The 127,504-nt window shown below is 52.8% G+C and overlaps 5 protein-coding genes across 9 annotated transcripts; 3 read left to right on the top strand and 2 right to left on the bottom strand.

The window, feature by feature from the left end:
* Positions 1-11,757: 11,757 nt before the first annotated feature.
* TEX11 (testis expressed 11) lies at positions 11,758-70,052 on the bottom strand. Its single transcript, XM_054388581.1, has 28 exons — positions 69,660-70,052; positions 65,511-65,595; positions 64,279-64,358; positions 63,288-63,368; positions 63,085-63,204; positions 61,166-61,246; positions 58,893-58,978; positions 56,618-56,675; positions 55,311-55,406; positions 52,807-52,888; positions 52,051-52,129; positions 50,458-50,609; positions 48,970-49,055; positions 47,616-47,753; positions 39,855-39,957; positions 38,712-38,836; positions 35,875-35,960; positions 34,853-34,906; positions 33,425-33,465; positions 32,281-32,367; positions 30,310-30,380; positions 29,118-29,234; positions 27,992-28,064; positions 25,774-25,923; positions 25,144-25,252; positions 17,144-17,264; positions 13,183-13,347; positions 11,758-11,835 (listed from the first exon to the last, which is right to left on the bottom strand). Exons 1-28 carry the CDS (start codon positions 70,050-70,052, stop codon positions 11,758-11,760), a joined length of 2,997 nt encoding a protein of 998 aa, XP_054244556.1.
* Positions 70,053-70,191: 139 nt separating this feature from the next.
* LOC128972556 (nuclear cap-binding protein subunit 2) lies at positions 70,192-73,291 on the top strand. Of its 2 annotated transcripts, none has more exons than XM_054388599.1 (4): positions 70,192-70,322; positions 70,554-70,576; positions 71,475-71,613; positions 72,551-73,291. In XM_054388599.1, exons 1-4 carry the CDS (start codon positions 70,236-70,238, stop codon positions 72,647-72,649), a joined length of 348 nt encoding a protein of 115 aa, XP_054244574.1. In that variant the 5' UTR covers positions 70,192-70,235; the 3' UTR covers positions 72,650-73,291. The 2 variants fall into 2 exon arrangements, with proteins under 2 accessions (XP_054244574.1, XP_054244573.1); XM_054388598.1 differs by having other exon boundaries at positions 70,554-70,735.
* Positions 73,292-81,684: 8,393 nt separating this feature from the next.
* SLC7A3 (solute carrier family 7 member 3) lies at positions 81,685-86,387 on the top strand. The gene is made up of 11 exons (XM_054388476.1): positions 81,685-82,054; positions 82,259-82,417; positions 82,502-82,682; positions 82,776-82,888; positions 83,785-84,007; positions 84,195-84,334; positions 84,449-84,551; positions 84,913-85,124; positions 85,604-85,770; positions 86,039-86,147; positions 86,254-86,387. Exons 1-11 carry the CDS (start codon positions 81,685-81,687, stop codon positions 86,385-86,387), a joined length of 1,911 nt encoding a protein of 636 aa, XP_054244451.1.
* An 11,977-nt stretch (positions 86,388-98,364) lies between these two features.
* On the bottom strand, positions 98,365-102,842 carry SNX12 (sorting nexin 12). Of its 4 annotated transcripts, XR_008489269.1 has the most exons (5): positions 102,678-102,842; positions 100,794-100,889; positions 100,453-100,577; positions 99,784-100,069; positions 98,365-99,664 (listed from the first exon to the last, which is right to left on the bottom strand). XR_008489269.1 is itself a non-coding variant. In XM_054388414.1 (4 exons), exons 1-4 carry the CDS (start codon positions 102,840-102,842, stop codon positions 99,967-99,969), a joined length of 489 nt encoding a protein of 162 aa, XP_054244389.1. In that variant the 3' UTR covers positions 98,365-99,966. The 4 variants fall into 4 exon arrangements, 3 of the variants coding, with proteins under 3 accessions (XP_054244389.1, XP_054244390.1, XP_054244391.1); XM_054388414.1 differs by having other exon boundaries at positions 98,365-100,069; XM_054388415.1 differs by having other exon boundaries at positions 98,365-100,069; positions 102,726-102,842.
* A 1,006-nt stretch (positions 102,843-103,848) lies between these two features.
* On the top strand, positions 103,849-126,652 carry FOXO4 (forkhead box O4). Its single transcript, XM_054388491.1, has 3 exons — positions 103,849-104,247; positions 116,031-117,275; positions 121,089-126,652. Exons 1-2 carry the CDS (start codon positions 103,849-103,851, stop codon positions 117,255-117,257), a joined length of 1,626 nt encoding a protein of 541 aa, XP_054244466.1. The 3' UTR covers positions 117,258-117,275; positions 121,089-126,652.
* The last annotated feature ends 852 nt before the right edge of the window (positions 126,653-127,504 follow it).

Below are 127,504 nucleotides of genomic sequence, written 5' to 3'. Positions count from 1 at the left end.
CAGAGCTCCAGGGGCATTTCTGCAGGGCTGCCTGGCTGGCAGCTCTGCAGGGCACAGCAGGAAGGCAGCAGAAGGCATTTTATTTATCTGTATATGTAATTTATATATAATATATAGAGAGATATTATATATATATTATATATATATATATATATATGGACGTGGACTAGGCAATCCCAGGCACCTCTCTTACCAGGTACTTCTTACTGCAGTGGCTTGCAGTCTCTCTGCCAGCACTGGGCAGAGGGAGTCCACTTGGGTGGGCAGAGCTCAAGACGGTACCAGGTGCTTTGGCAGCATCTCCAGTTGGGGCCAGCCTCCTGCCAGCCACTCTGGGCTCTTTGAGGCAGGGCAGAGGCTGGTGCCTGCCCAGGCAGAAGGGATCAGAGGTCCACAGTGAGGCAGTGAGGAACAGCAGCTGCTCTACATGAGGCTGGGAGACAGAAGCAGCAGGAGACTGCAGAGCAAGGCAGTGGCTGATGCTATATGTTAAATTGCACATTGTTTTACACACCACCATCTGTGTTTGCATGAGAGGGTTTCTTTTGGTTCTATTTTTTTAAGCTGATTTTAAACCAAATCCATGTTGTGTTGCTGTGTTGGCTTTTTTGGTTTCTTGGCTTTTTTGGTTGGTTGGTGTTGTGTTTGGTATTGTTTTTTTTTTTTCCCCTTATTCCATTTTTCTCTTGTTAATAATGAATTGAATGAGTATAAAATGCCGTTTTTTAACTTATTTTTTAAGCTGGCTCTCTTGTAAATAGAATCGAGCACTGTGGTGTTTAGTTAGGAAATACTCTGCTGCCCACATGGAACAAATGTAGCTGCTGTCCTGTCTTGCTGTGGCAAAGCTGCCTTGCCCTAGAGCTGTGGGTGCAGGCTGGAGTGGCTTGGACCACACGCTGGCATTCCCTTCCTCACCAGCCACAGGCAGGAGCAGCCCCAGCTGTGCCTTGCATGGACCCTCACACTTGTCCAAGCGAACAGCCTTGCTCCATGCCAGATCCCAGCCTTGCCTGCAGTTGGAGGTGGCCTTCCCATCTGCTCTCCTTGCAGCACAGCAGGGACCTCACTGCCTGCTGGGAGAGCTGGGGCCTGGCAGGTAAAGGTGCAGCTGCCTCACCTGGGTCTGTCTCTCACATCTCTGCACAAATCTCCTTCTGAAGCTGGGCTCTGCTCCCTCTCTCAGGGTCACCTTAGTCTGAAGCCAGCAGCCTGTACTCACAGGTCTGTGGGCCAAGGGACTGCAGAGCTGCAGCTGGCTGCTCTGCACTGGGGCTCCAAGCAGGGCAACCATTGGTGCTGAGAAATGTCTTTGGTTTCCACACTTGCATGGAACCAGTGCCTTGTGTGAGCCCAGGGGGGAGCTTGCACAGCTCTGCTGAGAAGGAGCTGTGCTGCTAGGTACTTAGAGCACGGGCAGAAGAGCCCTCCCACCACACACAACTGGTGGATGCTGTTCTCAGGCAGTGCCAAGCATCACAACAAAGGAAGTCACCACAGGAGCATGAGCAGGTAAGTCCTGGCCCATTCTCTCCGCCATGTTTTATAGCGATAAGTGAGCAGGTAGGGTGCTGGTTCCCTGTCCTGAAGGAAACTCTTGGTGCCAGCTGCTGTGTGGTGCACACAGGCTGTGGTTTTCAGTGCCAAGAACTGCTGTAAGACTGTCCATGCACTGCCTGCTGCGAAGCTGTCTGCTCATCACAAGGAGCCCTGCAGGGACAAAGCAGCTTCCTGGGACAGAGCAGTGCTGCAGAAGACCTGCTACCATGGTGGAGGGCAGGAAGGAGTCTGTCAGTGGGACCAACCCTAAAGGAGAGAACTTTTGCCAATGGATTCCTGTTCAGCACCCAGCCCCCTGCCCTGCTAGTCCTGCTCTGACTGCTGCAGACATCAGTCCCTGGAGAAGTGGAGTAAGTGAAGCAAGAGCACTTCAGGTGCTGGTAATTCCATCCCTGTCTTTTTTCTGCTCTTTTTTCCTGATAGCCTTTTTCCCCCTCACCCAGTGCCATGGGGACAGCTGCTGCTGCTCTTGCTGGCACAGCTGGCAGCATCAAAGCAATCATGCCAGCACTGGCTGGGTACCAGGCTTTCTTCCAAGGAGACTTCTATTTTTAATAAACAGAGTTGCAAAGAACTCAGTCTTGGAGACCTTCTTGCAGGTGCCTTTGTGTGCTGGATGTGTTTTGTGGAAGCTCAGCTTAGCAACTCTTGCTGTGGCCTCTCCACAGCAAACTTCTGTGTTGACAGTGGTTAAAAAAAAAAAAAGAACAAAACATCTTTTTGCAGTGTAAGGTCACCTGAGAGCTTACTGCTGAAGGGCTGCAGGCAGGTTACAGTTTGTGAAGCTCACTGGACACACAGCACAGAGTTTAGACACTCCTGGAACTGGGCAGCCGGGGTGGTGCCCATGGAACAGTGGGAGATGAAACCGGTGCTAAGCAGGTCGGGCCCTTGGCGCTGCTGCTCGCTCAGGTGCTTCCCTTCCAGTGCTGGGTCTGTAGTGCTGAAGCTGCTGAGGGAGTGCATCACAGGAACACTGCCTGCTGATGTTTGCCACTGCAGCTGCCAGGCTCCTCTGTGCAGTAACTGTGAGCTGCAGATCCTCTTCCCCAGACAAGCCATGAGGTGTTCCAGGTCAGCTTGGTCTGCTCCAGCAGGAACACATTTAGGTCCCAGTGGGGCGGGGAGTACAGGGTTATGTTCTCAAGGTAAGTGGTCTCCACCTCTCTCCTGTGAGGTGGAGACAGCCATTGGGGAGTAGCCCAAGTGCTAAGAGTGAGGGTGGCATGAGGAAGGAGCTTGCTCTTTTGAAGCTTTTCACCAAGCTGCTTCTCTGGCTAAGGACAGATTGCTTAGCTGCCCAGCACCCTTGTGTGGGCCAGAAGGACTGGGCTGTAGCAGAGCATTGTCCTGCTCCTGTCTCATTCTGGACAGACAAGAGAGGAGGTGCTTGGCTTTGCTGAGGTTGTCCTGCTACAGCTACCTGCAACTCATCTACCCTAAGAGGCTTCTAGCAAAGGACCATGAGCTGCTTGTGCCCCAGAGAAGTGGCTGCAGCTGTGGCACTCGTTAATGAGGAGCACAGGCTCTGTGAGGCTGCAGGGAAAGGGCTCTCAAAGGAATTCAATAATCATTTCCTCAAAAGCTTTCTTCCCATTGGTACCTGAGGTGCAGGCACCTGGATGGCTGTCCTGGACGTGGCTTTTCTTGGTGATGGTGCTTGCAGCACAGCCTGCCAGGGCTGCTTTTCCCTGCTTTCCTGTCTCAGCAGGAGCTGTGGCTCTGAAGCCTCTGCTGTAAAGCAGGTAAGGTCATCATGTTAAAGGTGCCTCTTTCCTAGAAGGATCTTTAAGCAGCCCCTGACTTTCAGTCTTTATTTCTACCTCTTGCCTCCACAATGAGAGTCACATTGGTTGGCTTAGGCTGTCAGTGCAGCAGCTGCTAATGGTGCAACCACACAGGAGCACTGGGAGGCTGCAGCACCTTCTTGAGGTCACACTTGACTCAGCACAGGGGTGATGGCATTTCCTCCCTCCCTTCCACTGCACTACTTGACAGAAGCTTCTACCCAGTCCTCTAATGAGCTTCAGCCCTCTTGCAATTACCTTGATTTCAGATCACTGTGGTCGCTTCTAAATGATGCTTCTAAAGGCTTCTTTCTGCCTCTCCAGAATGCTCAGTGCACCTTTTCCCAAACTGTATGCTGGGAGGCAATCCCAGGTGCACACCAAGTGGAGAGCTGCTGGAGAGCCACTGCTGCTGCAGGCACTTCTGGGAGGAGAGGTGGCAGGAGAGGCTCCAGGGCTCCACAGCTCTGGCACTACCTTCAATGCCATTCCCCACTCCCAGACTCTTTAGCAAGGACTTCTTTTGCTAGGCAGCTTCCCTACAGCCACATTCCTGGTGGATTGGCAGTAAAATGACCCTCTCCCTGGAGCCATTCTCCAGGTGACACCATGCCTGCAGTTTGCAGGACTCCCCAGACAGGTAGGAAATTACCAGATTGAGAAAAAAAGACAACAGGGCATGAAATAGAGGCTGGGCAAAGTGAGGGAAATGTGTAAGCTACTGCCTCAGAGGATGCATTTTCTGTTCTCAGGAGCAAGGAGAGAACAACTGGACTGTATAGAATCTTAGAAGGGTTTCAGTTGGAAGGGACCTTAGAGACCACCCAGTTCCATTCTCCTCCCCCCACCCCACCATCTATACTCTGTTCTGTCACAAAAACCAGACATTCTTCATGCTGTTTGAGTATGGTTTGGGTTCTACACCAGCACCTCAATTCTAATCCCCTCATGGTCTGCATTTCAAAACACTTCTGCCATGTCTGTTGTGAGGAACTGGTTCTGTAGAGCAGGGAGAGGATGCAAAGGTAGGAATTGGGAGCTGCTTGCTACACAAGGTTAGTAAAGCAATGTAAAAAAGTGCATGAGCAAGCTGAAAGGACCAGCACTCCTCCCCTGGCACCTTAGTGGGGGTGGAAGCAGGTCTCTACAAGCCAAGGGACAAAAGCCCTCCACAAATGCTGGGACAGGAAAGCTTCCCATGGTCCAGGGCAGAAGTGCCAGTGAAGATGAAAGAAGGGCCAGAGCTGTGCTCTGACAACCAGCACTGCACTCTGCAGGGACACACAGCATGTCCAGCATACCTTGTGCCTTACAAATTGATGCAGCAGAAACTGCTCTTGCAATGCCACCCTCTGGAGCAATCTTGGGATGAGCACCCAGCCTCTCACCCTGAAACAATCACAGAGTACACTGGGCTGGAAGGGACCCTCAAAGGTCATCTTGTCCAACCCCCTGCAGGCAGCAGGGACACCTCCAGATAGAGCAGGCTGCACAGGGACACAGCCAGACTGACCTTGAATGTCTCCAGGGATGGAGCCTCAACCACCTCCCTGGGCAGCCTGTGCCAGTGTCTCACCACCCTCATGATGCAGAACTTCCTCGTGATGTCCAACCTAAACCTGCCCTGCTCCACTTTCAAAGCATTGCCTCTTGTCCTATCCCCACAGTCCCTCCCCAGTCTGTCTGGAGATCCCCTGCAGATATTGAAATGCAGCTCTAAGGTCTGCCTGGAGCCTTCTCTCCCCAGCTCTCAGCCTGTCCCCATAGCAGAGGTTCTCCAGCCCCTCTGATCATCGTTGTGGCCTCCTATGAGCCTTCTTCATCAGCTCCTTGTCTCTGTTTTATTGAGGGTCCCATACCTGCACACAGCACTGCAGGTGAGATCTGAGCAGAGCAGAGGGGCAGAATCCCCTCTGCTGGGGTTCTGTATGGTACACAATTTGTATGATACAAAACTGGAGAAGCAGGAGCTGGAAGCACTCAAAGAACATTGCAAGAACCCTGGGCTCAATAAAAAGGGGAGATGGGAGGAAGGAGCAGCACTGAGGATTCCTTTTTCCAGGTTAGCTGTCACAGGCTTAAAAATATGTCTGTCCTCCAGTCCTCCTGATGGCCTGGTGACCTGCACACAGCATTGCCCAGTGCACAGAACACCGAGCTGCTGCAGCTACACTTGGCAAGCTCAGTGCACAAACAGCAGCAAGGCAGTGTCAGAGAATCATAGAATGCACTGAGTTGGAAGGGACCTTTAACAATCATCCAGGCCAACCCCAGCAGCCAGCAGGGACATCCCCAACTAGATCAGGTTGCTCAGAGCCTGACGAATATTTCCAGGGATGGGGCCTTCACCACCTCCCTGGGCAACCTGTTGCAGTGTTCCACCACCCTCACACTCTAGTTTAAAAACAGTGCTGGACGCAGTAATTGTGAGTCATTGTGAGCAAGCTGGAAATCCAGGGAGGATTTCTTGCCCTGCTTAAAACCTGTCCTAAATACTGAGCCTGGAGGAAAAAATGGACAATGCAAGAATGTGCAGAGAAGAGGTGAGTTCTGGCAACAGTCTGGAGCTGAGCTGGACTCCTTAGTGAGGGCTGCAGTAAAACCAAATCCACCTGAGCATCTCCAAGGAAAAAAAAAAACAAACCATTGTGGCTCTAGCAAAGCCACAATTAAAGCTTGCTGCCTTGCAGGGCTGTCTGTAATTATCTACTGCACTGTCTGGGCAAGTGTGACCTTCTTCCCTCCTGCAGTGTGACACCAGCACGTCTTTGTGCAGTGATTAAAGCTGCCTCGGCAGGCAGCAAGGAGATGGTCCAGGCAGCAATGGACACCTTTGGCTCTGTGGCATGGTTCAAAGGCCCTGCACTGCTGTAATGCAGCAAACACCTCCAAAGCTGCCACTCCTAAAGGACTTTCTGGAGCCCTTGAGGCTGGGGGTTTCTTCCGGATTCAGAGGTGTGTCTTAGAGAGCCACTGAGCTTGCAAGAGCTGAAGAGAGAGGAGCTGCATCCTCTGAGCCATTGCATCAGGCAGCCTGGGTCGTTTCTCTGGGTAAAGGGAACACCACCAAACTTGAGCCTGAACAGCAATAGCCCTGTGGTAGCCCCTCCAGTGCATCCAGCTCCATCCCTCTACTGCAGCTAACTCCCTCCCTCCACTGCAGCCAGCTCCATCCCTCCACTGCACCCATCTCCATCCCTCCAATGCAGCTAACTCCCTCCCTCCACTACAGCCAGCTCCATCCCTCCACTGCAGCCAGTTCCATTTCGCCACTGCAGCCAGCTCCGTCCCTCCACTGCAGCCACCTCCCTCCCTCCACTGCAGCCAGCTCCATCTCTCCACCTCAGCCAGCTCCATTTCTCCACTGCAGCCAGCTCCATCCCTCCACTGCAGCCAGCTCCATCCCTCAACTGCAGCCAGCTCCATCCTGCCAGTGCAGCCAGCTCCATCCCTCCACTGCAGCCAGCTCCCTCCCTCCACTGCAGCCAGCTCCATCCCTCCAATGCATCCAGCTCCATCCCTCTACTGCAGCCAGCTCCATCCCTCCACTGTAGCTAACTCCATCCCTCCACTGCAGTCAGCTCCTCCCCCTCCACTGCAGCCAGCTCCCTCCCTCCACTGCAGCCAGCTCCATCCCTCCATGTAATGAAGGCATCATATGCCCAGAATTATGCCCCCAGATACCAGCTAACTTGTCCCAACATGTTTTGGTAAGTCCCCCTTCCACCCTCCTTTCAGGAGAGGAGGACAAAGGCTCAGGCACCAACCTGCCTGCTAAGGAGTAAACAATTGCATGCACCCATCTCATGGCATGCTCATGCTCTGTCCATCTAAGGGCATAATTCTAGCTTCACCTTTCAACAGATGGAAGCAGGTTGTTGATAAGCGTGCCCATTGGCCAGATCCAGCCTCGAGAAATCTGTAAGTACTACTCCATTTGTTTACTACCTTGCTCTCTCCTTTTGCTTTCCCTCGCTTTGGCTGAGCCACAGAAGCTCACAACCCCTAAGTCTTCTCACTCCCACATGCATGCGCACTAGAGGCCTCTGCATATGGACAGAAGCCAGCCCCGAGCTGCTCGAGGAACCAGCAAAGGATGATCCCTTCGCCGAACCGGCATCATCATCCCAGTCGGAAGGACTGAGGAAGCCCCAAGAGAGGGTAAGCTCTAGCCCAGAAGGGGAAGGCCTAAGCCCAAGCCTGGCAGTCCAGATCTGCTGCAGCAATAAGCAGCCATAAGCAGAAACGCATCTTGCATGACCCCCACCGTCTGCGAGAGAGAAAAGGAGCCGTAGCGCTCCACGGCCCTAAGTTGTCAGAGCAAAGCACCTGGGATTTCCCGAGAGAAAGAGGGAGAGAAAACATCCCCTCCTTTGAAGCCAAAACCCCAGTCTGCGTTGTAACCTAAATGAAAGCAGCCGCTGATATTCAGCAGAATCAGCTCACTTTGAGCAGAGCCGAGGGGGAAGCATCGCTTCACTGCAACCCCCACTGAAACCCGCCTGCCTGGAACCGGCACCTGACCCAGCCCCGCCGTGCGGAGAACCACCCCTCCAGACCGGCCCTGCCGGGCTGACCATCCGTTCAGGGAGCCACTCCAACCTTGCTAAGGAGAAAGCAAGCCATCCCTTCCCGCGACCGCGGTGGGGGGGGGGGGGGGGGGAGGGAGAAAGCAAGCCTGCTTACTTTTGCTTTCATCTTTGCTCCCTACTCAACTTCCCCACAGAGCTACCTTCCTGTTGCTGCCAGTGCACAGCTTGCTCCAGGTGAGCCTGTAGGGCAGCCTGGCACTTCCTGACCAGCTTCCTCCAGGGACACAGCTCAGGAAGCACCATCTTGGCTGTAGCACCAGGATCTTGCCACTGGAGGCACCAGATCCCATAAGCACTCCCTCATTGCTCTGGTGGCCACCTTTCAGTGCCAGTCACTCCTTCAGAGGGCCTCACTCTTATGCTGCTCTGCAGCAGCTGGCACCGCCCCCTGCAGCAGCTGGCATCACCCTGTGCAGCTGGCACCACCCAAAGAAGCAGCTGGCACCACCCCCTGCAGCAGCTGACACCACTCCGTGCAGCTGGCACCACCCCCTGCAACAGCTGCACCACCCCTGCAGCAGCTGGCACCACCCCCTGCAGCAGCTGGCACCACCCCTGCAGCAGCTGGCACCACACCAGGCAGCAGCTGGCACCACCCCCTTCAGCAGCTGGCACCACGCCGGGCAGCAGTGCAAAGCAGCCAGGGCAGTATGGTGGTGCTGCAGGAGCTCGTTGGTTGATGTCTGCACATCCCTGCCTCCAGGACAGGGAAGTGTCCCCAGCAGTGCAGGAGAGGTGAGGATGTGGCAGCTCAGCCCAGGGCTGGGTTCTAGCTTCAGCCATAGGGTGCCAGGCGGTGCCTGCACGCGGACAGCAGCAATCACTGCTTGTGGTTTCCTCAGGCTGTGGGAGGGCAGTAGCCAGGGAGCACTGATGGAAACTCAGCGCAGCTCCTGGTCCTGAGCACTGCACGGAGCAGGCTGCTGAGCTGCTGTCCCAGGCTGGCAGAACAGACCACAACTGATGCCATTTGCCCTCCTCCATAGCCACCATCCTGCTGGCAGTGGCCCTGGCCTCAGAACAGGCTCTGATCATCTGCTTACAAGGGAAAGCTGTTTACCAGCTAAACCCAAAATTAAGTAAGTCTTAAACCAGAGGATGTTCTAGCTGGAGGATCCGGCCTTCTGTGTCATGTTGGTGAGGAACAAGCAGCAAAGTACGCTTAGCTCTACTAAGCAAAGCAGAGGAGCTGAGATGATTGTTCCCTGGGTGCCTCAGTGTCCTCTTCAAGAAGCAGCAGAAGCACAGCCAGTGACACAGTGCAGCTGTGCAGGAGGCTGTCACACTGAGGGCTCCAAGCCTGCTCACTGTGCTGAAAACTGCACTGGGTTAGAATTCAACTGGAGCAGGCTGCACAGGGACACAGCCAGGCTCAGCTTGAATGTCTCCAGGGATGGAGCCTTAACCACCTCCCTGGGCAGCCTGTGCCAGTGTCTCACCAGCCTCACTGTGCACAACTCCCTCCTGATGTCCAACCTACCTCTGCCCTGCTCCACTTTCAAACCATTGCCTCTCATCCTATCCCCACAGCCCCTTCTGAACAGTCCCTCCCCAGCCTGCCTGGACGTCCCCTCCAGATATTGAAATGCAGCTCTGAGGTCTCCCTGGAGCCTTCTCCAGGCTCCAACTCTCTCAGCCTGTCCCCATAGCAGAGGTTCTCCAGCCTTTGGTGGCCTCTCTCCTTCCTGTGTTGGGGTCCCAGAGCTGGGCACAGCCCTGCAGGTGAGGTCTCCCCAGAGCAGAGCAGAGCAGAGGGGCAGGATCCTCTCTCTCCAGCTCTGCCCACACTGAAGGCTGCCATTAGCCTTCTGTGCTGCCAGTGCCCATTGCTGGCTCCTGTCCAGCTTTTCCTCCAACAGCACCCCCAAGGTCTTCTCTGCAGGGCTCCTCTCAAGCTCATCACCCCCAGCCTGGATTGATATTGAGGGTTGCCCTGACCCAGGTGCAGGACCTTGCACTTTGCCTTATTGAACCTCCTGAGGTTCTCCTCAGCCACCTCTGCAGCCTGCCCAGGTCCCTCTGGATGGTTCCCATCCCATCCTTCAGTCCTACCAACCACACCCTCATCTTGGTGCTGAACAGCACTCATGATCCTCTCTGTGCTCTCGGTGATAGCCCTCAAGTAGCCTTTTCTTAGGAAAAAAATAAAGTAAACTACACACACGCTCCCACTGAGCACTGCCTGGCTCTCTGGGATGTACCACAGTGCTGGTCCCCAGGCCCTCAGAGGGCTCAGATGGGGTACACTGTTGCTCCCTCCCACTGCAGGCACCTTTCCTTCCTCCCAGAGAAGGACTGGGCACACTGGAGGCTGCAGGGCCTGGTGCTCAAATGCAGGCAGGGTGACACCATGACTTGTCCCCAGAGCTGGCATAGAGCACAGCTGTGCTGCAGTGCAGAAGACACCACTCAGGCCAGGTTAATGCTGAACCTGGCAGTGAAACACAAACACAAAGATGATCCAAGCGCTGGAGCAACTCTGCCATGAGGCCAGGCTGAGGGGTTGTTCAGTCCAGAGAAAAGAAGACTCCAGGGGGACCTTAGAGCTGCCTTCCAGTGCCTGACAGGATCCTGCAGGAAGGCTGCAGAGAGACTTTTGCTGAGGGTGTCTAGAGACAGGCCAAGGGGGAATGGTTTGAAGCTGAGGCAGAGCAGGGTTAGACTGGAGCTTAGACTAAGGGTGGGGAGACTCTGGAACAGGTTGCCCAGGGAGGCTGTGGATGCCTCCTGCTTGGAGATGTTCAAGGCCAGGTTGGACGAGGCCTTGAGCAGCCTGGGCTGGTGGGAAGTGTCTCTGGTTGGAACTGGATGATGTCTGAGGTCCCCTCCCAGCCTAACCCTCATTATGTTTCTTAACCCCACTCCACCTCTCCACTCAGAATTTCAGGTGGGAGAGATCTCTCCAATCCAGCTCCAGTCCAGACTCAGCCATGTAACAGTCTTCTGCATTCATGTGGACTTGAGGGCAGTGTCAGGCTGACCCGAATGGTGTGTTAGAGCCAGCAGCTGCTGTACCACAGGAGTCACAGAGCTGGGGTCTAGTCAGCCCCTTTGGGAATATCAAAGAGCAGGAGCAGATGGGCTGCTGGGCACTGCTCTGCTCCAAAGAGCTCGTATGAGACACAGACTGTCACTTAAGCATGCAAGTGATGTCACCAAGCCATCAGCCTGGTATCAGGTAAGGGATCTCTGAGCCTCCGGGGCTCATCTGGGGAGGTGTCCTCACTCAAGGGGAGATCAGCACCAGGCACCCAGCTGCTCTGGAGGGAGGGCTCAACAGCCCTGATGGCTGCAGCTGTTTGACCAGGCCTGCTTGCTGAGAACCTGCCTGGCCCAAAGCTCAGGCCCTGAGTGCAGCCCTCACAGCAGCACCAGGCAAAGCTTTAGCTTCCGCTGTGACTTTCTGTTCATTCTACCTGACCTGTGAAAGTGTTGAGCAGCTCTGAAGCCCTGTCCCTGCTGAAATGGACTGAAAGCCAAACAAGCTGCTCAGTATCTATGCAGCAATGCAGCTGTGACATCTAGAGGAGATGTCTGGGCTTTTACCTGCTCCTAAAATGAGGTGTTCAAAACAAGCTGTCACACAGCACAGGCACATCTCAGGATAAAGTATTTATTTGCAACTGTTACATAGCTCCAGAGAATGCAAACCAACCCCCAGAAGGAATCAATTGTGTTTACTCAAGAACACTTCCTACAGAGAACACGACTGAACTGCCAACAAGATGAGCCTGGGCTCTGCTGCTGCTCCCCAGCCTCTGCACAGCTGATGGCCTCTCTCACCCAGCAGGGAGGCTGCTGTCCTCTTCTTGCAGCTGTCACTGTTCTTCTTCATTTGACAGAAACCCTTTTGCTCTGTCCAGTTTGTCCAGAACCTCACTATAAAGACCAATCATCTGGAGAACACAAGCACCACAGATGAACAAAGTGGTACCATGCAGCTGGATCATCAAGTGACAGAGAACAGAAGCCAGGGGACACGTGGGAGACTGCCACTAGCTCCTGAACCTAAAATGTTGGCTTGATAGGAAAGTTGGGCACAGATTCAGATACAGTGAGTTAAGAGAAGCACCCAAACCAGTTCCAGCAGAGCAGCTGTAGCTGGGACAGCAGTGCAGCCCCAGAAAGGTCACTGCCACTGCCAGCAGAGGTGGTACCCACCCTGCCATAAAGTACACAGACTTCCATTGGTGAGCAAACCTAACTACAGCATGGCTGAGGCTGGGAGGGCTGATCTTAGTTCTTGATCTCTTAACTGACCTAAAGCTGCAGCCTCCTCCTGATAATCCAGCTCACACAGCATGACTGACTGCATGCACCAGCCAGGCTGCTCCCTCTTGCAATCAAGGTAGCAGAGCACCAGGCAAAAGCTGTAGAGAGCTTATCTGTGACAGAGTAAGACAAAGCCTGGTGGCTCTCTACAGAGGTATTGCCCTGGAACCCCTGCCTCACAGGAGGTGGCTAAGCTACACCTGAACAGATGACCTTTAATGATCTTCACCTGAGCTTAATCCCTGTTCATTAGGCATGAGATGACACCGGAAACCAAGCCCTGAAGAGCTCCTGCAGCAGCCATGTTGGGTAAAATGGCACAGGAGCATGGCTTTGGTGAAGGCAGGCACACCACAAGGGCACTGCCATGGCCACAAGCAGAAGGTTATTTGTAGTCAATCCCTGAAGCATCAGGACACCACCTTCCTCCTCCTATTGTCTGGCAAAGCTTAGAATCATAGAATCACAGAATTGTCAGGGCTGGCAGAGACCTCAAGGCTCATACAGTTCCAGCACCTCACACTGGAGCAGGTTGCTCATAGCCACATCCAGCCTGGCTGCAAAAACCTCCAGGGATGAGGCTTCCACCACCTCCCTGGTCTCTCACCACCATCATGGGGAAGAACTTCTTCCTAACATCCAATCTGAAACTACGCATTTCTAGTTTTGCTCCATCCCCCCCAGTCCTATCACTCCCTGACACCCTCAGACGTCCCTCCCCAGTTTTCTTGTAGCTCCCTTCAGATACTGGAAGGCCACAATAAGGTCTCCTTGGAGCCTTCTCCTCTCCAGACTGAACAGCCCCAACTCTCTCAGCCTGTCCTCCCTTGGAAAAGTCTTGTAGCATGGAGCTGGCCCTCAGTTCTGAGGTGCCATGCTGCTGCAGGAGCTTTGGACAGCTCAGCTATGGAGCCTTCTGTCCCTGGACACAGCCAGCCAGGATCCCCTCACATCCCCCTGCTCACACTCACATGGCCTTCATAGCTCTTCTTCAGGGATCCCAGGTGGTGGAGGAAGCGCATCCCCAGGCCACACCACTGTTCAGCCTCCTTGTACTTGCCAACAGTGTACTGGAATATTCCGGTGTTCCAGGCTCGTGTCATCAGCCAGAGGGTCTCCATCTCTGGGTAAGCATCCTGGAGAGCAAACAAAGAGTATCAGGAAACAGACTCTTCACTTTGAACCTCAAAAGTCAAGAGTGCCTTGGGGGTTAGCTTGAGAGGGAGAAAACGTTTGTGGTTTGTCTGGGGTTTTTTTTCCTTTCAACAAAAAGTGCAATTTGTGGCATTGAGTGGCTGGAGAGCAGCCTTGAGGAGAGGGACTTGGGGGTGCTAGTGGATGAGAAGCTCAACATGAGCCAGCAGTGAGCACTTGCAGCCCAGAGAGCCAAGCAGAGCCTGGGCTGCATCAGGAGAAGTGTGGCTGAGGGAGTTGGGGATGTTCAGTCTGAAGAAGAGAAGGCTCCAAGGTGACCTTATTGTGGCCTTCCAGTATCTGAAGGGGCCCTACAAGAAAGGTGGGGAGGGACATTATAGGATATCAGGGAGTGACAGGACAGAGGGGAATGCAACAAAGCTGGAAGTGGGGAGATTCAGACTGGATGTGAGGAAGAAGTTCTTCCCCATGACAGTGGTGAGAGCCTGGAATGGGTTGTCCAGGGAGGTGGTTGGGGTCCCATCCCTGGAGGTGTTTGCAGCCAGGCTGGATGAGGCTCTGGCCAGCCTGATCTAGTGTGAGGTGTCCCTGCCCATGGCAGGGAGGTTGGAACTGGATGAGCCTTGTGGTCCCTTCCAACCCTGACTGATTCTATGATTCTAATTTCTTCAGAGCCTTCCTGTGCTTCACAGCTCATCTTGCACTGCTCACAAACAGCTGCAGACAGGGGCAGCTCATCTTGCAGTTACCTATTGGCCAGCCAGCAAATATACTTCTGTGGGAGTGGTGCTAGAGTGGCAGCATTCTTCCCACCACCATGCTTCCCAGAACCACAGAATCCTAGAACAGACCTGGTTAGAAGAGACCTCCAAGCTCAACACTAAACCACTGGAACAGGTTGCCCAAGGAGGTTGTGGATGCCTCCTCCCTGGAGGTGTTCAGGCTGGATAAGGCCTTGAGCAACCTGGGCTGGTGAGAGGGGTCCCTGCCCATGGATGATCTCCGAGGTCCCTTCCAACCCTGACAGGGCTGGGGGGGATGGAACCAAGCTGGAAGTGGGGAGATTCAGACTGGACGTGAGGAAGAAGTTCTTCCCCAGGATGATCTCTGAGGTCCCCTCCAACCTCATGATTCTCAGACTATTGAGAGGATTCCAGGCACAAAGAGCCTCTTGCAGGAGTAGCATCAGGCTGGCAAGGCCTTCACTGTAAGCAGTGCTATAAACAAAGCCCTAAAAGGCCTCCTGAAGCACAGAATCCCAGAACAGATCTGGTTGGAAGAGACCTCCAGGCTCACCCAGTTCAGCCCTCAGCCCAGCACTGCAGGGCCAGCACCAAACCATGTCCCTAAGCACCAGCTCCATGCTGCTGGAACACTCCCAGGGATGGTGACTGCAGCACTGCCCTGGGCAGCCTGTTCCAATGTCTGAGATCCCTTCCAGAGCAGAAATAGTTCCTGAGTCCAGCCTGAGCCTGCCCTGCTGCAGCTTGCAACCATTCCCTCTGCTCCTGTCCCTTGCCACCAAGGAGCAGAGGCTGCTCCCTGCCTGCTCCAACCTCCCTTCAGGGAGCTGTAGAGAGCAATGAGGTCTCCCTCAGCCTCCTCTTCTCCAGCCTGAACACCCCCAGCTCCCTCAGCCTGTCTGCAGGCAGGCTGAATGTGCTCAGCTGGGCTCTCAAGCTTATCCAAGCAGCACCAGAGACCAGGCCACAGCTGCTAGCTGTAGATTAGAAGCAGTTCTGATGTCTTCAGAATTGTTCTGTACACCGTGGCTTGCCAGAGTAAAAACTGCCCTGAGAACTGCAGCACAGAAGCCAGAGGTCCCAAGAGCACTTTGAACCTGATGGGGAGCTGATTCAGTTGGGGAGAGGAAGGACAAGCAATTACTTATTTATTTCCCATGCAAAACATGAAGTGAGGCTGGAAAGACTTTTCCCTCTTCCACAGACACTTCTCATCCTAAGCAAAAGGGCCCAGAGGGAACTTCTGGACTGCAGCATCCACTTCTGAACAGGAGGTGTAAATCAGGAGTGCTGCAGCAGCTTTCTGACTGCTAACGGACTGCTGCTCCGATGTTCTTCTGGCATGGTGCCAGTCAGCACCTGCTGCCATGAGTAATTCCACCAAGGAGCACTTGTGAAGCTTGGCTGTACCAGCCCACAGGAACACTTCATCTCTATCCCTGCATCAAAGCTACAGATGAGCCCTGCAGTGAAGGCAGCCATGACTGTGGACAGCTTCTGTGGGGAGGCCAGGCCCAGCTCTCTTAAGTCCCTTTTGTAAAAAGGAGACATTCAAAGCTGACTCAAGCAGCAGCCACGCAGTGGAATGCAGCTAGGAAACACCACTGGGTTCATTAATCCTGACCAGCAGTGTTCCCTAGGGTTTTTTTTTTTCCCTGTGGAATTCTAACCAGCACCTTCCTCAGCACAGCTGCCCTCACTCCCAGCATGATGCTTCAAGCCTGGAAGGAGCAGCAGAAACCCCTCCTCCTCAGACACCTGTCCTCACAGGAGCAAGGCAGAGGCTGCTACCAGTACTGATAGCACAGGAGTCTGGTTCTAGGCCTTCTGCAGCATAGAATGGTCTGGGTTGGGAAGGGACCTCCAAAGGGCATCCAGTCCAAAACCCCTGCACTCAGCAGGGACATCCTCCACTAGATCAGGTTGCCCAGAGCCCTGTCCAGCCTCACCTTGAACAGCTCCAGGGATGGAGCCTCAACCACCTCCCTGGGCAACCTGTGGCAGTGTTCCAGCAGCCTCCTGGTGCAGAACTTGTTCCTCACATCCAATCTCAATCTGCTCTGCTCCCATTTCAAAGCTTTGCCCTGGTCACTACAGTCCCTTTGCAGCCTTCTTGTAGCCCCTTTCAGGTACTGGAAGGCTGCTCTAAGGTCTCCCTGGAGTTAAAAAAAAGCAACATAGGATGTTCCCAAATACATTTAATAAAGCAGAGCTGAGATAAAAAGCAAGACTGGCATCCAAATTTTAGCCAGCTGTAGACTGAGCTGCACAGGAGTCTGCCTCACACCGACACATTCAGGGATCTCTAACTGAAGACCTTTCAGTCACTCCAGCATGTTTGGCCTGCTGATTCTTCTCAGCCTGATCAGAAATGGTTTAAAATGTGCTCAGGATCATCTCTCACCCTCTTGTTTTCTATTCTGCTCAGGACCATCTCCAGTCTTTTACTCTCCTGTTCAACTCAGGACCACCTCCCACCCTCTTGCTCTCCTGTTCAACTCAGGATCATCTCCAATCTCTTGTTCTATTCAGCTCAGGATTCAAGAAAGATGTTGAGTTGCTCGAATGTGTCCAGAGAAGGGCAACAAGGCTGGAGCACAGCCCTGTGAGGAGAGGCTGAGGGACCTGGGGGTGTTTAGCCTGGAGAAGAGGAGGCTCAGGGGAGACCTTACTGCTGTCTACAGCCACCTGAAGGGAGGTTGTAGCCACATGGGGGTTGGTTTCTTCTCCCAGGCAACAGAACAAGAGGACACAGTCTCAAGCTGTGCAGGGGGAAGGTTAGGCTTAGTCTTAGAATGAAGTTCCTCCCAGAAAGAGAGATTGGCCATTGGGATGGGCTGCCCGGGGAGGGGATGGAGTCAATGTCCCTGAAGGTGTTTAAGAAGAGCGTGGATGAGGCACTCAGTGCCATGGTCTGGTTGATTAATAAGGGTTGGGTGATTGGTTGGACTTGAAGATCTTGGAGGTCTCTTCCAACCTGGCTGATTCTGTGATTCTGTGATCTCCCACTCTCTTGTTCTCCTGTTTAACTTACTGTGCTGCTGACAATGCTCAGAGCATCTTGGAAGTAGTCCCACACCTCCTGCAGCACAGAGGCATCCAGACTGGTTAGCCCTGTGGGCAGGGAGAGGCTGATCAAGCTGTGCAGGCATTGGCTGAGAAAGGGAACAGAACAGAGGAGATATCAAACACACTTCACCAACAGCTGCTTTGTGGTATCAGAGAACAGAGCCTGCACTGGGTTGGAAGGGGCCTTGAAAGGTCATCCTGTCCAATCCCTCTGCAGTCCCCAACCAACTCAGATTGCTCAGAGCCTCATCAAGCCTGACCCTGAATGTCCCCAGGGATGGGTTCTCCACCACCTCCCTGCCAGCAGCATCCTAACTTATGTCTGTGTGTCAGACAGGGCCAGCTGGGTGCTCACCACACTCACAGCACAAACACTTCTGCCGTCGGATCTCCTTCACACGAAGGATGCAAAGAGAGAGCCCAGAGCACCAAGTACTTCAGTGCTGCCATCACTGGGCTCTGAAGTCACACACGAGGAAAGATGACAGTGAGGAAAAAAGGTTCTCTGCCAACTTCAGCAGCAAGAGCCAAGCAGTCAGCAGCCTCAGAAAATGAATAACAAACTCATGGCTTCTGAAAGCATCTGAAATGAGACAGGCAGCAGGAAGCTGCCCCTGCCAGGGGCTACTGCAAGGAACTCCACAGGAAGAAAGAAGCCTTTAGGGGATAGCAGTGAGCAACAAGGACACAGCCCAGCAGATTACCTAAGGCACAATGGTTAGCCAGGGACAGCAAAACAAAGCACTGGAGTCAGAGATTCACAGAATGATTTGGGTTGGAAGGGACCTTAAAGCTCATCCAGTCCCAACCCCCTGCCATGGGCAGGGACACCTACCCCCAGCCCAGCTTGCTCAAGGCCTCATCCAGCCTGGCCTTGAATATCTCCAGGGAGAAGGCAGCCACAGCCTCCCTGAGCAACCTGTGCCAGTCTCTCCCCACCCTCACTGGAAAGAATTTCAAACAAAAAAATGCCTGCAGTCTGTGCTAAACAGAAGGCATTTGAGTTTGGCATCATGGCTGATGTTTTAAACACACTGAGAGGCTGAGGACAGAAATAGCCTAGGCAGGCAGCCTCCTTACACTGTGAAAAATCAGAGAGTCACAGATTTGGTTGGAAGGACTCAGGTTGGAAGGGATCTCAGAGGTCATCTATTCCAACCCCCCCTGCCACAGGGAGGGACACCTCCCAACTTTGGTTGCCCAGGTCCTCATCCAACCTGGCCTTGGACACAGTACCTCAGGATCACAGGATCAGAGGATGTTAGGGGTTGGAATCTCTGGAGGATCTCTGGAGATCTTCCAGTCAAGCCCCCCTGCCAGAGCAGGACCATAGAATCCAGCACAGGTCACACAGGAACACATCCAGACAAGACTGGAAAGGCTACAGAGAAGGAGACTCCACAACCTCTCTAGGCAGCCTGCTCCAGGGCTCTGGGACCTTTACAGTGAAGAAGTTCTTCCTCATGTTGAGCTGGAACCTCCTGTGCTGTAGTTTATACCCATCCATCACAGGGCACAAGTGAGCAGAGGTTGTCCCTGTCCCTTCCTTCCTGACCCTCAACCCTCAGATATTTATGAACATTAAATCCCCTCTCAAGCCTTCTCTCTAAACAGCCCCAGGGCTCTCATTCTCCTCCCCAGGCAGTGCTCCAGTCCCTTCAGCATCCTTGGAGCCCTCTCTTGGACTCTCTCCAGCAGATCCCTGTCCCTCCTGAACTGAGGAGTCTAGAATTGTATGAGGTCTCAGCAGGGCAGAGCAGAGGGGGAGGAGAACCTCTCAGGCTCTGCTGGATACACTCCTCCTAATGCCCCCCAGGACCCCATTGGCCTTCTTGGCCCCCAGGGCACATTGCTGTGCCATGCAGAACTTGCTGCCCACCAGCACTCCCAGCTCCTTCTCCTTGGGGCTGCTCTGCAGCAGATCCCCTCCCAACCTGTCCTGCTGCAGTTTATTCTTCCTGCCCAGGTGCAGGACTCTGCTCTTATCCTTGTTGAACCTCATCAGGTTCCTCTCTGCCCAGCTCTCAGCCTGTCCAAGTCTCACACAGCCTTCAGCTGTCTCAGCCAAGCCTCCCAGTTCGGTATCCTCAGCAAACTTGCTGAGCAGACTCTGTCTGTCTGTCTGTCCCCTCATCAGCGTCATTGGTGAAGATGTTGAACAGGACCAGAACCAGCACTGATCCCTGGGGGACTCCACTGGCTACAGCTCTCCAGCTGGACTGGGCACCACTGACCACCACTCTTTGGACTCTATTTTGTAACCAGTTCTTAATGCATCTCACTGTCTGCTCTTCTGTCCCACACCTCCTGAGCTTACTCACAAGGATGTCATGGCAGACAGTGTCAAAAGCCTTACTAAGGTCAAGGTAGACTACACCTCCTGATCTGCTTGCATCTATCCATTCAGTTACATCACAGAAGGAAATCAGATTAGCCAAGCATGATCTCCCTCAGTGAATCCATGCTGACTACTACTGATCATCTTCTTCTCTTCCAAGTGCCTAGAGATGACCTCCAGAATGAGCTGCTCCATCATTTTTCCAGGGATGGAGGTGAGGCTCACTGGTCTGTAGTTTCCTGGAAACACAACCTCCCTGGGCAGCCTGTTCCAGATTCTCACCACCCTCACACTGAAGAACTTCTTCCTTAGCTCCAGTCTAACCCTGCTCTGCCTCAGCTTCAAACCATTCCCCCTTGGCCTGTCTCTAGACACCCTCAGGATCCCTTCAGGAAGGCAGCTCTAAGGTCCCCCCAAAGTCTTCTCTTCTCCAGGCTGAACACCCCCAGCTCCCTCAGCCTGGCCTCACAGCAGAGCTGCTCCAGCCCTTGGATCATCTTTGTGGCCTCCTCTGGACTAACCCCAGCAGCTCTGTGTCCTTCTTCTGCTGGGGACACCAGAACTGGAAGCAGGATTGGAGGTGGGGTCTGGGCAGAGCAGAATCAAGGGGCAGAATCCTCTCTCCTTCCTGCTGCCCACACTCCTCTGGCTGCAGCCCAGCACACAGCTACCTGCTGGGCTGCAGGAGGGCACTGCTGGCTCCTGGGGAGCTGCTCACTGCAGGGTAATATCTGAAATTGACACCTTCAGGAGAAACAGCCAGAGACCTCTTCTGCATGCAGTTCTTATCTTCCCTCCTCAATAGATTATTTATTGGAATGGAGCTGTTTCAGAGGACAGCTGTTTCAGCACCCAGCTGAAGTGCCTCTATGCAAATGCACACAGCTTGGGCAACAAACAGGATGAATTAAGGCCACTGTGCTGCTGGGATGCCATGACATAGTGGCTATTACTGAAACTTGGTGGGATGATACCCATGACTGGAATGTAGGGATAGATGGGTACAAGCTCTTTGGGAAGGACAGTCAGGGGAGGAGGGGAGGAGGTGTTGCCCTCCATGTCAGTGACCAGCTGGAATCAGTGGAGCTCCACCTGGGGAAGGATGACGAGCTGGTTGAGAGTGTATGGGTTAAAATTAAAGGCAAGACAGGGGAAGGAGATGTTACTGTAGGAGTCTGCTACAGGCCACCTGACCAGCAGAACCAAGCAGATGAGGCCCTCCTGTAGTGAAGGCATCATATGCCCAGAATTATGCCCCCAGATACCAGCTAACTTGTCCCAACATGTTTTGGTAAGTCCCCCTTCCACCCTCCTTTCAGGAGAGGAGGACAAAGGCTCAGGCACCAACCTGCCTGCTAAGGGGTAAACAACTGCATGTACCCATCACATGGCATGCTCATGCTCTGTCCATCTAAGGGCATAATTCTAGCTTCACCTTTTCCATAGGTGGAAGCAGGTTGTTGACGAGTGTGCCCATTGGCCAGATCCAGCCTCAAGAATCTATAAGTATTACTCCATTTGTTTACTACCTTGCTCTCTCCTTTTGCCTTCACTCGCTATGTAAGCTCGCGCTGCATACACTGTAAGCCTTCTCACATGCAAGCATACTGGAAGCCTCTGCGAATACAGAAGCCAGCCCACTGAGACACTCAAGGAACCCTCAAAGGATGATCCCTTCGCCGAGAGGCGTCGTAGACCCAGTCGAAGGACTGAGGGAAGCCCTGAGAGAAGGTAAGCATAAACCTAGAAGGGGAAGGACCAAGCCCGAGCCAGACGGTCCAGATCTGCTGCAGCAATAAGCAGCCAAATAAGCAGAAATGCATCTTGCATAGCCCCTGCCACTTGCGGGAGAGAAGAGAAGCCGCAGCTGCTCCAGGCCCTAAGTTGTCAGGGCAAAGCACCCTGGATTTCCCCAAGGAAAAGAGAGAGCAAAAGATAGCCTCTCCGTTGAAGTCAAAGGGAAAGACTGCAGCATTGTAATTTAAATGGAAAGCAGTAGCCGAGATTCGGCAGAATCAGCTCACCTCGAGCCAAGCGGGGAAGCATCGCTTCACTGCACCCCCCACTGAAACCCACCTACCGGGAACCGTCACTCGACCCAGCCCCGTCGCACGGAGAACCGATCTTCCGTTCAGAGCACCACTCCAACCCCGCAGACCGCAGGAGGAGAAGGAAAGCCAGCCACTCCAACCCCGCAGACCGCAGGAGGAGAAGGAAAGCCAGCCACTCCAACCCCGCAGACCGCAGGAGGAGAAGGAAAGCCAGCCACTCCAACCCCGCAGACCGCAGGAGGAGAAGGAAAGCCAGCCGCTCCAACCCCGCAGACCGCAGGAGGAGAAGGAAAGCCAGCCACTCCAACCCCGCAGACCGCAGGAGGAGGAGGAGAAAGCAAGCCTTGCCCCCATCCGCAGAGCTGGGGGGAGAAAGAAAGTCGCCGCCCGAATGGGACCAGCCCCGGGCAGAAAGCAGATAAGCAGCAAGCCAGGGTAATCCAGCAACTTGTCTCACTACACAGAAAGACAGAATGTATCTTTCCATGTGTACAACATTCTGTAACATTCTATTCAAAGCGCCCGCGTGTAGCCGCGTGGTATTTCCAGCTTAACTTGCCTCGTGATAACATTATAAATATCTCTGTACATAGCTGCAAGCCGCAAGCGTCTTGTCAAGTCTCCATCTAGTGGACAAGCGGCAGAACTGCACCTCTTTCTTTCCCTTAATTAGAAATTGATTCTGTAAATATTCTAATTGGGTATAACTGTAAATACTGAACCAGTTATGGACTATATTGTTACAACCGTGCATCCAAATCAATATATATAAAGTGATTAATAGTTATTCATAATTCTAATAATAATAAATAATAATTTTCATAATTCATATTTCATGATTTATAATTAATAATCACCATCCTCCACCCCTAATCACCCTCACCACGACACCTCCACAGGCAAATAGAAGTGGCTTCCAGGTCACAAGCCCTGGTCCTCATGGGTGATTTCAACCACCCTGACATCTGCTGGAGGCACAACACAGCAAGGCACCAGCAATCCAGGATGTTCCTGGATTGCATAGATGACAACTTCCTCCTCCAAATGGTAGAGGAGCCAACAAGAAAAGGTGCTGTGCTGGACCTTGTTCTCACCAACAGGGAAGGGCTGGTGACCAATGTGAGGCTCAGAGACAGCCTTGGCTGCAGTGACCATGAAGCAGTTGAATTTAAGATCCTCAGGGCAACCAGAAGGATGTATTCTAAGCTTACAACCCTGGACTTTACGCATGCAGACTTTGATGGTTTCAGGGATCTGCTGGCCAAAGTGTCATGGGACAAAGCCCTAGAGGGAAGAGGGGCCCAGGACAGCTGGTCAGTATTCAAGGACCACCTCCTCTGTATCCAGGAGCAATGTATACCAACAAAGAGAAAAGCAGGGAAGAATGCTAGGAGGCCTGCCTGGATGAGCAAGGAGCTGCTGGACACACTATCACTTAAAAGGAAACTCTACAAGGAGTGGAGGAAAGGACAGCTGGAATGGGGGCAGGTAAGGAAGCTGCCTGAGCAGCAAGAGACCTGCTTAGGAAAGCCAAAGCACAGTTTGAATTGAATCTAGCCAGGGAGGTTAAAGGGAACACTAAGAATTTCTACAGGTGTATGAATGGTAAAAAGAAGCCTAGGGAAGGTGTGGGCCCCTCAGAAAGGAATCAGTGAAATGGTCACAAGTGACCTGGAGAAGGCTGAGGTTCTCAATGATTTCTTTACCTCAGTCTTCACTGCAAGGGCCTCCAGCCACACTCCTAGAATAGTCATGGAAGCTAATGGCAAGAACCAGAAGGAAGAACTGCCCATCATAAGTGAAGATCAGGTTGGTGATCACCTGAAGACCTGAAAGTGTTCAAGTCCATGGGACCCGAGGGGATACACCCAGGGGTACTGAGAGAACTGGCAGAGGAGGTTGCTAAACCCCTCTCTATTATATTCCAAAAGTCCTGGCAGTCTGGGGAAGTCCCCACTGACTGGAAAAGGGAAAACATTACTCCCCTTTTCAAAAAGGGTAAGAAGGAAGAACCAGGGAACTACAGGCCAGTCAGTCTCACCTCTGTGCCTGGTAAGATCATGGAGCAGATTCTCCTGGAGGCACTACTGAGACAGAAGAATAGTGAAGAGGTGACTGGGTACAGTCAGCATGGGTTTACCAAGGGAAAATCCTGCCTGACAAACCTGGTGGCCTTCTATGACACAGGTGACAACATTAATAGATGAGGGGAGAGCAACTGATGGCATTGACCTGGACCTGAGCAAAGCCTTCCACACTGTCCCACACCACACTCCTGGTCTCCAAACTGGTGACACATGGGTTTGATGGGTGGACCACCAGATGGATAAAGAACTGGCTTGATGGTGCACCCAAAGAGTGGCTGTCAATGGCTCCATGTCCAGGGGAGGCCAGGGACAAGCAGAGTCCCTCAGGGCTCAGTCCTGGGACCAGGCTTGTTCAACATCTTTGTTGGTGCCATGGACAGAGGCATTGAGTGCACCCTCAGCGAGTTTGCTGATGACACCAAGCTGTGTGGTGCAGCAGACAGCTGGAGGGAAAGGATCCATCCAGAGGGACCTGGACAGGCTGCAGAGCTGGGCACAAGCCAACCTCCTGAGGTTCAACAAGACCAAGTGCAAGGTCCTGCATCTGGGTCGGGGCAATCCTAAGCACAAATCCAGGCTGGGCAGGGACTGGCTGGAGAGCAGCCCTGAGGAGAGGGACTTGGGGGTGCTGGTGGATGAGAAGCTCAACAGGAGCTGTCAATGTGCACTTGCAGCCCAGAAAGCCAACCAGAGCCTGGGCTGCATCAAGAGAAGTGTGGCCAGCAGGTCAAGGGAGGTGATTCTCCCCCTCTGCTCAGCTCTGCTGAGACCCCACCTGGAGTACTGCATCCAGTTCTGGAGCCCCTATTACAAGAGGGACATGGATATGCTGGAAGGTGTCCAGAGAAGGGCCATCAGGATGAGCAGAGGGCTGGAGCACCTCTCCTATGAGGACAGACTGAGAGAGTTGGGGCTGTTCAGTCTGGAGAGGAGAAGGCTCCGAGGTGACCTTCTTGTGGCTTTCCAGTATCTGAAGGGGCCCTACAAGAAAGCTGGGGAGGGACTTTTTAGGATATCAGGGAGTGACAGGACTGGGGGGAATGGAATAAAGCTGGAAGTGGGGAGATTCAGGCTGGAAGTGAGGAAGAAGTTCTTCCCCATGAGAGTGGTGAGAGCCTGGAATGGGTTGTCCAGGGAGGTGGTTGGGGCCCCATCCCTGGAGGTGTTTGCAGCCAGGCTGGATGAGGCTCTGGCCAGCCTGCTGTAGTGTGAGGTGTCCCTGCCCATGGCAGGGGGGTTGGAACTAGATGATCCTTGTGGTCCCTTCCAACCCTGATTCTAGGATTCTATGACATGCCAACATACCAGGGGCAGCTCACTCACCCACTAGCTAGGCATGCCTGAGGGGCACATTGGTGGCCAGCAGGAGTCAAAACCTTTTACAGAAGCTAAAATCCACTTTTTTTTCCTTTTTCCCAAACTGCAGGCTTATTCCCTGCCAGCACTCCCAGGCAGGGGGCATGACAAAGCTGTGTGTGACAGCACTAACCTTAGCTTCACAGCATCAACCACACTCTGCTTCCTGTGAAGGTTCAGTGCAGCCTTGAGAGCTTTCTTACACAGCACAGGGTACCGAGCTGGAGGTTCCATTGCCAGTGCTGAAAAGTAAAGAGAAAGAGAGGAAAAAAAGAAATTACTGGAGCCAGCCTTTGGTCTCCCTAAGCTCTAAAACAAGCTGCAGCATGTTGTCATATGCCTTGTGACAAACACCTGAAAAGAGATGTGCTGGCTTGTGAGCTTGTGATGCAAGCAGTGCTCTTTACACGTGAACCACACTACACTGAACCTGCCTAGCTAACAGAGTTCACAGCCTAAGACCTCTGTACTGGGGCATGGGACAGCCAGCTTGGATCATTCTCCGGCCTTTGCCATTCTGGAAGCTGTAGAAGTTTCTCTGAATAACCTTTTCCAGGCTCACAACCTATACAAGTATCTCAGGGTCTAGCAAGGGAAGGGTGTTGCAGTGTCTGACTCCTCATCCATGTAATGCAGCATTTCAGATCTCCTAATGGTGCTGAGATCCTAAGCATTTCAGGACATGCTGTACAACACCTGGCAGTCCTGGTCACCACAAACAAAAGAGCTTGGAGAGCTATGAAGGTAGAAATGCAGTCCTTACATGCAATGATTTCCAGCGTCTTGGCCTCCGTTTGTGGCTGGTCCCACACTGACTCCATCAGGTTGTGGAGTGTTGGATCATTCAGTTTGGCTCTTGCTTCAAACTCATAAAGCAGTAGCAATGTGTCTGTTGGGTCTCTGGCAAAGTCTCCTGCAGAAGAGACAGAAGTGCTGTGTGCAGTCATTTCTGCTCTCAAACCACCTGAGGTACCAGAAGGGACATGGGTTTGCTTCCAACAGGCAGAGAAACCATTAAGATCCTCAGGCTCAACAGCAGAGCAAGTGCAGCTCTGAAGCAGTCTTGGACAGAAGCTTTAAGTACAACTTCACCAACCCTTCCCCCACACCCCACAAAAATCTGGGCTGTCTGTAACTGGCTACATTCATGCAGCTCTCCTAGGCAAGATAACAGCTGCTGGAGAAGGCATTCTGGTGGCTAAAGGAGGTAACAGAGGCCACCAGTTCAGGAGGTCAGCTTCTGAAAGTTCTCATCAGCTTCAAATCCTTCTCTGGAAAAGCCCTCAGGAAATCCTTCAACACAGAAGGGTGGGAAAAGAGCAGAACTGTTGTGAAGGTGCAAACCCAGCAAAAATACCAAACAGTCCTTCACTGAACTCCCACAGAGACCTTCAGGCTTACATCTTGAAAGACATCTTCAGCTTCCTCCAGGGCAGCAGACTTGTCCACACCTTGGCTAAGGTCTGCTGAAGAAGGGAGCACCAGGCTACCATTCCATAAACCTCTGCAGGAGCAATTCCAGTATGTCCCTGTGCTGAGGTACTCAGCTGGCTGGGCGTGGATGGAAACCAAAAGGGAAGAAGTCTTCCTGAGTCACCTTGCCCAGAGGGCAAAAGGGCCAGGAGAACCCAAAGCCCAGGCCATGCCATGAACCTTTCAGTTGGAAAGGTTAAGGGGGGAAAAGCCCAGCAAAGAGATTTCTTGCCAAAAGGTAAAATACAAATACTCCTCCCAGTGGCAACCCCAGAGTGTCCCAAAGCTGGGCATGAGGAGGAGAAACGAGGAGATGCCACCTGAGAGAGGGAACACCAGGCACTGTATGCCAGAGAACACAAAGCATCCTCCATATCAATCCAGGCTGGAGGTGATGAGATTTGAGAGCAGCCCTGCAGAGAAGGACCTCGGGGTGCTGGGGGGGACAAGCTGGACAGGAGCCAGCAATGGGCACTGGCAGCAGAAGGCCAAGGGCAGCCTGGGCTGCATCCAAAGCAGTGTGGGCAGAGCTGGAGAGAGAGGATCCTGCACCTCTGCTCTGCTCTGGGGAGACCTCACCTGCAGGGCTGGGGCCAGATATGGAGCCCTCAGCACAAGAGGGACATGGGGAGCTGATGGAGAGGGTCCTGAGGAGGCTATAAAGATGATGAGAGGGCTGGAGAACCTCTGCTGTGGGGACAGGATGGGAGAGTTGGGGCTGTTCAGCCTGGAGAAGAGAAGGCTCCAGGCAGACCTCAGAGCTGCATTTCAAGATCTGCAGGGGACCCCCAGGCAGGCTGGGGAGGGACTGTTCAGAAGGGGCTGTGGGGATAGGATGAGAGGCAATGGTTTGAAAGTGGAGCAGGGCAGAGTTAGGTTGGACATCAGGAGGGAGTTGTGCACAGTGAGGCTGGTGAGACACTGGCACAGGCTGCCCAGGGAGGTGGTTGAGACTCCATCCCTGGAGACATTCAAGCTGAGCCTGGCTGTGTCCCTGTGCAGCCTGCTCTAGCTGGAGGTGTCCCTGCTGCCTGCAGGGGGTTGGACAAGATGCCCTTGGAATTTCCCTTCCAACCCAAAGCAGTCTGTGAAAGTATGCAAGGTCTTATCTAAACAGACATGGAGCAGTCAGGAAAGAGAGGATGAGGTTTGGCACTTGAAGGTATGGTACCAGTACTTTCTGTGCTCTGAAATGTTCTCTGTGGCAAAAGGATGGCAAAAGGATTAAAGCATTGCAAGAGTGAGTCCAGTGCAGAGCAAAAACCTTAACGTTTGAGAAACCCCCTTCAGGCAGAAGGACCTTCCCCACTTCCCAGCACCCAGACAGTGGAAAGCCTGCAGTGACACACAGAACCCAGCTGGGCTTGACAGCTCCTCCAGAACACTGCATGGACCTGCTGCAGTGCTCCCCAGCTGAGGCAGCCAGCCCTCATGCCCTGTATGTTTCATGCACTCAGAGACTCATTCTAGGAGCTGCAGGTGCTGAGCAGACCTGTCTGAGGGCTTACCTGTATGTTTCAGAACTTTCCATATCTCCTTGCATGCCTGGAGATGCTCAAGTGCCTGAGTGAAAAGCTGCATCTGTGCAACAGGAGGTAAATAAAAGAGAAAGGAATGTGCATGTCCCAGCTACCAGGAGCCTTAGACATAGCTATACAATAAATCAAGGAGCTGCCTTATTGTCACAGCATCTACAACAGCTGCTGGGTTGGGGCTTTTCCCTCTCTCTCTTTCAGAGATCTCCACAGCTGCAGTGAGCTCCCTAGTCTCAGGTGACAGAAGGAGAGGCAATGGCCTGAAATTGTGCAGGGGAGGCTTAGACTGGAGATGAGGAAGAGTGGTCAGGGATTGGAACAGGCTGCCCAGGGAGGTAGTGCAGTCCCCATCCCTGGAGGTGTTCAAGAAACCTGTGGCCATGGCAACTGGGGCCGTGGTTTAGCAGCCATGGTGGGGTTGGGTTGATGGTTGGACTTGATGGTCTTAGAGGACTTTTCCATCCCAAGCAATTCTCTGATTGATAGAATCACAGAATCACAGAATGTCAGGGGTTGGAAGGGACCTGAAAAGATCAATTTCAACCCCCTGCCAGAGCAGGGTCACCCAGGGCAGGTCACACAAGAACACATCCAGGTAGGGCTTGAAGATCTTCAGAGAAAGAGACTCCACAACCTCTCTGGGCAGCCTGCTCCAGGCCTCCAGCACCCTCACACCAAAGAAGTTTCTCCTCATTTTGAAGTGGAACCTCCTGGGTTCTAGTTTGTACCTGTTGTTCCTTGTCCTACAACTGGACACCAGTGAAAAGAGCCTGGCCCCTTCATCCTGACCCCCACCCCTCAGGCATTTATAGACATTGATCAGATCCCCTCTCAGCCTTCTCCTCTCCACACTAAACAGTCCCAGGGCTCTCAGTCTTTCTTCACTGCTGAGACATTCCAGACCCTTCATCATCCTCACAGCCTCTATTGGACTCTCTCCAGCAGGTCTCCGTCTCTCTTGAACTGAGGAGCCCAGAACTGTGGCCTCAGCAGGGCAGGGTAGAGGGGGAGGAGAACCTCCTTAGACCTCCTGGTCACACCCTTCTTGCTGCTCCCCAGGACTCCACAGCCAGGACCAGCTAAGAGAGCAGTGCCCTACCTGTTCAGAAGGTGTGGCTTGCTGCCTCCCCGTGTCCAGCTCAATGGCAGCTGCCATCACAAGGCAAGTCTTCTGAGCTATGAGGACAGCTTTGTCAGAAGGACAAAACTGGGACAGCTGACACAAGAGAAGGAAAAGGCAATGAAAATTGTGCCCCTAGGAAGCAATCTGCCTATGAACAATGATTGCTCCATGGCACTGAGCCATGGTCAGTACCAGTGCTTGCAGTGCTTGGTGACACTGCAGTTTCCTTGGACAATTACAGATGATTAATTAACTATAAACTGTAAAGCAATAGTGGTGCCCACACACATCTGCAATAATGCTACAGCTTCATAGAGGCACAGAATAGGTTGGGTTGGAAGGGACCTTAAAGCTCATCCAGTTCCAACCCCCTGCCATGGGCAGGGACACCTCCCACTGGGTTGCTCAAGGCCTTGTCCAGCCTGGCCTGGAACAAATCCAGGGTGGAGACATCCACAGCCTCCCCAGGGAAACATTTACAAATATTGGAAAGTTCTCACTGAAGTCTCAGTTTGTAAGACATCAGGAAGGACATGGGCCTGGTGGAGCAGGTTCAGAGGGGGCTGGAGAACCTCTGCTATAGGGACAGCCTGAGGGAGCTGGGGGTGTTCAGCCTGGAGAAGGCTCCAGGGAAATCTTACAGCAGCCTTCTAGTACCTGAAAGGGGCTACAAGAAGGCTGCAGAGGGACTCTCCCAAAGGCCTTCAGGGACAGGACCAAGGGCAATGGTTTGAAATGAGAGCAGAGCAGATTGAGATTGGATGTGAGGAACAAGTTCTGCACCAGGAGGCTGCTGGAACACTGCAACAGGTTGCCCAGGGAGGTGGTTGGGGCCTCATCTCTGCAGATCTTCAAGGTGATGCTGGACAGGGTTCTGATCAACCTGATCTAGTGGAGGATGTCCCTGATGAACGCGGGGGGGGTTGGACTGGATGAGCTTTGGATGAGCTGTATGAGCTTCCAACCCAGACCATTCTGTAATTCTGTGATCTTAAAAGCCACAGACTGCTACGTCTGACACTAATGCTTACAGTTGGTGTTACAACTCAGTCCCCTGCTAACAGTGCTCCCTCTCCAGAGCTCACAAGCCTGTCTCCAAGAAGCTACCTGGAATCATGGCTGTAGCTTCTTAAAGAACTAAAGTGATGACAAGGTTCAGAGTACATACCTTGAAGGACAGCAGAAAAAAATCCCTCATGTGTTCAGGGCATCCCTTGGACTGCACAGCCAAGTTCCAAGCTAAGAGAGGCAAAAAAATGAGACTAGAATAAAACCCTTCTGCGTTCTGAGTGTGTCCATCAAAGCTCTGGGAAGGGGCACTTCACACTGACACTTCAATTCCTTATTCAAACATCATCAACAGCTCAGTGAACAAGAGCCAGGAATCCTGCTAGCAGGGATTTGTTAAATAGCTGATCCACACCTGAAAATTTGGTCTGAATTCCCTCATAACCAAGCTTCCACCCAGACACACCTCCTCACCCACAAGAGCATGAACTGGAAGAAATATTTTCTTCTGTCAGTAAACCCTAAAACCAAGACCAATTAAATAGGATCAGACTCGATCTGGCCCTGTGCAGCCTGCTCTAGTTGGAGGTGTCCCAGCTGCCTGCAGGGGGCTTGGACAAGATGTCCTCTGAGGGTCCCTTCCAACCCAATGCAATCTGCGAGTCTGTGAAAAATCCCACAGCCCCAGTGGGCTCAAGTGCTTGGCAAATAAAAAAACAGCTCTGCTAACAGATCAGAGGTGATGCAATGGGTTGGGTTGGAAGAGACCTTAAAGATCATGGAGTTCCAACCACCCTCAGCACTCGTGGGTGCATCCTATTGGGGCTAATAGATTTGTCCAGCTTGTCCAAATGATCTCTCACCCAGTTCTCCTCAACTAAGGGAGATTTTTCCTTCTGCAGACTTCCTCTCTCCCCTCCAGGGACTGAGGGACAGCCTTAGAGGCAAAGACTGAAGCAAAGAAAGCACTGAGAAGCTCCCCCTCTCTGCCTGCTCTGTCACCAGAGCATATAGCCACCTCCTTCAGCAGCAGGCCCATGCTTGCCCTGGGCTTCCTTTTCCTGCTGATGGACTTAAGAAGCCTCTCTTGTTGTCTTTTGCATCCCTTGGCAGAGCTCATTCCAAGAGGGCCTTACCCTTCCTCATTGCATCACCACATACTCTGGCAAGGTTCTCACACTCCTCCCAAGTGCCCAGGCCCTTCTCCCACACAGTGTGGATTTACTTCTTCCATTGGAGTTTATCCAAAGCTCCTTGCTCATCCATGCAGGTCTCTTGCCTCCCCTACTTAATTTCTTACTCATGGGGAGGCACTGATGCTCAGCTTAGAGAAGGCAGGGCTTGAATATTAACTAGCTCATTAAAATAATTATTCTATTCGCCTGATCTTGAATTTGACTCTAATAACATAGTCCTGGTGGGAAAGGGGTAACTAAGAAAATGGTCAGCTCTCAAGGGTTGTGTCAAGGACACATCCAACAGTTCTGTACTGAAGGGAATAACGGATTATTGAAAGGATGATTGGGGAATGGAAGCAAGGCTGAGAGCCCTGGGGCTGCTTAGTCTGAGATGGATCTGATCAATGTCTACAAATATCTGAGGGGTGGGGGTCAAGAAGAAGGGGCCAGGCACTTTTCAGCAGTGCCCAGTGATAGCACAAGGGACAACATGTACAAACTGGAACCCAAGACGTTCCACTTCAAAATGAGGAGAAATCTTTTTGTTGTGAGGGTGCTGGAGGCCTGGAGCAGGCTGGAGATCTTCAAACCCCATCTGGATGTGTTCCTGTGTGACCTGCCCTGGGTGACCCTGCTCTGGCAGGGGCGTTGGACTCAGCGATCTCTGGAGGTCTCTTCCAACCCCTAACATTCTGTGATTCTGTATCAGCTGTCCCATCAAACAGACTGTGTGTGAATATTTGTCTTGAGAACTGACTCAAAACCTGAGCCACATCAGATCATTGCAAAGGACAGAAAACACAGCAGGAGAACTTCAAAACCAGTTGCAGCAGCAACTGCTGAGGTTCCAAGTTTTATAAATCTACCTCAACTTTAAGCACTGCTTTCTTCCTGACACTCTGGCTAAGTGGAGCTGGAGGGGTGTTACTTTAGATTTTGAGAGTGCAACCTACCAACTTTCCTAAACCAGTGAGCTTCCAGGATCCTCATGTCCCCTGTAAATTTCTCTTCTGTGAAAGACGCAGCAAGTCTCTTGTGAGCTGCAAAAAAGTGGAGTTCAAAACATGAACAACAGCTCCTGAGCAGAACAAAACCAATTCCCAGTCTGATAACTACAACACAAAACAGAGATTTCCACAACTGCTGTGTAATTCCAGCTGAGGAGTGACACTCACAACTGGCGTTTAATGTGCTTATAAAGGCTGGTAAAAAACAACAGAAGGTGCTTCAGACAGCACTTAAGATACAATAAATAAGGCTGCCAACAAGCCCTCTTCAGGGCTTCCTGACACCAAAGCCTAAGGCAGGAATTTTACAGAGTTTCACCAAAGGTGAGAGGGTTTGGATTTAATGACAGGCTGGAGACCTTTCTTCAAGGACACTTCCATGAACCAAATTCCAGCCTTCACTCTTTCCCCCTAGCTGCAGTAGGAGTGCCTACCACTACAAAAGCTCCTCAATCTCATTAACCTTGTTGTGCAAGACAGGAGGAGAGGGTTTAAAAAACTTTAGTGAGAAGAAGTCTTTCATCTGCTGGGGAAAGTGCCCTGCACAGCTCCTGTACCTCCTGCAATGCAAACAGCTCAAATATTCTTCAAAGGGCAGCACAATTCAGAAGTGGGGACCAGTTTGGCCAAGCCTCTCCTGGCTCTCAGCAATTTGCTGTCATTCCTTTTCTAGGCCTTCCATGACAATAAATCAATCAATCAATCAATCCAGCATTCACTTCTGTTTTAAAATGCCCCTTTTTAAATAGGTAGGATGGCAACAACCACCACTGGCATTTCAGTAATGCCAACAGGCAGATCTGCTGCTAATTCAGTTTAAAAACTCAACCTTCTTCCTTTTAGAGCAGCCATGAAACTTTGATCTTTCACTACAAGGGTGCCAAGACTCTGGAATGGACTGACCAGAGAGGCTGTGGATGCTGCCCCCTCCCTGGAGGTTGGGTGGAGCCTTGAGCAACCTGGGCTGGTGGGAGAGTGGTTGGAACTGAATAATCATTACGGTCCCTACCAAGCCCAGGCATTGTGTGATTTGCCATACTATACAATATACACAGACGATGGACTACAGATATGTAAAACAGAAACATACCCAGGGTCAAGTAAGCCAGCATGGAGTTCATTTCTTCCTTTCTACAGGGGAGGACAAAGGGAATTTTAGAAGACATTTGATTTCCTTTCTTACAACGGAACACTTCACTGATGCTGGAATACAAAACTCCGGTAATCCTGGCTGCAATCATTCTCCCCCTGACAAACATCCCAGGCATGAGAAACTTCCAGCATTTAAAGAAGCAGAAGGAATACTCATAGATTCAGAGAATGGATTGGGATGGAAGGGATCTTAAAGGTGATCCAGTTCCAACCCCCTGCCATGGGCAGGGACACCTCCCACCAGCCCAGCTTGCTCAAGGCCTCATCCAGCCTGGCCTGGAACACCTCCAGGGAGGGGACATCCACAGCCCCCCTGGGCAACCTGTTCCAGTGTCTCCCCAGCCTTACTCTAAAGAATTTCTTCCTCATCTCCTAGTCTTATCCTGTCACTCCCAGCCCTTGGCAAAAGTCCCTCCCCAGCTCTCCTGGAGCCCCTTCAGGTATTGGAAGGCTGCTCTAAAGCTTCCCTGGAGCCTTCTCTTCACCATATTGAGAGCCTGCAAAATTTGTATTGATTTGCAGCAATGCAGTGCAACAGGAGATCTTCCCAGCTGCTGGGCTGCAGGTTAATCTTCAAACCCCACTCACACTGTGCTGCTTTCTTGCCAGTCAAAATCCAGACATGCAGTTCTATGTCTAAGCCAACACACCATGTGCCAAGTGGCCACTCTGCAGCAAGGAAGGTGCCACTCTGAGGTTCTCTCTCAGAACTTATGGAAGATACCACATCCTAGTGGCAAATCAGAGGCTGCTTAGCTCAAGCCCCTCATTAAAAATGACTAAGTCTTCCACCCTAATAAAAGAGGAAGGCAAAGAGCAAATAATTGAAAGGAAAGGCTACACAAGTATGAAATGTGTTCTTATGTGATGTTGCTAGATTATTCCTATCTGATCCAGTACCTGAAAGGGGCCTACAAGAAGGCCAGGAAGGGAATCTTTAAAGGGGCTCACAGTGATAGGATGAGAGGGAATGGATTGAAGTTTGAGGAGGGTAGATTGAGACTGGACATTAGGGAAAAATTCTTTAGAGTTAGGGTGGGGAGACACTGGAACAGGGAGGCTGTGGATGCCTCCTCCCTGAAGGTGTTCCAGGCCAGGCTGGATGAGGCCTTGAGCAACCTGGGCTGGTGGAAGGTGACCCTGCCCATGGCAGGGGGTTGGAACTGGATGAGCTTTGAGGTCCCTTCCAACCCAACCCATTCTGTGAATCTGTGCCATGAGGTCAAGCTGGAAAGTCATCAGGATGGAATTTCTACTAGCGCAAAAACTAATCTCTTGATTACTTTGCAAGAAAGTAGAGCCCAGCAAGAAAATGTCAGCCTCTGGGCACAACACATCCCCCAGAAGATTTTGCAAATGGGTTTACCTTTTCTCTTCATCTTCTGCTGTGAGCTGTGACAACACAAGCCGAACCAAACACCTACACGTGAGGAAATCAAGCAGTGAAAAAACAAGAATTGTCTTATTCCAACAGTGTCCTTTGACCTAATGTTCCAGAAAGGAGCCCACTTTTCTGCTCTGTGCTGTCAGATTATTGAACTGAGAATAAGATGCTGTGGCTGCTGCTACGTCCCATTCTATTGCCTTATTTTGGCTATCACTTTGTCAACTCCTAGCACAGCGAGTAAATAAATGCACTTTGACGAAGGCTTGAAGCCCATTTTGGAATCAACACATCTGTCCCCCAATATTTTTTATGAACATGATAGAATATCTCATTATGAAGACACCACTTCATCAGAGGACCCAAAGCAGCTGGATTTTCACCAGCAGATGCTTGCAGTCTCATTGGGGTTGCTGCTGATCATCTGTTCAGGTCCAATTCAGAGCAACTGGTACTGTGCGCATGGCAGAGACCTGCAACATCTGGAGGTGTTAGGAGCTCAGGCTTGAGGTACAGCTGCAGCACCAAGAACTGCCAACTAATCTTTCCTCTACTGTCTTCATGGAATCATGGAACTGGTTTGGTTGGAAGAGACCTTTAAGATCACCCAGTCCAACCCTTACCCCAGCACCACCAGGTCACCACTAACCCATGGCCCTCAGCACCACATTTCCACAGCTCTGAAAGCCCTCCAGGGATGGGGACTTCACCACTGCCCTGGGCTATGCCTGGACAACCCTTTTGGGAAAGAAATCGCTTTTCACTCCCAGGCTGTCCCATGGTGTGTGTGAGAGATGCTCAGGACTTTGCTCTGGTTTCCACCAGGACTGGTGCTGTTGTAGCTGTTCACAATGCTCCTCTGTACTGGGGGGACACAGCTCTCCTGGGCAGGATGCTGCATGCTCCCTACACCCCAGCACTGGCACCTCCCTCAACAGAAGAAGTCATTTTGGACAAAGAAACCAGAAACACTTCTTTTTCCTTCTAATACACTGAATTCTTACTTTAAAGCTGCAAATAATTGCTGGCAGTCTTGTAGGTGTTCAGCCAAATGCTCCAGAGCTTTGATAGCCACAACTTGCTGTTGGTTCTGAAAAAGAATTAAATATGTTCCGTATGAATTGCACTACCACCACAAACCAAACCCAGAAGCCCAAAGCAACAGCACATTCCTAAAGTCTGAGCAGTCTAAAAGCAGTACCAAGGACAAAGGACCCTGCACAGAACCACCCTAGTCAAGAGAAAACCATCAGGAGAGATGCCAATGGCACTGGCTGATGATTAGACTGAGGATCAGGAAGAAGCTCTTCAGTACAAAGGTGGGGAGAGACTGGCACAGGTTGCCCAGGGAGGCTGTGGCTGTTCCCTCCCTGCAGGCGTTCAAGGTCAGGCTGGATGAGGCCTTGAGCAAGCTGGGCTGGTGAGAGGGGTCCCTGCCCATGGCAGGGGGTTGGAATAGATAATCTCTGAGGTCCCCTCCAACCTGAGCCATTCTGTGACTCCCAGACTATGAGAGGATTCCAGGCACAAAAAGCCTCTGGCAGGGTAGCATCAGTACAGGCTGGCAAGGCCTTCACTGTAAGCAGTGCTATAAACAAAGCCCTAAAAGGCCTCCTGAAGCACAGAATCCCAGAACAGATCTGGTTGGAAGAGACCTCCAGGCTCACCCAGTCCAGCCCTCAGCCCAGCACTGCAGGGCCAGCACCAAACCATGTCCCTAAGCACCAGCTCCATGCTGCTGGAACACTCCCAGGGATGGTGACTGCAGCACTGCCCTGGGCAGCCTGTTCCAATGTCTGAGATCCCTTCCAGAGCAGAAATAGTTCCTGAGTCCAGCCTGAGCCTGCCCTGCTGCAGCTTGCAACCATTTCCTCTGCTCCTGTCCCTTGCCACCAAGGAGCAGAGGCTGCTCCCTGCCTGCTCCAACCTCCCTTCAGGGAGCTGTAGAGAGCAATGAGGTCTCCCTCAGCCTCCTCTTCTCCAGCCTGAACACCCCCAGCTCCCTCAGCCCCTCCTCTAGCCCAGGGGCTCCAGGCCCTTCTCCAGCCTTCCTGCCCTGCTCTGGACAGGCTCCAGCCCCTCAATGTCCTTCCTGCAGTGAGGGCCCAGAGCTGAGCACAGCACTCCAGGTGTGGCCTCCCCAGAGCTGAGCACAGGGGATGGTCACCTCCTGGCCCTGCTGCCCACCCTGCTTCTGACCCAAGCCAGGATGCCTTTGGCTTTCTTGGCCACCTGGGCACTGCTGGCTCATGGGCAGTGAGTGCCAACCAACCCCCCCAGCTCCCTCTCCAAGCTGCAGCTTTCCAACCACACATCCACAGGTCTGTAGCTCCCCATGGGGTTGTTGTGACCCAGGGGCAGGCCCTGGCCCTTGGCCTTATTGAACTTCACACAATGAGCCTTGTCCCATGAGGCTCACCTGCCCAGATCCCCTTTGTAAATTCTCCCTATCCTCTAGCAGATGGACACAGCCACCCTTCTTGGTGCCATCTGCAGACTTACTGAGGGAACCTCAATCCCTTCATCCAGGTCATTGATAGAGACTTTAAAGAGGACAGGCAGCCTCTTCTCATCAGCTACTTCAGACATCACTCAAGCCACCAGCCAAGATGCTCACAGGAGGCACAAGCGATATTTCAGTCTTTCTTCACTGGCTTAGAATCATAGAATCATGGGATGGGTTGGGTTGGAGGCCTTTCTGATGGGAAACATCACCTGACTTCAGTCTTACCTGCATCAGTCTCCTTTGTCAGGGTAAAGATTAAACAAACCCAGGTAGTACCAGTGATTTGATAGCTCCTGGGAGCTTTCAGAGGCTTGAAAATTGTTTCCAGCTGTATGTAAAGTGCAGAATCTAACCCAGGTTTCACTTAGCTCTCAAGGCATTTGCAGCTCTCCTTTCCTATTCTCTAGGAAGCACATGTCCAACGAGGCTGAGCACCCTGCCCTCATGGGAGGTGACCCAGCCCATGGCAGGGGCTTGGAACTGGATGCTCCTGTGCAACTTCAGTTACACAGGTTCCCCTTATCATATCAAAGATCAAATCCCAGAGGCAGAAAAAGACATCATGTTTTGCTGAGAACTCCACCATCTCATTTCCTGATATCAACTTTTATAGCTCAGAATCCTTTTTTCCTGAAGAAATATGTAAAAATCCAATTTCTTTTTATGTGAAATCTATCTCTGCCAATCTGAGACCTCACCTGCAGTGCTGTGTCCAGCTATGGAACCCCCAGCACAAGAGATACATGGACCTCCTGAACCAGGTCTTGAGGAGGGGCACAAATATGAACAGAGGGCTGGAAAACCTCTGCTATATACACAGGCGGAGAGAGTTGGGGCTGCTCAGCTGGAGAAGAGAAGGTTCCAGAGAGACCTCAGAGCTGCATTTCATTATCTGCAGGGGACCTGCAGGCAGGCTGGGGAGGGACTGTTCAGAAGGGGCTGGTGGGGATAGGTTTGAAAGTGGAGCAGGGCAGATTTAGGTTGGACACGAGGAGAAAGTTGTGCACAGTGAGGGTGGTGAGACACTGGAACAGGCTGCCAAGAGAGGTGGTTGAGGCTCCATCCCTGGAGACATTCAAGCTGAGCCTGGCTGTATCCCTGTGCAGCCAGCTCTACCTGGAGGTGGCCCTGCTGCCTGCAGGGGGGTTGGACAATATAACCTTTGAGGGTCCCTTCAAACCCAATGCAATCTGTGAATTCCACAGCACACTTGCATGAGACCTGAGTCCCAGGGCATGAAATAGCAACAGATGAAGTAGATACAGATATGAAAAGCAGACCAGGTGACAGAGGTTACATCAATAAAGCAAATTAGTACAAGGTTATCTGAGCTACCTCTAAAGCAATCTGAGCAGCTAAACTCAGGAGGTTAGTGCCTGTATTTTCATCCACTCTCAGCTTGTCCTCATGTTGGGATGGCTTCTCCACCAGCTTCCCCATTTCAACCACTGCTTCCACAGCTGAAACACACACAAAGCAAAGTGACATTCTTAATAGCTGCAGTTGGAAAGTTGTACTGTTTGAATGAGGCTTTGGAAATTATTTCTGAAAGGCTCTGAGTTTTTAGTATGAAAAAGGAAGCCAGGAACACCTGACCATCCCAGGACCACAGTTATCCATTTCTTCCCAGAGAGGTGCCCAAGGCCTTTCGAGCTACTAATGTAAGGACACAAGGATGCCATGCAAATGTCACCACATCTGTCATCCCTCATTCCGTTGTTTGTCACCAAAGACAGAAGCCTACTTCTAACACAGCATCTGGATGCGATTCCAAGCTCCCACATCTTGGGTGCTGCTGCTTTTATGCACTTCCCACTCTGTCCACGGGAATAACTGATGCTGCCATTCAAAAGATGCACAGAGAACAAATGATTGGAACAAACCCCACTGGCAAACGAGCTGCTTTGTATTCTCAGTAAGTATAGAGTGGATTCTCACTTGAGCTAAGATTTTCATGAAGATTTGACATGGCAGAGCTCATTAGAAAGAAGGCTCTCCAGTAATGTGTCATCTGTAAGCCACCTGAGGAACTCAGGTCTTCTCTGGTCACCTCCAGCTCTACATGTCCAGAGCAATTCCAAACGGTTCTGTTAAGGTTTCTTCAGCTCAGGATCCATTGTTTGTATTGTAAATGCATCCCAAAGGATATTAGAAACAGTAAATACACAATCACCCGCACCTTGGGCTGCCACTGCAGCTGCTGCTCCTCCCAAGATTCAAGACTTGCTAGCCAGAGGTGCATTCAGACAGTATCAGATGTGGCAATGGGCTCCACATCCTATGTAGGGTATAGAAAATACAGCACTGACAGTTCCAGTCTGCAGCCTGACAGCTTCATTGCTTTCCCAGATCCCAGCTACCCTCTGCTGGGTCCTTCTCCAGATGTGTAGTCCAGCTCTGCTTGGCATCTTCTAATAGAATTGGCACTCCTGGGTGGGTTCTTTCTTCTCAGTGGACCCTTTATCCTTAAACTCCTACCTTTATCAGTGTCTTTCTCCATCACTGCAATCTTGTAGACACTGAATTTAGTGAAGATGCTGTCTGGATCACACCTCTCCGCTTCTTTAACTGCCTCTTTAGCCTGCTCAGGGAAGAGATTAAAGGAAATTGGTACAATGACATCTGGAAATCAACAACACAATTCACAGCAGGGGAGAGCTACAAAGAGACATAAAAGGCTGCATTAATTTATACAATTGCTCAACAAGTTTGGTCTGGTAACATCATCCCTAGAAAGAAAAGTCAAGTGACAAGAGTAGAAGATGGCACCAAAGGCTGACAATGACCAGCCTGAAGAAAAAGCCAAACCCTCATAATTTGAGCCACAAAACCAGAAAGCAGGAGAATGTCTGAGATTGCTGGAAAATTAAACTCCCTTTGGGTACTCTGGACTGTGAAGTCTAATACCCCCAAAGCAGGGCTAGAGAGGTCAAGAAGTGAGGGCTAACAGACTGCTGGGGGAAGTTCTAATGACACACATCAAGGGTTTTCTTCTGTCAGGGCTCATCTCACCACTGGAGAGAGGAGGACCTGTAGTCTGAGAAGAAACCTGATCTGCTGAGGCATGGTCACACAGCATGGGGGCTGATCCCCCAATAGAATGACAGCTGACAGAGAGGCCTCCACAGCCGCTAAGAGCACACAGTCACAGAAGGGTAGGGGTTGGAAGGGACCTCCAGAGATCATAGTCATAGAATCATTAGGGTTGGAAGGGACCTCAAGGATCATCCAGTTCCAAACCACCCGCCATGGGCAGGGACACCTCACACTAGATCAGCTTGCTCAGAGCCACATCCAGCCTGGCCTTAAAAACCTCCAGGGATGAGGCTTCCACCACCTCCCTGGGCAACCTGTTCCAGATCACCCACTCCAACCTCCTGTCAGAGCAGGGTCACCCAGGGCAGGTCACACAGGAACACATCCAGGTGGGGCTTGAAGATCTTCAGAGGAGACTCCGCAACCTCTCTTGGCAGCCTGCTCCAGGCCTCCAGCACCCTCACACCAAAGAAGTTTCTCCTCATGTTCAGGTGGAACTTCTTGGGTTCCAGCTTTTACCCTTTGTTCCTTGTCCTGTCACTGGGCACCACAGAAGAGAGCCTAGCCCCTTCTTGCCCCCCACCCCTCAATGTCTGCAGACATTGATCAGATCCCTCTCAGTCTTCTCCTCTCCAGACTAACCAGCCCCAGGGCTCTCAGCCTTTCTGCACAGCAGAAATGTTCCAGTCCCTTCATCATCCTCACAGCCTCCATTAGACTCTCTCCAGAAGTTCCCTGTCCCTCTTGAACCAGGGAGCCCAGAACTGCACACAGGATTGCAGCTGTGCTCTCAGCAGGGCAGAACAGAGGGACAGAACAACTTCCCCAGACCTACTGGGCACATTTTTCTTACTGCCCCCCAGGATGCCATTGGCTCTCTTGGCCACAAGGGCACATTGTTGTCCTATGCAGAACTTGCTGCCCATCAGCACTCCAAGGTCTCTCTCCAGAGAGAGAGGTGCTTCCAAGAAGAACAACCCCCAGTCTCTACTGGTGCCTGAGGCTATTCCTCCCCAGGTGCAGGACTCTGCACTTCTCCTGACAAAACTTCTCTCCCTGCCAGAAGACGCAAAGCAGAGCCCTGCCTGTATGCAAAAGAGAGACAGAAAAACAGATGGAAAGAAAGTGCAAAGGGAACAGCTACAGAAATAAAGCCAAAGCAAACAACAGCAAACACTGACAGAGATCACAGATCACACACCAGACATCACACATACATGTCACTGAGCACACATCACAGACACATCACACAACACACACATCACACGTACCCACCACGCACACACCACACCAACACCACGCATGCACCCCATGCACACACCCCGCACACGCCCCCGCACACGCATCACACACACACCCCACACACACCCACACCCCACACGCATCACACCCCACGCACACACCCCACACACCACACACACACCCCCCATGCACACCCCCCATGCAGCAAACACCACACACACACCCCACACACACACACCCCACACACACACACTCCACACACACCCCCCACACGCTCGCACCACACATGCACGCACCACACATGCACGTACCACACATGCACGCACCACACATGTTGTTGGATTCTGTTGTGGTCTTACTGGCCTAAGAAGATATGGTAACTCAACTATGAATCTGCTAGCAGACACATTTGAATTTGTTACTCCTCTTACAACTACAGAGGGTCTTTGGAACCAGTGGTACTCTAGATATCTTGTGCTAGCAGAGAGAAATGGCTGCACAGACAGACATAGTTACACAGAGAGAAATGGTTGTGCAGACAGACAGTTACACAGAGAGAAATGGTTGTGCAGACAGACATAGCTGTGCAGGCAGACGCCATTAACGAGGCACAGTCTCCTTCTCCTCCCTCTGCTGCCCAGAGGGACGCAGCAGTGGCTGCAGGATCTCAAAGCACACCTCCTGCCAATCCTGCACAGACTCCCTCTGCTCCTGCTAACCCTGCACAAAATTACCCTACTCCTTCCAACTCTGCTGTGAATGTGAAAGCTCAACCAGTGATTTTGGTTGCCACTATCACCAGAAAGCGCAAAGGAGCTGCAGGAGGAGATGCAGATACTGCAGGAGATGGTGCAGATGGAGATGAGGGTCCTTCTACTCAGGGTCCCTCTGTTAAGAAAGATCCTTCTGGTGAGGAAGAGAAGGTTAGCCTTAAAACTCTGGCAGACCTCTTGAGACCCCACATGGATGATGGAGATGTAGACCCTGCTAAATTAGCAACTGCTGGCAATGCCTCTGAACTCAAGGAAATTCAACGGAGCATTACAATAGGAATATGGGGACAGCGACCTCAGGATGATGATGAGGAGGAGGAGGAGGATGACATACAGTCAGCTAATGCACCCAGACAGGAAATTAGACATGTGAGGAAGGATTACATCAGAGGAGATAATGAGCCAGTCCTGTCTTGGCTAGCCAGGTGTTTTGATATGGGAGCCCCAGCATTGGTGGTAGGTGACAAGTCAGCCTCTCAGTTGGGGATGCTCTCAAAGGATACAGGCATAGACAGGCACCTAGGCAAGTGCATTGGTAAAGTTTCTCTGTGGGCACGCCTCCTACTGGCAGTCTCGCTGAGGTACCCCAGCAGAGATGATTTACCATGGAACCCTAAGCCTTGGACCACAATAGATGAGGGAATCGAGCGTCTGAGAGAATTTGCTGTTGTGGCAGTTTAGGCTGGGTGCCCCCTGCCACTGCTGCATGAGATACACCTCTGCTGTCCTGGGTGCCCACCCAATAGGGGTGGACACAGGAAACGGCGTATTTCTACCCATAAATCCTGCGCCCTATAAAGCCATCTGCAGAGTCATTCTCTTCCTCTTTCTTCCCTCTCTGCCCCCGTGGGAGATGCTCTCTCTTATTGGGTAACAGTGGGGGAGTATCTCAGGCCCCTTAGGCCTGACTAGGCCTAATGCCAGGAGGAGAATGGAGGGGGGGCAGTCTCAGACCTGGCCAGCCTGAGACTTGCCTAGCAGTGGGAGGGGGGAAGAAAGAGCCCTGGGGGTTTGGGTAGACCCTCAGGTGGGAGACGGGAAGGATTGGAAGCCTCTGGGAATTGTGTAAGGGACTCTGTATGCTTTAGGATGTTCTTTGCCACTATGCTTTGTAGTTTTTCTGTAGTTTCACCAATTGCTTTTCCATTTAAACTTTCCATCACACTCCAATTCGTTTGTGTGAGTGTCATTCTTTTGTCCCTTTCAGGACAAGAGATGTTCTGGCTGGCCTCAAACCAGCACAGCTGTGAGAGAAATAATGTCTGGAGATCATAAGACTCTGAATCCTGATGAAATTCCTGTTGGAACAGGCCTTGCCAAAAAGCTCATTAAGCTTGCTCCTCCTAATTATGCTACTATTCTGGCAAGCAGGATTGTGGCAAGAAATTATGGTGGAGTGCCTCCCACTGTTGGCCATTTCACTGACCAAATGAGGCAGTTGGAGGATAGTCTTGCACGTACTTCTTTGGTTTCAGCCATTGAAACTTTGTCTGGAAAGATTGATAATTGCATGAAAGAGCTGAAGGAGGAATTTAAAACCTCCATATCCAACTTGATGAAGGGGGATGATTCTGATTCCTCTTCCTCCAGATGGATACAAGTCTCAGCTGTCAAAAAAAGATGTGCTCCAAGAAGGCCATTCCAGAATAGGTCAAACCAAAACAGACAGCAGAGGCAATCACGTGGCAGTATCTGGATAACTCTGCGTGATCAGTTTGGTGAGAACATGAACAGATGGGATGGTCAACCAACTTCTGATCTTTTCAAGAGGTTACGGGAGCTGCAGAGGGGCAGATCCCGAGGTAGCAATACCAGAAGGGTAGCTGTCGCTTCCTCAGTTTCCCAGAAACAACTCTGATAGCTCCAACAGTGATCCTAATTCTGGTGCTGGACGTTGTGCCAGCTGTACATGTGGAGGTAATGCCCCACCATTAGGGGTGCCCTGCCTTCCGCCAGGGGGAGGTAAGGGATAATGGAGATAACAGAATCTATTGGGATGTGTACATCCAGTGGCCTGGCACTTCAAAATTTCAGAAGTACAGGGCCTTGGTTGACACAGGAGCTCAGTGCACCATAATACCATCAAATTATCAAGGGGGAGAATCTGTAACTATTCAGGGAGTCACTGGTGGATCTCAAGAGTTGTTTAAGATAGAGGTTGATATAAGTTTAACTGGGAAGCAGTGGAAGAAACATACTATTGTAACAGGTCCTAATGCACCTTGTATTTTGGGAATTGACTTTCTGAGAGAAGGGCGTTTTAAAGACCCTAAGGGTTACAAATGGGCTTTTGGAATAGCAACTGTAGAAACTGATGGAGGAAAATTGAAGTTGTCTATTAGACCTGAGCTTTCAGATGAATCTGCAGTTGTGGGACAACATGAGATAGAGGATGTAAAGCTGCCGGTTGCTTCTCAAACTGTGCATCACAGACAATACAGAACCAACCGTGACTCTTTGGTGCCCATTCAAAACTTGATTTGTCAGCTGGAGAGTCAGAAGGTCATCAGCAAAACTCATTCACCTTTCAACAGTCCAATCTGGCCTGTAAGAAAGCAGAATGGAGAGTGGCGTCTGACAGTTGATTTCCGTGCCTTGAATGAAGTAACTCCATACATGAGTGCAGCTGTGCCAGACATGGAACTCCAGAGAGAATTGAGTCAGACAACGGAACTCATTTCAAGAACAATCTTGTAAAAAACTGGGCCAAAGAGCACGGCATCGAGTGGATATTCCACATTCCCTACTATGCACCAGCTGCAAGGAAGATCGAACGCTACAACGGTTTGCTGAAAACCACTCTCAAAGCCATGGGGGGTGGATCCTTGAAAAACTGGGAGAAACATTTAGCACAAGCAACCTGGTTGGTGAATAGTAGAGGTTCAGTGAATCGAGCTGGACCTGCCCAATCAGATTTGTTGCAAAAGAAGGAAGGTGATAGAGTTCCTGTTATCAGAGAAAAGAATCTGTTAGGCAAAACTGTTTGGGTATTTTCTCCTTCAGGAGAGGCCAAACCTGTCCGAGGGGTGGTTTCTGCTGAAGGTCCTGGTCACACCTATTGGGTGATGCAAGAAAATGGTGAAATTCAGTGTATTCCACAAAGAAATCTAACTTTGGCTGAGAGAGGTTAAATTCAGAGTGTTGCGCAGATACAGCATCGCGCCCAAGAGGAGAGTCCATGAGATCTACGCTGCACGAACCCTGAGAGCCCTGAGTCACCTGAGAGTCCCTGTTCCTTTCTTCGCTCCATCTGCGAGGAAACAAGCTGTTTGCTGTTTTTCCTGTGATTTGACTCTTTTGAGTCATCTACATCTGAGATAGCCAGAATGGACTATGGTCTTTATTCACCTATTGTTGTAGATGTTATTTTAGATTAGATAAATGGTAGTAGCAGCCAATGGAATTGTTTAGAAGGGGTGGACTGTGATGGTTTGAAACTGTCTTTTTAATTTTTTACCTTGCAAAGTTCAAAACAGAGAAAGTGAAAGACTGTAAATAAGTCACTATTGGGTGTAAGAAAGCAAAATAACGATTGTTCTAAACACTTCCATTGGATAGATAGAAATGTTTAAGAACTATTACCCAAAACAAAGTGGGCACTCTGCACATTCTGCGTTCTGCAGTGGGGGCAGTTGCTGGGCTGTCTGGCTGCTGTTTCTTCTTCTCTTCTGGCTGAAGATAACACACTGACCTTGGCAGCTAAGTTAACAACTTTCTGCTCTAACTAACTCTGCTCTCTGTCCACAGGGGGTCTGGGGGGGAAGCTCCTGGGAGAGGGAGGCCCCTTTGGGAAGGGTCCCCTTTGGGGGGAAGCAAAGGGAGATTGGTTGTGTTTTTCTGTTGATTGCATATATTTGTAAATGTTGTGAATTTTGTATATTTGTTCATATTCATTGCATTTCATCATAGATTGTAGATCTGCTTGTAAATACAGCTTGCATTTGCTTCCAGACTGGGCTAGCCTGGTTATTGTAGGTGGGGGTGGAATTTCAGCTCACACTGACACAGCACCACACACACGCACCATGCACACGCACCGCACTCACACGCACCGCACACGCGCACCACACGCACCACACGTGCGCTCCACACACGCGCACCACACGCGCATCCCACGTGCAACCCTCACATGCACCACACACACACCACGCACACACACGCCCCACTCACATGCGCCGCACACACGCACCACACGCCCACCCCACACACACGCACCTCACACGCACGCACCATACACACGCGCACCCCACACACGCGCACCCCATGCGTGCAACCCACACGCGCGCACTGCACCACACGCACCACACGCACACGTACCACACACACCCACCACACACGCACCACACACGCGCGCACCGTACACACACACCACGCACACGCACCACGCACACACGCACCCCACTCACACGCGCCAGACACGCACGCACCACAGACGCGCACCCCACACACGTGCACCCCACGCACACGCACGCGCTCCCCCCATGCGCGCAATCCACACGCGCACCATGCAAACGCACCATGCACACGCACCATGCAGACACGCGCCCTACTCACACACGTCCCACTCACACGCACCACACAGGCGCACCGCACACGCACCCCACGCGTGCGCAACCCCCGCGCGCACACCCCACGCACGCGCACCACGAACCACACACACACTCAGCACGCACGCACCACTCACGCACGCACCACTCACGCACCCCACTCCACACGCACCCCCCTCCACACGCACCCCCACGCACACCCCCTCCACACCCCCCCCCCACAACACACACCCCCCCCCACAACACACACACCCCCCCCACAACACACACACCCCCCCCCACACACACACACCCCCCCCCACACACACACACACCCCACACACACACACCCCCCCCCACACACACACACACCCCACACACACACACCCCCCACACACACACACCCCCCACACACACACACCCCACACACACACCCCCCCCCCACACACACACACCCACACACCCCCCACACACACACCCACCCCCACCCCCACACACACACACCCACCCCCACACACACACCCCCACGCACACACCCCCCCACACACACACCCCACACACACACACACCCCCCCCACACACACACACCCCCCACACACACCCCCCTCCCCCACACATCACTCACATGTCACACTCCTCTCCCACTCCTCTCTGCCCTGTACCTTGTCGAGCTGCTGCAGGTGCAAGTGGCAGGTGGCTATGTTCCTCTGCAGCCTGCCCAGGTTGTGGTCGATCTGGCCAGGTGTGTAGAAGCTGGCAGAGTAGCTGTACCACTGCAGGGCTGCTGAGTAGCTTTTGGCCTAGGAAATGCAAGTAATTTGTTAAGTAAAGAGAGCAAGGCCCCAGACCTTGGCTGGGGGATTAACCTGTCTGTGTTTTCCCAAGAGTTTTTAGAAGGTGCCAGGACAGGAGAGATCTAGACAGGAATATGTTGTGGTGGCACCTTTCCTCCAGAAGAGTGATCAGTGGCTCCACAACACAGCTAATACTCACCAGACCTGATGCTTTGCCTAGCCATAGAACCACTCAATGGCTCAGGTTGATAGGGACCTCAGAGATCATCTACTCCAACCTCCATGCCATGGCATGAATGCCTCTCAACTAGACTTGGTTGTCCAAAGCCTCATCCAACCTGGCCTTGAACACCCCCAGGCAGGAGACAGCCACAGCCTCCCTGGGCAGCCTGTGCCAGAGTCTCACCGTCCTCACACTGAAGAACTTCCTCAGCTCCACTCTAACCCTGCTCTGCCTCAGCTTCAAACCATTCCCCCTTGGCCTGTCTCCAGACATCATCAAGAAAAGTCTGCAGCCTTCCTGCAGGATCCCTTCAGGTACTGGCAGGCAGCTCTAAGGTCCCCCTGGAGCCTTCTCTTCTCCAGGCTCCTTCAGCCTGGCCTCATAGCAGAGGTGCTGCAGCTGAGAGACTTGGGGCTGTTTAGTTTGGAGAGGAGAAGGCTGAGAAGGGACTTGATAAATGCCTACAAATATCTGAAGGGTGGCTGTCAGGAGGATGCAGCCAGGCTCTGCTCAGTGACACCCAGTGACAGGATGAGGGGCAATGGATGGAAACTCAATCACAGGAAATTCAGCTCAACATCAGGAGAAACTTCTTAGGTGTGAGGGTGGCAGAGCCCTGGAGCAGGCTTCCCAGAGAGGTTGTGGAGTCTCCTTCTCTGGAGGTCTTCAAAACCCACCTGGATGTGTTCCTGTGTGACCTGCCCTGGGTGACCCTGCTCTGGCAGGGGGTTCGACTCAATGATCTCTGGAGGCCCCTTCCAATTTTTAGCATTCTGTGATTCTATGCAACCGTTGCTATGTACAAACCTTGAGATGAGGCTGCCTGAAACTTCATGCTGTAAAGGATGACAGCACCCAGCTGGACAAAAGTGCCCACTGGAACATGGATCTTAGAAACAGCTTGGATGCTAACCAAGAACAGCCACACCAAAGAAGTCAGGAGAAGCAGATCTTCATTTTCCCTGCTACGAGCACCAGCACTCAAGTTTAGTATCAAACCTCATAATGTTTGGCAGCTCTGTCCCACAGGATGATGTGCAGCTGGTTCAAGGCTTCAGGCAGCAGCTGTTTCCCACTGTAATGACCTGAAAAGACATTGCAGGTCAGCACTTGGCAAGGGCCTCCAGAGACACACAGAGAAGCACCTCAGAACTATTTGAGAGATACTGTCCCCATAAGCCACAACCAAAACCACTGACTGCAATGGTTCCAGAGAGGACTTAGTGCATATCCTGCCTCTGACATAAGCCAACAGATAACCCCTCCCAAAGCAGTAAAGGAATAAATATTTCCATGTTTGAACAATGTAAGTGTGGCTCCTGTACCTAGATGAGCGCTATGTGAAGTAGGGTCCCATCTCCAGCAGAGCTGGCAGTCACAAAGTGCTGCTGTGCTACAGACCTGAGAGACAAGCTGGCTCAGCTGCTCAAACAAAGCCAGAGACCCTGCTTTCATATTGACAAACCCACACAAGACTGGATGGACAAAGGATTAACAGGACACAGAACCTCTGATGCTCCTCATCCCACATGGATCAATCACACAGAGTCCACACTGAGAAGGAGGAAATGTTCTAGCAAGAGAGTTTATACAGAATCATAGAATGGCAGGGGGTGGAATCTGAAGATTGAGTACAACCCTCTGCCAGAGTAGGGTCACCCAGGGCAGGTCACACAGGAACACATCCAGGTGGGGTTGGAGAGTCTCCAGAGCAGGAGACTCCACAACCTCTCTGGGCAGCCTGCTCCAGGGCTCTGCCACCCTCACAGCCAAGAAGTTCCTCCTCATGTTCAGAGCTTCCTCTGTTCAGGTTTGTGCCCATTGCCTCCTGTCCTGTCCCAGGGCACCACTGAGCAGAGCCTGGCCCCATCTCCCTGACCCCCAGCCCTCAGATCTCTGTAAGCATTGATCAGATCCCCCTCAGCCTCCTCTTCTCCAGGCTAACCAGCCCCAGCTCTCTCAGCCTCTCCTCAGCTGAGAGCTGTTCCAGTGCCCTCAGCAGCTCAGGGGCCCTGTGCTGGACTCTCTCCAGGAGTTCTTTGTCCTTCTTCAGCTGGGGAGCCCAGGACTGGACACAGCACTGCAGGGGAGGCCTCCCCAGGGCAGAGCAGAGGGGCAGGAGAACCTCCCTTGACCTGCTGGCCACACTTCTCTCCATGCCCCCCAGGATGCCCTTGGCCTTCTAGGCCAGCAGGGCACTTTGCTGGCCCATGGGCATCCTGCTGTCTGCCAGGGCCCCCCAGGGCCTTTTCCCCAGAGCTGCTCTCTAGCAGCTCAGCCCCCAGCCTGCACTGATGCACTGATCTTGGTACATTTAACCTTGAGCTTCATCATGGCTGTGATTTGTCCTGGAAATTGAGAGCTGCCTTGCAAAAAAACATAAGGGAGAGCAGACACAGCTAGAGAGGAAGATGAAATTAAGCAGAATTGAATTTCAGCCACCCAACCCCAGCTCTCAGTAAAGAACAGCAAAGAATGGGTACAGACCAATGATGATTTCTTCCACCTTTTGCTTAGCCAGCAGCTCCCTGCTGTTCTGCAGCAGGAACTCCACATGCAGCAGGGTGATTTTGCCCACATCGGGTGAAGATGCAAATCGTTCAGGAACAGATTTCAGGAACTCAAGCCCAACTGATTCCCTATTCACACAGATGCATTTTTCAGAGGCTGAAGAAGAAAGGCTGTTAATTTTCCATTCTGTGAGATCTCATATTCCCTCCAGACAACATGTTTGTCATCAAGAGCACTGGCACACGGTCACAGACAGAGGCAAGGTATGAATTGACTGCATTTCATCTATTCAGCAGTCACTTCCTAGCAGCACGTGCTGCCTATAGGCACAGGATCCTCAAGAGAGTTTGCTCCTCACAATGAAACATTAAGCATTCACTGCAAGAGAAAAGCATTTCCATAGGTAATCATGAGGCAGCACTCACAAGGATGGAATTTCCTGCCTGCCTTTGTCAGTAACTTGGTCATCTTTACACTGTTTTTCACAAGAATGATTCTAGGGCTCAAACTTTGGTGCTGAGGGTTGGTTATTTAAGATGGAAGAAAGGTTTCAGTCAGGTAATTACAGACTCACAGATTCATAGATTCACCAAATGGTTTGGGTTGGAAGGGACCTCAAAGATCATCCAGTTCAATCATGAGACACACCATCCAGCCTGGCCTTGAATACCTCCAGGGAGGGGACATCCACAGCCTCCCTGGGCAACTTCTTCCAGTGTCTCCTCACACTAAAGAATTTCTTCCTTATCTGAAGTCTCAGTCTCCTCTCCTCAAGCTTCAATATATTTCTATATAATATTCCAGATATATTACTCCATATATATGTTAAAACTATAGGAAGAATCTTAACCATTCCAGATCTGGAAGCCTCAATACAGGAAGGACATGGACCTGATGGAGAGGGTCCAGAGGAGGCCATGAAGATGATCAGGGGGTTAGAGCACCTCTGCTATGAGGACAGGCTCAGGGAGCTGCGGGTGTTCAGCCGGGAGAAGGCTCCAGGGACACCTTAGAGCAGCCTTCCAGTACCTGAAAGGGGCTACAAGAAGGCTGCAGAGGGACTCTCCCAAAGGCCTGCAGGGACAGGACCAGGGGCAATGGTTTGAAATGAGAGCAGAGCAGATTGAGATTGGATGTGAGGAACAAGTTCTGCACCAGGAGGCTGCTGGAACACTGCCACAGGTTGCCCAGGGAGGTGGTTGAGGCTCCATCCCTGGAGCTATTCAAGGTGAGGCTGGACAGGACTCTGGGCAACCTGATCTAGTGGAGGATGTCCCTGCTGAGTGCAGGGGGATTGGAATGGATGAGTTTTGGAGGTCCCTTCCAACCCAAACCATTCTGTGAGTCTATGACAGTGAGGCTGCAGCATTGCTGATTGCCAATCACCATTTTACATCCTATTCTGCTGCTGCCATCATCCCTGGCACCTTGCTCTCTCAAACCTGATTTTCCTTGCTCTGTGAGTTTTGATTTAAAATAAACCATCATTGTATAACAGATGTCCCTTGCTTATAAAAGAAACCAAACCAAGTCCAAATATCGTGTGCACCACAGCTAATGTTTTCATACCTTCCATACTCCAGCAGGAGCTTGGCAGTATTCAAACAAAAGTCTAAAGACATCTCATGGTGCAGGAATTCTGCAACAGCTACAACATAAAGCAGTGGAGATTTAAGCAACTTAGGTACTTGATTGCTCAATTTGTCCTCACCTCTTACAGCTTCTCTGAACAAAAACACCTCTGCTCTGCTCTCCTGAGACCTCACCTGCAGGGCTGTGCCCACCTAAGGTACACCCAACACAAGAGGGACATGAAGCTGATGGAGAGGGTCTAAAGAAGGCCACCAAGATGATCAGAGGGCTGGAGCACCTCTGCTGTGGGGACAGGCTGAGAGAATTGGGGCTGTTCAGCCTGGAGAAGAGAAGGCTCCAGGCAGACCTCAGAGCTGCATTTCAAGATCTGCAGGGGACCCCCAGGCAGGCTGGGGAGGGACTGTTCAGAAGGGGCTGTGGGGATAGGATGAGAGGCAATGGTTTGAAAGTGGAGCAGGGCAGAGTTAGGTTGGACATCAGGAGGGAGTTGTGCACAGTGAGGGTGGTGAGACAGTGGAACAGGCTGTCCAGGGAGGTGGTTGAGGCTCCATCCCTGGAGACATTCAAGCTGAGCCTGGCTGTGTCCCTGTGCAGCCTGCTCTAGCTGGAGGTGGCCCTGCTGCCTGAAGGGGTTGGACAAGATGAGCTTTGAGGGTCTCTTCCAACCCATTGCAATCTGGGAATACTGAAGTGGAGAGACCTTCCTATGAACCCCACACAGAGCTGTGGTACCTGAGCTGATGTCTTCATCTGATGCTCCACCTTTAAGGAGAATTTTTACTTTCAGAAAAAACCCTGCTGGGTGCAAGTCCTCCTGCACAATGGAAAACAAGACATTACTTGGACAGGTGTTTGGAGAATAGAGATCCCACGAGGCTCAAGCACACTGAGAACACACCTCAGAATCACACACTGCACTGTACTCACAGAATCACAGACTGCTTTGGGCTGGAAGGGACCTTTAAAGCTCATCTAGTCCAATCTCCCTGCAGTCAGCAGGACATCTTCAACTAGGGCAGGTTGCTCAGAGTCCCAAACAACTTGACCTGCAATGGTTCCAGGGATGGGACATCTCCCACCTTTCCAGGCAACCTGACTCAAGGTCTTACCACCCTCAGTGTAAAAAATTTCTTTTTATCTAGGCTGAATCTCCTCTTGTAGTTCAAACCATCAATCCTTGTCCTGTCACAACAAGCCCTGCTAAAAAGTCTGTCCCTGGCTTTCTGAGTAGCCCCTTTAAACACTGGAAGGCCACCAGAAGGTCTCCCTGGAGCTTTCTCTTCTCTAGACTATTAAGGAGCACTACAGGAACATTCAATGCCACCTTAATGGCTGAAGCAACAGGCAGGCAACTGGCAATGTTTTCTCCTAAGCTGCAATGGGCACCTCTGTTATTTAATTTTACACTATCAAAGGACAAGTTCTGGGCCCCAGTGGGAAGTGGGAAGGACATTGAGGGGCTGGAGCCTGTCCAGAGCAGGACAGCAAGGCTGGAGAAGGGCCTGGAGCCCCTGGGCTAGAGGAGGGGCTGAGGGAGCTGGGGGTGTTCAGGCTGGAGAAGAGGAGGCTGAGGGAGACCTCATTGCTCTCTACAGCTCCCTGAAGGGAGGTTGGAGCAGGCAGGGAGCAGCCTCTGCTCCTTGGTGGCAAGGGACAGGAGCAGAGGAAATGGTTGCAAGCTGCAGCAGGGCAGGCTCAGGCTGGACTCAGGAACTATTTCTGCTCTGGAAGGGATCTCAGACATTGGAACAGGCTGCCCAGGGCAGTGCTGCAGTCACCATCCCTGGGGGTGTTCCAGCAGCATGGAGCTGGTGCTTAGGGACATGGTTTGGTGCTGGCCCTGCAGTGCTGGGCTGAGGGCTGGACTGGGTGAGCCTGGAGGTCTCTTCCAACTGGATGAATTCCATGTGTGTGTGACCAGGAGGACAACCACAGCAGGAGACAGATGATTCTCATTTTGCTGTGGCCCATTTCTGACACTTTTAAATGGCAGCTGAACTCTGCTGACTGACAGAAACCTTTCCTGCTTTTGTGTGTGTGAACTGCCTGGATCCCTCTGGAATGAAGAGGAGCAGCATTTAGAACAGTTTCTAGTGATAGGAAACACAGGGGAGAAGAGCAGTGGGAGCAAATGCAAACAATGCTGATGCATACTGCAGCTCTCACCCAAACACTGCACTTGTCAGGCTCTTTAGTTACCCAGATCCTCACACAAGATCAAAAGACATGTTATCCAAATTGCAATAAAACCACTTTCCACCTCAAAGCTTTGCAAAAGTAAATACACGGAGCCCTTGTGCCAAGGAGGCCAAAGGTGTCCCGGGGTGCATTATGAACTGTGTGGCTAGCAGGTCTAGAGAGGTTCCCCTCCCCCTCTACTCTGCCCTGGTGAGATCACACCTGGAGTACTGTGTCCAGTTTTGGAGTCCACAGTTCAAGAGGGACAGAGATCTGCTGGAGAGAGCCCAACAGAAGCTATGAGGATGATGAGGGGACTGGAACATCTCTGCTATGAAGAAAGACTTGGGATTGTTTAGTCTAGAGAGGAGAAGGCTGAGGGGGATCTGATCAATGCTTACAGAGATCTGAGAGGTGGGGGTCAGGGAGATGGGGCCAGGCTCTGCTCAGTGGTGCCCCAGGACAGGACAGGAGGCAATGGGCACAAACCTGAACAGAGGAAGCTCTGAACATGAGGAGGAACTTATTGGCTTTGAGGGTGGCAGAGCCCTGGAGCAGGCTGCCCAGGGAGGTTGTGGAGTCTCCTTCTCTGGAGATCTTCAAAACCTACCTGGATGTGTTCCTGTGTGACCTGTCTTAATTGGTCCTGCTCTGGCAGGGGGCTTGGACTGAATGATCTCTGGAGGTCCCTTCCAAGCCCTAGCACTCTGTGATTGTGTGAGAAGGTTTGAAGCCAGCTGCAGTAGATCTCAGGTGCACCACACTGTGGTTTATTCTTGTCATGAATACATGCCATTTTTACTCCTATCATTAACAAAGGACCTCACTGCTCACAGATGTGAGGCAGCAGGACAGCTCTGCATCTGTGTGCAAGGAAATCTTTCCCTCTACAAAAGCTGGGAGCACCAAGTCATGGTTAGCACAGTGAAAACCAGAGCAAACACCTCCAGCTGGTGTCAAGGATAACACAGCAGTGATCAGTGTGGCCTACAGTACGATGTTAAGCAATGCTTGAGTTTCAGCTATCACACACCACAAACACAGCAACACTTCACTACCTGATTTGCCAAGCTTATAGCTCTCAATGCCTTGTCAAGGTGGAGGCTGCAATCCCACTCAAAATAGGCTGTAGCCAGCAGCCGCAGCACTTTAGCCTGGAGAGATAAACAAATTAGAAGTTTCAGAGGCATCTCTGGAAAGCAGAAGGGCAAAGAGCCACAGATGGACATGGTTTTGAGTGCAAAAGACTTGAAATTTAAGGTCATGAGAAATCAAAGCTCTCTGAGTCAAAAGAATGCCTGCCTGATGTCAGGCATACAAAATCATTGCTCAGTTCTGAAGCGTATTCAGCCCTTCAACTGGAGCTCAGAGAACAAAAGGGTGAAAGGGGAAAAAAAGGACAATCACAGGCCTGGAAAAATCAGAACCAACAAAGAAAGTTAAGGAAGTTTCTCTCTTTCTGGAGGAGGTTTCTCTCTTTCACTGACAGAAAACAACACAAGACATACATGGCAGTGGTGTGCAAATTATTTCTGTGAGGAGAAAGAGATCAAAATCTTCTCCATGTGCCCTGTGGGTGCCCATATGTCTACAGGAGTGAGACATGAAGATCTATCAGAAAGCACAGCAATGGCATTGTGCTTCCTCTGCCTGCCCTGCTCTCAGGCCTGCCTGCAGCCCACCCCCACCCAGCCACTCACACAACTGCCTCCCCCTCCTCTGCCCCCCAATAGTGTGGGAAGAGAAACTGGGAGGCAAAAAGCAAAGCCCTGTGGGTGGAGATAAGGAGAAATCAGCAGGACAACATAAAGAACAAATGAACAGCTGGAACAACATCAGCAAAACCCAGCACAGACAGGACAACCAGTCCGGGGAAGGGGAAGTGGCCACCATGGCCACCAAACCATGACCCCAGGTGCCATGGCCACTCATTTCTTGAACACTTCTACCACCTCCATGGACAGTCTGTTCCAGTGCCTGAACACTCCACCAGGAAAGAAATTTTTCCTAAACTCCAACTCAAACCTCCCCTGGCACAATTTCAGGCCATTTCCTCTCATCCTGTCACCTGATACTAGGGAGAAGAGCCCAACCCCCACCTCACTGCAGCCTCCTTTCAGGGAGCTGCAGAGAGCAATGAGGTCTCCCTCAGTCTCTTCTCCACACTGAACACCCCCAGCTCCCTCAGCTGCTCCTCACCAGCCCTCTTCTCCAGACCCTTCCCCACCTTTGTTCCCTGGACCTGCTCTAGCTCTCTAAGTCCTTCTTGGAATGAAGGGCCCAAAACTGAACCCAGGACTCAAGCTGTGACCTCAGCAGCACCCAGGACAGGAGTTCTGTTCTTACCTCTTGCTCTATTTCTTACCTGCATTTCCTTGCCAACAGAATACTTCATATCCATCTTCCCAATGTCATAGCTCTGGCTATCAATAGGTGAATAAGGCAGAATTAAATGGGATGACAAAGTCTACTGATATGTACAATCCTGCCCTTTCCTACTGCTTCACCAGTAGGAAACCACACAAGCACACAAGCTCATCTCAGTATTCACTCTGAGTAGAGAACAGGGAGTGTTGTCTTTCTAAACCCTCCTGTTAAACACCTGCCCTCAGTCACTTGCTTCAACCTACTGCACCACCTTCTCTAGCCTCTTCTCCTCAAACAGTGGAGTTGGCTTTACCAGCTTGCTCCACAGAGCTTGGGAAGAAGCAGGCTTTCTCATTCTCACCTGACATAATACAGTCCTGGGCAGCAGTTACACATGGCCTGGGCATCAGGCTGGAAGGCACCCTCAAGGTCATCTTGTCCAACTCTGTGCAGTCAGCAGGGACACCTCCAACTAAAGCAGGCTGCACAGGGACCCATTCAGGCTGTTCTTGAATGTCTCCAAGGACAGGGCCTCAACCACCTCCCTGGGAAGCCTGTTCCAGTGTCTCACCAGCCTCACTGTGCACAACTTCCTCCTGAGGTCCAACCTAACTCTGCCCTGCTCCACTTTCAAACCGTTGTCCCTTGTCCTATCCCCACAGCCCTTTCTGGACAGTCCCTCCCCAGCCTTCATGCAGGTTAAAGAGCAGCACAAAGGATTCTCCGGGACAAAATGTTGTGGCAGTTCCACAAAAGCAGGTTTGGTTGCAAATGTGAAAGGAGAAGTGTTAGAAAGAGAGGAACTGTGCCTTGCTTTGCTTGTGGAATGTGTGCTCGGAACGGGGCAGTCGCAGCCCAGCAGATGGAGCTACACGTCTGGCTCCACATTAGCATCTCCACTTTACAAAGACACTTTTCCACCTCAAATGTTGCTTTCAGGACTTGGTGCTGAATTTTACAGACGATTAAAATATCAAATAATCTCCAAAGCACTATCTGCAGCTCATTCAAAGGATTTCCAGAATGAAATCCTCTTGGACAACATTTGTGACCAGAACTGGAGTTTGCTATGTTGCCATTCCCTTGCTTCTATTAAAAGACTATTTAAAACAAAATGGAAAAGAGGAAATTAAATAAATACATTTTTGAGCTGAGGCTGCGACTGGCATGAGAAGACTCATTTTGCAGATGGAGAGAAGGGATTCTGCCCCTCTGCTCTGGTGCAACCTCACCTGCAGTGCTGTGTCCAGCTCTGGAGCCCTCAGCACAGGAAGGACTTGGACCTGATGGAGAGGGTCCAGAAGGGGCCATGATCAGTGGTTGGAGCACCTCTGCTATGAGGATAGGCTCAGGGAGCTGCAGGTGTTCAGCCTGGAGAAGAGAAGGCTCTGGGGAGACCTTAGAGCAGGCTTCCAGCACCTGAAGGGGCTACAAGAAGGCTGCAGAGGGACTCTCCCAAAGGCCTGCAGGGACAGGACCAGGGGCAATGGTTTGAAATGAGAGCAGAGCAGATTGAGATTGGATGTGAGGAACAAGTTCTGCACCAGGAGGCTGCTGGAACACTGCCACAGGTTGCCCAGGAAGGTGGTTGAGGCTCCATCCCTGGAGCTATTCAAGGTGAGGCTGGCCAGGGCTCTGGGCAACCTGATCTAGCGGAGGATGTCCCTGCTGAGTGCAGGGGGTTGGACTGGGTGAGCTTTGGAGGTCCCTTCCAACCCAAACCATTCTACGATTCCATGATTTTTTTCTTCCTTAGTAGTGCCACATTCCTTTTCTGGATCCTGTCCAAGCCACCTCTCTCTATTCCCTTTTCACCTTGAAGTTTGTGTCTTCCATCAAGGACCTGCTCTCAATATAGTATCTCCTCTATTAGAAATTCAAACTCATAGATGAGTTAAATTCATTTAAAAACAGTCAGAAGAATTCATCTATTCTTCCAAACTGTTCAAATTCCTTCAATATCCTTCATGAATGGCACAAGAACTGGGAACAGCCTCTTCATGAAAATAATCTCCTGGGATTGGTATTAGGAAGAGAACTGCTGAGAACAATGGAAAGAGGACTCTGATTCTAATGACATGAAAATAGATGTGGAGAGCAGACATGTTAGGCAATAGAGTCAGGCAGCTACTGGGTATCTGCTCAGCTCATTAAAATCTTGCATTCTCACATTTTTAATTAAACATCTGTTTTCCCTTGCTCCTCTCTCTCCTTCACACATATTTTTTTCATCTCAGAAGCAGGATTTGATTTTGTTTGCCTTTGCACATTACCTGAGCCAGAAGGAGCTCTGCTCATACCTCTTCCGTTCATAGTTCTCCACTCCAAAATTGTAGCAGAGGATTGCCAGGTAACAGGTCTGCAACAAAAGACTCCTGCTTCTGCAGTGCTCCTGTGGAAATCCCATTCCAGCCAGCCTCAGGGCCTTTCAAATGCTTTTGGCTTTACAGATATATCCACTGTTACCATTTCTGACCTTACAGGAAGGATAGTGGCTCAAAGGGAATCATAACTGTGAATCATTCTGTGATTCTGTAATTCTGGAAAGCGAAGTATCACAAACCAGTCTGGGACAAAAAGCAGTGGGACTCTTGACATAGCAGGTAGAAATCATGCTGAATGGACTAGAACCATGCAATTATACAATACAATTAAACCTTCAGGGGGAAGCTGCAACATTGCAGCTTCAGGCTTGAAAATGACAACAGTTGTACCTAGTTAAGTGTCCTGGTTTGAGCCTGCAGCTCAGTTAACCCTTAACCTACAACACTAAGTGAAGAGGACTCCACCACTTCCATGGAAAGCCTCTTCCCAGCTTGTTTCTTGGGGGTTAAAGAGGCTCATGCAGATTCAAAGTTTCAGGAAAAGCCTGGGTTTGAATGCTTGGTTATTGAGAGCACTGCTGCTGGCTGCTTTCTGAGCCAGCCCTGACAGCCTCTGTGGCTAACAACTTGCCTTGCATTTGAAATGATTAGCAGCTGTCCCATGCTGTTCAGAGCAGATCCAGAGAAGTCCTTTCACATCCTAATAGGCTGCCAAAGTTTACTCCCATTCTGTGTCTGCAGCTGCCTCCTTTTGCAAGCATAAAAAAATGCTTTCAAGTGACTGAAACTCACTCCTCAGGCAAGAATGAGAAGCAGCACAACATCCTGCCTCCAATTTCTTCTCTCCTTGCAATGCAGAGACAGAAGCAGAGGTTCAGTGTGAACCCTCACCAAGCCCAGTCACTCTCTGATGTGAAACCCTCATTTCTGCTCAGGTCACGTGTGAAGGTTTTCTTGCCAGAACAGGAAGTTTCCTGTATTGAGAGGATTTCATGCAGAGTGTTTAGCATAAGGCTGTAGGCATCCTGTGCCATACCCCAGTAACTGGCCTGCATGCTTGCAAGAGAGGCATTTCAGAGTAGAATTAAAAACCTATTTCAGTGAATGCCTGAGTGCCACGCATCAAGCACAACACTAAACATACCCATAAGCCTCGTACCTCCCTGAACAGAATCACTAACTGTGTTGGAAGGGACCTCAAAGATCATCCTGTTCCAACCCCCTGCCATGGGCAGGGACACCTCCCACCAGCCCAGGTTACTCAAGGCCTCATCCAGCCTGGCCTTCAACACCTCCAGGGAGGGGGCAGCCACAGCCTCCCTGGGCAACCTGTGCCAGTCTCTCCCCACCCTCACTCTCAAGAATTAAGAATTTCTTCCTCATCTCCAGTCTCAATCTCCCCTCTTCCAGCTCAAAGCCATTGTCCCTCGTCCTGTCACTGCCAGCCCTTGTTCAAAAGTCCCTCCCCAGCTCTCCTGGAGCCCCTTCAGGTACAAAAAGGCTGCTCTAAGGTCTCTCTGGAGCCTCCTTGCAGTGCTAGGACAAAGGACAATGGTTTCAAATTGGAGCAGGGCAGGTTTAGGTTGGACTTCAGAAGGAAGTTCTGCACAGTGACAGTGGGGAGACACTGGAACAGGCTGCCCAGGGAGGTGGGTGAGGCCCTGTCCCTCGAGAGATCCAAAATCAGCCTGGCTGTGTCCCTGTGCAGCCTGCTCCAGCTGGAGGTGTCCCTGCTGCCTGCAGGGGGCTGGACAAGGTGATCTTGGTGGATCCCTTCAAACCCAATGCAATCTGTGAGTCTGTGAAAACCTTAACTCAGCTCTTCCCTTCTCCCACCTGTCTCCAGACAATAGTTCACTTGGGTACCAGGTCAGAAGCAATACACAAGATCAAGATGCAAAATGCATCTACAAGAGCAGATGGCACATTCAATTTAGAAATCTTTTTGCCTTACTTTCTGATTTGTCTTCTCTCATTCTCCATAAACAGTTTCATTCTATTTTAAATTACAAACTATGAAGGAAGGAAAAAAAATAACTTTGAAGAAAAAATCTGCAGATTTATTATGCAGATTTAGTATGAAGATCTCAAGCAACCAATCACAGAAGTTGTACAGAGGTCAGAGTAATTCTCAGTCTTTAACACACAGAGGGGAAAATAAACTTGCAGCGTTTGGAATGATAAAGAAGGGATCATTTCTATGGCTCTGTGACTTCACTTACCTCTTTTGGCAGTTTGATCAACATCTCTTTGCAGCGCTGCAAGCACATCACTGCCTTCTGGAAATGCCCCTGAGCCACTGCCTAGGACAGCAGCAGAGAAGGACAACCACCAGTGAGCAGACAGCCCTCACAGCTCCAGCAAAGACTGATTCTCTTCACCAGGGTTTGGGCTGTCCCACCAGGTGAGTTAGGTTTGGGATCAGACACCTGTCCTTATATTGCTACAACCACTTTGGCCACTGCTTTGGAAAGCTGCTGAGAATTTTGGAGGCAGTACTCCCCTTCTAGATGCTGAGCTCAGTATGTTACCAGCAAGTGAAAGCAACTCCATTCCCTCATACTCACACCCAGATGTCTGTGCTGCTCTGTAGCATTGGTAAAGCACCCAGAAACTCCAGTGGGGCACACCAATGCCTCACAGAAGTTAGAATTTCTAAATGAAGTAGTTTAAATGACTGTAATTTGTGATGCTGATTCCCTTTAACACTTTTTCAGCCTCCTCTCTCACTGCACTGGGCTCTGAGGTGTTTTTAGTTTGACAATTATCACCATTATCTTACCTCACTCTATGATGAAATAGGAAAAAAAACTACCAGGTGTCATGCAACTCAATGTTTCCAAGTTTTGTGATTTTAAAATAATTATTCCACTGTTTAAAGCCTCAGGCAAAGTTCATGCTGCAAACCCAAGTCACCTTCTCCTTGGGTGGGGGCTGATCCCAAAATTAGATGACACTGCTGCTGGTTCAAAACCATCCCTGCCCAGTGAGGACAACAGCATGGAGCCTACCAAAGCAGGATGAAATAAGAGTTGGGGCTGTTCAGCCTGGAGGAGAGAAGGCTCCAGGGAGAACTTACAGCAGCCTCCCAGTACCTGAAGGGGCTACAGGAGAGCTGGGGAGGGACTTTTGACAAGGCAGGGGAGTGTCAGGACGAGGGACAATGGCTTTGAGCTGGGAGAGGGGAGACTGAGACTGGAGGTGAGGAAGAAATTCTTGAGAGTGAGGGTGGGGAGAGACTGGCACAGGTTGCCCAGGGAGGTTGTGGATGCCCTCTGCCTGGAGGTGTTCGAGGCCAGGTTGGATGAGGCCTTGAGCAACCTGGGCTCATGGGAGGTGTCCCTGCCTATGGCAGGGAGGTGAAATGAGATGAGCTTTAGGGTCCCTTCCAACCCAAACCATCCCATGAACCTATGAAAGCAGCATACATGAAGAGAAGGTATTCACATAGAGAAAGCTCTCTGATGGCATAGAACATTAATAGCTTTGGTGGTGTTCATGACGTTGCAGTCATGACAGTTGTAGGTTATAGGAGACTGCACATGTGGCTCAGAAATTCTTCTGGTAGATAGAAGCCTTGGCTGGCTGCAGCCATGGAGAATGCTACCTTTGTACCTTTTCAGTCAGCCTAGCTGTGAATACGAGTGCAGCATGGTGAGCATTTCAAGAGACTGGGCTGCCACGGCTGCACGAGGGCAGTTCAGAGGCCCCAGGCTCTACACCATGGTTGGCATTCCAAGAGACTGGGCTGCCATGGCTACATGAAGGCAGTTCAGAGGCCCCAGGCTCTCCCACAGTCCCATCTCCCTTCTGTAGCCAGGCACAGGACACCTTTGTACTAGATAGGTTTCTGCTCCAGTTTGTTTTAGGAACAGCCATGCCAGCCAGATCACAGAGCAACAAATCTGAACAAGAAGATACAAACAGCACAGCAGAAATTACTGCAATAAGAGGCAAATTAAAAACCATTAAGTGATTGCAACACTGAATGCAGCACAAGATCTGCTATCTCACATATCAGGGAAGGAAACACATCTCTCAGCAAGTTTCCAAGGCCAAGAATTCACACATCTTATAACTGGGCCAGAGTCTGCCTCTGCAGTCCCAGTGAGTTGCAATGGAAAGCAGGAAGAACACATACTGATTCGGCCTGATAAGAGAGTACTTTGAAGAGGTTCTTCTCCACATCAGTTCTGTGCACTGAAGTATCTGCTTCACCATCTCTCCCCTGCAGGAACTTAGCATACAGTTTTTCTATGCTCTGGAAAACAAAGAACAGGCCATCACCCTTGGGGATTACAAACAGCTGTGTCCGTGAGAAACCAAACCTGGAGCAGAACTTACACCCACAGCCATCTCCAGAAACTCATCAGCAAGATCAGCTTTTCCAAGGTCTATCCAGCCCTTCCCAGTTTTCATAGACATCTGAAGGAGAAAAATGGGAAGTGCGAGGTTAGATCTCATGGCAGAAGGGTATTCCAGCTCTTCAAATCCTGCCTCACATCTGAAGGAACTCCTCAACGCTTAGATGCTGCAGAAGACTTCTGGTGCACTCCCAGGCAGTATTATATATATGCTGCTCATGTAACATTCTACCTATGATGAGCGTGGCCAGCAGGTCGAGAGAGGGTTCTCCTGCCCCTCTACTCTGCCCTAGTTAGATCATATCTGGAATACTGTGCCCAGTTCTGAGCTCCACAGTTCAAGAGGGACAGGGAACTACTGGAAAGAATCCAACAGAGAACTCAAAGATGGTTAAGGGACTGGTTAAGGGACTCTTAGGAGGAAAGGCTGAGAGACCTGGGGCTGTTTAGTCTGGAGAAGGCTGAGAGGGAACCTTATCAATGTCTACAAATATCTGAAGGTGTCAGGAGGATGCAGCCAGGCTCTGCTCAGTGACACCCAGTGACAGGATGAGGGGCAATGGATGGAAACTCAATCACAGGAAATCCCACCTCAATATGAGGAAAAACTTCTTTGGTGTGAGGGTGCTGGAACCCTGGAGCAGGCTGCCCAGAGAGGTTGTGGAGTCTCCTTCTCTGGAGATCTTCAAAACCCACCTGGATGTGTTCCTGTGTGACCTGCCCTGGGCGACTCTGCTCTGGCAGGGGTTGGACTGGGTGATACCTGGAGGTCCCTTCCAACCCCTACCATTCTGTGGTTCTGTGATGCCAATTACACTGTCCACAAATTGCTAAGTGCAATGCTTCAGCAAGATGTCCCTGTGAGAATGCAGCAGATATATTCCCTACAACTGCAGGTAGATTACCCTCCCCTTCCAAAGCAACCACAGCAGGTTTGGAAGGTTTCCCTTGGTGATCCCTTGACTGCTTACCAAAATCAGTCTCTGAATAGTTTCCTCTGGAGGCTGGCTGCCCTCACAGAGGCACAGCAGTCTGCAAGCAACCACTCGCACTGCAAGAGAACAGGACAGACACTCAGCAGTGTCCATTGTGCTCCTTTTTGGGCTGGGGCTAAGAAAGTCAGGCCCTGCTGCATCTGAAAGACTGCCTGACATTTCAAATTGCAAGAGGGAAAAGTCTGAAAGCTTCAGGAGGCAAAGCAATCTGCATTTTATCTAAGCTGCTTAAAACTTTTTAGGCAGTCAGAGGGGGGGAAAAATCATATTCTCATCTCTCATCAAAATACCTATTAGAGAGTTTAAGTGAAATAGAAGACTTAATTACATTGCAGGTGCTCACAGTAACATGTCTTGAGAGCCTCAAAATAGCCTTCAGCAAAACAGGGAAGTGATGTTTAACAATCTTCACATTTTCAAAGACAAAAAAAAAACCCCAAAAAACCACAAATCCAGGCTGTTCTTATACATTAGGTATGGAAAACACACCACTTACTATATTTAAAATAGCCTCTTCCTGGCCCTTCATCTGTGATACCAGATCTGAGAACATTATGTTCCACAGTTCCTACCCGTGTGTAAACTTGTCCTTTTCCCTTGATCTGACACATTTGGGTGATGTGTATTACACACAATTTGGATCGCAATCCCTCAAGACAAAAACGTAGGCCAGACCCTGCAGTCCTGCAGAGCCGCAAAAAGAACAGGTTGAGGGAAAAGCCCAAAAGCTGCCTTCTCACCCCCAGCCCTGCTTCTGGCTTCACACAAAGCCATCAGTGTGTCCCTGGCTACAGCAAAGATGGAAAAGGAGGACTTCAAGTTCTCCAGTGTGTAACCGACGTGGAAACGTCTCTTTGATCTCACCTGACAGAAAGTCAACAATGGTTTAAAATTTACATCTAGGTTATTTCCACACAATTTTTATATTAAACCCATAGCACTAGATGGCAAATTCCAGCTTCCTTTGGACACCTCTTTACTGATGCTCTGGCATGGAGGGGAGTGATCAGAATGCCTGCACTGACCGTGTGTCACAAGGACAGCTCCACCACTTCAAGATGCCGCTTCCTAAGCTGTACAATTTCCTCTGCTGACAGCCCCCCTAGAAAGACCCCAAAAAGCTGCAGCCCCAGCAGAGGCCAGCCAGTGGAGCCTCTCCTGTTGTGCTGCAGCAAAGCAGAGGGGGAGGGTGCAGCAGAGGTACGTACATTTGGCTCGCTGCTCGTCGCTGACCACAGAACCTGTGTGCTTGGTCACAGCCCAGTTCCACAGCCTTATGGCAGCCTCTTCAACCTGGGCAGGAGAGCAGCGTTAGATCATTTTGTCCTGGACTACTGACATATCAAAATTCTGGAAAAGAAACCATCTTCCAAATGGGTGATAGCAATGACCTGTCTGAAGCTGTGCAACTGCCTTTGAGGCTGAGCCAAAGGTGGGAGCTCTCCATGAAACTGTTACATGATCTCACAGGGAGCTCTGGGAGAGTTACCTGGAGACAGGAAAGCTGGATGGGCCACACAGCACTTCATAGTTTCACAGGCTGCACTGGGTTGGAAGGGAGCCTCAAAGGTCATCTTGTCCAACCCCCCTGCAGGCAGCAGGGACACCTCCAGCTAGAGCAGGCTGCAAGGGGACACATCCAAGCTCAGCTTGAATGTCTCCAGGGATGGAGCCTCAACCACATCCCTGAGAAGCCTGTTCCAGTGTCTCACCAGCCTCACTGTGCACAACTCCCTCCTGATGTCCAACCTAACTCTGCCCTGCTCCACTTTCAAACCATTGCCTCTCATCCTATCCCCACAGCCCCTTCTGAACAGTCCCTCCCCAGCCTGCATGGAGGTCCCCTGCACACACTGAAATGCAGCTCTAAGGTCTGCCTGGAGCCTCTCTTCTCCAGGATGAACAGCCCCAACTCTCTCAGCTTGTGCACATAGCAGAGGCTCTCCAGCCCCCTGATCATCTTTGTGTCCTCCTCTAGACCCTCTCCATCAGCTCCAGGTCCTTCCTGTGTTGGGGTCCCATATCTGGACACAGCCCTGCAGGTGAGGTCTCCCCAGAGCAGAGGGACAGGATCCTCCGCCCTTGGCCTTCTGTGCTGCCAGTGCCCATTGCTGGCTCCTGTTCATCTTCTCCCCTACCAGCACCCCCAAGGCCTTCTCTGCAGGGCTGCTCTCAATCTCCTCACCGCCAGCCTAGACTGATATCCAGGACTGCCCTGACCCAGGTGCAGGACCTTGCACTTTGCCTTATTGAGCCTCACTTCTTCAGCCAAAAGTATGGATCACTGTTTCATACAGACCCACCACTTCAGAATAATTATAAGCCAGTGGCGGGAAGCACTTTTCATAAGATATATTAACTCTTACAAAACATTTTTTCAGATCTTCTAAAAATATGAGAGCACTTCTAAGATGAAACAAGCTAAGACCATGACTCTGTAGATCCAAGGCTGACAAGGCCTGAAACTAAAAAGAACTAATTAAGTGTGTGACCAACAGAACCCAGATGTCACATCATGCCTGGGGCAGTAACTTCAACTCCAGTTTGAAATTATGTACACTAGTCAATTGTGTAGGTGAAGGGGTGGACTGCAGAGACATTCAGGTGTGTCCCTCAACAAACCCCATTCACCTGGCATCTTACTGAGCAATGTCCTGACCTATGCTTCTACCAACTCCTTTTCCAGACTTAGCAAAGGTGGAGCAGGGCAGAGTTAGGTTGGACATCAGGAGGGAGTTGTGCACAGTGAGGCTGGTGAGACACTGGCACAGGCTGCCCAAGGAGGTGGCTGAGGCTCCATCCCTGGAGACATTCAAGCTGAGCCTGGCTGTGTCCCTGCGCAGCCTGCTCTAGCTGGAGGTGGCCCTGCTGCCTGCAGGGGGTTGGACCAGATGACCTTTGAGGCTCCCTTCCAACCTGATCCAGTCTATGAACGTTTTTAAAACATGACCTCACTTACCCTATCCATTAGGATGAAGCTTTCTCCCAAGTACACAGAGACACAAACTTTGTGCACATCACCATGTCCAAAGCAGAGCTGAGTCACAGGCAGCTCTCAGAACCCATTCTGTACATTCTAAGCAGATGTTGAAAAATGTGAAAGGACTGGAAAAAAGCAGCAAGGATTGCATCAGGTTTGAAAACACATCAGTGATAAAGCTTCATCTCTTTTGACTATCAAAAAGAAAACTGAGTATTCATTTGAAATACCTCCATCAGGACGTTTCTGCTATTAGCAAGCCAAGAACACAGAGTAATGACTCCGTGAGCTCCTTAAAAGATGATGCAATCCTACATAACGGTAATAAGCTTCCATCACTTCAAATCCTCCTTTCCACAGCAGACCTTGCCTACAAATACTCTTGCCTAACTCAGAGACATTTTAGCAAGCCTTTTATGGAAGGGATCAGATTAAAAATCCATGATTTCTCATCTCTTTAAAAATAAATTATGTCAAGGGCCTCAGGAGTAACTGAAGGACACCAGTTATGCTGCTGTATGTCTCTACAGACTGCATTAATCATACTTCATGTTGTGACATCTGCTGACCTATCTTGCTCCTTGTCACAAAGTCAGGACTTTCAAAATTATTGTAATAGATTATTCACAGCTTCACAGATTGCACTGGGTTGGAAGGGACCCTCAAAGGGCATCTTGTCCAACCCCCCCCTGCAGGCACCAGGGCCACCTCCAGGCACCAGGGCCACCTCCAGCTAGAGCAAGCTGCACAGGGACACAGCCAGGCTCAGCTTGAATGCCTCCAGGGATGGAGCCTCAACCACCTCCCTGGGCAGCCTGTTCCAGTGTCTCACCAGCCTCACTGTGCACAACCTTCTCCTGATGTCCAACCTAAATCTTGTATACATATTTCTTATCCATTATTGTCTAATCATTATTTATCTAATTATTATTAGAAGGCTCCAGAGAGACATTAGAGCAGCCTTCCAGTACCTGTAGGTGCTCCAGGAGAACTGGGGAAGGACTTTTGACAAGGGCTGGCAGTGACAGGACAAGGGACAATGGCTTTGAGCTGGGAGTGGGGGAGACTGAGACTGGAGAGGAGTGTGGGGAGACATTGGAACAGGTTGCCCAGGGAGGTGCTTGAGGCTCCATCACTCCCTGGAGGTGTTTGAGGCCAGGCTAGATGAGGCTTTGAGCAAGCTGGGCTGGTGGGAGGTGTGCCTGCTATAAATGCTATGGGCTAAATCTCTCTTCAAAATGTAATTTTAGCAGAAAATGTTGGACAGGATCTCAGCTGGTCTTGTTTTTATCACAGATTCATGTATTACCCATCAAACTTCTTTTTGAAAAGGGTCTTTTAAAGTAAATATTGAGGGGGCTGTAGCATGTCCGGAGAGCAAGCAAGCTGGTGAAGGGCCTTGAACACAAGTCTGGTGAGAAGCAGCTGAGGGAGCCGGGGTTGTTTAGTTTGAAGAGATGGAGGGGAGACCTCATTGCTCTCTACAGTTCCCTGAAAGGAAGCTGGAGACAGGTGGGGGTTTGGCTCTTCTCACAACAAGTGACAAGACAAAAGGAAACAGCCTCAAGTTGTGCCAGGGAAGGTTCAGGTTGGATATTAGGAACAATTTCTTCCCAGCAAGGGTTCTCAGGCACTGGCACAGGCTGCCCAGGGAGGTGGTGGAGTCCCCATCGCCAGAGGGATTTAAAAGTTGTGTGGCCATAGTTTAATGGCAGTAGCTTAGCAGCAGGGGTGGGACTGTGAGCTCTGGGTGAGCGGTCAGACTTGATGATCTCAAAGGTCTCTTCCAACCTCAAGAGCTCTATGGTTCTACTCTGTAAGAACTCCTGTAGAAGAAATACACAGAAATGAAAATAAAATTTAAAAAATACAAGCAACTTAATTCACTTTTATACATATGGAAATTAGTACTCCTCCCCACTCTAATGTTCTAGGTTTGCCAGGCAATTCAAACGAGCTGACTTCTTGATTTCTTCTTCCACAAGCATCTGCTATCATCATTATGGGAGCCCACACACAGGATGAGAAGGTCCTCTCCTCACCCAGTACCAAACTCAGCAAGCATTCTGTACTTGCCTTTTCATTTGAAATTAGTTAAGTGCTACTAGAAATCTGAAATAATAAAAACCTCAGCATCACTGAGTTCCCTGTGACTTTTCCCATTATGATTCACTTTTACACTTACACAGACCCACAGAACAGCTCAGGTTGGAAGGGACCTCAGAGATCATCGATTCCAATTCAGGATTTTCCACTCCGTTTAGGACTTTCAGGCTATCGAGTTAAGAGCTGAAGAAGTTAACTTGTTTACGTTGCAATAGCGCTAAAGGTTCAGGTTCACCGGGAAGTAATAGCTGCAGGCACCGCAGCCACCGACCTGGGCGAGCGCTGCGTGCTGTGAGGCATACGAAACTCCCGCGTCCTCAGCCAGGCTGGAGAGCGGCACCGGGTCGGCGGGCCGCGGCTCCACCTCAGCCCTGCTCCCACTTTCCACAGAGATGCTCTCCGCTGCCTGGAAGAGCTCCTCAGTGAGAGGGGCGATCCGCGACGGAGCCTCCTCATTCAGCAGCTCCCGCACCAGCCCTAAAAGACAGGACGAGAAACAGAGGTGAGATAGAGCCCAGCAACAGGCGCCGGCTCCCGAGCGCCTCCCGTACCGTCCAGCACCGCCAGCCGCGCTCCCGCCATGGCGCCGCCGCCCACAGGCTGACAGGACCCGCGGGACGGCAGCGCACCACCCCCGCGCGCCGCCGCAGAGCATGCCGGGCATAGCGCTGCCTATCTGCGCGCTCCCATTGGCTATCCGTGTTACTGCCCCGCCTTCCGTCCCAGAGCGACAGGTGCCGGGCCAATCGGACGGCACGGAGAGTCCGTTTCTGTGTTCGCCGTCCGGTGAGCTCCGCGGCGGTTCTGGAAGGATCCCGGGAGCGGGGCCCGACTGGGCGCAGGCGAGATGTCGGGACTGCTTCACACCACGCTGAGCGGTCTCAACAGCGACTCCTACTGCGAGATCAGCCAGTACCGCGACCAGCACTTCCGGGTGCGCCGGGCGGCCGGTCCTGAGGCGCGGGTCTGGGGGCGATGGGACCTGCCTGAAGCGGGAGGGCTGTTGCCGGGGCGGGGAGCAGCGCCGGAGCGGGAGGGCTGTTGCCGGGGCGAGGCCGTGCGGGGAGCCGGTGGGCGGGAGGACGGTGAATCTCTGGAGCGGTGGGAAGGCCTGCCGGGGCCTGGCGGCAGGTGTAGTCACCCCACTGTGTTCTGCCCTTATCAGGGTAGTAGGCAGCTCCAGGAGAAGTCCCTGAAAGTTTCTTCTACGCTTTACGTTGGCAACCTGTCCTTTTACACCACCGAGGAGCAGATCCAGGAGCTCTTCTCCAAATGTGGAGACGTCAAGAGGATTGTCATGGGGCTGGACAAGATCAAGAAAACCCCCTGTGGCTTTTGCTTTGTCGAGTATCCTTTCTAGTTCCCGGTTACTGTCAGCCTGTGTGTGTTCGCCACCTTTAGTTCCTCTCTGCATAGTCAGGTGCTTTGTAGCAGATGCTTCCCTTCCAACCTTCCCACCACTACCTTAGGTGAGAGACAGACTGTACAGCTGTGCCCTTGGTGAAAAGTGCTACCACTGCTGTGCTTTCTGGAGGGGCAGAGAGCCTCTTTAATTTAATAATTTCTTTAATGGTTTTAGGGTCACAGTGAGAACTGTTCCCATTGTCAGTCTGAGCTCTTGCTTGGCCAGAGCCCACATTCAGTTTCTTCCCTGAAATGTACACAGGAATGAAGGAGCAGAAGCAGACATGGCTGTATTCCCAAGCACATGGCACACACCTGTCCAAGCTGTACCGTGAGCTGTCTTTGCACAGCTCTGCTCTGACGCCTGTCCCTCTCGTTCCAATCCAGTCAAGTTTCACATAGCGTAAAAGGGCAAGTTAGCAAGGCTTTAACATGCTTGTTTCATTTACTTATGAAGTAAGTGCTGCAAAGCTCCTCATCCGGGCAGGCTCTAACATTGAAGTTCAGAACCTTTCCTGAGCAGCAGCTATTTTTAGCTTGGATTTATGGGAGCACAGCTCTTGATCGCATAGAGGAGAGCAGGAAGGGTAGGAAAGGCTGTCTTGGCAGGGTGTTTGGTTTCTCCAATGTCCCCTGCCCCCACTGCCAGAGCAGAGTTGGCTCTCCTTAGGGCACACCACAGGTACTACACACGGGCGGACGCTGAGCACGCAATGCGCTTCATCAACGGCACGCGCCTGGATGACCGCATCATCCGCACCGACTGGGACGCAGGCTTCAAGGAGGGCAGACAGTATGGCAGAGGCAAGACTGGAGGACAGGTAAAGGCAGCACCAGGCCACACCTTGAAGCCCCTAAGACTCTGCACTGCTTTCACAGTATCACAGAGGCTGGAAGGGACCTCGAGATCATCAGGTCCAACCCCCCCCTGCCAGAGCAGGATCACTCAGGGTAGTCCACACAGGAATGCATCCAGGTGGGTTTGGAAAGTCTCCAGAGAAGGAGACTCCACAACCTCCCTGGACAGCCTGTTCCAGTGCCCTGTCACCCTCACTATGAAGAAGTTTCTGCTCATGTTGGGTGAAATCTTCTATGTTCAAGTTCGAACCTCTTGTTCCTTGTCTTATTATTGTGCACCACTAAAAAGAGCTTGGCCCCCTCCACTTGACACCCATGCCTTTTGCCTCATGCCGAGCAGTGTTGTAGACTATAAAGACCTGACAATGAACTTCAGCCACTCCCAGGCTGCTTTGGTAACTGATGCCTGGTGTTAAAAGCTTAGAGATATTGCTTGAGGCTGTTTCTATCTAGGACTCCAAAATTCCTGCAGTGCAAGCAGAATGTTGCCTAATCCAAGCTACCTCTCTTAAAATGAATAGTAGCTGCTAGGCCCATCTCATAACCCCGCAATATGCTCCAGTGGGAAGATGAGGTTCCTTTCAAGATTTCCAGGCTGGAGGGGAGAAAATGTTCTGGAGGCCAAGCCTGGCAGTTCAGACTGCAAGGCTGAAGAAAAATATTTTGGAGTCTTCTTTACTTCTTGTCTGAAAAGACCCCCTGAAAAGCTGTCAGATTTATCATTATTTGTCATTTCCACCACCACTGCCACTTTTTTGGTGGATTATTTAAAGAGATTTCAGACAATTCAAAATGCTTCAGTTCCCCACCAGCTGAGCGAAGGAGGGGATGATGATTCTGAAGCGTATCAGGAGACAGGGAGTACAGGGTACTAATGTCTGTGTTACTGCTGTGCCCCAGGTGCGAGATGAGTACCGGACAGACTACGATGTGGGCAGAGGAGGCTTTGGCAAGATCATTCAGATGCAGAAGGCAAATCATCAACCTGCCATCTATTAATTGCCTCATAGGTCCTAGCTCATAGAGGGCTCTGTCCTTCCAGAGCTAACCCTTCTCTACCATTTTGGAGTGGAGTAGGGAGTGAGAGCTATGTTCCAGCAGAAGGTGACCCTCCTCAGACTATGGATATATACAGTGTGTGTTCATCCCTGCTTCCTTCTGGGCTACAGAGGGTGCTCTGTGCTGATAGAGGGCAACAAGGGAAAACATGGGACGGCTCTGCAGGATTCTGTGCAAGGAGAAATGCAGCATGTCACACACACCTTGTGCTAGGACATACTTTTCACGCTGCATCCAAAGCAGGTGGCTTCCTCCATGTTGCAGCCATGGTTGCTCTCAAATGGAACTTCTTGAAAGCTCACCACCATCAGAGCCCTCCAGAGCCTGGGTACCTTGGGGGATACACAAGAGATTCTCCATCCTCTTCTGCTTCCAAAGCAGTATCGCTGGTTGGATGAGAGAAGTGAAACAAGGTCTTAGCATCCACGTGGAGGTGCCCATGTCTAGCCCTTGGTGGTTGGGGCCTGCATTTCTCTTTATGATGCCCCAAATGCTGCCTGGCTTTTCAGATCCTCGCTGTTTGGCATGACTTTGTTAAAAGGTTCTTTCAGGTTTTTTTAATAAACAATTCTATTGGCTCTGGCTGAGGTGGAGTTAATGGTCCACCTAGCAGCCCTCATATTAATCTACTGTGCTGTGTTGGTAGATGGAAAGGTGTTGGGAACACAGTGCTCTAGCACAGCTGAGCAGTGCTCCCAAAGCATCAAGGATCCCTCTCCAAAGATTCCATTCCTGATTCAATGAGCTGGGGCAGGGGAACAGAATCCTGGGAAGGGACACACAACCCAACCTCACCTAAGGGAGGTTTCATACCTATGATACCTCCTCAGCAATAAAAGCCAAGAGAAGGGAGTGGGGGGTTTGTTACTATAACAGCAGCAACCACTGTACTTACTGAAGTCTTACTGCCCAGGAAGGGGCTGGACATCACCTGCTTCCCCTGCTCATGCTCCTGCCCACACTTGTGCCCCATCTGCCTAGAACCCACACAGTGGCAGAGGCTCAGGCAGGGGAGCAGCTCCGGGCTTGTTTGGCTCCCTCAAGGGCTCCGCCAGGCCCCAGGGCTGGGCAGCAGCAGGAGCAGAGCCTGGGCCGCAGAGCTGGGTGGCACCTGCCCAGCTGATGGGTAAACCACAGGCAGCTGTGCACAGAGCTGGGCACTGGGCCTCTGAGGAGCAAAGCCAGGCTCTGCTTTTTGCTGTCTTTCCCCAAACCAGAAAATGCCCTTCCAGACTGGCATGGGAGGGTAAAGCCCAGGCTGCAGCCCCCAGCACCTGGCAGCCTCCCCCCAGGAGCATGCTCTGCTCACCTGCATGTGGCAGAAGGAGCTGGTGGGCAGAGAGGCAGAGGGCTCCTGCCAGCAGCTGTGCCCATGACAGGATGGCACTGACCCACTGCACTGCACCAGCAGGGTCCGACGGCACAGACTGACGGCTGCCAGCCAGAGCCTGCCTTGCTGAGCTGCTGAGGTGGGAGCTCTCTGGGGCTCCCAGCACCCAGCTCCAGGACTGGAGTTCTGCCATTCCCAGTGGGCACCCAGGATGGGCCAGTGGTGCTCAGAGGGATGGCCTGGAGCCAGGCACAGGCATCAGCATGGGCACAAATGGACACACACAAGGCCAGGGCATGGATGTGCACACATGCATGGGGGATGTGGGCATCAGGGCACAGGGGGCTGCAGCAGTGCCAAGCCAGGAGCTGAGGGCTGCAGTGGCATCACCTGCCCATTGCCCGCTAGGCTTGGCCAACTCCACCCAGACCCAGGGTGCTGGAGGGGCTGCATGCTCAGGGCTCAGCAGGACCCCAAGTGCTGCCCCCAGCCAGGAGATGCCCACCAGGGGCAGTGATGGGACCCAGCACAGCACAGGGAGGCACAGGCATGGGCAGAGCTGGGAGCACCTGCAAGGAGCTAGTGCCAGGCGTCAGCTGTGCCTGAGTGTTGGAGCCCAGGGGGCTGGCAGGGCAGCCTGGCCCGGGGCAGCAGGGCAGGCAGTGCCTGGCACAAGGCCAGGGCAGGTGCTGCAGCCTCTCTCACTGCAGGCATGGCCTCGGGGCAGGGCTCACTGCTGCAGCACTGGGGCCAAGCAGAGCTGCGGGTGTGGGGCCCTGCTGCTGGCCAGGCGCTGCCCCTGCTCCACTGGCAGCAAACAGGGAGAGATGCTGAAGCCATGCCAGATCCTTCTGCCCTAAATCAGTTTAGTTTGCAGAATCATCTGTCAAAGCTGATCCAAAGCAGACCAGGATCTGGGAAATCATCATCTCTTCACATGGATGCCAGAAGAAGCTGCCTCAAGCCTTGTCCCATGGCTCCAGCCATGGCTGCCCCCAGCGCTTGGGAAGCTCACAGGGGAAGTGGTGACCACATCCACAAGGACAGACAGGGTGGGCACAGCTGCACCCCCACATGGGGCCTCCCCTGCACAGGGAAAGCAGCATCTATGACAGCAGCTGGCATGGTGGCAGGGCTGTGCAGGTGCCACTGCTCCTCGGCAGGGCTGGGGAGTGGCAGAGACCAAGTCTCCCACCTGGCCCAGGGACTCATCTCTGCCACCTCTGCTCTGCCAGGGGCAGGGGCAGCACACAGCCCAGCGCCGCAGCCCTGACCCTGGCACTCTCCCTGTGCCAGAGGGGACTGAGGGACTGTGCAGGTCATGGCCTGGTACCCGGGGAGGATACTGGTAAAGGTCCACATAGTGCCACTGCCAGGTGCCTCAGACTGCAGCAGCCCCAGGGCTAAGGTCCAGTCCAGGGTGGTGTGGAGGCTTTTCTGCTGGGCCACAGAGCTCCTCTGCGGTTCTCCCTTCCACAGATCCCACACCACAGTAAATCCTGGCACTTATGACCTGTACTGGCAGGATATGTTTTGGCTTTGGGATGTTCATATGTGTTATGGAAATACCACCCTACTGCAATCCAAGAGAGCTTCGGAGTCAAAGCAGAACTGCATCTGTCGAAGCCACAAGTGGCTTAGACAATAGCTAAGTCTTAAACTTGACAGAGGGATTTGCAGCTGCCCTAGGTGAATCCCTTCTCACTGCTTGCTTGCCTCTGTCTTCATCTGCAGAAGATTCCTTTCCTGTGATGTTCTTCCCACAGACACAGCAGGGAGCTTGCTGATATTACGGATACAAGTGACAGCCTTCACACAGTAAATCCTCATCCTTCTAACACAAAGCAAGGTGCTGTGCCCTTTGGCCACCCCTTCCATTTCCACCCCATCAGTAAAATACAGCACGCACCTTCTGAAGGCACAGCTGCAACCCTTCCCTGCAACTGCATCTTGTGGGTACAACAGATTGACAGCCGTGGGGGTGAGCCCTCAATGTCCTGCCATGTCATCAGCCCTTGAATAGATCCTGGTGCAGAGAGGAGAGCAGAGGCCTGGTTTGGGACTGACCATGGCCTTCAGACTTGCCCAGAGAGACAAGGGATTCCCTTTTGCCCTGGCATTAAAGGATTCCACATTGTGGTCTTGCCAAAATCTCATCACTTGTTCCAGCTGGAAATACTACTGTCCAGTTTATATGCCACTAAAACCAGGCCAGCTGTGCTGGGATCAGCACAAAACACGAGGCAGTGAGTGCAAGGCATGTGACACTGTCCCACATGACATCCTTGTCTCTGAGATGGAGAGACATGGACTTGATGGATGGACTCTTGGTAGATAAGGCACTGGCTACAGGGTCACACTCAAAGGGTTGTCATCAACAGCTCTGTGTCCACTGGAGACTTGTGACAAGTGGAGCTCCCCAGGGGTCTGTCCTAGGTCCACTGCTCTTTAACCTTCGTCAGCCACATGGCAGTGGCATTGAGGCAGCCTCAGCAAGTTTGCTGCTGACACCAAGCTGTGTGCTGAGCTGGACTCACTGGAGGGCAGGGATGGCATCCAGAAGGATTTTGACAGGCTTGAGAAGAGGCCAGGGCCAGCTGCAGGAGGTTCAACAAGTCACAGGGCAAGGTCCAGCAGCTGGGCCAACCCCAGGCACAAGTCCAGGCTGGGTGCTGAGTGGGTTGAGAGCAGCCATTCAGAAAAAGCCTTGGGGGTGTTGGGGGCTGAGCAGCTCCCCAGGAGCCAGCAGTGCCCTCCTGCAGCCCAGCAGGCAGCTGTGTGCTGGCTGCAGCCAGAGGAGTGTGGGCAGGAGAGGGGATTCTGCCCCTGGGCTCTGCTCTGCTCAGACCTCACCTCCAATCCTGCCTCCAGTCCTGGTGTCCCCAGCACCAGAAGGACACAGAGCTGCTGGAGTGAGGCCAGAGGAGGCCACAAAGATGATCCAAGGGCTGGAGCAGCTCTGCTGTGAGGCCAGGCTGAGGGAGCTGGGGGTGTTCAGCCTGGAGAGGAGAAGACTCCAGGGGGACCTCAGCGCTGCCTTCCAGTATGTGAAGTGCTCCTGCAGGAAGGCTGCAGGACTTTTGCTCAGGGTGTCTAGAGGCAGGCCAAGGGGGAATGGTTTCAAGATGAGGCAGAGCAGGGTTAGACTGGAGCTGAGGAAGAAGTTCTTGAGTGTGAGGGTGGTGAGACTCTGGCACAGGCTGCCCAGGGAGGCTGTGGCTGCCTCCTGTCTGGGGGTGTTTAAGGCCAGGCTGGATGAGGCCTTGAGCAGCTGAATCTAGTTGAGAGGTGTCCCTGCCTGTGGCAGGGGGGTTGCAGTAGATAATTTCTGAAGTCCCTTCCATCCTGAGCCATTCTATCCTTCTATGACTGATTGATGATGTTCTCTCTTGTGGCCTGCAATAGGACACAAAGCAATGGAATGACTGTGTTGGAGGAATTTCAGGCTGGACATTAGGTAAAGGCTCTTCACTGAGGGAATAGCCAGTCCCTGGAACAGCTCCCCAGGAAAGTGGTCATGGCACCAAGCATATTAGCGGTAAGGGAGTGCCTGGGCAGCGCTCTTAGTTACATGGTTGAGTTTGAGATAGTCCTGCAAAGAGCAGGGCATTTGACTTGATGGTCCTGATGGCTCCCTTCCAATTTGAGACGTAATTTTGTGCTCCTGCTGTGCAAGGTGATGGGCATCCGAGGGCTAATTCACATCTGTTTCTGCACGGCTTCAGCCACCTCCCATGCTCCTTGGTGCTGACTGTGTGTGACTTGACACCCTCGTCTTCCTGCTGCTCCTGTCAGGACATGTGCTTGGCCTGCTCAGTGCCTGTGCTTGCTCCTGGCCCTTGGCCTGTGCTGCTGGATCAGGGCCCTGAACAGGGTGGGGAGAGCAGTAGACTGCAAGGCGAGGATGAAGCACTGGGAAGATGGATGTGGAGCTGTGTGTGAGGTCAGTGCCCTGAAGCTGCTCCCTCTGCCTGAAACAGCCTGCTGTTGGGCTGCTGTTGGAAGAAGGTTTCTGGGAATAGGATGAGGGAATGGGAACCTTGTAAGGAAAGGCTGAGAGAGTTGGGTCTGTTTAGCTTAAAGAAGAGGAGGTTGAGGGGGGTCTCATTAAAACTGATCAATACCCAAAGGGTGGGTGTCAGGAGAATGGAGCCAGACTCTTCTCAGTGGTGTCCAGTGAGGACAAGGGGCAATGGACACAAACTGGACACAGGAGGTTCCGCATGAACGTAAGGAAAAAAATCTTCACTTTGTAGGTAGCCCTGGAGCAGGCTGCCCAGAGTGGTTGTGGAGTCTCCTTCTCTGGAGTCATTCCAAACCCACCTGGATGTGTTCCTATGTGATTTACTCTGGGTGATCCTGCTTTGGCAGGAGGTGGGACTAGATGACCTTCAGAGGCCACAGAATCACAGAATGGTTTGGGTTGGAAGGGACCTTAAAGGTCATCCACTTCCAATGCCCTGCCATGGGCAGGAACACCTCCCACCAGCCCAGCTTGCTCAAGGCTTCATCCAGCCTGGCCTTGAACACTTCCAGGGAGGGGGCAGCCACAGCCTCCCTGGGCAACCTGTGCCAGTCTCTCACCACCCTCACTCTTAAGAATTTCTTCCTCATCTCCAGTCTCAGACTACCCTCTCCCAGCTCAAAGCCATCGTCCCTCATCCTGCCAGCCCTTGTCAAAAGTCCTTCCCCAGCTCTCCTGAAGCCCCTTCAGGTACTGGAAAGCTGCTCTAAAGTCTCCCTGAAGTTCTGCAGCCCTCTGATCATCTTGGTGGTCCCCTCTGAAGCCTCTCCAGCAGCTCCAGATCCTTCTTATGCTGGGGGCCCCAGATCTGGAGGCAGTACTGCAGGTGGGGTGTGAGCAGAGCAGAGCAGAGGGGCAGAATCCCCTCCCTGTGCTGCTGCTCTCCCTGCTCTGGATGCAGCTCAGCTCACAGCTGTCTGCTGGGCTGCCAGGGACCATTGCTGGCTCCTGGGGAGTTTGTCACCAACTGACCCCCCCCAATGCCTTCTCCTCCAGGCTGCTCTGGAGCCACTCCTCACCCAGCCTGGATCTGTGCTTGGAACTGGCTTGACCCAGATGCAGGACCTTGCACTTGGCCTTGTTGAACTTCATGAGGTCAGCCCAGGCCCAGCTCTGTAGCCTGTCCAGGTCCCTCTGGATGGATCCCTTCCCTCCAGTGTGTCACCCACACCACCCTGCTTGGTGTCACCACAAACTTGCTGAGGTCCCTTCCAAGCCCCACCATGCAGGGGAACTGTGCACAGGTGAGTCTTGGTGTCACCCCCATCACTGCTTTGCTGGGCTGTGCCCGGACACACACCTCTGGAGCCCAGCTGTGCCCGGGCGCTGCCTGCGGGCACCGCCAACCGTGGTGCTGCGCACACACCGCGGGCAGAGGAGCATCGCCCTGCCTGGGTGCCTGCTTGCTGCCGGCAGCCCAGGGAGGAACAACAAGGCGCCCGGGCCCCAGCAGCGAGGCAGCCGGGACCCCTGCCTGCTGACGGCGGCTTGGCCCTGCCTGCGGGGAGCCTGCGGCCGGGCGGGACAGGGCTTGCCGGGCCCCGCAGGGCAGAGCGCGGGCTCGGGGCGGTGCGCGTCAGTAGCCAGCAGGCGGGGCTCAGCCCCTCAGCCTCTCGGCGGCGGCGGGCCCGGAGTGAGCGGATCCGAGCCAAGCCGTGCCGAACGGGACCTCGCTGGAGCAAGCGGACTCCTGCCGAGCTGTACGAGCTGTGCCGCAGGTGAGTGGCGGCCGGCGGGCCGGGCCCGGGACAGCCGGTGCGGCTCTTGCATCAGCCGCCGCGCACGTGGGGCCGGTGTGAGCGGCGCCCGGGACCTGCCCCGGCGCGCGGCCGCGTCCCGCCGTCCTCGCGGCAGCAACGGGCTCCGCCGCACGACCGAGCGTTGCTGGCAGCGCTTCGGGGTCGGAGGGTCTCCCGGGAGGGCTAGGGTGAGGGTCTTGGGTGGGGACTGGAAGCGCCTGCCACCTGTTCGCAGCCGCAGCGGGATGCGATGGGAACCGGGATGTGGTGGGAACGAGGATGCGGTGGGTAACAGGATGCGATGAGAACCGGGATACAGCGGGCAACAGGATGCGTTCGGTACCGGGATGCAGCGGCAGCGCGAGGCTCCTTCCAGCGGTAGCAGCTGCCCAGCACGCTGCCGCTTCTCTCCTCTGCCCGCCTGTAGCTTCTGCGTGCTTTCCATCTTGCGCGCCAGCGTGGCAGCCTGGCCGCCAGCGAGAGGCACCTCGCTCTGGGCTGAGCCCCCCCGCAGCCACTCGACCTGCCTGAGCGGATTCCCGAGGCTGGCTCTGACAGGTGCTGCTGAGGGTCTGGGTACTTAACATGCTCCTGTCCCTGGGCATGGCGAATGCCTGCGCAGCAAGGCCTGCCCCGCTCTGGGAACGAGGGAGAGAACAGTGCTGCTGCCAGCCCCCTGATTGCCACTTGCAGAGTCAGAAACCCTTGAAGCAATGGAGCGGCCCTGAGGAGGGCAGCCTCAGCTGTCTGGGCAGAGGCTGGGGAGGGTGCCGGTGCTGGGGCACTTGTTTTTGCCTTGAAAGCTGCCCCAGAGGCTGGGACAGCTCCTTGGGCCAAGGCCGAATACGGCATGTGCCAGCTCAGGAGGTTTCTCCAGAAGAGGTTATGAGGAAGCAGCTGGGCTGGTGGCTGCCACAGTAAGTGTAGTAATGCTTCTCAGTGTGAGAGGGCACTGAGTTATCCTTGTCTGCTTATGCTGGTCCATGCAGAGCAGTGTCGGTGCCACTTCGGGCACCCGGCTGGAGCGTGACTCATTTACTAATAACAGGAGCAGGCAGTGGGGAGAAGGTGCTGGGAATTGGGTGGTCCAGTGCTGGGCATGGTAGCTACTTTCCTTGTGACTCCTCTTGTGCTGTTCCAGGTGCCTGCTCAGCAGGCAGGGTGCTCATCATCCAGAGTGTTTTTTGGAATGGATGGCTGCTGTGAGCAAATGGAGTGGGGCTGCTGCATGTTTAGGGTGATTGCAGTCGGTGGAGCATGTATGCTGCTTAGCAAGTGCCATCAGCACATGAGGAGTATACACCAGGGGCTCATGCTGTGTGTCTGGCCACAAATCCCCACTGAGCACGTAGTGCAGATGCTGGGAGCAAAGGAGAAATGGCCATGTCCCAGTGAGTCTGGCCAGCTTGCTTAATCCTCCCCTGGAGGAATGCTTTTTCTCTTGCCGTCGCCACTGCTCACACCCATGTGCCAGGCTGGAGGGATGCGCCAACAGTCAAGTCAGGGCCGAGGGATCTCCAGGCTGCCAAATCAGTAGGGAGCTGCTGGGAGATGGTGGGCAAGCTCTGGCATGTGCCCAGGGAACCTGGTGGATCACACAGAGCTGGTGCAATGAGCCTATTTCTCACCATGGCCTCACTGTGTTCATCCTTGGCTTGCTCTTCTGTGTGTGCACAGCCCCGTGGTGCGTTGGAGGGAGCCACCACAGTCTCTGCCCCAGCAGTGTCAGGGGAATGATGCTGGATGGTTGTCTGGGAGCAAGCACAGTTCCTGTGGGCATTGCTACCTGCCTGAGCCCAGCAGGACGCTGAGCTTCATGCTCCTACAGTCCCTTCTCTTGCAGGAGTGTTGAGCAGCTGAGCACCAGCCAGGAGAGGACAAGATGCTGGGGGGTAAAATGACCAGTGTTGGGAAGAAGCTGCTCCGGCGGCGCGTGGTGGACCTGAGCTCTGAGGACACGCGCTTTGCTCGCTGCCTTTCCACGCTGGACCTCATCGCCCTGGGGGTGGGCAGCACTCTGGGGGCCGGTGTGTATGTGCTGGCTGGGGAGGTGGCCAAGGAGATGGCTGGTCCCTCCATTGTCCTCTGCTTCCTGATAGCTGCTCTCTCATCTGTACTGGCTGGGCTCTGCTACGCAGAGTTTGGGGCCCGCGTGCCCAAGACTGGCTCTGCCTACCTCTACAGCTATGTCACTGTGGGTGAGATCTGGGCTTTCACAACCGGCTGGAACCTCATCCTCTCCTATGTGATAGGTATGGGGCTGGGTAGGGGGCTGGCATGTGTGCCCAGGCTCCTTTCAGCACTGCACTGGCAGTGCTGGGGGCTAGTGGGGACAGAGTGTGGTGCTCTGGGAGCAGGGTGTGGGGTGGGGTGAGCAGGGGTGGATACTGGGCCAGGGACAGCTGGCACTGCTCTGCCCTGGGCTCAGACTGATGCGCATATTTACCATCAACCAGGCACAGCCAGCGTGGCTCGAGCCTGGAGTGCGGCATTTGACAATATCATTGGCAACCACATCTCTACCTTCTTCATGAACAAGACCACCCTGCACGTGCCGGGGGTGCTGGCTGAGCGCCCAGACTTCTTTGCCATCATCCTGATTGCACTGCTAACCGGTGAGCGTGGGTACAGCTCCCTGGCACTGCGGATGGGGTCACGGGAGCCCAGCAGGTCCCCACTCACTCCTCCTGTCCCCGCAGCACTGCTGGCCTTTGGTGTCAGCGAATCTGCCCTTGTCAATAAGATCTTCACGGCAGTTAACTTGCTGGTGCTGGGCTTTGTCATCATCGCTGGCTTCATGAAGGGAGATGTCAAGAACTGGCAGCTCTCAGAGGAAGACTACATCAACCACTCACACCTTCACCTGCTGGATGACGTGAGGTGAGGGAAGCAACCCTTTCAGGCCAGGGGCTGTCATCACCAGCCTGGCTCTCCATGCACTGTGTGGCAGCTGCTCTACTCTCTCCTTTCCAGGAAGAAAGCCTTTGGCTCTGGCGGATTTGTCCCCTTTGGACTGGAAGGGATCCTGACCGGTGCAGCCACCTGTTTCTATGCCTTTGTAGGCTTTGACTGCATTGCCACCACAGGTGCCACCTTGAGCAAGGGCAGCATGGGCATTTCTGCAGAGCAGCCAGCAGTGCAGCCGGCAGTCCCACTGGGGAGGATGCTCTGTGGCGTGGGAAACAGCTCATCCCAGCACTCCTAAGAGACTTCCTCACAGCAGCTCTGTCCCCAGCTGGGATAGCACAAAAGGGCTCACAGCTTGTGAAGTGGCTTCCTGCACTGCACAGCGGGAGCAAGGCTGCACCCTGCCAGCTCAGGCAGCTCCGGAGGCAACGGGGAGCCTTTCTGCTGCTGAGAATCGCTGGTGCCTGCTGGTTATTTCCCAGCCTCAGGCAACGCTTTTCTAAAGGACCGAGTCGGTGCACAGCCGCCACGACGGGAGCACAGTCAGCCAGCTTGATTTCCTCTCATTCCCCCAGGAATCTACTTAGTGGGTGGCTGGTACAGGCTGTTCTGCCTGACCTCCGTGCCTGTGCCTCCCCACCCCCAGGGGCTACTCAGCAGCTGCCTCCTTCCCTCCCCCAGCCAAGCCCCTTGCAGGGGAGTGTGGTGCAGCAGAACATGCCACAGAGGCTGAGGGGCAGAGGGCAGGGTGGCTGTGCTGCACACACTGCATTCAGTAGGCTGTGCAGGGAGCAGGACCTGCTGCTGGAGGCAGAGGACCATCATGGCTGGGGGCATGGCAAGCCCAGCTGCTGGGCAGCTGCATGCCTAGAAGCCAGAGCTGCAGAGATGTGCCTCTGCTCTTGGCAGTGATGAAGCCTTTGCCAGCACAGCAGTGTGGCTGGTGACCCCTCTGCAATAGCTCCTTACTGCTGCTGCCCAGCCCCACAGTCTTAAAAGTCCCCGCTGTGGCTTGTCCTGTTGGGCCAGCTGTGCCATGGGGTGGGGACAGACACTGCTTCTTGTCTCTGCACAGGGGAGGAAGCCAGGAACCCACAGCGCTCAATCCCTGTTGGCATCATCGTGTCCCTCCTCATCTGCTTTGTGGCTTATTTTGGGGTCTCTGCAGCCCTGACCCTCATGGTGCCCTACTTCCTCCTGAACAAGGAGAGCCCCCTGCCTGAGGCTTTCAAGGCAGTGGGCTGGGAGCCTGCTCGCTACGCCGTTGCCGTCGGCTCTCTCTGTGCCCTCTCCACCAGGTAGGATTGGCTCCATCCTTGGCACCGCCTGGCATGGCTCAGGAACCATCAGCACATATCATGGCTTGACTGGGAGTTTACCCCATCTGGCTGATGTCCCGCTCCCAGCAACTGGTCCTGTCCCCACCTGGATGGTGGTTGTGGGCAGCTTGCCTGGCAGACCCTGAGCCATCTCTCCTCACGGCAGCTTGCTGGGCTCCATGTTCCCCATGCCCCGTGTGATCTATGCCATGGCAGAGGATGGGCTGCTCTTCAAGTTCCTCTCCAGCATCAACAGCCGCACAAAGACCCCTCTGTCAGCCACCATCACCTCGGGGCTCCTGGCGGGTAAGGCTGCTGGCTGCCTCCCCACAGCGTCGCCAGCAGTGCAGGGCTGCACTCACGCTGAAGAGCTGCACTCATGCTGCAGGGCTGCACTCATGCTGTGTGTCCCCCTTGCAGCGGTGATGGCCTTCCTGTTTGACCTGAAGGACCTGGTGGACCTCATGTCGATTGGCACACTGCTGGCCTACTCACTGGTGGCAGTGTGTGTGCTCATTCTCAGGTGGGTGCCTCCTCTCACATGGGGTTGCCAGGGGTGGAGGTGTCTTGTGTCAAGCCCGGAGCTTGTGGCCACAGCCTTTTTCCTGAGAGGGTTTGGCCTGGAGGATGCACGGAGCCCCTAAGAGGGAGGCTGCTCACAGCAGCCTGTGTGATATCTCTCATCACAGCCATGGGTGGCTGTCACAAGGCTGCCGCCAGAGCAGCACATGGGGCTGGAGGAGTGGGAGGGGTGTGAAGGGGCTGGAGAAGTGGGAGTTGTGTGAAGGGGCTGGAGGAGTGGGAAGGGTCTGAAGGTGCTGTCCACCCTCCCCCTGGGCTGGGAAGTTCCTCGGGTTGCACTGCAGCTTGTCCCATTTGCTCAGGTACCAGTCTGGGCAGCTGAACTCCCCGAAGGCCATGGAGATGCTGGAGATGAACGGGAATGAGGAGGAGAGGGTGGTCATGAACCCGTCTGCCAGCACTGCCAGCAGCCAGCAGCAGCAGATGCTGTCCCTAGTGACACTCTTCAGCCCACCCATGGACACCCCCTCTGCCCTCTCTGGGAGTGTTGTCTACGCCTGTGTCTCAGCCATCGGTGAGCAGCTGGCAGCTGATGGCCTCCTGTGGGGATGGGGAGGTTTGGTGTGGCTGGCAGAGATGGGAGGGGAGGCGGCAGAGCAGCACACACTTGCTCACAGGCTGGGACAGCTGTGCCCACAGCAGGGTGCCAAGCGCAGGATGTGGCTGGGGTTTGGGGTGCATGGGGGCTAATGAAGGATGAGGGCACTAAGCCAGGCACGTGTGGGTGATCACAGGAGCTCCCCATGCCAAGCCTGGCCTAGGCTGGCTGACCACCCAGCGAGCCCAGCTGAAGGCAGGCTGCACTTGCCTTGCCAGGCTGGTGAGCTCCCCCAGCATGGTGCTTTCCTGAGCCTTTGGCATGGGTGTTGGGGACAGCACGTGCTGGACCTAGACCTGGAAGGGAGCAGTGGGCCTGCCTCAGCTACTGATGAGGCTCAAGGTCCCAGCCAGGCCTCATGCCATCCGCCTCCCCAACTGCCTTCTCTCTTGCAGCCACGCTGATCGTGGTCATCTGTGTGGTCCTCACCCTTAAGGTGAGCGCACTGAAGGATGCCAACGTGGGCTGGATTGTGGCCCTGGTACTGCTCCTCATGGCTCTGCTCATTCCCATCATCATCATTTGGAGGCAGCCACAGAGCAACGCACGGCTGAACTTCAAAGTGAGTGCAGCCCCCAGCAGCTCGGTGTCTGCACCCCCATGGAGCCCTGGCAGGTTCAGTGCCACTGCAGGGTCTGCCAGGGTTCGCTGCTGGGCAGTCAGTGGCCAGTGCCAGCAAAGCCCAGGGACCCAAGACATGGCTCTCCAAGTTGCAGTGTCAAGCATAGCAGTGCCTAGATGATCTCTGGGCTGTGTCAAAAATGGGATCCCTCTGTGGCCAGGAGGGCCCCTCAGGGTACAGCTGGCACAGCCCCTCTTGTCCCTCACAGGTACCTTTCCTCCCACTCCTGCCAGTCCTCAGCATTTTCGTTAATGTCCTGCTGATGGTGCAGCTGAGTGCTGGCACCTGGGTACGGTTTGCCGTCTGGATGGCTGTGGGTAAGTGTCCTGTGTGGGGAGTGCAGCGTCCACAGCATCTGCCCAGATGGGCTGTTAAGCCTGGCAGCCTGGCACTGCATTTTTCATTGTGGAAACTGTCCTGCAGGTTTTATAATTTACTTTGCTTATGGGATCCGGAACAGCGTGGAAGGGAGAACCGCAGAGGAGCTCTGTGGCCCAGCAGAAAAGCCTCCACACCACCCTGGACTGGACCTTAGCCCTAGGGCTGCTGCAGTCTGAGGCACCTGGCAGTGGCACTATGTGGACCTTTGCCAATATTCCCCCTGGGTACCAGGCTATGACCTGCATAGTCCTTCAGTCCCCTCTGGCACAGGGAAAGTGCCAGGGTCAGGGCTGCGGCGCTGGGCTGTGTGCTGCCCCTGCCCCTGGCAGAGCAGAGGTGGCAGAGATGAGTCTCTGGGCCGGGTGGGAGACTTGGTCTCTGCCACCCCCCAGCCCTGCCGAGGAGCAGTGGCACCTGCACAGCCCTGCCACCATGCCAGCTGCTGTCAGAGATGCTGCTTTCCCTGTGCAGGGAAGGCCCCATGTGGGGGTGCAGCTGTGCCCACCCTGTCTGTCCTTGTGGATGTGGTCACCACTTCCCCTGTGAGCTTCCCAAGCGCTGGGGGCAGCCATGGCTGGAGCCATGGGACAAGGCTTGAGGCAGCTTCTTCTGGTACCACCAGTGGCCCAGTACTGCCTGGCAGGAGGGGGTTCAAGCAGCCAACATCCCCCTCCGTGCCGAGGGTTTGCCTCTGGCTGAGCCCCATGCTGCCTCAGCCATGCTGCATGGTGTGAGCATTGAGCTGGGGTGCCTGTGACGGTGCCCACAGTGCAGCTGTGCCCGTGTCCAGCCTGTGCATGATTGGTGTTTTCCTGCCTTTGTAGAATTTCTGGTGTCTTCGTGGTGCTGACTTTCATACCTATGAACTAAATGGGGTTCAAGTGCTTGGCTATATTGTCCTGCCATGTCTTGTGTTCATGCCCTGTGATCACAGAACCCCAGGCACAACTCCATGTGCTACCAGGCCGGGTGCCAGGCTGGTGCCAGCTCAGAGCAGGGCTTAGCTCCAGCCGGCTGTGCTGCGTGAGCTCCCTGCCTGAAACCTGCTGGCTGGAGCCACCAGAGCTCACCAAGTCACCTGGCACAGCAAGTCAGGACCTGTGGAGCAGTGCTTTGGGCCAGCACTGCTGGCACCTCTGGGCAGGACACCACGGCCCCATCCTGCAGTCCCTGAACTGCATGGGAGTGTCACCAGGTGCCAGGGTGAGGGGCTGCAGTAATAACTTGGCATCTCTGGAGGCTCCAGCACTGGCCTGCAGAGGAAGTGTGGCCAGGAGATGGGCTGCATCCATGTGAGGAGATGATGATTCCCAGATCCTGGTCTGCTCTGGATCAGCTTTGACAGATGATTCTGCAAACTAAACTGATTTAGGGCAGAAGGATCTGGCATGGCTTCAGCATCTCTCCCTGTTTGCTGCCAGTGGAGCAGGGGCAGCGCCTGGCCAGCAGCAGGGCCCCACACCCGCAGCTCTGCTTGGCCCCAGTGCTGCAGCAGTGAGCCCTGCCCCGAGGCCATGCCTGCAGTGAGAGAGGCTGCAGCACCTGCCCTGGCCTTGTGCCAGGCACTGCCTGCCCTGCTGCCCCGGGCCAGGCTGCCCTGCCAGCCCCCTGGGCTCCAACACTCAGGCACAGCTGACGCCTGGCACTAGCTCCTTGCAGGTGCTCCCAGCTCTGCCCATGCCTGTGCCTCCCTGTGCTGTTCTGGGTCCCATCACTGCCCCTGGTGGGCATCTCCTGGCTGGGGGCAGCACTTGGGGTCCTGCTGAGCCCTGAGCATGCAGCCCCTCCAGCACCCTGGGTCTGGGTGGAGTTGGCCAAGCCTAGCGGGCAATGGGCAGGTGATGCCACTGCAGCCCTCAGCTCCTGGCTTGGCACTGCTGCAGCCCCCTGTGCCCTGATGCCCACATCCCCCATGCATGTGTGCACATCCATGCCCTGGCCTTGTGTGTGTCCATTTGTGCCCATGCTGATGCCTGTGCCTGGCTCCAGGCCATCCCTCTGAGCACCACTGGCCCATCCTGGGTGCCCACTGGGAATGGCAGAACTCCAGTCCTGGAGCTGGGTGCTGGGAGCCCCAGAGAGCTCCCACCTCAGCAGCTCAGCAAGGCAGGCTCTGGCTGGCAGCCGTCAGTCTGTGCCGTCGGACCCTGCTGGTGCAGTGCAGTGGGTCAGTGCCATCCTGTCATGGGCACAGCTGCTGGCAGGAGCCCTCTGCCTCTCTGCCCACCAGCTCCTTCTGCCACATGCAGGTGAGCAGAGCATGCTCCTGGGGGGAGGCTGCCAGGTGCTGGGGGCTGCAGCCTGGGCTTTCCCCTCCCATGCCAGTCTGGAAGGGCATTTTCTGGTTTGGGGAAAGACAGCAAAAAGCAGAGCCTGGCTTTGCTCCTCAGAGGCCCAGTGCCCAGCTCTGTGCACAGCTGCCTGTGGTTTACCCATCAGCTGGGCAGGTGCCACCCAGCTCTGCGGCCCAGGCTCTGCTCCTGCTGCTGCCCAGCCCTGGGGCCTGGCGGAGCCCTTGAGGGAGCCAAACAAGCCCGGAGCTGCTCCCCTGCCTGAGCCTCTGCCACTGTGTGGGTTCTAGGCAGATGGGGCACAAGTGTGGGCAGGAGCATGAGCAGGGGAGGCATGGAGGCAGGGCTGGCTCCTGTCACAGTGCCATCTTGCTAGTTCCAGTGCCAGAAGCATCATTGGGGCAGCCCCTGTGGGAGCTACAGCCAGGTCTTGGCTTGTGATCTCCCTGCCTCAAGGGAGAGTTGCCACTGCAGAGCCTGCCCCTGCAGTGCTGCCCTGCCAGAACAGGGCTGGCCCTGGCATGTGGAGATGGGTTAGCAGATTACATGTTGCACTGTGATCTCTTTGGCAGCCAAAGCAGGCTGGGCCCTGCTGCTCTGGGGCACCAAACGGGCCTGGGGAGTTAGTGAGCTGCCTTCTGCCCTCTGGGACCATGGAACAGGTCAAGATCTTCCCCACTGGCTCATGGGGCAGAGCTGAGCCAGGCAGCTGCTGGGCAAGACACATCCCCTGGAACAGGCTAATCCCCTGGAACCTACTAGTCTTACTCAGCTGCTCCAGGCAGGTCCCTGCTCTTCTGTTTTGTGTGGTAACAGCTTAAGTGGTGCCCCGCCCTGTGCTGGCACTGGGCTGTGCCATCCCATGATGCTGCTGCCTGAGCCACAGCGGGGGCCAACCCTGATGGTGCAGGCTTAAGCTTCTCCTGGCCCTGCCTCTGCACCTCTGCCACAGGAGCTTGCTGCAGGTGGTGGCTTTGCTCTGCACGCTGCAGCTGGTGAGCTGGGTCCCGCTCCTGCTCCATGCTCTGTGCTCCAACCAGCCACAGAGTGGTTCCTGTTACAGCCTGCCCCATGCTGCCCCATGCAGGCTGAAGCTGTGGCATGCCTGGCAGGAGACTGCTCTGCTTCCTCAGGGATTCCAGGAGCATCTCCTTTGGAAGACAACTGTCCCAACACACCCACACCCTCACCAGGCTGGGAGGGAACCCCATGCAAGGGCTGCAGAGAGAAGCAGAAGCAGCCTGGGTGACACCATTGGCAGATTGATGGCACAGATGTCACCTTAAAAAACAGGCCTTAAGCCTGGCTTATTACCTTAAGCTAGCATTTCAAAGGCCAGGCCTTTGGCCTGTCTGCATTTCCAAGAGCAATAGTGAGCAAGACGTGGAGATTTTTTTTTTCTTTCCTCTGTTTCTTGGAGAACGTTGAGTTTTTCATTACCTCAGCTAGTCAGGAGACATTTTGCTCCCATTTCACCACCTGTTCTGGAACATACTGTTTTTGTCACAAGTTGTTTTCAAACCTTTTCCTTTGCTTCCTGATCAATAGAGGTCAAGTATGTAAACTAAGCAGAGATAAGAAAGGAAGTTTATGGTAGGAGTTGTTTATCAGGAACTAAGGGCAGGTAAGAGTACAAGTCCTGATTGCCCAGGAAGCCTGAAGGATGGTTTAAGCTCCTTTGCTTGGTGCTGACAAGGAGTTGGCATCAGGGTTCTTTAGAGAAAGAGCTTGATGTCAGCCAAGGAAAGTGACCTCTGCTTCCAGCACATTCCCTGCTCACAACCTGGAGAGGCAGCTGCATGGTTGCTGCTCTGGAGGTTTCTCTTGGGCCTCCCCAGGTCTCTCAGTCTGTTGGCTGCACTGCCCAACTTAGCACTGCTCCAGCAGTGTGAGCATAAAGGATGTTCTCTTCTCATAGGACCTTTGTGCACCAGTGAAAAGTGTCTGAAGGCAGCCTGGGGGCCTGAGCCTTCTGGGCACAAAGTGTGCCCCATCCAGGAGCCTGCCCAAGGCAGGAGGTGCTGCTCCAGAACCCTGTCAGCCTCTGTGTTTGGCAGTGCTCTTTGGCAAGGATGCTTCTTCTGGCTGATGCAGCATGGTGCCACATGGGTACCTACACGTGGAAGCATGAGCCAAGAGCTGAGAGCATCTACTGACTTGTAAATGTTCTCTTCTGCTTGTGGGTCTGTCTGGGACTGCTGAAGAAGGAAGGGATCCTGATGTTTACTGTAGCTGCAGTAGCTGAGGTGGGTTCTCCTCAGCAAATCCATGCAGCCTTTGCAGAGGATGTGCTGAAGAGGAAGGGTGCATAGAGTGCTAGGCCTGGTTTGGGACTTGCTGAATGAGACACTTCCTCAAGGTGGAGGTGAGTGGGAGACTGAGATCTGCATAGAGCTGGAATCAGCATCTTGCACAAACAGGGACTGATGCCTTCCACCGTCATCAAACAGCTCAGGCACCTGGCTAAACAGATTTCTGTGTCTTCTGTCACACACATGGGAGTGATGTGTTCACACCAGGCTCTTCTAGGAGCACCCTGCTCATCTGAGAGTTCCATGCTGGTACCTCTCTTCATCTTCTTCACGTTTTCCTAGCTCCTTGCCATGTTTGCCCAGGCAATTATTCCCTCTGTAATTGGTATTCTCCACCAGGAACTCCCCATGGCTGCTGCTTAGCCAGGCTGACAGGTGGCTACTTGTCTTTGTCACTTTGGAGTCAGTGCTCTGCTCAGGGGCAGCCTGCATCACAGTCTTCTAAGTGCTGTCATTGTTTCAACCTGCTGAAGACCAGACCTGCAGTTCCTTCAGGCCTCCTGACAGCTCTGCAGGCACAGCAACCTGTCTGGCAAAACAAACAGGCAGGAGACACTAGCCTAAGCTGAGCAGAACCCCACCCCAGCTGAAGTGGCTACAGGGGGGTCATGGCACAGGTAAGATCCCAACATCTGCCTCTCCCAGTCTCCTGCTGGAATTCTTTAGCAAAATGAAAGTTCTGCTGACAGGTTTTCTATATCAACAACAACTTGAAAGTCCCTCCCCAGCTCTCCTGAAACCCCTTCAGCTGCTCTGGAGCCTTCTCTTCTCCATCCTGACAGCCCCAACTCTCCCAGCCTGTCCCCACAGGGGAGCTTCTCCAGCCCTCTGATCATCTTGGTGGCCCCCTCTGAAGCCTCTCCAGCAGCTCCAGGTCCTTCTTGTGCTGGGGGCCCCAGAGCTGGAGGCAGTGCTGCAGGTGGGGTGTGAGCAGAGCAGAGCAGAGGGGCAGAATCCCCTCCCTGTGCTGCTGCTCTCCCTGCTCTGGATGCAGCTCAGCACACAGCTGCCTGCTGGGCTGCCAGGGACCAGTGCTGGCTCCTGGGCAGTTTGTCACCACCTGACACCCCCAAGGCCTTCTCCTCCAGGCTGCTTTGGAGCCACTTCTCACCCAGCCTGGATCTGTGCTTGGAACTGGCCTGACCCAGGTGCAGGACCTTGCACTTGGCCTTGTTGAACTTCATGAGGTTGGCTCAGGCCCAGCTCTGCAGCCTGTCCAGGTCCCTCTGGATGGATCCCTCCACTGTGACACCACACAGCTTGGTGTCACCCCCTCTGGAGTAGGTTGAGAGAAGGCCACCAGTATGATCAGAGGTCTGGAGCACCTCTGCTGTGGGGACAGGCTGGGAGACTTGGGGCTGTTCAACCTGGAAAAGAGAAGGCTCCAGGGAGACCTCCGAGCTGCATTTCAAGATCTGCAGGGGAGCTGCAGGCAGGCTGGGGAGGGACTGTTCAGAAGGGGCTGTGGGGATAGGATGAGAGGCAATGGTTTGAAAGTGGAGCAGGGCAGAGGTAGGTTGGACATCAGGAAGGAGTTGTGCACAGTGAGGCTGGTGAGACACTGGCACAGGCTGCCCAGGGAGGTGGTTGAGGCTCCATCCCTGGAGACATTCAAGGGTCACTTCCAGCCCATTGCAATCTATGTTTTTATTTTAACAGACACACAGATTACGATAATTTTGGTCTTAAATAATATTACAGTTTTGTTACAAATGCCCAACAAATTAAACCAGCTTGTCCTTGTGGACACTCTGGATTGGCACAGGGGAGTCTGTGATCCCAGGTGCAGTTTTCTGGCATTCAGAGCCCCTGGGAACAAAAAGAAGAAGTCCTAGATTGCAGTACAGCATGCAGATGTTGGCTTACAAGGTGGCTGCTGTGTTAGCACCATAACCCTTGTCCCATCCTGAGGCATTTTAGCCAACACCAACTGGCTCCATACTATAGGTTTCTGAGCAATGCCTGCAGCTGACCCCTGGGAGACAAAAAGGTCTTTCTGCCATCACATGAGATATGGACAAGCTGAGAGTTGGGCAAAGGAGAACCTCGTGAAGTTCAGTAAGTATAAGTGCAGGGTCCTGCATGTGGGGAGGAACAGGTCCAGGCACCAGGACAGACTGGTGGGCAAAAGACCTTGGAGTGCTGGTGGGCAGCAAGTTCTGCGTGGTACAGCAATGTGCCCTTGTGGCCAAGAGGGTCAATGGCATCCTGGGGTGCATCAAAAGTGTGGCAGGCAGATCTGGGGAAGTTCTCCTGCCCCTCTGCTCTGCCCTGCTGAGACCACACCTGGAATACTGTGTCCAGGTTTGGGTTTTCCAGTTCAAGAGGGATAGGGAACTGATGGAGAGAGTCCAATGAGGACAATAGGGAGACTGGAACTTCTGTGATGTGAAGAAAGGCTGAGAGCCCTGGGGCTGTTTAGTCTGGAGAGGAGAAGGCTGAGAGGGGATAAGGGGTCAGGTTCTGTTCAGTATTGCCCAGTGACAGGACAAGGAACAAGAGGTACAAACTAGAACTCAGGAGGTTCCACCTCAGCATGCGGAGAAACTTCTGTGGTGTGAAGGTGCTGGAGCCCTGGAGCAGGCTGCCCAGAGAGGTTGTGGATTCTCCTTCTCTGGAGATCTTCAAACCCCACCTGGATGTGTTCCTGTGTGACCTGCCCTGGGTGACCCTGCTCTGGCAGGGGGGTTGGACTGGGTGATCTCTAGACATCCTTCCCACCCCCTGGCATTCTGTAATTCAGTGGGTCAGTGAATGCTCACACTGTCCTTTCTTTTCTTTTCCACAATGTTTGGCATGATGCCAGGTAAAGGTGTGGTGTTCAATCACCTAAAATCAGCTGCAGGACCCAAGAACTGCAGTGGGAAGCACACCAGTGAGAATATCTTCTTCCCAGTCTGTTACCACCCCATCACTGCCAGTGTGTGTGCCAGCAGGCAGAGGGTACTGTCTGTGCTGGGGCAGGGGTGTAGACAGCTGTAATAGCTTGAGGCTTGTCTGGGAGGCCACAGATAAGGGGAGTTCACCAGACCGGGTCAATAGGAGATGACTTGGAGACCTCTTTAATGCATCCCTCTCACACATCATGTGTGTGCAGGCTGCACTTCACAGAATCCCAGATCTGGTTGGAAGAGGCCTCCAGGCTCACCCAGTCCAGCCTTCCACCCAGCACTGCAGGGCCAACACCAAACCATGGCCCTAAGCACCAGGCCCACAGCTGCTGGAACATTCCTGGGGATGGTGACTCCAGCACTGCCCTGGGCAGCCTGTTCCAATATCTGAGATCCCTTCCAGGGCAGAAATATTTCCTGAATCCAGCCTGAGCCTGCCCTGCTGCAGCTTGCAACCATTTCCTCTGCTCCTGTCCCTTGCCACCAAGGAGCAGAGGCTGCTCCCTGCATGCTCCAGCCTCCCTTCAGGGAGCTGTAGAGAGCAATGAGGTCTCCCTCAGCCTCCTCTTCTCCAGCCTGAACACTCCCAGCTCCCTGAGCCCCATCCTCTAGCCCAGGAGCTCCAGGATGAGAGGCAATGGTTTGAAAGTGGAGCAGGGCAGAGTTAGGTTGGACACCAGGAGGGAGTTGTGCACAGTGAGGGTGGGGACACACTGGAACAGGCTGCCCAGGGAGGTGGCTGAGGCTCCATCCCTGGAGACATTCAAGCTGAGCCTGGCTGTGTCCCTGTGCAGCCTGCTCTAGCTGGAGGTGTCCCTACTGCCTGCAGGAGGTTAGACAAGATGACCTTGGAGGCTCCCTTCCAACCCAATACATTCTATGACTCTCCAGGGCCTCACCCAGACATCAGGCAGTGTGTCAAGCTGCCTGCATCAACCTCCTGCACAGAGAAGGCAGCAGGGCAGGGCTTCCAGCACTGGCAGGCAGGAACAGTGAGGGACTGAGTCCCAATTGCTACTTCCCCACCAGCTGCCCCCATCCACTGACTCAAGCCCCCTGGTAATAAAACAGCAGCAAGTGGCTGCGGAAGCCCATGGGGTTTCCTCCCACATCCACTGTGGAGGGGGTTCAAGGCAGAAGCCTGCCTGCATGGCTGCCTACCATCATCTGGATCCACGTATCCTACCTGGAAGCACAACGTTTGTCCAGAAAGGCTTCCTTGGAGCCACGCTCTCTCTTCGCCCACCAGAGGCCACCTCCTCCACACAACAGCCCTCAAGTCTCTGGCTGAGCAGAAGACCCAGAGCTGGACTCAGCCCTGCCCTTTCTGCTCAGCCCTTTGAACAGCAGGCAGCAGCAGGCACTGGCCCTAACCCAGCAGACAGCAAACATCATTGCAAAAACATAGCTTTATTTGAGGTAGAAAACGTGTTCTTTCAAGGGCTCCCCAAACATCACTGGCCCAGTGGCTCAGGTAGGTGGACTACTGGCTGTTGTGAGTCTCCCAGGGTGCTGGCTGTCAGTCTCTCCCCAAGTCACTGCTCACCTCCACTGCTGCATCTCCAGAACAGATCCTTGGGGAGCAACAGCAGCATCACAGCACTGCTGCTCCTGGTAGTCAGCCTCTGCCCCATGGGGAAGGCCATGGGCTGCATCCTGTCCCCCTGGCAGCCCTGTTACAGTGGCTGGATCACCAGAGCACCCCTGCAGGCTGCCCAGGGCCAGGGCTCACCCTACATGAGGGAACATACCCTACTGCTTCTGGCTAAGCCTGCAGGGAGGAGATGACCCAGCAACAAGCTTCACGGCTGGGCAGTATTCTCAGCTGCAGGCAGGAGTCAAGTACATGAGTGCCCAGCCCAGCTGAACACCTCACCCCCAGACCCTCTGAGGTGGCAGCTTGGGTCCTGCTCTATGCCGAGACAAGAAGCCAGCCCTGTCCCGCAGAGCTGCAGGCCTGGGCTACAAGCAGCAATGCAAGTGTCATCTGGATTGCAGGTGTCCTGCAGTCTCCAAAACAGCCAGCCCCACGTACCAAGTTTACCCTTCACTTGCTCTGTCTCAGACTTCACACATACCACCTCAGTCTTCAGATGTTCCAGCTCCTGCAGACTGGCAAGAGGAGGGGGTGTGGGTGGTGGTCAAGCCCTAGAGTGACCTGCAGTCCTGCCCCAGCACAGCCCTTCCTCTGGAGAAGCATCTCTGCAGGCAAGGCATACACACAGCTGTTCTTGGGGAGCCCTGATCACTCCTCTCCATATGTCACAGCAGGGCCCCATTTTGCCATCCAGCCCTGTGTGATGGTTTGAAACTGTCTTTTTAATTTTATTTTGCAAAGTTCAAGCAGAGAAAGCAAAAGAGTGTAAATAAGTCACTATTGGGTGTAAGAAAGCAAAATAATGGTTATTCTAAACACTTCCATTGGATAGATAGAAATGTTTAAGAACTACTACTCAAAACAAAGTAGGCACAGTCGGGGCAACTTGCTGGGCTGTCTGGCTGCTGTTTCTTCTCTTCTGGCTGAAGATAACACACTAACCTTGACGAGGTAAGTTAACAGCCTTTCTGCTTTTAGCTAACTCTGCTTTCTTCCAGGGAGGCCTAGGGGGGAGGCCCCTTGGGAAAGGTCCCCTTTGGGGGGAAGCAAAGGGAGCTTGGTTGTGCTTTTCTGTTGATTGTATATATTTGTAAATGTTGTGAATTTTGTATATTTGTACATATTCATTGCATTTCATCATAGATTGTAGATCTGCTTGTAAATACAGCTTTCATTTGCTTCCAGACTGAGCTAGCCTGGTTATTGTTGGTGTGGGGGGAATTTCAGCTCACAGTGACACACCCTGCCTCAAGAGCCTGGGGCTGCTGCAGTGCAGCCCAGCTGAACCCCAAGCCCAGCACCCACAGGATCACTGCTAGGCTGTGCTCATGGCAGCAGCAGTGCCTGGCAAAGGAGCCTCTGCCTGCTTGTCAGTCAGCAATGGCCAGTGCCTGTGGGTCACAAGGATCCCTTTGCCAGGCTACAACCACACAGCTTCAAGCCCTAAAACTGCAGGCAAAGGAACAAACACCTTTTGTAGGGAGGAGACCTGGCACCTTGGAGCCTGCTACCAGCTCTGTTCACCCATTCTGATAAGTTCAGTGTGTCAGGAGGTACAAAAGTGACTCCACAAGCCACAGCAGCTGTGCATCTTTTCAAAGTCACCTAAAAAACACATGTAGAGAAGCCAGCAGTCCCCTGAGTACTGGAGAGGTGGAAAATCCATGCAGCAAATACCAGGTCTTGTGGAAACCCCAGGGAAAGGCTAAAACCACACAAGTGCCAGCCAAGAAATTGACAGCCATAGGTCCCACCACCTTGCACCTGTGGCACAGCTGGCCCAAGTCACTGCCTGAAAGGTGTTCTGTGGTGCCAGGACACAGCTGGCTCCTACCTGCACAGCAGGGACTGCAGCCTTATGGAGTTGGGAAACAGGGTGAGGGGCTGGAAACAGAGCGTTTGCTGTTTGGCTGTACCTGTGAGAAGCAGCATCACCACCACAATACCACTGCCATCCTCTACCCCACTGCACGCAGGCCACAGCTGCTCCCAGATCGTGTCGGAGACAGAAGTCTTCCACCCAATAGGCACTGCCAGGACATGACCCGACACCTCCGAGCTTCCATCAGCCCGGGCCTCCTGCTTGGCGTTTGCTCAGTTAGAACAGACAGCTTCACCCAGCACGGTGGGGACGGCCTCCATGCTTTCTCTTTCTCCGCAGGTTCCAGGACTGCAGGCTGCCCAGCTGCAGTTCTGGGGAAGGCAGCACACCCTTCGCGCAGAGCAGGCACCACCAGGCACGCCTGTTCAGGCAGGACCCCGTGCGGAGGAGCACTGCCCGCTCTTCCCCATGCTCAGCCTGACACAAGGCAAGAGCCCAGCGCACACTCTCCTCACCGTGGTGGACTTAACTCTCTCCACCCATCCCGGCTCACCTCGGGCGTGCGGCAGCGGGCTCCTGGCCAGCCTTGGGCAGCTGCACACTGCCGGCCTGCCACACGGGGCCTATCCGGCATCGGTCTGCAGGCGGCGGGGGACGGAGCCGCACGCGTCCGGGGCCTCGCAGCCGCCCGTGCTGGGACCGTTGGTAGGCGCGGCGCCGTCGAGGGGTGACGAGGAGCACGGCGGCACAGACATTAAACCATCAGGACACACGGGGCTGCTCGTGTCCGTGCACTCTGCCGGAGCGGCGGCGAAGAAGCGCAACCGTGACGCGAGGGCGCAGCAGTCGTGCTCCAGAGAGCTGCGGTGCAAGTGGACACATGCGGACGGCTGGCCGGCGTGGCGGTCGCGGCTTCCCGTGGGGCAGAGGGAGCCGCAGCCCCCCACAGCCCCTTCCTGCCACCGTCTCTCCCACACCCCTGCGCCCGCTCCCTGCCGCCTCGGGAGTCTACGCGCACCGTCCCGCCCGGTCCTGTCCCGCCTCGCTTCGGAGGCTCCGGCCGCGCCCCGCCCCCGCCCCCTACCTCCCTCCCCCGGCAGATGCGCGCTGGCGGCGCTGCTCCCGCGCACCACAGGACCAGGCAGAGATTTGGCTTCACAGTGGTTTAATGCGAACGGACGCGGACGTTACACTGACGAGGTGCAGACAGCTGGGTGGGTGGCAGCCCTGCGGCAGGACAGGCAGGAGAAAAGGGCCACCCCAAGCGTGGGCCGGCATCGACACGACGGGAACGAGGGCAGCCTCAGAGGCAAGCACGGCCGCCTTCACCGGCATCTGCTTCCGCACTGCCTCACAGCCCTTCCTGGGCCGAGCCAGCCCCCAGAGCAGTTCCCTCCCGGTCTCAGCGACTTGTCCCCCTCCCTGCGAGCTGCCTCTCACACGAGTTCCTCACCAGCAAACTCGGGAGACCTTAGGGGTTGCATTTGGCAGGGACAGGAAGGCAGTCACTGCAGATCTATCTCAAAAAAAAAGGTTCAGCTGTGCCACTGTAAAGTGATCAAGTGCTTTATAAACCAGCCAGCCTTGACCTGAGAAGCTCCTGAGCGGAGGCCCAACTTCACTCATTGCAGCCGTGGCAGCTGAAGGAGCCTCCAAAGGATAGTTCTGCTGCAGCAAGTCACAGCCTCGTGGTCCTCCTCAAGGTCTGAGCACCTCCCTGACCAGCCTTGGGTACTCACTTCCACACAAGTAACTGCCTGGCTCACTGCAGAACAGGGGAGAGTACACAAAGAGCTGCTGCTACTTCTGCTTCATAAAACAAACGCCTAAGGCAGGACTGACTCACCATTTTCTGCTGTCCCTTTTCTGGAGAGGTGGCCTCATCCCAGGCCCCACTGCTGGGCTCCTCTGGTAACAGCCATCACAGCCACACACTGCAACAGCCCTCACCAGTCCTCTCCTGCTCCTCCTCAGCCAGACCTGTTTCCTCCCCTCTGCAGCTGGGATGCAGGAGTAGATCACCACAGCTCAGCTAAGCCGGCAGCTGCTGGAGACACCACCACACTACTCCAGAGCGAAGCAGGCTGTGCTAGGATTCAAATCTTGGGCAGAGGCGTCGCAGCACACACTGCTGCAGCCCAGCCTGGCCAAGACCCCACTTGCCAAACTGCCCTTTCAGAGCATCATGAGCGCATACATCGGGGGAACCCCTTGAGCTGCCAGCAGCACATCAGAACGGAGGGGGATTAACACAAATACACCAAATGGGTCTGTAATGCAGGAGGCTGAGAGCAAGGTTAGAGTAGGTCTTAGGTTTCAGCACTTCCAGACAATGAAGAATGAGAGTTTCATGCAGGGTGAATGGGGTGGATGAGAGACCAACACACCCAGGCACCTACTCACTGTTTTGGATAAGCCTTACTAAAACTCTAATACCTGATGCGATCACTGACCAACATGACAACTGCTATTCTTCCAAGTCTCCTGCAGAGATGCTTGGGGCTGCACAGACAGGGGAGTGAAGGTCATCTCATACCTTCCTGTACAGGGAGAGAGGCAGCTCCTACACCATAATGCCGTAAGCAAGTTCCTGCTCCACACCTACTCACATCTTCCTCCAGGTGTGGGACAACATGCTCACTCGCCTACATTTTCATACCTTTAGGCCAAGACCACAGCCCAGTAGAACAAGCTGCTGCCAGGTATAGAAGAGGAAAATGCTCAACAAACTGGGAGGTTCAAGAGAGGAAAAGCTGGTTCAGAGAAGACAGATTTAGTGTAAAAATAAATGTCATTTTTGCAGGAGGGAGGGTGGAATGGAGGAAGACAGTGCCAGGTGCTCCTACTGGCGCACTTTCCCGGGGACGTAGTTCCTATCAATAGTTTCCTCCTGCAGGAACATGTGTAAGCAGCGCTCGTTCTGTGCCAGGGGGTGTCCAGCAATCCTGGAAGAAAATCAGGTGTGGAAGTTAGCACAGGTGCCCCCAAGGTGCTCACCCATACTGGGCTCAGCTGTGCAACCGCTGCTTGAGCATACCCTGCAGGAGGGCATCAGAATCCTGAACCAGTGCTACCCTGCTGGTGGGTCTGTAACACAGCTGTGCTGCTGCTGTTTGCTTCACTCTCAGAAACGAGCACTAAACACAGCCCACACTCCAGGCAGCACTTGCTTCAGGACCATGGTTTAATCACCCAGCCACAGGGACCATCCCTGAGCGTGGCACCTGCATGCAGCACATCAAGACTCCTTCCCACTCAGCCCACAGCCCTCTTCCAGTGGCAGCAAACAGAAAGGCAGCACATAGTAAACCCTGGACATGAAGCTTACTTGTTAATAAACTGTTCTAGTCCCTGTCTCCGCTCCTCAATGAAGGACTCCTCAAAGATGCCTTCATCTCCTCGGAAGGGCAGCTGTCGTTTCAAAGCTTTTCCAGGCAGTGGTGGCACTACAATCTGAAAGCACAGAATGCCCCTCTCAGCACAATGGCCACCTGCAAGAGCATATCCTTTGCCATTTGGCACTTCCTTCCAACTCCATTATGTGCAGAGAGATCAAGCCCAGCTGATGCCCACCATCACAGTGTCTCTTCTGGTCAGTTCACAGTTATCGCTACAACTGCTCCCACACATCCTGGTTGCAGGAATAGGCAGGTCTGAGCCAGGCCTCACCTTACTGTCTCGTTCCAGCTCATTCTTCAGCCACTCAAAGTCACTGTATCGCCTCCTCACACACGACTCCTTCAGTTTGAAGATCGGAAGGTTTGTCTGTAACAAAAAGAAGTACTTAACCTGCAGGATACTTCTGAAGCCAGATAGTATTCCAACATGTAGCTGAAACCTGAAGCTGCGTTTAGAAAACCAAGCTCTCTGAGAAGGAGGTATCATGACAACACCCAGCTTCTTTATCCAGGACAGAACTCTGAAGCCCTTCAGAATCAAGCAAGCACTTGCAGGCCACTCAGAGCCAACCATTCCCTCCTCTTCAAGTGACTATTTCAGGAACACAGCCCTTCCCCAGAGACACATGCTGGAACCAAGGCTCTAATACAGAGAAGGCTGAGTTTACTATTTTCTTTTTTAACCCTGAGCTCACTCCATTTTGAAGTGATCTACAAGAGAGCTTCACAGCAGCCTGCAGGGGAAAAGAACTTCCAATCCAGCACTGGCATTTCCACGGAAGAACTAAGGAAGGAAATCTGTTTCCAGCAACTGTTCAAAGCTAGATCTTGTGCTTCAGTCTTCTCTCTGAATGGATCACCCACCCTAAGACAGGAGCAGCTTTTTCACAACTGGCTTGTGTCACTGGAGGGACAACTGTGCAGCATTCACCAGCCTTCTCCCTCCTGCTGCTAGAGTCTAAATGGCTACAGTAACTTCACCTCTACCCTATCAGCACAGCCTGAAACATTCAAGAAACTGAGGTAACAAAACTTTCTAGCAAGCAGCACTCAGATGAACACAGGTATTGCGACAAGGTGTTTACCTGTATTCTGAAGTCTATGAAACAAAACCATCTGCTTTCAAAGCATCTCCATAAAAGCTAGTTTTGGTGGGCCTAAGAGGTTCTCACTGCCACCTGTCAGGCACCCTTTGGCAGGCTGATGTAAATCAAGCATTAGAACAGAAGAAACACAAACACCCAATTCTGCTGTAAGTTGGTGGAGACTTAGCAGTTAAATCACACTGCAAACTGAAAGCAACATCAGCATCATAACACTTGTTAAAGGTAGCTTGTTTGATGTGATGTGAAATTTTACTCCCTTCTGCTATAAGCTGCAGAGCTGTGAAGAGGTCCTCAGCTCAGCTTAAGGTGCAGTGAATAGAATCCTGAAAGAATTGCTCAGTCTGGATCATGAGCTTTGTAAAATGACCAAACAGTCACAGAAAGGGCAACTAGACTGCACTGTGATCAGGTCCAAAGATACTGCTACCTAGCTTTCCTCCTCTGCTTGACATAACTAGCTGAACGCAGTCATGCCTTGCTCAACAATGACCCAGTGGTGCCGAAGGGGCTCCAGAGAGAAGAGAGATACAGAAGCCTGCTGAGGCAGCACCCTCCTAGTCCTTGCTCATACCAGCCCTCGCTGGATGCCGAAGGGCTCGGGCAAACCCACCAGCTGCGAGTGCTCCGACCTTGAGCCCCGGCCCACCGGAGAGCCGCAGGCAAGCTGCCAGCCTCATCCCGGCACTGCCCGGCTTGCAGGGCCGGGGCTCACCCCCTCAGCCCGCCACCGCTACGAAAAAGCACTACGCCTACCTGGCTACCCCGAGTCACAAGAGATACGCCCAAGCCTCCTTGCTCGTGCTCCCCACGCACGCGTTGCCCGCACAGGCCGCGCTGGCCAGCGGGCTGAGCCCACTCCGGTCTTCCCCCGCCCCGCCCACCCTCCTCTGGCCACCTCTGCGTCGCGCACCAAGCACTGCCGTCTCTCCCCATGTCGTACACCCGACCACCTCCGCCCTACCAGGGCCCACACGGAGCTCCACGGCGGGCTCCAAGGCCTGCCCGCCCGCCTGCCCGCCCCGGGCCCGCAGGCCCCACGGGGGCCGCACCCGCATCCGGAGCTCGTAGCTGGTGTATCTAGCACGACCCATGCCCACAGTCTGTGGGTTGAAGATGTCGATCTCGAGGAAGTTGCTGGGTGGCCCATACGCGTCCGTCAGGTCCTGCGGCTTGGCGTTCAAGCGCCGGGTATCCGCCACCGCCGCCTCCGACATCGTGGTACCGCCACAGCCCCGCTCGGCCTGGCCCGCCCACTGCCGCAGCGCGCTCCGCCTGTGCACCCGTGACGTCCGCCCGCTCACCGCCTGCATAACGCTGACGGGATCCAGGGTTTGGGGCCTCTCAGCCACCGCCCCTCTCGCGCACGCCACTGCAGCCGCCCGGAGGCCGCCTGAATAATTTGAGCCTATATTCAGGGCGCAGGGCCGGCAAGGTGCGGCCCAGGAACCTGCCAGCTGGGTCCTCTCACAATGCTGCCCCCCACCTCCTGGACCGCCCCAGCCACTCCCTCGCGGGACGGTGCAGGACCCGGGGCCGAGTCAATTGCGCCAGGAGCCCGGGGCTAGGAACTGTGTGCGGGCCAAGAAAAACGTACATAACGACTGCGCCATACAGCATCCTGAACGAGGCCGGCCCCGGGCGCTGTATGGCGCAGGGCGTGCCAGGGCCCCGGAACCTGGTTGCTGTAGTACTGATCGGGGCTGGGTCCCGTCACGCCTTGTGCTGTCCGTGACGGGACGGCGCGGGGGAAAAACACTGCTCTGCCTGCACACCCCTGAGTAACGCAGCGTGCTCTTCTGCCGGTGGAAACTAAGTTTCCTCTGTAGGGCTCCCGACGAGGCCCTGCCCGCGCGGAGTCACCAGGGCTAGAGACCAGGGAGCGAGTTATGTAAGTGAGGCCGCCGCGGTGCCCGCTGGGAGCTGTAGTCATGCCAGTGCACTGCCTGCCACGCTCACCCTTGGGGGGCTCGCCCCGCTTACTATCGCTCTGCCGCGACGCACGCTGGGTACTGTAGTCCATGGGCCGGGTGGGACCGCCTGCCGCTGTCCTGCCGGGACTACCGCTCCCGGTGTGCTCTGCGCGCGCAGGCGCAGGGCGCGGCATTGGTCCCTGGTAAACAGAGCGGCGCGGCGGTGGTGGCGGGGCTTGGGTTTCACAAAGGGGTCGATGCGCGGCGACAGAGCGGGTTAGACCTAGCGGTGGCTCTAGGGCGGGTGCCTATGGCGGAGGCGGGAGGTTCTGCCGCCGCCCCGGCGACGCCAGACATCGACCCCGACTTTGAGCCGCAGAGCCGGCCGCGCTCCTGTACCTGGCCACTGCCGCGGCCTGAGCTGCCGACGGAGCCTGGCGGCGCGGCTGGCGCGGCGGAGGAGGGTGCAGGCGGCGCGCCGGTGGGGCCCGGGCGGGCCGAGGGGGCGCGGGCGAGCGGCGCGGCGGCGCGAAAGGGAGGATCCCGGCGCAACGCCTGGGGCAACCAGTCCTACGCCGAGCTGATCAGCCAGGCCATCGAGAGCGCCCCCGAGAAGCGGCTCACTCTGGCGCAGATCTACGAGTGGATGGTCCGTTCCGTCCCCTACTTCAAGGACAAAGGCGACAGCAACAGCTCCGCTGGCTGGAAGGTGCGCGGCGGGTCGGGTGTGGGCCTGGGGAGGGACGGGCTTGGCCTTCGGCGGGGCGCCCGCAGCGTGCCGGGGCGGGTGGTGCGGCTGGGGAGAAGCGGCTGCCTGAGGCGCCGTAGCGCTCCCTGCTGCCGAGCCGATGGTGTCGCTTGCCCCGGGCAGCCGCCCGTCCTGGCGCGCAGCTCCGTGCTCACCTGTAGCAACTCGTCTCTAGCCAAGCTCAGCGCACTCGGCGTTGATGCCAGCGCTTAATCTCCAAGCAAGCAGCGTAGCAGCCGCGGGTTCGGCTCTGCCGGGAGCTGCTTGGGTGGCACGAATCTGCTCGCTCATGAATGTGAAATGGGGTCTGGTCAGAGCCAGCCCAAGCTCCATCTCTGTGCAGGTGGAGCAGAGAGAAGTGGGCTTTTCTCGGTGGGTGGTTATGGTATTATTGCCCTTCGTGGCTGCTGCTGGCACCCCCTTTGTGCTTGGAAGGTTTTTCAGGAAAGGAATAAGGGTCAGTTAAAAGACTGTAACTGAGCAGCTGTGCCAGACGAAGCATGAGTTGAAGGGGTTTTAAATATGGTACTGTGGATGTCACTTGACTGTGCTAAAGCTCGGTGTAAATAACTGTTACATAGCAGACATTCTTGGCTTTCAAGAGGCTTTCTTTAAACTGAGTGCTCTGTCCCGGAGCAGTGCCAGTGCTGCGGCTGTGCAGGGACTGGGGACATCTTCTGGAGTTCAGAAAAGGGAAAGTGAAGTCTCAAGGCTGTGTCCTCTCATCTTGGAAATAAGCATGTGTGAAGCTTTTAAAAAGAAGAGCTGAACTCTGTTTCCATTCTCAGCAGATGGCAGCTTGGTGCTCCTTTCTTTTTAGTTAAACGGAGACCAACAATGAGAAAGGGAGATGTGGCTTGCAAAACAGACTCTCAGGCTGTCCTAATAGATTGCAGTGAATGCCATGGTGACTGGAGCCTGAAGGATGTGATCTCTCGCTCTGGCTGTAGCCTGGAGTTGTGCTGAACACCCTTCTGCTTGCAGCCTGCCTCTCCTTTTGTGGCGCTGGTGAGCGGTTCAGCTATGCTGCAGCTCTGCAGGAGCTTGAGCCAGTGAGGCTTAGGGCTTGTGTCGCTCCAGCTGTGTGTTCCCCTGCCTGCCTGCCTACCTGAGCAGTAAATCAGCACAGGAAATTAATCTGGAAAGAACAAAACGTGAAATCCCCAACTGGCGTTTTCTGGTAGGTTAGTTTGCAGCTGGGACAGGTCTCTGAAGCGCACACCATGTGGTGCCATGAGTGCAAGTGTTTGCTTGAGAGAGGGGAGGAAGGTGGTGAGAGGGATGCAGCTGGCACAGGTCGTGACAAAACTTCTCACCTTTCCTGTTTGTTTGGCTCCCTGGCAGTTCCTGGAGAGTGCACAAGGTTTGACTAAAACTGACTTGACTTTTTCACCCACCCACAGTCCCCTGTTCATGCAGGTTGAATCCTCCTTACAAAGATCTGATTTGGGACATGCTTGGGTGCATTTCCTTTCTTTTCAGAAGATTTGGTGGTCACACTGGAGGACAATTCTTGCTTCCACAGGCTGGGCATGCTGTGCAGGTCCTGCTGCTGCTGTGTGCAACCACATTCGTTTGTGAGGCAGCACCTGGGACTGGTGCATTTTCTCTTCAGGGAGGTGTCTGTATCTGGCAGCAGTGCCCCAGACTTTAATACAGAGTTCGGTGTGGTTTCTGAAGTGCATCCCCAGGTATCTCATGAGGAAGGTGGAATATAATGAAGTGTCCTGCTGGACTGGGTACTGAAGTAGGTAGGCTTCTGGCTTCTTGTTCTGTTCCGTTCATTCCTGTGTAACAGGGCTGGCAGCCTTTGGCTTTGCTCTGTGCTTTAACAGATTGAACTTGCAGACAAGCAGAGATGAGAACTTGTGCAGGTACAAGGATACAAGGGTTGAGGTCCCTACTTCAGACACTGTTGCTGTAGCTGGTTTTTGGTTTTTTTATCTGTGACTTTTCAATGTGTAGTTTTTCGCCCTGGGAATGAACTAACTCAGGCCTGTCTTTAGTAGAGGAAGGGAACAGATACTTCTTGCTAGAAAATATGGAGGAGAACAGAATGCCAGCAGCTGTAGTGGGAGTCAGCCTGTCTTATGCTGAGCACAGTTTTAAACCCTGGGCTTTAGCCAGTAGACGGACGACCATGATGGCAATGCAGCTGAAACTGTTTAAATGCCAGGAGAAATTCTCCTAAACCCTAAATTTTCAACAGCTATTGCTGCGCAGGGGGTATGTGGTTCATCTTAGGTGCCTGTGGGGACGCAAAGCCTGCTGCCATATTCCCTCTGCTGTTTTAAACCCTGCTCACTCTCAAATCATGTTGGCAGAGCATGCCCTATCCTGTGTGACCACAGAGCTCTGACTTCTAATCTCGCTTTATGTTAACATACAGAGATTTGCAAGAGGTTTTGTAGTCCATTGCATCAAGGTGCATTAGATGAGGACAGGTTAGACATTTATAGTTTCAACCCTCTGAAATCAACCAAATCAGTTCAGTTTGGTTTTGTGGCTTTGGCCTGATAGGTGTGTTGTATTTAAAACAAACTGAGTAAACAAAAGATGCCTCCTTGACTGAGGAATGGCCCTCTTTGTGGTTTTGTTTTGGTTTCAACATTCCATGTTATTTTTAGAGCTGTGAAACTCCAAATCCCCTCCCCCTCCCAAATTTTTAAAGGACTTTTTGAGTTGTTTCAGCTTTATTGGTTTCTCAGTTTTGAACTGTGTGAGTTTGGATAAAGGAAATTAATGTGGAGCTGCTGCTAAATGCTGATGTAGCATTCTGATGCCTGTCAAGAGTGTGTACTACAGCTCCCAGAGTTACGGAATCATAGAATGGTCTGGGTTGGAAGGGACCTCCAAAGCTCATCCAGTCCAATTCCCTCCTCCCCCCTCCCCCCCGCAGTCAGCAGGCACATCCTGCACTAGATCAGGTTGCTCAGAGCCCCGTCCAGCCTCACCTTGAGTATCTCCAGGGATGGGGCCTCAACCACCTCCCTGGGCAACCTGTTGCAGTGTTGCAGCAGTTGTGGTGTTCCTGTGTTGTTTGGGCAGAACATACTGATGTGTGCTAGTCATACTTAGTGTAGTTCTAACAGGAAACTTCAAATGGGGGATGAAAAGAAACTCATCCTGTAGCACTTCTTGAAAAGCACACTTCAGTTGCCACAGCAGCTCCTTTAGAGCTTGCTAATTACTGCCCAGCTGCCATCCTCCACTGTAGGGGAGGAAGGGGAATGGAGCTGTTAGGCTGCCAGGGTGTAACCTGAATGCTGGAAAAATATGTTTTCCAAGAAGGTGGTGTTCTTGAACCGCTTCAGGTGCTCTCTAAGGGAGAGATTTGCTGGGTGCACAGCCTACCCTTTCCCTGCAGTAATTCAGCTGAAGTTAAGAATTAACCAACCCTGAAGGCAGAAGTCTCTTTGCTGGGGTGTGTTGTGGGGCTTCTTTGTAATCATGGAGTCACAGAATGGTCTGGTTGGAAGGGACCTCCAAAGCTCGTCCAGGCCAAACCCCTTGCAGTCATCAGGGACATCCTCCACTAGATCAGGTTGCCCAGAAGCCTGTCCAGCCTCACCTTGAATATCTTCAGGGACGGGACCTCAACCACCTCCCTGGGCAACCTGTTGCAGTGTTCCAGCTCCCTCCTGGTGCAGAACTTGTTTCTCACATCCAATCTATAGCTGATCTAGTTTGAACAGTTCTGCTGCAGCCTTCTTGTAGCCCACTTCAGGTACTGGAGGCTGCTCTAAGGTCAGCCTGGAGCCTTCTCTTCTCCAGGCTGAACACCCCCAGCTCCCTCAGCCTGTCCTCATAGTAGAGGTGCTTAATCCTCCCCTTGGTGCTCTGCAAGCTACTTTGTGGATAAGAGGATAATATCTTCTGGCTTTGAGATTACTTGGGGTAGGAAGGTGTTTAGTGTTTTGAGTAAAGCCCACTGAAGCAGTTTGCACTGGTGGGTGAATTTCTTGCAGCCGGGAGTATGAGCAGGTTTGACACAGCCATGTTCAGCACTGGTCTTCCTCAGGGAAACATGGTGTATGTTTTCCGAAAGCTGTTGTCTGTCTTTGTGTGGGAACAGACTGAATTTTAAACCCATCTTTTTCACCCTTCACTGAAGCCAAAGTCAGACATTTCTTATGCATGCATCAAAAAAAGGATAAAGGATGCTGCAGCATTGCACTGGTTACAGGAGGCAGACAGCACAGCTCTCTGCTCACTTGGGTTCAGATGTGTACTTGTGCACACATGTGCAGCAGTGGCTGAATCATTCTGCTGGTCTGAAACAGAGGGTGTCATCCAGCTGGAAGCTCATCTAGCTCTTCATCTTTGTTACAGTGGGCAGCATCTGGCTTTCAACCCCTTCCCTGCTTGTCTGATGTGCACATTACTCATAGCTGATCTTAACTGTTGACCAAGTTGGTTCGGAAATCTGTCTGAGGCCTCTCAGATGCTTCCTTGCATGTACCTTGCAATTTAGTTTATGGTGATAGTGACTTCACATGGCACTTTGGGACGTGCTTTAATGTCTTGGGTTGATGATTGGACTCAACGGTCTTAGAAAGGTCTTTGTCAACTGAAACAGCTCTGTGACTCACTGGCTTACAGTGCTGTAGTGCTGGCTCTGAAGGGTCCCTGGCCTCTCACAGAGCTGAGGATGTCTGACCTCCTGGCACAGCATGCACAGAGCTCATCATGGAGCAGCTCATCATGAGGGCCTCTGGAGCTGCTCAGTGAAAGAGAATAAGCCAGCATGCAAAGGCAAAGCTGTCCTCTTCTGAAGTGTTTCTGCTGTGCTGCAGCTGGTAGGTGCTGCCATGTTATCCTGACACCTTGCAAAGAGATCCCAGCTCAGTGGATCCAATATTAGAGGAGCACTTGTTCTGGGAAAGTTGATCAGTGTGCTGCCTGCTGTTCTCCCAGCTTGTGCTCTTTGTCTCTGCAGTCAGACCTACACAAAAGCAGTGGTCAGTTCCTAAAGCAGTTAACTTTAGCTGTCTGCTTTTATCCAGCTGGGTTGTTCTGGAGTCTGCCTGTGTTCTTGAAGGTTCTTTGGCTCAGATTTGTGAGAATTGTGACTTCTTAACATGGACAGGTAAGGGCCCAATCACTATCAGGAGAGGTTTATTGGTGAAATTAAAGAAGCTCTTAATCTGGAAAGGAACGCTTTACTCAGGGTTCCTTTTGCTAATGATGCTTTAGAAGACATTCAAAATATTTCCCTGTATGTGCTCACTGAGGCATGACTGACTTGCTGCCATAAAGCAAAAGGAAACACAAAGCTGCATCTTAACAAGGTATAATTCTGCCTGACCTTCAGCCTGCTGCCGGTTTGCGCATGGGGATGTTTAGTTTGGACCTCTCTCTGCTGCACGAAACCACCAACCTCAGTCTGTGAGGAAAGAAGGTTCCTTTCTGTTGCCTGTACTGACAAAGTCCACACTGATTGCTCCAAGTTCATGTGTGAAGTTCTGCAATTCCCTGTTAGATCTTGTCACACTAAAAATGCAAGAATCCTGGAATGGTAGGGGTTGGAAGGGACCTCCTGATCATCCAGTCCAACCCCCCTACCAGAGCAGTGTCACTCAGGACAGGTCACCCAGGAACACATCCAGGCAGGCTTGGAATCTCTCCAGAGAAGGAGACTGTCTGGGCAGCCTGCCTCAAGGCTATGTGACCCTCAAAGTAAAGATGTTTCTCTTGATGTCGAGGTGGAACCTCCTGTGTTCCAGTTTGTCCCTGTTGCTCCTTCTCCTAGAATTGTGCATTCTAAGTCAGGCCGGAGCAGTGATGTCGTTGCTGCCAGTGTTGGTGCTTTTTGAGTCCAGCTAACCTTTAGTGGTGGTGTAGGTGCTGCTTTCTATAAAGTTGGGATTCTTTTGGTGTCTTAGAAGTCGCTGCTCTGCAAGGGGAGAGTGGCTCTGGCTGTTGGGATCCAGAGTAGCTGGAGGTAGGTGAAAGCTGCTGGACTCTTGCCATTGCCTGGTATGCATTTGTGTGGCGTTAGCAATGTGCTCAACCCCAGCAGCCAGGAAATGTTGTGTGCCCCAGCTGCTGACAAGCTGACTGGGCTTCCTTAAATCAAGTGAGAAAATAGTGAACAGAGGCTGAATGGGGGCTGTCTAGTGGCTGTAGTGAAGAGTCTAGCATGGAGACTTGAGCAGCACAAGTGGATTTTGTCCATTGGTCTTTCTTTTAACAGAGTCTCCTGCCTTTTAATCCCATTAGTCCTTAAATGGTCTGGCCACAGCCAAGTAGTCTGGCCTGGATGAGGGCCTGGTGGGGAGGGAGGAAAGCAGCTGAGCATGGCAGAATGTTGTGGACAGGAGAATGGTGAAGTGCTGGGTATTGGAAATGAGGCTTTTGGTGGTGTATAGGAAGAGGGTGATGGTGCCAGTGTGGGGTCACCAGGTGTCCTGTTTTTCAGGTGGAATAAAACTTACTGATGTGGGGTCAGCCATGGTGAGGGCCTACCACCATCATGGACACACAGCCATGTTAGGGTGACACCAGCAGCCCCTTCTCCTGCGCAAGGTGTCATGACCTCAATAAGCACACAACTGATTTTTGTCTTGTTTAAAGCCTTAGAGCATATCTGACCCCTCAAGAGTGAGGGAGAGTTTGCCTTTTGGCAGAAGTCTGTCTGCCCCATGCAATGCAATGCAAATTACCTGAAGATTTTGGTGCTGATTTATGCTGGAAAGCTGCTTTGCTGCAATTATTCCTTACAGCATGGCTTCATTTTCCACCCAGTCTTCAGAGAAGGCTGCTCCTGGCCTGCGGAAAGGACTTGTTCCAACAGGTTTCCTCTGCTCTATCTGATCGTAATCGTTGTGTGTGCCTCCCTGGCTTGGTAAGCTTGTAAATTGCTCTGCTCTCTGCTTTTTAGAGCTAGAATTGTCTTCTTCTGGGCTCCCATTGGAAGTTTGCAGAAAAGAAAATGTTCTTCCTAAGATGCAGCTCCCCACCTGCTCAGCTGGGAGCCTGTGCCTTCTGGAAGGGGACTGCTGGGCTCTGCAGCAGTTGTTTACTTGCTGGAGTGTAACTTTGCAGAATCTCTGCAGTGAAGGCTTTTTGCTGAAGCTTTTGGAGCCAAGTGGCAAGTGAGCGCTGAGACAGGCACTGACAAATGCAGCAGGTGGGTGTCCTTCCCATGCAGCCCCCTGGGAATGCCATGGCAAACGATAATGCAGCCTGAACACAGGCTCTGGAATATTCTCTGTGACCATATTCTTCGTGTGCCTCCAAGACAGCCAGAATGTTACAGGGGCACCTGCAGACGCTCTGCTTTGCCATTTCCCCACACCCCCCTCTATTTTTTTTTTTTTTATTGTCACTCATTCTTGAGAGAGACTTTTTATTCGGGAATCTGCTGCCTCTCTGGTTTGCAGCAGAAACTTGGCTTTTCTTGGGAGAACGCCCCTGGCATTAGGGAGCAGTTCTGGTGCCCACAACATAAGAAGGACATGGAACTGCTGCAGTGGGTCCAGAGGAGGCCACAAAGATGATCAGAGGCTGGAGAACCTCCCCTATGGGCACAGGCTGGGAGAGTTGGGACTGTTCAGCCTGGAGAAGAGAAGGCTCCAGGGAGACCTGAAGAGCAGCCTTCCAGTACCTGAAGGGGCTTCAGGAGAGCAGGGGAGGGACTTTTGACAAGGGCTGGGAGTGCCAGGATGAGGGACAATGGCTTTGAGCTGGAATAAGAGAGACTGAGACTGGAGAGGAGGAAGGAATCCTTGAGAGTGAGGATGGTGAGAGGCTGGCACAGGTTGCCCAGGGAGGCTGTGGCTGCCTCCTGCCTGGAGGTGTTCAAGGTCAAGTTGGATGAGGCCTTAAGCAACCTGGACTGGTGGGAGGTGTCCCCGCCCTTGGCAGGGGATTGAAACCTGATGGTCTTGAAGGTTCCTTCCAACCCAACCCATTCTGTGAGGCTATGAATGTCCAGGCAGATGTGGACAAGCACAGCATTTTCAAAGCCTCTTTCCTGTCTCTCAGCATAGCTTGTGCTTGGCCACAAGCCCTCTGCTAGTGCAGGTCTTGCACTGCTGTTGCATGGATGAGCTTGTCAGCTCTGCTGGGCCGGGCACAAGAACCTTCTGTCACAGCAGTGCTTAGAGGAAGGCACATCACAGGAGGGTTGAGTATAAGCTTGTTTTTAGTGTGAGGAACCCTGAAGTCTGAACAAACCATCCTGAATGTTGTGACCTGCTCTGAGTGAAACTTCAGGTTTGCATTTGTTAGCCTTGGCCTTACCCACAAACCTGTTTAGTCCCCTGGAGAGGCTGTCACTGTCCTCTCTGTGACCCATTTGTGCATTTCCCATAGGCTCTCGTTGTGTATGGCAGCTGTCCATGAGGTTGGCCAGGTGGGACTTCTGGTTGTGCTGCCAGCCTCAGTGGCTAATTCCCCATCTTGAGACCTGTAAGTGCTGGGCACCGATGCTGCTGGGGGGCAGGCCTGGTATGATGACAAAAAGTGTTCCTGTCCTTTAAGTAGGCCTGGGAGGTTTTATCAGAGGGGATCAATCCATGTTGTGGTAACTGAGCTTTAGGAAATGGTTTGTGTGTGCTGCTGGCCATGTCTGTGTGGCTGGTCCATGGATCCTAGCCAGTATACAGAGTGATTGAGAGCTGGTGGGTGGCCACAATAAATGTCTCTAGCCAAACTCTAATTTTTGTCATAGTATCTATCATGTCAGAATGGGTTTGTCTGAGCGTGGTTTACAGACTCATCTTTGTTCTCTGATGAGTTAGACACAGGTTGGCTCTTTTCTCACTGCTACATTTGAACACACAGCCATAAGAACCTCTGTGAGATACCTGAATAAAAAGCAGTGACTGCCCCTAAGTAGCTGTTGAAGAGGTCCCTAAGGATTTGAAGGGTTCCCACCTGTGATTCTTCCTTCAGGTCATACTTCCTTATGACCAGAGGTGTTGCAGAGCCAAGACCTGTTGTGTACTGCAGGTGTACAGACCAGCTGGGATCCTCCAACACTGATGAAGCTAAGCATTTAAAAGTTCATGTCATCTGTGTGTGCCTGGCTTGAGCTGCTTGACATGGAGAGTGGAAATAACGTCAAGGTTGCCTAGGTGACTGAACTCTTTTAGTTTTAGTTTTCAGTGCTCGATCCCCACAGAGAGGCAGTTCACAAAACAGGCAGAGATAAAAGAAGCAGGAAAAGTACTTTTCAAGGAAGGACAGGACTGCCTTTGGATAGGTTAGCCCTCTGAAGCAGCTGTGGAGAGTCAGATGCTTGTGTTATGGGAGGGCTGAAGATGAGGAAGGGAGGGAATGGTTGAGCAATTACCTGTTTCTACAGCTCTTGCCACTTTCCTCAAGTGGTGCCAGCTCTCTGGAGGCTTCAGTGTTACTCAAAATGCTTGTGGCTGTGCAGTGTGCCTTTGCTGCCACAGGAATGGAAACCTGGCTGTAGCAATGCAGGAGGGAAAACCAGGACCTAGTTGTGGAAGGTTGAAGTCCCGAAGTTCCATTTTGCAGAACAGAGCTAGGAGGTGGGACCTTACTGTGTAGCAAGCTGCTGGCCCATTCCCCATAGGACTGGCTGTCATCGGGAGCTCACAGGTGACTTTCCCCAGAGTAAGTTAAGAGTTAGTGACAGCCTGCTGGTTCCTACTGCTGCAGCAGTACCCAGGTCAAGGTGCAGGGTTTTTCAGCACTGCTTCCAGCAGCCTTCATCAGCCAGGGTACCAGTCTGAACCCTTTGCTTGAAACTGGAAGGAAAAGAAAGGTTATTTGAAGCAGATGCCAGGCAGGAGGTTTGTGTGGCTGTCACTGAGAACAGCTCAAGTAGTGCAGCCCTGTAACAGCACTGGCTTGTGTTCCATCAGCTCCTGTCTCTGCAGTGAGCCCCTCAGGATGCTCTCAAGTAAGAACTTGTGTATCCTTTGACACTGAGCACAAGCAGCAAATCTTCCCCAAGTCCCCAGCAGTCAGAGGTTAAAATGCTGCAGGATTCCCACACGTTCTTCCCTCTCCGTGAATACTTTCCACCCTGCCTGCACTGTTCACCTCCATCTGCTTTGTTCTAGGATAGTGCTTTTGATGAGATGGCCAAAATTAGCATGGTGAGAACTTGTCCAAGAGGAAAAGGGTGGGGAGAGGGAAAGCAGCAGGCAGGAAAGAACTGTGTTCAGAGGTGATAGGGAAGGGTGATGGGTGACAAGAGCACAGTTAACTGTTCAGAATGAAGGGAGCCTGTGTGGGAGCTGTAGGCTGCCTTTTAATTTGTGTGGAAAAGGTGTTGCTTTTCAGCTGCTGTCATGCTGCCAGTACAAGCAGCTTTTACTGAGTGGTAATTTGGCCATCTGAACAAATTAAATGCAACCATCAAACAAATGTATGTCACAGGCCTCAAGGAGAGTTGGTGGAGGAGCTGCTCAAACAATGAGATTATTGCTTGTGGATTCTAAAATGCCAGAGTTTATCACTTGAAGGATTCAGTAACACATCTGTTAGCTTGCTGTTTGCAGCTAGACCAAAAGAAGGGAGTTGGAAGAGGCAAGGAATCTGTGCTGGGCCAGAGGGAAAGATGGGAGAGGCTCAAAATGCCACCTACTGTGTGCTGCACAGCTTACCTCACCAGGAACACATTGGGAACTGGCCTGCAGAGGGAGGCTGCAGGCTCCAGCATTGCTGCTCTGCCCTGCTGAGACCACACCTCCAATGCCATGTCCAGTTCTGGGCTCCCCAGTTCAAGAGAGACAGAGACCTGCTGGAGAAAGTCCAATGGAGGCTATGAGGATGGTTGGGGAACTGGAAGTTCTGTGCTGTGAAGGAAGCTGAGAGCCCTGGGGCTGTTTAGTCTGGAGAGGAAAAGGCTGAGAGGGGATCTGATCAATGCCTATTAATATCTGAGGGGTGGGGGTCAGGACGAAGAGGCCAGGCCCTTTTCAGTGGTGCCCTGTGATAGGACAAGGAACAATGGATACAAGCTGGAACCCAGGAGGTTCCACCTCAATGCGAGGAGAAACTTCTTTGGTGTGAGCATGCTGGAGTCCTGGAGCAGGCTGCCCAGAGAGGTTGTGGAGTCTCCTTCTCTGGATGTATTCCTGTGTGCCATGCCTTGGGTGACCCTGCTCTGGCAGGGGGTTAGATTGGATGATCTCTGGAGGTCCCTTCTAACCCCTAATATTCTGTGACTCTTGTTCCACATAGCCTCTCTCTTGTTTCTCTGCTTTGGGGGTGAGGATGGTAATGGACATGTTGAATTAAGTGTGTTTCGCTATTTCTCTTCACCCAGTTTATTTGGTTCACTGCTCTGTTCAAACTCTTCCGAAAGCTGGCTGTATAAAAATGAAGAACTTCAGCCAGGGTTATGCTGGCTGGTGGGGGTGGAAGGGTGGAAGCAGCAGTAGCTCCAATTCGGTGAAGCTCACGTTGAAGCTGCAAGCTGTGTCTGGGAATTTGCTTACGTGCTCCGTGGTGTGCTCAGTCTTCTGCAGATCCCGTACGGTCTTGGAAAGTTCTTTTGTGTTGGTGTTTTGCTACTTGTCAGCTGCTGGTTGTCATGGTAGTTTCACGCTTGGTGCTGCAGTGAGATGTGGCACTGCTTGCTAGAGCTGTCAAGCATGTCCAAGCAGAAAGAGCAGGTTGTCTGGGTGGGTCTTTGTTAGAACTTTCTTTGCTGGATGCTGTTGGAATGTGTTTATGCTTGTGAGGTTTCTAGGTGGGGGGTGTGTCAACCATCAGCTCCTAACATCTTGCTGGTTTGTTGTTTTTTTTTTTTTCAGAACTCTATTAGACATAACCTGTCCCTGCACAGCAAGTTTATTAAAGTCCACAATGAAGCCACAGGGAAGAGCTCTTGGTGGATGCTCAATCCCGAGGGCGGTAAAAGTGGAAAAGCACCAAGGAGGAGAGCTGCCTCCATGGACAACAGCAGCAAACTGGCGAAAGTCAGGGGGAAGGCATCCAAAAAGAAGCCTCCTCTCCAGGCTGCTCCAGAATCCACTGCTGACAGTCCCGGCTCCCAGTTTCCCAAGTGGCCTGGGAGCCCGTCCTCAAGGAGCAATGAGGACTCTGAGGTGTGGAACACCTTCCGGCCCCGCACCAGCTCCAACGCCAGCACCATCAGTGCCAGGCTTTCCCCTATCCTGACTGAGCAGGATGACCTCCACGACGAGGAGCTGCTTCCTTCTCTGGTCTACTCCAGTGCATCCAGCAGCGTTCCACCAACTGTGACTGAGGAGCTCGAGCTCATTGATGGGTTAAATTTGATGTCTTCCAGCTCATCTGTGTTATCTACCCAACAATCTGCCTCGGGTGGACCGATCCAGAGAGATTCCAGCTTTTCCTTGCGGCGCCCACGCGCAGCTGGTCAGAGCACTGCTTTTGGCAATTCCCTCTTTAACCCTGTTGATATCTCGCTGCAAAGCTCTGTCAGCCATTTCTCAGCACCTCAGACCTTGGAAGCTCTCCTGACCCCCAGCTCTCCACCTCCAAGGGATGTTATGATGACTCAGGTGGATCCGGTTCTCCCGCAGACTGGCAGCAGGATGAGCAGCCGAACTCTGCTGCTTCTAGGTGGACAAACCACCCAGAGCAAGGTGAGCTCAAGCAGTCCACGAGGAAAGCCTGCAGAGCAGCAGGCAGAACCGGTTGGTGCCATCAGTGTTTTGCCTTCAGCACTCCCCATAGTGACGTCTCCTCAGAACACTGCCAGCATCACCAGTTTGAAGGCTCCAGTTTCTGCAACAGCTGCCCAGTCGGTCCAGCTGTGCAGTCCTCTGCTTCTTTCTTCTGCTAGCCCTGCTCCCTTGGGATTGAACCAGGACAGGTTCCCCATTGACCTGGACATTGACATGTATATGGAGAATCTTGAATGTGATATGGATTACATAATCAACAGTGAACTCATGGATGGAGAAGGACTGGACTTTAATTTTGAACCCATTCTGTCTACTCCCAGCTATCCCAGCACCTCACAGGCCTCCAACCATACCTGGGTACCAAGTTAACTTCAGGAGCACAAAAAGGTGGGTGTAGGTCTGTCAAATGCTACGGCTCTCTATGGGGAGCAGCCCTGTCCAGGGGTTCCTGTATCTAGCTCTGCATCACTTAAAGGTCCCTCTTTGGAGCTGCAGGTGCTCTTTCAGTAAAAAGTTTTTAGGAAAGCCACATTCCTTTAGAGAAAAAAGTGTCTAAAGAGAAGCAGATTTAACTCACCAGGTAGTAAACCTGAATGAAACTCATACTGCATCTCACCACCAAAGATGTTGGTCTCTGCCATGCAGTGCCTGTAGCTCTGAACTGAGATGCATGTGCTGGTTCCATACATAGAGACATGGTCCTGTAGACACGAAACAGCTGAACCCAGCCACACACAGGCTGGGTTTCCACCCCAGTTATTGTTATCCTTTCAGAGGTGTGCAGCTGCAAAGTTTGTCTGTGCCCTGTATGGAAGCAGCACAAAATCACTCCCAGTTTTCAGCCCTTCAGCCCTTCCCTTATGTGGGAGAATGTCCCCAAGGTTTGGTCAGCTGGTTCATCAGCATGAACTCCCCAGCTGCTTAGGTACCCATCAGTGAAGTGGGGAACAGGAGATTGCAGTGTGAGTGGACATGGAAGGAGGAAGGATGTGATGCTCCTGTCCCATGCACACCAAAGCTGCCTCTTCAGTGAGCTTTCATAGGTGCACCATGCCAAGAGTCACTGGCAAATGGCAGCCATGAGAACAAGAGTTAAGGATGCCCTCCTCTCTGAGGGGGTGGCACTGATCAGAAGCTCTTTAAGGGGGCAGCTGAAGAATTAGAGAAATGGAGCTGAAGATATACTTGATCCTTGGAGCTCAGCTAGCTAAGAGGAAATGGATAGTGGTGGAGTGGAGCATAGGTTGGACATTGCTTGGGAAGTGCAAGCCTTGCTAAGAATGTTTCCTGGTGAGGAGGCACTTGCTAGTGCTGGAAATTTAACCCCTGCCAGCTGGGCAGGCAGAAGTGCAAACTGCAGATGCTGCTTCAGTCTCAGGAAGCCCCTGAGCTTCAAAATGATGGAGACTGAGTGAAAACAGCATGTGCTCAACCTTAATGCTCTTTCCTAGGCACCTGAGTAACCTGGAGATAGTTGGGACATGGTGACCTCTGGAGACCCATTTCAGCCTAGATTTTTCTGGTGACTTCTATTGCTGTTCATGCTGGAGAACAGATACTAAGTTAAATGTTTCTTCAGTCCAGCCATCCTAGGCAAGTGTTTTGGATCCAGACAGTGAAATGCTGTGCTGTGAGCTGGTGGTGCTTAAGCTCTGTGGCACACTGATACACCACTGCACAGGGACTTCTGAAACACAAATTGAACTCTCTTACTCCAAGTTGCTCCAGTGCTTAGGATTTCATTTATTAGTCATGTTCTTCTGTTAGTGCTTAACAGATCTCTTCACTGGAGAGGATCAATCCAGCTTTTCTGGTTTGTTATGGGGCTTGTTAACTCTGCTCTTGCTGAATTACTCAGTGGCTGTCTTAAATTTAATATCCTGCTGTGTTTTGACCTGATGGAGCAAGTCCAGAGGAGGCTACAAAGATGATCAGAGGCTGAAGCACCTCTGTTGTGGGGACAGACTGAGAGAGTTGTGGCTGTTCAGCCTGGAGAAGAGAAGGCTCCAGGCAGACCTCAGAGCTGCATTTCAATATCTGCAGGGGACCTCCATGCAGGCTAGGGAGGGACTGTTCAGAAGTACTGTGGGGACAGGACAAGGGACAATGGTTTGAAAGTGGAGCAGGGCAGAGTTAGGTTGGACATCAGGAGGGAGTTGTGCGCAGTGAGGCTGGTGAGACACTGGCACAGGCTGCCCAGGGAGGTGGTTGAGGCTTCATCGCTGAAGGCATTCAGGGTTGGCCTGGCTGTGTCCCTGGTCAGCCTACTCTAGCTGGAGGTGTCCCTGCTGCCTGCAGGAGGTTGGACCTGATGACCTTGAAGGGTATCTTCCAACCTGATGTGTTCTGTGAATCCCAGCTTCAGGTAGAATATGGAAATTCAGTTCTGATTTCAAGGATCCTGATTTCATCATCCTTCATCCATTGCTGTGTTTGCAAGTTAGCAGCAGAGCCTGTGGCCTTTGGAGCCTTTCCTCTGGGTGCTCTTATGACTGTGTTTGGTTTATTGCTTTGCTTTACCATGCCATGCTAGGGCAGCCCACTGTGTCTGCATGATGTGTTCCACAGGAGTGTTTTCAAAAGGCATACAAGCTGTGCTACAGCCCAGAGTGCAGTCACTGCCTGCACAGACAAGATCTCTGTCCACAGAATACCAGGCAGTGTAAAGCAGAAAAGCTGAGGGAATGTTGATCAGAGGGTAGGGTCTAGTATTGGTATGGATGTGCTTACAAGGGCAAGCAAGAACTCATACAGCTATGGTTATGTTCTTGTTCCATGTGATTATTCCATACTTAGAAATTAAGTTGCTAAACAGAGGAGCTAGCTAATGGTAAAAGTCCTGGATTTGCTTTATTCCATGTCTGAAGTTGCAGAGGTGCTTTTCAGAAAGTTTGTGGGTGACACCAAGCAGGTGGTGTGGATGACAGGCTGGATGGAAGGGATCCATCCAGAGTGACCTGGACCTGCTGCAGAGCTGGGCCTGAGCCAACCTCATGAAGTTCAACAAGGCCAAGTGCAATGTCCTGCACCTGGGTCAGGCCAGTTCCAAGCACAGATTCAGGCTGGGTGAGAAGGCCTTGGGGGTGTCAGGTGGTGACAAACTGCCCAGGAGCCAGCACTGGTCCCTGGCAGCCCAGCAGGCAGCTCTGAGCTGTGCTGCATCCAGAGCAGGGAGAGCAGCAGCACAGGGAGGGGATTCTGCCCCTCTGCTCTGCTCTGCTCACACCCCACCTGCAGCACTGCCTCCACTGCTGGGGCCCCCAGCACAAGAAGGACCTGGAGCTGCTGCAGAGGCTCCAGAGGAGGCCACCAAGATGATCAGAGGGCTGGAGAAGCTCCCCTGTGGGGACAGGCTGGGAGAGTTGGGTCTGTTCAGCGTGGAGAAGAGAAGGCTCCAGGGAGACCTCAGAGCAGCCTTCCAGGACCTGAAGGGGCTCCAGGAGAGCTGGGGAGGGACTTTTGACAAGGGCTTGGGAGTGTCAGCGTAAGGGACAGTGGCTTTGAGCTGGGAGAGGGGAGACTGAGACTGGAGAGGAGGAAGAAATTCTTGCAAGTGAGGGTGGGGAGAGACTGGCACAGGTTGCCCAAGGAGGCTGTGACTGCCTCTTGCCTGGAGGTGTTCAAGGCCAGGCTGGATGAGGCCTTGAGCAAGCTGGGCTGGGGGGAGGTGTCCCTGCCCATGGCAGGGGGTTGGAACTGGATGAGCTGTGAAGTCGCTTCCAACCCAAACCATTCAGTGAATGTAGGTGGATTTGTAGGCAGATGTGGGATTTCCTGATGGGTGAACATGAACAGCTCCCATGTGTGAGCTCTAAAAATGCCTTTCTTTAGTCTTTTCCCTACCAGTTGATATTTGTGACTGTTTAGGGTGCTGAGTAGTTTTCCTCTTCCTTGCTGCTTTTCTGCAATGCCTCTGGTGATAGCTAAGTCATTCCTGAAACCTCCTTACCTTGCAGAGCTTCGTTGGTGCCCTCAGCTTACAGGAGGAGCACTTACTCCTGGCCTCTGCTTGTCTGTGAAGTGTGGAGCTGAGCATTTTCCGTTGATCAAGGTCTCTTGTGATCTGTGTTTGTTCCTTGCTGGAAGTTGGTGTCCTTTGAGCAGCAGGAGCTGAGTGGTAGCAATGAGCTGCTTGTCCATGCATCCAGGAACCCCGTGGAGCTGAGATCTACCTGTTCACTCTGCTTTTCTTTTTCCCAGTGTCCTTCAGGTTTTGAACATTGGGTTCTGACTTCACTTCCCACCCCTGACAGAGAAAAGCATTGGAGCATGTTGGATTTACTTTCCCTGTACACCATGCCTTGGGCAGAAGGGACTGCCCACCTGAGCAGATGGAGCAACCTGCACCTGGCTGCAACAGGAGGGGATTCAAAATCATCCTGTTCTGTGCCACAGCTCTTCCGACAGACCTGACCCTGCCTTGGAGCACCTGGGGAGAACGTGGGCTATGCATGGCCAGAGAGGGGCCCTGGTAAGAGCCTCAGCCAGAAGACTCTGTGCCAGGAAATGGTGCTCTCCCATGGGAAGAGTTGGGTTTCCTGCAGGAATCTTTGGGTGGCTGTCCTCTCTCTGCTACAGCAGCAAGTCTCCCAGTGCCTCTGGGGCAAGCGCTTGGATATTTTCACAAAGCCATCAGATGTGCACTTGGTGTCCCACAGACTCAGAGGGACTAGAAGGAGCTTGGTGGAAGACCTGTGTGGAAAGGGTTTGCTGCTTCAGTGTGCCCATCCCCTGAGCACCCAGCCTCGATCTGCATGGGAGGGGATAGGAGTGGTGGAGAAGGCTTCCTCTTGTCCACCTGGATGGAAGGGGAGGCTGCTGAGTTCTTCACTGTGCCAATTGAGCCCCACTGAATCAGAAGCATGTTTTGAGAAGCCCCCATGCTGTTCTCAGCACTTTCCCAATACACCAGGCTGCTGTAAAATAAGCACAGGTGCTAATAGCTATTTCTGGCACAGAAAATCGTTTTCGGTTTGTTTCTGATCAATTTTGCTACAGGAGAGAAATGGAGAAGCCTGGGTGTGGCCTTAACAGAGCCCTGGTTGCTTTTCAGAAGGGCATTTTCTATAGATTAAATATTTTTTTACTAATCTGGGAACTTTCTACAGTGAATTGAAGCCAATGTTAAGTGTGTCCCCATTAGGTGTGGTAGGCATCTCTCCTGAGGAGGAGGTACCAGTGGCAGAATTCTTCTGCAGAGCTGTGTGAGGGACAAGTGAATTTGCTGTTGGATAATGTCTGTGATTGAGGGGATTGAATTTGCAGGTCCCCATGGTTTCCAGCCACCTTCAGAAGAGTTGTATGTTATTGTAACCTATCTGTAAAACTAGCTGCAAATGACATAGCTTTTTCTAAACCTTTTAAAATATATATTTTAATTGAAAATGAGATTATTGGATTAAAAAAAAACAAACAAAACAAAACCCCCAAACAACAAACACCACCTTTGCTGCGTCTGTCCCCTGGATACCACATAACACTAGGAGATGGGAGGGGACAGGCCTTGAGGCATTTTGGGCCAAGAAGTTGAAAATGTCATTGGGAAAGGGGGAAGGCCACAGCAGTGCCACTGGGGAAGGAAGGACTGCTCTGGGCAGAAGTGGCAGGTCCCTGTGTGGTGGTGCCACAGCTGCTCAGTCCCTTCCTGGCCTGCGCACTCCCTTCTAGCCAAGAGTCTGACCTGAGGGATCTTGCTGAGGTATGGCTAGTGCTGGGAACTTGTAGCCTGTAGGCAGAGCCCTGGGGATGCACCTGAGATCCTGACCTCTCTGTTCTTGAAGGACAGAAGCTAGGAACCAGGAGCTTAGCTCAGAGCATTAGCTAGTGTGTTCCAGTCACCTTTCTGGTGTTTCAGAGGCAGGATCTGGCAGGCCTGGTACTTTCATGGTGTTCTTGTAGGCTTCGTCTGGCAGGAAGCCTCTGCCATGCTTCTGAAGGTGGCAGTGGCTTCTGTGGAAAAGGTTTGGATCATGCAGTGGAATGCACCATGCTGTTTTGTCACCTCCTCTGCTCTGCTTTCTTGGCTTTCATTTCATTTTTGAGTGGAGATATGGAACGGGAGTGGTTGGTCTGGTTACCTGCAACAAGGAGTCTTCAACAGTCTTTCCTTTGATCTGCTCTGCCATCAGAGCTTTGGAATAGTTTGATAACCTTTGCTTTGCAGGCTGCCTTCATGGCAGACCTCATAGTGATATGGTTAAGATGTTACCTACGGTCTTCATGTCTGGCCACACCTCATTGTAACAAAAAGGCAAACCCTCAACATCAGTGCGGGCTGGGGGTGATGAGATTGAGAGCAGCCCTGCAGAGAAGGCCTTGGGGGTTTTGGATAGGAGAGAAGATGAACAGGAGCCAGCAATGGGCACTGGCAGCACAGAAGGCCAATGGCAGCCTGGGCTGCATCCAAAGCAGCATGGCCAGAGATGGAGAGAGAGGATCCTGCCCCTCTGCTCTGCTCTGGGGAGACCTCACCTGCAGGGCTGTGTCCAGATGTGGAGCCCCAACACAAGAGGGACATGGAGCTGCTGGAGAGGTTCCAGAGGAGTCCACCAATATGATCAGAGGGCTGGAGAACCTCTGCTGTGGGGACAAGATGAAAGAGTTGTGGCTCTTCAGCCTGGAGGATGAAGGCTCCAGGCAGACCTCAGAGCTGCATGTCAATATCTGCAGGGGACCTCCATGCAGGCTGGGGAGGGACTGTTCAGAAGTTCTGTGGGGACAGGACAAGGGACAATGTTTTGAAAGTGGAGCAGGGCAGAGTTAGGTTGGACATCAGGAGGGAGTTGTGCACAGTGAGGGTGGTGAGACACTGGAACAGGCTGCCCAGGGAGGTGGTTGAGGCTCCATCCCTGGAGACATTCAAGCTGAGCCTGGCTGTGTCCCTGTGCAGCCTGCTCTAGCTGGAGGTGTCCCTGCTGCCTGCAGGGGGTTGGACAAGATGACCTTGGAGTATCCCTTACAACCCAATGCAATCTGTGAAGCTGTGGTCCCAGGCCTTGCTGAATGAGTGATGTGCACAGCTCACTGCAGTTAGTTCATTCCACAACTGGGCAGATCCCCCTACCCACAAACACCTCATGGTATCTGCTACACAGCCAGCCCTCCTGGGGTGCAGCCAGTGACTCTGGTGGGATGTATGTTGTTTGGCAGATGCCACCTTTCAGCTTGGACCCCAAGAGGAAAGGAAACCCGTGACCTCCAGAGCAAGCTAACCATCTGCCAGTGCTCTGCAGCCATGTCCCAAGGGACAGGACAGCAGCATGTGGGCACATTGTGTGGGAATCCTGAGCCATTCCTCATAGAGACAGAGCCCAAAGCACTGAGAAGGACAATGCTGGTTACCCAGTGCTCCAGACCTGCAGATCCATGGTGAGCTGCTGCTGACTGGGCTGGGCGGTGGGGCAGAAGTGCTGTCTTCAGCCTGTCCCAAGCTGTGCACTAGGTGTGACAGCACTGGGGCCCTGGCCTGATGTCTGGCTGCAGGGAGCCTGGCCCTGAGCACTGGGTGGTGTTCAGCCTGTTCAGCTGAAGGACCTGCAGTCCAGATGCACAGGCTCCTTGTGGTTGGTGCCCACCAGTGAGAGCTCCTAAGAGCGGAGCTCACACTGTCCTTTATTAAGGAACAGGGCACTGACCTGGAGCTTTGTTGTTTTTTTTTCCCCCATACTCTCAGGCCAGGCTTTTGGGGAATCTCCTGTCCTGAGGACAGCGATGGAGACAGAGGCAGCTCTGGCTGGAGTGCAGTGTGTTAACCTCTCTGTCTTGTGGCAACCCATGCAGGTGCTCTCTGTCTCCTCTATACAACAGACCTGGTTGTGGTTGAAAAGGCCCAAGACCACGCTGGTGCTGAGGGTGGTGTTCAGAAGACTAACAATGCTCTGGGAGTGCTCAATGAAGCACTGGTGCAGAGCTGCAGGCCCAGGCAGGCAGATTGGCTTCTCTCTGGATGTGCAGCAAGGTAGCTTCAATCATGGAGGCAGAGGTGCACAGTCTGGGAGTTCTTCAGCTCCTTCTCAGATAACTTCCATAGCCTAAATCTTGAGCTTTGCTCCTCTGGAATATCTCCTGATAGGACACCGGAGATTTTTAAAGTTCCTCAGCTGCTGCTTGCTGCAAGGCTGTGCCTGGCAAGGGATTGCTTTTGTATTTTTGCCTAAAGTGTTTGCTACTGCCTGCTGCTGGATCAGGAGAGTGTCTTGCTGGGTCTTCATGCACCAGCAGCACTGCAGGCCCCACAGCAGTTTTTGCTCTAATGAAGGTTTGGGCTGGGATTTTTGAGAGCAGCTATGAGCTGCTTAGGGAGAGAAGAGGCCGGTAAGGTGGACTGATGCTTTTGGATAAGTGGCTGAGGGGAGTGGGCAGGGGAGCCTCGGCATGAAGTTTCCTCATCCTGTGAGGACTGCAGGCAACCTGTGGCAATGTAAAGCTCTCATGCAGCCTTGTGCTGCTGAGAGTAACCAGACCCTTGGATCCCAGCAGAAGGCAGACTCGCTGCTTCTACTTGCACCGGAGTTTAGCAAATTGCTGGAGCCTTCTTTTTTGTAGCTTCAGCATAATTTACACTACTCCCATCTTCCTGTGAGAGCCTGCAGCCCTTAATTGTCCTCCTTGGAGTGTTAAAAACATGTCATCCTCTTCCCTGCACTGCTTTAGAAACAGCAGCTGAATCATCCTGGGAAGCGAGAGCAATGAAGGCAGTGAGATCTATTCCAGAGCCTGGGAATGCAGAGTGAGGTTCCTACTGAAGCAAGTAGCACTAATCAGCTTTTCCAAAAGAAATGCCCAGAAGGCTTTTATATAGATCATAACTTGTTACTTTTCTCACTTTGTTGTTTATTTATAGTCACAGTCAAATGCTTCAGGGCTGGCCTTGCTCCAGGAACCTGAGTTTGGTTAGAGTGCCCTGGGAGTGGTGTCCTGGACTGTCACCAAATAAAGTGCAAGTTTGGACCCACTGTCAGAAACCCCACCACAAATCAATCAGCTCTGGGACATGAGCAAGAACAAGTAGAGCTTAGGATTTGTCTCTGTGGCATCAGCAGTTTGTTCCAATTAATGTGGGGAAAAAAGTGGGGACTCCTGAGGCCCCAAAGATCTGACCCTGTGAAAGCTGAGTAGCCTGTGGGAACCCTGCTGCACAGCTGCTCCCCTTCACCAAAGGGATCCCCTCTACAGTGGTCTTTGTCTCTTCCCCACACCCTGATGTGTTTGTAGTCAAGGGACAGCAGTCTCTGTTGGAATCCAAACTGCATCTGACACGGTGGTGTTAAAGCAGGGAGAAGAGGCACTAGGAGCTGAAGGAGCTGCTGGTGGTGCATTTATGGTGCTCTGGCTAAGGCAGTGTTCTGGAGTGTGGTAGAAAGCTGTGTTCACAGCTGGGGCTGTGGTGCTCCCCAGGGTGTCTTGAGAGGTTTGGCTAAATAGAAGATAGGTCACTTCTGACAGGAGCCTTCTTCATGAGGCAGGGGAGTGGTGCTGTGGGATGATGCTTCCAGCACAGCAGTCTCCAGGTGATGCCATCCAGCAAGGGTTTCTGCATTGCTAGCACAGACGTCTGCTGCACACAGGGCAGGCACCACTAGCTGACAGTTTCCAGCCCATGCCCTCTGCAGGCTTTCACCCATTTCAACCATTTTTTACAGAATAAATCTCTGCTTTTGCTGGCTCTGTAGCAGTGTAACTTCTGAATCATTGCAGGCTCTTTGTTACCATCTGTGCTAGCAAGACTGTAGAATGTACTAGACTGGGGGGGAATGTTTGACAAATAAAAACCTGTAATCCTCTGTTCTGTGTCTCATGAGGTTTGTTCTGCTTCTTCAGGGAGGACTTTTTTTTTTTTTTTTTCCTCCCTCCCCTTGGTTTCTTTCCTCTGCCCTGCTAGCTTAGGCCAGAGGTGGAAGAGTCACACTGTGGGAGCCCACAGTGGGTAGAGCCTCTCATTACAACTCAGTGGCAGTGCATGGGGACCCTTAACTTCTGCAGAACTAGTCTGGAGTTACCCTAACCCCTTCATTCCTTGCCCTTCTAGACCAGTGTGCTGAGGGTGACAACATTCATTTTATACAGACACATTCAAACACTGAGTGTCAGCAGCTCTAGGAGCAGAGAGGTGGATTTGCTGATGCACTCTTCTTTCAGCCATCCCATCCACAAGCAGGTGTGGACAGTTACCACAGACAGGTTACTACACCTGGGAAGCATTTGTGATGTTAGAAGATAATTCTGTGGAGCTGCCCATCTAAAACAGACATGAATATCAGAGTGGAACCTGGGCTTGTTCAGAGGTGTGCAGGCGAGTAAGAGCCCTGTTGGGGCAGGAGAAGGCTTCAGCTGGGTACTATAAGGCAAGGAGGAACAGAACTACCTCTGAGCCAGTGGAGCAGTGTGAGGAAACAGAGCTACCTCTGAGCCAGTGGAGCAGTGTGAGGAATGTGGAGCACTGAAGCAGACTAGCTTGTCGTTCCACCTGCTCTGCCTGGGATGAGGCTGGAGAATGTGCCCTGGGTGTGCTCTCTGCAATCCACACTCAGGAGAAGTCTTACAGAAGATGAGGCTGGTTCAGAGCCTGCCAGGGTGCTTTGGAGTGCAGGCAGGTGAGAAGATGAGAGGAAAACAGG

This window comes from Indicator indicator, chromosome 17 (genome assembly GCF_027791375.1).
Source record: "Indicator indicator isolate 239-I01 chromosome 17, UM_Iind_1.1, whole genome shotgun sequence".
Classification (NCBI taxonomy): Eukaryota; Metazoa; Chordata; class Aves; order Piciformes; family Indicatoridae; genus Indicator; species Indicator indicator.
Note: the sequence above shows the minus strand (reverse complement) of the source record. Positions and strands in the feature narration are given on the sequence as shown.

Excerpts from the sequence above, each read along its gene's own strand:
- TEX11 (XM_054388581.1), bottom strand. The coding sequence starts at position 70,052 with ATGCCCGGCATGCTCTGCGGCGGCGCGCGGGGGTGGTGCGCTGCCGTC. Across the intron at positions 50,610-52,050 it reads CTCCTGCTGGAGTATGGAAG|GGAATCAGTTGGGCTTGAGT; the intron begins GTATGAAAACAT and ends CTGTGTGAATAG. Across the intron at positions 25,924-27,991 it reads GAAAGTTCTGAAACATACAG|GAGACTTTGCCAGAGACCCA; the intron begins GTAAGCCCTCAG and ends TCTCTTCTGCAG.
- LOC128972556 (XM_054388598.1), top strand. The coding sequence starts at position 70,236 with ATGTCGGGACTGCTTCACACCACGCTGAGCGGTCTCAACAGCGACTCC. Across the intron at positions 70,323-70,553 it reads ACCGCGACCAGCACTTCCGG|GGTAGTAGGCAGCTCCAGGA; the intron begins GTGCGCCGGGCG and ends TGCCCTTATCAG. Across the intron at positions 70,736-71,474 it reads TGTGGCTTTTGCTTTGTCGA|GTACTACACACGGGCGGACG; the intron begins GTATCCTTTCTA and ends GGCACACCACAG.
- SLC7A3 (XM_054388476.1), top strand. The coding sequence starts at position 81,685 with ATGCTGGGGGGTAAAATGACCAGTGTTGGGAAGAAGCTGCTCCGGCGG. Across the intron at positions 82,418-82,501 it reads CCTGATTGCACTGCTAACCG|CACTGCTGGCCTTTGGTGTC; the intron begins GTGAGCGTGGGT and ends CTGTCCCCGCAG. Across the intron at positions 84,335-84,448 it reads CACCTCGGGGCTCCTGGCGG|CGGTGATGGCCTTCCTGTTT; the intron begins GTAAGGCTGCTG and ends TCCCCCTTGCAG.
- SNX12 (XM_054388414.1), bottom strand. The coding sequence starts at position 102,842 with ATGTCGGAGGCGGCGGTGGCGGATACCCGGCGCTTGAACGCCAAGCCG. Across the intron at positions 100,890-102,677 it reads GCTACGAGCTCCGGATGCGG|ACAAACCTTCCGATCTTCAA; the intron begins GTGCGGCCCCCG and ends TTTTTGTTACAG. Across the intron at positions 100,578-100,793 it reads AGCTGGAACGAGACAGTAAG|ATTGTAGTGCCACCACTGCC; the intron begins GTGAGGCCTGGC and ends CTGTGCTTTCAG.
- FOXO4 (XM_054388491.1), top strand. The coding sequence starts at position 103,849 with ATGGCGGAGGCGGGAGGTTCTGCCGCCGCCCCGGCGACGCCAGACATC. Across the intron at positions 104,248-116,030 it reads ACAGCTCCGCTGGCTGGAAG|AACTCTATTAGACATAACCT; the intron begins GTGCGCGGCGGG and ends TTTTTTTTTCAG.